The sequence below is a fragment of the Bos javanicus genome, chromosome 27 (assembly GCF_032452875.1).
Source record: "Bos javanicus breed banteng chromosome 27, ARS-OSU_banteng_1.0, whole genome shotgun sequence".
In the NCBI taxonomy this organism is placed as follows: domain Eukaryota; kingdom Metazoa; phylum Chordata; class Mammalia; order Artiodactyla; family Bovidae; genus Bos; species Bos javanicus.
In genome coordinates, this window is record NC_083894.1 from 9859102 (window position 1) to 10003280 (window position 144179).

The following is a 144179-nucleotide window of genomic DNA, read 5'->3' on the forward strand; positions in this document are numbered from 1 at the left end:
AGAGATAAACTTCAAGAGAATGACTAGTACTTAAACAATCAAATTGTGACATATTAGTCATTTTCTGTCATATGAATTTGGAGTAGGCAGAGCCACAAATTCTCAGTTCATATAGAACTAATTGAAAAGTAAAATAAAAGAAATCATGGTGGTGATATAATTAAAAACAAAATGAAGTTTTATCCATTTTTACGCACAGTGTACTCTTCTTTCAGGTTTGTGTTTAGCTTGGTTTACATTATTTTCTAGTGGTTATTAAAGTAATGTAAAAAAAAAAAAAACACTAGCATAGATTGTCCATAGATGATATATTAAACTGAAATTACCTAAGACTATGGACTGTGAACTGTGTTAGTCGCTCAGTCGTGTTCAACTCTTTGACTTCACTAACTGCAGCCCACCAGGCTTCTCTGTCCATGGAAATCTCCAGGTAAGAATACAGGAGTGGATTGCCATTCCCTTCTCCAGAGGAACTTCCCAACCCAGGGATCGAACCCTGTTATCCTGGCTTGAAGGCAGATTCTTTACTGTTTGAGCTACAGGGAAGTCATTACTTATGACCATGGCACTTAAATCATCGCACTCCTACTAGCTTTCTAGAAATGGAAAGTCTTATGCACTATGTCATTCTTAATGAATAAGAATGTGCATTTAACAACATCTCTGACATTAACATTTGAGAAGTACTGTTTAAGGTATAGTATTCCAGGCAAAAGCTACCTAATATATCCAGTGCCTAAAAATGTGCAAATTATGATTTCCTTCTTTTTCATTATTGATAAAAAAAATCTTAAAAACCAATGCTTCTATCTTATCCTCAGTGATATGTAATGCTTTCATTGAAGGAATTATTTTTAAATGAGTAAATAAATAGATGAATGTAGTAATATGAATTATTTATTGAATATAAGTGGAGGAAAAGTTTTAAGAGAAAGAAGGATGACTGAAGTTAAATGTGCACACCAAACTCAGAGGAAAGAAGAAACTGGAGAGACTGGAAGAAAGATGTTTCTTGCAAGAATAAGGGCTTACAAGAAGCTGTATCAATTATATTAACTTACATGTATCAACCCCTCATTCTCTATTGTTTGAAAGTATTGTACTTTCAGCTTGTAATTGGGGAGTTGAGAATCACCAAAATGGCACATGATTAATATTGGTTTGGCATGGCAGGGGTAAGTTCCCAAAGTTGAAGTACTGAAAGTATTTTCTGCCACAAAATGATAGCAAGTGAAGGGGAGTAGGGCTGGAAAACCAAGGTGTAACAAATGTGGGATATTCAATCTGGTATATCCATATCAGCCATGGGCATGTAGTTGGATAGTATGATGGAAGCAGCCAGCATGCATGTTTTCAAACAGATAAGTGGCAACAGCAGCAGGAATAAAGACAATATTTTAGATGATGGACTCCCCAGATGACACACTGGTAAAGAATTCACCTGCCAACGCAGGAGCCACAGGAGATGCAGGCTCGATTCCTGTGTCAGGAAGATCCCCTGGAGGATGAAATGTCAACCCACTGAAATATTCTTGCTTGGGAAATCCCATAGACATAGGAGCATGGAGGACTATAGTCCACAGGGTATCAAAGAGCACGCACTCACTTCATTTTAGATTAGTTGGTAGTGGAAGGTGTCACTTAGATGAGATTTTATAGCCATAGGAGAGTTGAAAAATTTATAGATTACTCTTGTGAAATATTTCTTATTTTATTTTAACACTTTAAATCTTAAAGACAATCTCAAGTCAAAGACTTTCTAAGCCCCTGTGAATCAAAGTTCACTTTAACCCAAGCATCACAGAAATGGGAAACTGAAATACAGGTACTGTAAACAGATTAGCATTTAGTTTTTAAACATGGATGCTCACAATTTAGGAATTAATATTTTTTAAATTACTATAATTCCATGGATTTGAAATCATTCCTGCGTCACATAAATTTTATTGCTCTTGACATTCTAGCATTTAGATTAAGTTCCTTACTAAAATATTAATACTCTATATATGTATATATATATTACAACCACTAAAAAGTCTATTAAAAGAGACACTCAAAAACACTATAGATAAAAAAAATGGAATTAAAAAAAATTTCAAGTAATCCATAGGAAACAAGAGGAGAAAAAAAGTTGAAACAAAACAGAGAGAAAATGGACCAGGAAAAAAGGTCAAATTTAAATTTTAACATACGAATAACTGCATGTGAAGTAAAAGATCTACATATATCAACTAAAGAGGGACATTAGTGGAGCATATTAATAAAAGAAATCAACCTGAAGCTGTATAAAAGAAATTCACTTTAAATATAGTAACATATGTAGTAGGAAAATAGAATGGAATACACCCACACACTTACCATGGAAATGTTGTCAAAAGAAAGCAAGAGTAGTTATATTTATAGTTATATAAATTACAATAGTTATATATATATAATAGTACTATATATATAACTATATATATAGTTATAATTTATAGTTATATAAATTAGACTTTAGAGTGAATAAAATTACTAGGGACAAAGAGATTCAACCAATCAAGAAGTCACAGCAATTCTAAATGTTACGTATCTAAAATAACAAAATAGCTGCAAATTATGGGAAACAAACAAAAAAAATTTACAGAACTGCAAGAATACATACAAAATCTAAACTTCTACTTGTTGCAGACTTCAACAGTCCTCATTCAACAAAGAGCTGAAAGAACAGCTAGACAGAAAATCAGCAAAGGCATCAAGCCCATCATCAATAGACAGCACACAACCAAGATTTGCAGAACACTCTATCCAGAAACAACAGAACAGGCATTCTTTTCAAGCTACCACAGAAATTATACCAAGATTGGACAAAACCTGGACTATAAACCAAACCTCAACAAAATTAAAAGAATTAAAACCCTACTGGCTATGTCTTCTGACCACAATAAATTAAACTAGAAATTAATAACAGAAAGAAGACAGGAAACTTTTCAAATAATTGGACATGAAATTACACACTTCTAAATAATCCCTTGGTTAAAGAGAAAGCATTGAGAGAAGATTTTAAAATAATTAAACTAAATGAAATTTTCAATATATCAAACTATGTGGAACACCACTAAAGCAGTATTGATCCGGAAATGTATGGCTCTATATGCTTATATCAGCAAAGAGAGGAGACATAAAAGCAATTAAATTCCAATCAGAAGAAAAACAAAAGCCAAAGTGAATTAGAAAGAAAAAATAATAGCAAAAAGAACAGAGACTGCACTGGAACTTATAAAGAAAAATGATGAAAACTATCAGAACAAAAAGATTAAAATGTTAATAAAATTTTCAAAATTCTAGCAAGACATGTAAGGAGGGAAAAAAAGAGAAGACATACTACTAATATCAGGAATGAAACAAGATATCAGTCTGCAGAAACAGACTCTGCAGACATCATAAGGATAATAAGGTAATATTTCAATCAATGCTACCCACATAAATTTCACAATTTGATTTAGTGAAAAAGTAAGAACTACTTCAACAAGCACTAAATATAAAATAAATAATCTGAATAACCCTATAAGTACTAAAGTAATGGAACTCATACTTTGACATCCCTGGAAAAAGAAATTGACTTTTTGCTCTCATTGGAGAATTCTATCAAGTGTTAAAAGAAGAATTAGCATCAATTCTATAGATTCGCTTCAAAGAAAAAAAAAAAGTGGAGGGAACACCACTCAACTCATTCTTTGAAGGTTGCACTACAACAAGACTAAAGTCAGACTAAAGAAGTACAGAAAAGGAAAATAAATGAATAGAGAGAAGAAAGAGAGGGAAAGAAAGAAAGAAAGAGACAGAGAGAGAAGGAGGGATAGACAAAGGAAGCAAGGAGGGGAGAAAGAGAACTGTAGACCAATATCCTTCAGTATAGTATAAACATATTCAAGCAAAATATTAGCAAATTGAACTTAAAATATCTTAAAATAATTATATATCATGATCAAGAGCATGGAAGACTGATTCAATATTCAAAAATTAGTCATCACAATCCACCATAATAACAGCATAAGAAGAAAAATATGTGATCATATTAATTTATGCAGAAATGTATATTCAACAAAATCCCATATCCATTCATAAGAAAACCTTTTAGAAACTTGGAGAGGAGAATTTCTTCAACTTATAAAGAATATTTAGAAAAACCCAATATTACCACTATACTTGGTGAAAGACTGAATGTTTTCCTTTCATTCCTTTCCTTTCCTTTCATTCAGTGAAAGACTGAATGAAATCAGAAACAAGACAGAATTTACTACTCTCATCTCTGCTACTCAACATAATTCTCAAAGTTTAGTCAGTGCAATAAAGGAAAAAAGGGAAATGAAAGACAAGTACCATAGGGGGGAAGAAACAAATTATTGCTATTTTCATATAACAGAATTTTCTGCATAAAAAGACCCTAGGAATGTCTAAGAAACTCTCTCAGACTTAATAAGTGAATTCAGCAAGTTCATAGCATATAAGGTTAATACATAAAATATAAGTATATTTCTATATAATAGCAATGACCATGTGGAAACTGAAATGAAAAATACAATTTTATCTGTAATTTCTTAAAAATAAAAATACTTTTAGGTATAATTATACCTAAATAATTTTGGGTATAATTAGGTATAAATTTCACAAAACATATATAAGATTTATATGCTGGATACAGCAAAACACTGCTGAGCAAAAGATTTTACTTAATGAGCTAGCTGGATAGCAAATAAACACATGAAAAGATGTTAAACATCATTAGTATTAGGAAAATGCTAATTGAGACTACTATGAGTATCATTATACATCTATGAGAAGAGCTGAAAAATAAATAGTAACACCATGAAATGCTGGTGAAGATGCAGAGAAAATAGATCACCCATACACTGCTGATGAAAACACATTTTAAAAGTTGCGTCCAGGTTTGATGCATGAGACAGGGTGCTCAGGGCTGGTGCACTGGGATGACCCTGAGGGATGGGATGGGGAGGGAGGTGGGAGGGGGTTCAGGATGGGGAACACATGTACAGCCATGGCTGATTCATGTCAATGTATGGCAAAAACCACCACAATATTGTAAAGTAATTAGCCTCCAATTAAAACAAATAAATTAATTTTTAAAACTTGCATTCATATGATTATGAATAATTATATTTTTCATGGTATTTGGAAGACTTTATTGCATATTTCAGATATGAATTCCTTACTAATTTGAAATGTTGTGGTTTCACATTTTAAATATGTGAAAACTTAAAATAGTCACATTTTTAATGTGTACTCAATGGATAAATATGTGTGTGACCTGAGCATGTAACTCGGGTCATAAATGAATGATTAAATTAATGAATTATGGATCACACTAATAACATATGAAACAGAGAGACTGTTCATTCAGCAAGAAATTCAGTGGCAAAGGTAAGCAAGAGAACAAATAAGTATACCTGATTCTCTGCAGAAATTCTTGAGGATAGATGTGGAACTCCATGTGGAATGGTATCTGAAGCTTTGAACCAATCCTCCTTAAAGGACAATGGATTCACCAGATAGTATGTGGTTGATACAATTTCGAAAAAATACATTATATTACTATTTGCAAATTAGAGCCATTTTTGTGAAATAAACAGAATTAGTTTCTTCAATATTGAAAAAGAATGTAAAGCAAAGATTAAAAGAGAATTAGTGCATTTTTAACTTTCAATTATAATCGCTTTCCCTGTGGCCCACAGTCTAATCTTACATGGGCAGCTCTTTCCCTAACACTGATATGCTTCTACACTTTAATATATTTTAAAACAATATGTATTTGAAAAATTAAGGGCCATCAATAATGCGTAAGCATTATTGTAATGCATTACTGTAAAGCTGAAATTACTATTTTAGTTGGCTTAATCATGGGAATGTAATTTCATTGATTTTGGACTTGTAATTCTATTAGGTACAATTTCTAGTTTTCTAATTATTAAAAAGAAAAATGAAGGAATTTTATGAACAACTTGGAAGTTGTTTAATAACCTTTATTTTCTTTGCATGCATGCAAAGTGATGCTAAAGCTGAAACTCCAATACTTTGGCCACCTCATGTGAAGAGTTTACTCATTGGAAAAAAACTCTGATGCTGGGAGGGATTAGGGGCAGGAGGAGAAGGGGACAACAGAGGATGAGATGGCTGGATGGCATCACCGACTAGATGGACAAGAGTTTGAGTGAACTCCGGGAGTTGGTGATGGACAGGGAGGCCTGGCGTGCTGCAATTCATAGGGTCGCAAAGAGTCGACACGACTGAGTGACTGAACTGAACTGAACCGAAAGGGTTGGTCCTGTGTGACTTTTTCAGTCCTATGAAGTGTAGCCTGCCAGGCTCCTCTGTCTGTGGGATTTTTCAGGCAAGAATACTGAAGTGGGTTGCCATTTCCTTCTCTAGAGAATCTCTTGATCCAGGGACTGAACTTGCTTCTCCCTCAATGGCAGGTAGATTCTTTAACACTGAGTCACCAGGGAAGCTTTATTTCCATTACTTGTCATTAATTGGCTCATTCTCTCATGCTCAAATTCTGGAAACTTTTTTTAGATATTTTTGTTATCATAAAAATCCTACCACATGTCTTAAGAAATTCTAAGTAGAAAAATATAGAATCCTACTTGCAATTAGAATTGCAAATATAGAATCCTATTTTAAGCATCAATTCATGCTACTTCTTAAAATTAGCTTTTTAACAGAGATATCTATATCCTTCTTTCTCTTTGGACTAGTCTCTGTGTTATAAAGAAAGCACATTTTACTCTAAACAATGTTCAATAAATAAAGATCTATAACATAACTTCAGTTTATTTAAAATGCATATTAACAAAGCATAATATAAATTCTTGTTCATCAGTCGACAAAGTATGACACTGTATCCATCATACGAGATAACTGGGGATACAGAGGAAAAAAAAAGCTCCTTTTCCATCATACGAGATAACTGGGGATACAGAGGGAAAAAAAAGCTCCTTTTCTACTTTTTAATTCCTTAATGTATGAAGACCTTGAAAAATAATCAATATTATGAATCAATATTTGGGAGAAACGTGTTACTGTATTGGTCTGCATTTTAACTTTAATTATCTTGTTATATAGCTTGACGAAAGGATGCAGAAAAGAACAGATAATGAGAAGGACAATAATACAAGTAGATAACTGAAATTTAATGAAATAATGTAAGCTGTGTCTATATAAAATGTTTTTATTTTTAAAACATTTGTTTAGTAATCATCCTTAAAAACTATAAAATGTTTTAAATACATTATGAAAACTTGGGTCCCAGTTCTGCTACTGTCACACATAAGCCTTATGCCATTCAGCAAATTTCATCAAATCTTAGTGAATCATTTGTTTCATTACTACTCTGAGAATTTAGAACCTATAAAGAGAATCATTAGGAACATGTTAATATTTAAGATTATATAACCGATAGTAAAATTCTACTTAGAACAGCTTAATGTTTATTAGATCATGTAATTTGCAATTAATTGGAGCTTATTGTGTGTCAAGTAATGTTGGCAAAGCTACTTTCCCTTACTTCCTCCCTCAATCACTCAGGTATTCTTTATGCAATTATTCAATGCTCTACCTAAGCTCTAGAAACACAAGGGTGACCAAAACAATGGCAGTTGTTTAGAGAGGTATTCAGCAACCTTCAGGTTGGGACTCTTTAAAGATTTCAAGAAGATGTAGAAAGGGTTCTTTTATTAAAGGAAAAATGACCTAGATTTCCAATTTCTATTTCCTTAGCAGTATGATAACTTGCAGATTTTCTTTTAAAACTGAACCATTTAAGAACCTTCTGAGTGTGTCCTGAATAATCCATGTAAAGATTAGCTACGATCAGATAGACTTGCTCATGATTCAGTTAGTTGTTATATCTGGCTCTTTTAGGCTATTGATGTTTGCTTCTATATAAAAAGATCACCGATTTCTATACATTTTGTAAACAATCACTTACTGAATATAATATGATTTGGGAAACACATTTTTCTTAATTTTATCACATAGATTTAATTATTAAACTATTGCAATTAGCTTTGATTATTTACAGTATATTATATAATTAAGTCCAAAATTTACCATATAGATAATGTATAAAAATAAACTGAAATACAGTTTAATGAGGAAACCCACTATGACAATTATTCCACAGAGTGTTTTAAGATTCAGGGGTATGTAAGTTTAATTTGCTGGTTCAATATATTTATGTAGCACATTAAATGTTTCAAAACCTTGCAAATCAATAAAAGGGAGAGAAAATATAGTGACTAACATATTCAATAAGACTATGTATTGCAAGTAAGTTCTCTACATTATCAAATTCTATTTCTGAAGAAGACCTTGCAAATAGGAAATCATATATCCCTTCTTCTACTGCATTATTTACAACCAAAACAGAAATCATATGAACAACTTGACTGATGAATTTATAGAGTAGAAAATGAAAAAAAAAAAATATCCAAACATCAGATCAGAAAGAGACTCATAGAATTGGAGAACGAACTTATGGTTGCAGCGGGGTGGGATGTAGGGGAGAATGGGGCAGGGGATAGGTAGGGGGTTTAAAATGTACATGTACCCACTGCTATGTTTAAAATGGCTCACCAACAGGTACCTACTATATAGCTCATAGAAGTCTGCTCAATGTTATGTGGCAGCCTGGATGGGAGGTGAGTTTGGGGGAGAATGGATACATATATATATATGTTTGGGTCCCTTCACAATTCACTTGAAACTGTCACAACATTGTTTGTTAATTGGCTATACCCCAATACAAATTAAAAAGTTAATAAAAAAACAAACATCAAATCATACATGAAGTTTGTTCTATGTCTGATGCTGAAACATAGTGTTACATTTCTGTTCAAACTTTAAAATAGTTCTAGTTCTCAGGGCAAACATAATACGGTATTTTAAACATATATAATTTTAAAATGCTTTGAGACACGTGTACCCCAATGTTCATTGCAGCACTGTTTATAATAGCCAGGGCATGGAAGCAACCTAGATGTCCATCAGCAGATGAATGGATAAGAAAGCAGTGGTACATATACACAATGGAGTATTACTCAGCCATTAAAAAGAATACATCTGAATCAGTTCTAATGAGGTGAATGAAACTGGAGCCTATTATACAGAGTGAAGTAAGACAGAAAGAAAAATACCAATACAGTATACTAACGCATATATATGGAATTTAGAAAGATGCTAACAATAACCCTGTATACAGCAAAAGAGACAATGATGTATAGAACAGTCTTTTGGACTCTGTGGGAGAGGGAGAGGGTGGGATGATTTGGGAGAATGGCATTGAAACATGTATAATACCATATATGAAACGAGTCGCCAGTCCAGGTTCAATGCACAATACTGGATGCTTGGGGCTGGTGCACTGGGACAACCCAGAGGGAGGGTATGGGGAGGGAGGAGGGAGGAGGGTTCAGGATGGGGAACACAGGTATACCTGTGGCGAATTCATGTTGATATATGGCAAGACCAATACAATATTGTAAAGTTAAAAAAAAATAAATAAAATGCTTTGAGCTTACATAAATTCTAACATATATAACATATATAAGTTTTAGCTATACAGATTACTCATGGTAACAATTTTTCCAAAAAGGCTAAATGTTGTCTCTATTAAAAAATGTATGGCTTCCCCTACCACCTGACAGTTCAGTTCCCAACATAATTTATATAATCATCCATCTTTTCTTCTCATTGACTTTAAATGTACCATTATTTATATATTATATTCCAGAATTGTGTGAAGGCTATTTATAGAATTCTGACTTTGATCTATGCATCTTTTTTGTTGTTGTTGTTGACTTGTTTAATTGTGTGCAACTCTTTTGCGACCCCATGGACTGTCAAATGCCAGGCTCTTCTGCCTATGGGATTTTCCAGGCAAGAATACTGGAGCAGGTTGCCATCTGCATCTCCAGAGAATCTTCCCTACCCAGGGATTGAACCCACATCTCCTGCAAGTCTCCTACATTTCAAGCAGATTTTTTACCGCTGAAGATTCTTTCCTACAGGAGAAGCCCATTCATCTTTATATTGTCCCTTAATATCTGATGGAGATATCCCACCTCTGCCCTTCCAGTATAGACTGTTCATAAGAAAGCTCTTAGCTGATCATGCTGATTTAATTTTTCACGTGGCCTTTAAAGCCAGACTCATTGTTTCATCTCCCGTCCACAAAATACTATTTTTATTTTTATTTCTTTGTATTTATAGATGAACATACAGAGAAATGGCATTCTTATTATTTTGAATATTACTATGCAGAATGTGATATACATTATATTTTTTATGCCAGCTTTGGATCTTGGAATAATATTTTAAATATTTCTTCACATAGATCACACTCGTTTTGTATTATGTTTGTATTTAACATAGCTCTTTAAGAACAGACTTTAGCACAGTTCTGGCCATTGTAAGTGGAACTTTCTTGATATATTTTCTATCTGATCTGTGGCTTTTAAAGTAAAAGGCCTCTGATCTCTGTAGGTTTATTTAGGACTTTGAATGCTATTGAAAAATAAATTACTTCCTTAATTTTTTTTTTTTTTTTGAAATTTGCTTTAAAAGTAGTCAAAGCTATGGTTTTTCCAGGAGTCATGTACAGACAAGAGAGCTGGACCTTAAAGAAGGATGAGATCCCAAGAATTGTTGCTTTCAAACTCTGGTGCTGGAAAAGAGCCTTGAGAGTCCCTTGAGGAGCAGGAAATCAAACCAGTCAATGCTAAAGGAAACCAACCCTGAATATTCATTGGAAGAACTGATGCTGAAGCTGAAGCTCCAATACTTTGGCAACTTGATGTGAATTGCTGACTCACTGGAAAAGACCCTGATGCTAGGAAAGTTTAAAAGCAGGAGAAGGGGATGACAGAGGACAAGATGGTTGGGTGGCATCACCAACTCAATGGACATGAGTTTGAGCAAACTCTGGGAGATAGTGAAGGACAGGGAAGTCTGGTGTGCTGCAGTCCATGGGGTCACAAAGTGTAGGACATGACTTAGTGACTGAACAACAAGTATAAGTTGAATATATTATTGTAGATTTATTTCTACTCTGTTCTACTGATCTACTTATCTTTTCTTTTTCCATGTTCAGTTCAGTTCAGTTGCTCAGTCGTGTCCGACTCTTTGCGACCCCATGAATCACAGCACACCAGGCCTCCCTGTCCATCACCAACTCCCGGAGTTCACTGAGACTCACCTCTTTCGAGTCAGTGATGACATCCAGCCATCTCATCCTCTGTCGTCCCCTTCTCCTCTTGCTACCAATCCCTTCCAGCATCAGAGTATTTCCATTGAGTCAGTTTTTCGCATCAGGTGGCCAAAGTACTGGAGTTTCAGCTTTAGCATCATTCCCTCCAAAGAAATCCCAGGGCTGGTCTCCTTTAGAATGGACTGGTTGGATCTCCTTGCAGTCCAAGGGAATCTCAAGAGTCTTCTCCAACACCACACTTCAAAAGCATCAATTCTTCGGCACTCAGCCTTCTTCACAGCCCAACTCTCACATCCATACATGACCACAGGAAAAACAATAGCCTTGACTAGACGGACATTTGTTGGCAAAGTAATGTCTCTGCTTTTCAATATGTTATCTAGGTTGGTCATAACTTTCCTTCCAAGGAGTAAGTGTCTTTTAATTTCATGGCTGCAGTCACCATCTGTAGTGATTTTGGAGCCCCGAAAAATAAAGTCTGACACTGTTTCCCCAACTATTTCCCATGAAGTGGTGGGACCGGATGCCATGATCTTTGTTTTCTGAATGTTGAGCTTTAAGCCCACTTTTTCACTCTCCACTTTCACTTTCATCAAGAGGCTCTTTAATTCCTCTTCACTTTCTGCCATAAGGGTGGTGTCATCTGCGTATCTGAGGTTATTGATATTTCTCCTGGCAATCTTGATTCCAGCCTGTGTTTCATCCAGTCCAGTGTTTCTCATAATGTACTCTGCATATAAGTTAAATAAGCAGGGTGACAATATACAGCCTTGATGTACTCCCTTCCCTATTTGGAACCAGTCTGTTGTTCTATGTCCAGTTCTAACTGTTGCTTCCTGACCTGCATACAGATTTCTCAAGAGGCAGGTCAGGTGGTCTGGTATTCCCATCTCTTTCAGAATTTTCCACAGTTTATTGTGATCCTCACAGTCAAAGGCTTTGGCATAGTCAATAAAGCAGAAATATATGTTTTTCTGAAACTCTCTTGCTTTTTCCATGATCCAACGGATGCTGGCAATTTGATCTCTGGTTCCTCTGCCTTTTCTAAAACCAGCTTGAACATCTGGAAGTTCACAGTTCACATATTGCTGAAGCCTGGCTTGGAGAATTTTGATCATTACTTTACTAGCGTGTGAGATGAGTACAATTGTGCAGTAGTTTGAGCATTCTTTGGAATTGCCTTTCTTTGGGATTGGAATGAAAATTGACCTTTTCCAGTCCTGTGTTTTCCAAATTTGCTGGCATATTGAGTGCAGCACTTTCACAGCATCATCTTTCAGGATTTGAAATAGCTCCACTGGAATTCCATCACCTCCACTAGCTGTGTTCGTAGTGATGCCTTCTAAGGCCCTCTTTACTTCACATTCCAGGATGTCTGGCTCTAGGTCAGTGATCACACCATCATGATTATCTGGGTCGTGAAAATCTTTTTTGTACAGTTCTTCTGTGTATTCTTGCCACCTCTTAATATCCTCTGATTCTGTTAGGTCCATACCATTTCTGTCCTTTATCGAGCCCATCTTTGCATGAAATGTCCCCTTGGAATCTCTAATTTTCTTGAAGAGATCTCTAGTCTTTCCCATTCTGTTGTTTTCCTCTATTTGTTTGCATTGATCACTGAGGAAGACTTTCTTATCTCTTCTTGCTATTCTTTGGAACTGTGCATTCAAATGGTTATATCTTTCCTTTTCTCCTTTGCTTTTCGCTTCTCTTCTTTTCACAGCTATTTGTAAGGCCTCCCCAGACAGCCATTTTGCTTTTTTGCATTTTTTCCATGGGGATGGTCTTGATCTATGTCTCCTGTACAATGTCACGAACCTCATTCCATAGTTCATCAGGCACTCTATCGATCAGATCTAGGCCCTTAAATTTATTTCTCACTTTCACTGTATCCTCATAAGGGATTTGATTTAGGTCATACCTGAATGGTCTAGTGGTTTTCCCTACTTTCTTCAATTTCAGTCTGAATTTGGTAATAAGGAGTTCATGATCTGAGCCACAGTCAGCTCCTGGTCTTGTTTTTGCTGACTGTATAGAGCTTCTCCATCTTTGGCTGCAAAGAATATAATCAATCTGATTTTGGTGTTGACCATCTGGTGATGTCCATGTGTAGAGTCTTCTCTTGTGTTGTTGGAAGAGGGTGTTTGCTATGACCAGTGCATTTTCTTGGCCAAACTCTATTAGTCTTTGCCCTGCTTCATTCCGTATTCCAAGGCCAAGTTTGCCTGTTACTCCAGGTGTTTCTTGAATTCCTACTTTTGCATTCCAGTCCCCTATAATGAAAAGGACATCTTTTTTCGGTGTTAGTTCTAAAAGGTCTTGTAGGTCTTCATAGAACCGTTGAACTTCAGCTTCTTCAGCATTACTGGTTGGGGCATAGTCTTGGATTACTGTGATGTTATCCTAATTAATGCAACCTATGATAAAGCTTGAAATCAAATAATGTAAGTCCACAATTGGCCTCCTTTTTTTAGAACTCTGTTGTATATTCTATGTTTCTACACTTTCCATATAAAATCTAGAATCAATTTATTGATATTCAGAAGATAGCTTGCTGAAATATTGATAGGTATTATGTTGATTCTATGGATAAAATTGGGAAGAATTAACATCTTAAGGGCATCAATTCTTTCAATTCATATGCATGGCATTTCTTTATTTAGATCATTCCTAACATTTTCATCAATGTTTTATAGTTTTCTGCATATACATTCTTTATTCATATATTTTTGTATCATTTGTACACATACAAGTCCTATGTCATTAATACTCTTTTTGTAACCATATTTAATTTGGTATTACTTTTATTATTTTGTAATAGAGTCAGTGGATACTGGTTGCCTCCAGGATTTGGCAAAATCACTTCACTTTCTTCCTTGCTTAATATCAGTATTTAGTACTGTCTCAAAGGGGCTCCAAAATCAATGCAGATGGTGACTGCAGCCATAAAATTAAAAGACTCTAGCTCCTTGGTAGAAAAACTATGACAAACCTAGACAGCAAATTAAAAAAGAAAATTAGAACTTTGAATACTACTGAAAATGAAGTAGCTTCTCCCTCACTTTTTTTATTTTTTGAAATTTGATTCATTATAGTCAAAGCTATGGTTTTTCCAGTAGTCATATATGGAAGTGGAGGGGGGCATGGCAACCGATGCCAGGATTCTTGCCTGGAGAATCCCCATGGACAAAGGAGCCTGGTGGCTATGGTCCATGGGGTCACAAAGAATCAGATATAACTGAGTGACTAAGAACAGCACAGCACATATATGTATGTGAGAGTTGGACCATAATGAAGGTGGAATGCCGAAGAATTGATGCTTCCAACTGTGGTGCTGGAAAAGATGCTTGAGAGTCCCTTGGACCTCAAGGAGATCAAAGCAGTCAATTCATTGGGTTGTTCATTGGAAGGACTGATGCTGAAGCTGGAGCTCCAATACTTAGCCACCTGATTCGAAGACCTGACTCATTAGAAAAGACCCTGATGCTGGAAAAGATTGAAGACAGGAGGAGAAGGGAACAACAGAGGACGAGATGGTTGGATGGTATCACCAACTCAATGGACATGAGTTTGAGCAAGCTCTGGGAGATGGTAAAGGACAGCAAATTCTGGCAGGCTGCAGTCCATGGGTTGCAAAGAGTCAGAAATAACTGAATGACTGAACAAAAAAGAAAGGTTTATGGGAATAATTCTTACATGAATCAAATGAGTGTTCAGTTACCATTTTTTTGAACAACAGTTTTTTTTTTTTAAGCTACAAAATTTCTTCCAGAAACATCTAAATGTGCCATTATTTTCTGCCATCAGATGTAGCAAGGGTTAAGTAGGATATACATTTTCCATTAGAGATTATTAAAACTTGTTAGTTTATATTAGAAAATTTGAATAGATTAACCAGCTGTATCTCTGTGTTTTTTTTTTTTTTTTTACTGTATGTCAAATCTCCTTTATCTTCTTGAAAAACATGTGTCTGTTTTCTTCTAATCTGTATGTGTAAAAATTATTTTTAATTTCAGGAATATTTTGCTGTATTCAATAATCTCTCTTTTCTAAATCTATTCTTTTAATTCTTTCCTCAAAGGCACCAATTAGGCAGAGGTTAGATTCCTTTCCCTGCCTTCCCTTTCAATTCTTTCACTCAGAATTTATTTAACACTTTGTTAATTTTCACTTCCTTCCTCTCACTATTCTCAATCACGCCTTTTATGTTTCTCAATTTATCATATTAACAGTGTTATGTCCTTTTGTACTGCTTTCATCTTCACATAAATTGTATAATGATTTTTTACTATCATTTCTTTTCTGAGATCTACCACTTTATTTTTCACTTCCCATTTTCTAATAATATTTCTTTAAATTCTTAGAGTTCCTCATTATGCGCTTATTTATAACAGTCATTACATAATTACTTAACAAAAAAAAAATGTGTATAGAATATCTGTTCCTGTGATTGGCTTCAGGAAGGCTAATGAAGTTAATGCACTGGATTGTCTCTTACCAGCTATGTTCCAGTCCCAGACCCTTTTTATGCTTTCTCTTCATCAAAATGTGTAAAAACTCAAGGACAATATTATGTAAATTCATCTATAGCCAGTCTCTGAGTCAGAGTTTACCAACAAGAAACTTGCTTGAGATTTATAAACCAAAATAGACGCAGAAGCTGTTACTGCTTCGTCATTGATGGAAATCTTGTGGTCTCCCATCCAAGTACAATCAAGACTGACCTTAAAGTCTCAGTTGTGCTAGAAAATCAGTTCTAGAGATCTGTTGTGCAATATGGTGCCTACTATTAACAACAGTCATGTTAAGCATTATTCAGTTCAGTTCAGTTCAGTCGCTCAGTTGTGTCCGACTCTTTGCAACCCCATGAATAGCAACACGCCAGGCCTCCCTGTCTCTCACCAACTCCCGGAGTTCACCCAGACTCATGTCCATTGAGTCAGTGATGCTATCCAGCCATCTCATCCTCTGTCATCCCCTTCTCCTCTGCCCCCAATCCCTCCCAGCATCAGGGTCTTTTCCAATGAGTCAACTCTTCACATAAGGTGGCCAAAGTACTGGAGTTTCAGCTTTAGCATCATTCCTTCCAAAGAAATCCTAGGGCTGGTCTCCTTCAGAATGGACTAGTTGGATCTCCTTGCAGTCCAAGGGACTCTCAAGAGTCTTCTCCAACACCACACTTCAAAAGCATCAGTTCTTCAGTGCTCAGCCTTCTTCACAGTCTAACTCTCACATCCATACATGACCACAGGAAAAATCATAGCCTTGACTAGACGGACCTTTGTTGGCAAAGTAATGTCTCTGCTTTTCAATATGCTGTCTAGATTGGTCATAACTTTCCAAGGTAAGCATTATTACCAATAAACAAACAAACAAAAAACTCACAGAGAGATACCAGGAAACTTTGGGGTGTGTAGGAAATTTCTATTACCTTGTTTGTGGTTGTGGTACCGTACCTACATGTGTATGTTCAAATTTGTCAAATGATAGACAGTAAATAGATAGTTATTTATGTATCAATTATGCCTTAGTAAAGCTGTTAAGAAGTAAACCTCTGACCTTTTCAGATATATTTTTCCAGAAGCATATGGATCTTCTTTAGGGAATGAGTCACTTCATTGCATCAGGGAGCTGAAATTAGCACCAGTTTCCTACGATTCCTACATTTCCAGTGGCAGCTTTCTTGGCATTCATTCTCCACTCAAACATCTTGGTAAGCCTCCAATTCTCTGTATTTATAATATTCTGATGAAAATATCTAGACTAGTCCTATCCTTTTATCAAAACCTATCAAGAAAATCAGTTATTTTTTAGCTTATTTGAGGCTAGGTGATAATTACATCATAATCTCAATAAATTAAATAAACATTTACATATTTAAACAGAATCTAATGATATACTTTGTGACAAGTGCTGTGGGAGTGGCAATAATTTATAAAGGAAGCTGAGGTAAGAGTTTCAGTAGTAGCATCTAGTACCCAACAACTGTGGAGTTTTGGTAGAAACTGCAGTGAATCTTTGCCATGAGAGGAGTGATGTTGGACTAATTCTGTGTTACTATTTTGAGTATTATCTCTGACTATGTAATCAAATTTTTATTTAACAATCTTAAGTTTCCATTGATCTTAACACCCTTTTCTAATAATTTTACTTTTCTTCTTGAATTTTGCAGTTTGTTTTGTCTTCACACTCAACAACAAAACCTAAATGAAAGAGCAACTGGTGCATAATGGATAATATACAAAAAGTGGACTATCTGGGTGAATCTGGGAGAGGGCACCTGGACTAATGGGATTAAGAGTGGTAAAGCTCCTGTTAAGGATAAGGGATGACTTTATGGCAGTTCAAGGAGTGCAATGATAAAACAGTTTATCAAACGATCCCCTTTCATCACATGGAAAAGTTAAGGTCATGCAGGAAAGGTCAGAAATTTTAAAGTGGCACCCTGTGTTCTTTGCCACCACTCTCTAACCCCCTGTAAACCAATTTTTTCCTTCCCATAGCATTCATCATCATTGGATATGCCATGTACGCCCTCACTTTGTTTGCCATGTGTCGCATTGTATTAAACTGTTAGTTCCATAGGATAGAGATATTATCTCTTTGTTCACTGCTGTGTCCCGTTAGCTTAGAACAGTGATTAAAATAGAAGAGCTTCTCACCAATCATTTTGTATTGGATGGATAAATAAGTCAAAGATCATGGGAAAAAGTTGCCACAGTATAAAATTTAGTATTTATACCTTATTATTGCAAATAATATAGAGAAAGAGTGATTCTTTCAAATTCTTGGCTTAAATAAAAAAAAATAGAAGCCTCACATTTCTAAGTTCTCTGTTTGGGCTAAATTCTAGAATTCCATAATTATGCTAAAATATGTTCTTATCTTTTTCAGCCACACAGCAAAAAGAAAAAAGAAAAAAAAAGATGGAAAAATCAAATTTCAAATCCTCTATCTTCCAGTTTCAATAAGACTTGAATTCATAACCTTTTAGATTTTCAATGTAACATTTGGGAATTGACTGAAAAAGAGAAGGAGGTCAAATTTGAAGGTTTGAATTCATTCATTCATTCAACAAATCTCTTTTGAGAGTTTATTATGTGCTACATCCTGCTCTAGATGCTGGGGGAAAAAAAAAAAAAAAACACTCTGTCATGCACATTATCTTATAATGAAGATTCTTCCTTGGCTGGTAAGATCATTTCTTCTTCTTCTTTCAGAAGATCCATTAGCAACCTCTACTGAAAGAATAATCTGGAAAGAAGAAGGACATATATGCAAGTCTCCCCCTTTTCTCCAGATTGCACCAGATTAGATCATTCTCTGTGGATCAAGTTCCAAGTCAAACCTGGGAGCAGAAAACTTACATGTAAGGACTTAGTGACTCTAAAGTTGTTATAAATGTCATTATTTAGAATAAAATCAGGAGAAGTCGACCTTTGAGGTTTCTGTAGGCTGCACAAAATTTAGGTTGAACATAATTTTAGTTTGGCTTGAATTTATGAATCTGAGTGCATTTGCCAGATATTCTGCACTCAGTGTGCTAGGTCAAGCAGATGGGAGTGTTTATAATCTCTCTTCTTGATTAGATGGCATATTTGGATTCACTAGTGGGCCATGAAAACTAAATTTGAGATGCCAGAAATTCCTGATTAAAATGTAGTGAACAGAGTTTATGAGCATAGAAGAATACAATATTTGAGTAGATTCATCAGGTGAGAAATACCCACTGCCCCCATACAATGCCCTCAGAATGAAGACAGAAGTCAATTTATTCACCAAATCAGTATGAAATCCACTCCATAGAGTCTATAGTGGCCTTTAAAAAGTGGTTGTAGATTCATTGTTCTCTGTAGGGAGATATTAATACTTCAGTTAACTGGGCTTTCGGATTTCAGTTGGAACCTCAGGATTCCCAGGACAGCAAAGTCTGAGAAAGTACTTCATAAAGCATCTCAGATATGTTTCATAAATCTTGTTCCTAGATTCCTCAAATTCAACCCCTGCTTTTTTTTTTTTTTTAACAGAGTAAATATGTACTAGGAAACTAATAAAAAATTGAAATTAACATATCAGAAAATATTCAAAACTGGCTCAGTTCTTCATGGATTCTGGGCAAACTGAACAACTCTAGGGTCCATTGCTGAGAGTGGAGCTTACTTTTAGTGTCTTTTAATCCTACCTAAAATAATTTTCCTTTTTTTCTAATATTATTTAATTAATTTATTTTTTAATTGAAGGATAATTGCTTTACAGAATTTTGTTGCTTTCTGTCAAACCTCAATTTTCCTTGTTTTTAAACATACATTTATAATAGCATTCAGCAGAATTTTCAGTTCAGTTCAGTTCACTCGCTCAGTTGTGTCCAACTCTTTGCAACCCCATGAACTGCAGCATGCCAGGCCTCCCTGTCCATCACCAACTCCCAGAGTTCATCTGAACCCATGTCCACTGAGTCAGTGATGCCATCTAACCATCTCATCCTCTGTCGTCCCCTTCTCCTCCTGCCCTCAATATTTCCCAGCATCAGGGTCTTCTCAAATGAGTCAGGTCTTTGCATCAGGTGGCCAAAGTATTGGAGTTTCAGCTTCAACATCAGTCCCATCAATGATCACCCAGGACTGATCTGCTTTAGGATGGACTGGTTGAATCTCCTTACAGTCCAAGGGACTCTCAAGAGTCTTCTCCAACATCACAGTTCAAAAGCATCAATTCTTCGGCGCTCAGCTTTCTTCACAGTCCAACTCTCACATCCATACATGACCACTGGAAAAACAATAGCCTTGACTAGACAGACAGACCTTTGTTGGCAAAGTAATGTCTCTGCTTTTCAATATGCTGTCTAGGTTGGTCATAACTTTTCTTCCAAGGAGTAAGCGTCTTTTAATTTCATGGCTGCAATCACCATCTGAAGTGATTTTGGAGCCCCCAAAAATAAAGTCAGCTATTGTTTCCACTGTTTCGCACCCCGACCCCCCCGCCCCCCATCCATTTGCCATGAAGTGATGGGACCAGATGCCATGATCTTTGTTTTCTGAATGTTGAGCTTTAAGTCAACTTTTCACTCTCCTCTTTCACTTTCATCAAGAGGCTTTTTAGTTCTTCTTCATTTTCTGCCATAAGGGTGGTGTCATCTGCATATCTGAGGTTATTGATATTTCTCCCGGCAATCTTGATTCCAGCCTGTGCTTCCTCCAGCCCAGCGTTTCTCATGATGTACTCTGCATATAAGTTAAATATACAGGGTGAAAATATACAGGGTGAAAATATACAGCCAGACATACTCTTTTTCCTATTTGGAACCAGTCTGTTGTTTCATGTCCAGTTCTAACTGTTACTTCCTGACCTGTATATAGGTTTCTCAAGAGGCAGGTCAGGTGGTCTGGTATTCCTATCTCTTTCAGATTTTTCCACAGTTTATTGTGATCCACACAGTCAAAGGCTTTGGCACAGTCAATAAAGCAGAAATATATGTTTTTCTGGAACTCTCTTGCTTTTTCAATGATCAATCAGATGCTGGTAATTTGATCTCTGGTTCCTCTGCCTTTTCTAAAACCAGCAGAATTCTCATATCCACTCTAATCCTTATATGATTCATATGTGCATGGGGACCAAATTGAAACACCTTTCATCCAAAATAGTAAGCCAAAAGCAATACTATTTCATGTAGGGAATGAGAGTTTAGTGTCACCATCAGAGACACAAAATATTATTTCCTGGTTGTCCTCAAAAGAAGTTAGATGATTTGGGGAGAAAAATAGTGGTTTAACATATTTCATTAATTGGAAATTTCAAATGCAGAGATTTTACCTGACATGTCCTCCTTATTTGAGCAAATCAATAGAGCCCTATGATTTGATAAAACCAATTAAACTGTCAGATGTTGTTTTTTTCCCCTTTCACCTCCAATAGTTAGAAATACCAGAAAATGAAGGCAGAGACAACAGTATATGTTCATTTTGTTACACTGTGTTTTAGTCACACTTTGGCTCTAAGACACAAATGAGAATAAAATGTCCCAACATGGTATAAAATCATAACATCTCCTCACTGATAGTACTTAGAGATCACAGGATATTGGGTATAGTATATACTGTTAAGAATTAATTGGGACATAAAATAGGAGATTGATTCCATAAAAAATTAGGTGTCCAAGATTTCAGTAAAATTTCTGTTGGTCTAGTGTTCTGTGTGTGTTCCAACCTATGTGGGTTAGTCGCTCAGTAGTGTCTGGCTTTTTGCAACACCAAGGACTGTAGCCTTCCAGCCTCCTCTGTTCATGAAATTCTCCAGGTAAGAATACTGGAGTGGGTTGCCATTTCCTTCTCCAGGGGATCTTTCCCGACACAGGAATTTGATCCCAGGTCTCCTGCACTGTATGCAGATTCTTTACTATCTGCACCACCAGGGAAGTCCAAGTAAGAATGTAGACTGTTAGAAAATGAAAAACAAAGTAAATAAATACATATATAAACAAGAGATGGAGAAAGCAACCATATCTTTCAGTATTACACCTGATGATGATTCACTGAAAAACAAAAACAAAACCTTTGCTACCCCTCTCCGCTTTCCACCCCATACACCACCTGACCTACTCGGATTATCGGACATAGAATTTTTGCTTCCTAGTGAGAAATATTTCATTGGTATACACATTTGATTGCTTCAATAGAAAGATAAAGGTTTTACTGAAGTAGCCGGCAACAGCAAGAATTACCTTGTTGAGTAGGGAGTTTAATCTTAACTATTAATGATAACAAGGATATCAATCGCTTAGGTCCAGAGGAAAAGAGAATTTTCCAGGGTATCCTTTGACAATTCTATTGAGGAAAATAGTAAAACTCCAAGGGCTCAGAACACCCAGGAATCAAATTATAGGTTATACCCCTGGATAATAAGCTGTTGCATTACTTCGGATATATTTTGACATATGTTTTAAATTCTTGAAGCAAAGTGGATGTCTATAATTCACTCCTGTGAATAAAATTACTCTTCTTATAATAATAATGAGGGTAATGATGATGATAGAAAATATTTATGTATTTCTTAATATGTCTGTGATAGATAACTAAGTTCGTACCTTTTATAGATAACTAAGTTAGTCCTACATTCTAAGGTAGATGTTATTGTTAATGTATGTTTATTAGGATGTGTAAATCTAAAAGAAGACTTTTATAACCTTCTTAAAAATGTCTGTTGCTACTAGATGATGGGATAACCCCTACTATAAAAGTTAAATAGAGCTAAATTTAAAGACAAGAGAGGATAGAAAATGAAGTTAGAAGAGCTGAAGTTCTACTGGACATTCTTATACACTTTGCCAAAGCCAACCACATGGAAATCTTGTGCATCATGTTAAAGGTGATGCCCCATCTCTGACTTTTTTCTCCTTATTTTCCAGATGTGTTTCAATTTTACATTATAACGAGAGGAATCAAGAAAGCTACTGATTGCTAAGAAAACATAAATATCATTATTATTTTTACTCATTAAGTTGACTGAAAATTTTGATTGATCATCTTAAGATCCTCAGTATAATTTAATCAATTCCGGAAACTAAAAATGAATATTAAATTATTTTTTAAACTTTCAGAGGTACAAGAGAAAAAGGCTAGCTTTTTGAAAATAAAACACTAGTCTCTGGTGATGTGTGCATCTCTGAGCATTGATTTTTAAATTGGTCCAGACTTTTTTGAGTGATGGTAGGGAATACAAGGCAGGCTTCATATTAGCATACACAGAACAACTTCCAGCAGATGTTGTGAGAGGCTTCACTGATTTGTCCTACAATCAGCTGGGCAACTGTTTCATTTTGATTCTCGATGAAAGCTAATGCATCCATTCTAGTCTGAATTATTCCTTTGATGAATTTTCTGTATGGTTCTAAATGCAACCTGATAGCATTTTGAACAATGCTTTAAAAAAACACTGGTAATAACTTCTATCTTTCTAAAAGGATTTAAACATCAGTGTCTAGTGAACATTTAGCAAGATTCAAAGGGTTTATGGTCTCACCTAAATTTGGAGTCATGGGGAAAACATATATATTCTATACATATGAATCACCTTACATCATTTTATTTTAAAAAGTCTTGTCCATATAACCATAATGTTTAGCAACAGACAAGTAAAAAATGTGATTTCTTTGAAATTTTCTAATATCCTAAATATAAGAAATGATATATGTAAATAAGAAATGCATTGCATAAATAAGCCAATATTATGAGCCTCAACATTTTGAATTCATTTAAAATGAATGATTTTTCTCTTTTTTATTTAATATAATGAAGTTTATTTATTTATTTATTTTGCTCAGACTTGTCAGTACTTAACAAACCATGTTTCCTTAAAGTACTAAACACAAGCAAACTAAAACAAGCAGAAGTTAATTTTTAACATATATATTTAAATAAGTAGTATTTTGGAATAGTCATCAAACTGTACAATATACTTAATTCAAAATCATTTTTATGAATATAACCAGTTTTCCCACTCCTGTTTTAAATTTACATTTAAACATTCCTGGAAGATTTTTAGTATCCTGTGATGGCTAATCATTATCACTGGAAGAAGGGTAGGGATTATTTTTTTAAATAAAAAGAGTAATCCAGATGAATTATACCAATTTTGTCAAAAGCAAGATGTAATGTAAACTAATAGGATTAATTAGTGACAAAAATGCTGATTTTCAGAGTGAAGGTGACCCATTTGGCAAAGATATGCTGACATTAATTTTTTAATATTTATTTATTTTGGCTTTGTTGGGTCTTAATTGCTGTACAGATTTACTTTTTTAAGAGCTCCATGATTTAAAGAGTCCAGCCACTTAAATACATACATTTTGGTATATTTATAAATTAACTGTATTAATATAAACTCAAATTTCTCAATGATACTAAGCTACATGAGAATGATTATTAGCAGAATACTTATCTGCAAACCCCAGCTGTGTTACATTGAGAACATTTATTGAAAATCCAGTTTGCTAAACAGAAACAGACTTTGAGGATGAGCTTATGGTTGCCAGAGGGAAGGATGGGGGAAGTGACATCTAGGGAATTTGGGATGGACATGGACACACTGTTACATTTTAAATGAATAATCAACAATGACCTACTGTATAGCACATGGGACTCTGCTCAGTATTATGTGGCAGCCTGGATGGGAAGGGGGATTGGAGGAGAATGGACACATGTAGATGTATGGCTGAGTCCCTTAACTGTTCACCCGAAACTATCACAACATTGTTTATTAGCTATGAAAGTGAAAGTGAAGTCGCTCAGTTGTGTGTGACTCTTCATGGCCCCATGGACTGTAGCCTACCAGGCTCATCCCTCCATGGGATTCTCCAGGCAAGAGTACTGGAGTGGGTTGCCATTTCCTTCTCCAGGGGATCTTCCCAACCCAGGGATCAAACCCGGATCTCCCGCAATCTAGGCAGACGCTTTAACCTCTGAGCCACAGGGAAGCCAATACAAAATAAAAAGTTAAAATAAAATCCAGTTTGTGATTCACATCCAGAAAACTGACATATTTTATTTAGAATATCTAGAAGAAAGGACTGTTCTCTTTGTTTGTGAATGACTTCACTTAATCTCAATAATCCTATCTCCAAATATGAGGGCATCCCTGGTGGCTCAGTGGTAAAGAGTCCACTGCCAATGTAGGAACTGCAGGAGAGGCAGGTTTAATATCTGTTTCAGGAAGATCCCTTGGAGTAGGAAATGTCAACCCACTTCACTATGCTTACCAGAAAAATCCCATAAGGAAAGAGGAGCCTGGTGGGCTACTGTCCATGGTGTCACACAGATTAGGACACAACTGAGGAGCTGAGCCCATTTCCAAGTACAGTCAGATTCCGAGCAAGTAGTTTTAGGACCCTGACATGAATTCTGGGGAGATATGATTCAACCCAAATGGGGGAGCCATTGATAGAAGCTATTGAAAGCTTAACCTGTGGAGAAAACTCCCCAACAGGAGTTTTTGTGTAGGGTACAACTATTATCAATTACATTTCTACCTTTCTCAAGCCCTTTTATTTTCTAACTGAAATCAAACAGAAGTGATAAGAGTCTGTTCAAATCAATCCATTTTCAAGCTCCAGAGGTGGAAAAGGGTAGAGAATAGATGTGCAAGGACAACTCCATTCAGCGTGGCAACCACTTCACACATCAATTGTCTGACTGAAAAACTCTTATCCCAGCTCAGGGAAACCACAAATTTTGTATCAGACACTGTGTCAATAAGGATGATTTTAATTCAGTTATATTCCTACCTGAAATTAAGGCAAGCTTAAAATAAATTATACAGAGGGGGGGAGGGCAGTGAATTGTAAAAAGAACATTTAATTCACATAAAACACAGCTGCTTAAGTAATCCTTCTTAAATTGTCATGAGACTTAAGATGTTAACCATAATTTCTTTCTTATAGCATCCATTTCCATTTCCCTCCCACTATATTTGACAGTATATTGATAAGATAGAGTTACTTCTGGTGCAGTCATGAAAGCTTTCATTTCCTCAAGTTTTGAATCCTTGATGTTCTGTCCCTAATGTTTTCTCTCTTATTTTTTTAAATAAATAAGATAAAACTTTAATTAGTTATACCCCAATACAAAATGATTTTGGTGTTAAAAAATAAAAATAAAATTAAAAAGAAATAAGATAAATTTCAATGGGGGTAATTTTAGCTTTACAGAAAGGATTTAAAGATAGTACAGTGTTCCCTTATACATATTTTATTCATTTTCCCCTAATGCTGACATCTTGCATAAAATGTCACATCTGTCAAAACTAAAAATTAATGTTGGTGCATTAATTTATAAACATTTATAAAATTTAATTTCTAAAAATTTATAAAACTTGAGGTTTTCATAAGGACTTCACTACCTAGTCTAATAATGTCTTTTCTTCTGTGCCAGAATTCAGTACAGATTGCCACATTGCTTTAGTTATCAGGTGTCCTAAGTCTCTACTCTTCAGTTACAGTTCTTCAGACTTTCCTTGTTTTTTGTTTCTTCGTTTTCCCATGACTTTAACAGTTTTGAATAGTTGTAGAAAGTCACTCAGCTGGGGTGTAGCTATTTTCTTTGTTTGACTGTTACGGTGGGTTACGGATTTTGAGGACAAATTAATAGAGGTGAAATGCTTGTTTCTACATTGCTCAGGCATCAAAAGGTTGACATCAAAATTACATACTGCTGGTGAAGTTAATCTTGATCACTTGGTTAAAGTTGGTTAGGGGAATGTTTGCTGAATTTCTCTATCATATGTTACTATTTTCTCGTTTCCATATTCTATTTTTGGAAGTAATCATTAATTCCAGCCCACTTTAGGGAAGGGATAAATAAGCTCCATTTCAAGAAAAGGAAGATCATACATCATTTGGGAGTACTCTAAAAGAAGCTTTCTAACATGAACTCTAACCCTCCCCATGTCCCCACCGGTAACCATTAACTTGTCTATATTTGTGAGTTTGCTTCTTTTCTGTTATACTAATTTGTTATATTTGTAATATTTTACATTTAAGTATTCAGATCAGATCAGATCAGATCAGTCACTCAGTCATGTCCAACTCTTTGCGACCCCATGAATCGCAGCACGCCAGGCCTCCCTGTCCATCACCATCTCCTGGAGTTCACTGAGACCCACGTCCATTGAGTCAGTGATGCCATCCAGCCATCTCATCCTCTGTCGTCCTCTTCTCCTCCTACCCCCAATCCCTCCCAGCATCAGAGTCTTTTCCAATGAGTCAACTCTTCGCATGAGGTGGCCAAAGTACTGGAGTTTCAGCTTCAGCATCATTCCCTCCAAAGAAATCCCAGGGCTGATCTCCTTCAGAACGCACTGGTTGGATCTCCTTGCAATCCAAGGGACTCTCAAGAGTCTTCTCCAACACCACAGTTCAAAAGCATCAATTCTTTGGCGCTCAGCCTTCTTCACAGTCCAACTCTCACATCCATACATGACCATAGGAAAAACCATAGCTTTGACTAGATGAACCTTTGTTGGCAAAGTAATGTCTCTGCTTTTGAATATGCTGTCTAGGTTGGTCATAACTTTCCTTCCAAGGAGTAAGCGTCTTTTAATTTCATGGCTGCAGTCACCATCTGCAGTGATTTTGGAGCCCAGAAAAATAAAGTCTGACACTGTTTCCACTGTTTCCCCATCTATTTCCCATGAAGTGGTGGGACCGGATGCCATGATCTTCGTTTTCTGAATGTTGAGCTTTAAGCCACCACATAGCATTTCCTTTGTCTGATTATAATACCCTCCAAGTCCATTCATGTTGCTGCAAATGGCCAAATCCCATTCTTTTTTATGGCTGAGTAATATTCCATTGTATGTATGTCTATATGTGTATACAACATACATACAACACTTTCTTTATCTATTCATCTACAGATAAGACACTTAGGTTCTTCCATATATTGGCATGTGTAAATACTGCTGCTATGAACATTGGGGTATATATATCTTTTCAAATTAGTGCTTTTGATGTTTTTAGAAATATTCCCAACAGTAGAATTGCTGAATCATATGGTAATTCTAATTTTACTTTTTTGAGAAAACGCCATACTGTTTTCTACAACGCCTGCACCAGTTTACATTCTCGTCAACAATGTATGAGAGATCCCTTTTCTTGACATCCTCACCAACATTTTTTGTTTGTGTTCTTTTTGATTTTAGCTATTTTAACAGATAGAAGCAAAAAGCAATGGAGAAAAGGAAAGATATAAGCATTTGAATGCAGAGTTCCAAAGAATAGCAAGAAGAGATAAGAAAGCCTTCTTCAATGATCAATGCAAAGAAATAGAGGAAAACAACAGAATGGGAAAGACTAGGGATCTCTTCAAGAATATCAGAGATACCAAAGGAACATTTCATGCAAAGATGAGCTCGATAAAGGACAGAAATGGTATGGACCTAACAGAAGCAGAAGATATTAAGAAGAGATGGAAAGAATACACAGAAGAACTGTACAAAACAGATCTTCACAACCCAGATAATCACAATGATGTGATCACTGACCTAGAGACATATATCCTAGAATGTGAAGTCAAGTGGGCCTTAGAAAGCATCACTATGAACAAAGCTAGTGGAAGTGATGGAATTCCAGTTGAGCTATTCCAAATCCTGAATGATGATGCTTTGAAAGTGCTGCACTCAAGATTCCAGCAAATTTGGAAAACTCAGTAGTGGCCACAGGACTGGAAAAGGTCAGTTTTCATTCCAATCCCAAAGAAAGGCAATGCCAAAGAATGCTCAAACTACCACACAATTGCACTCATCTCACATGCTAGTAAAGTAATGCTCAAAATTCTCCAAGCCAGCCTTCAGCAATATGAGAACCGTGAACTTCCTGATGTTCAAGCTGGTTTTAGAAAAGGCAGAGGAACCAGAGATCAAATTGCCAACATCCGCTGGATCATGGAAAAAACAAAGAGAGTTCCAGAAAAACATCTATTTGTGCTTTATTGACTATGCCAAAGCCTTTGACTGTGTGGATCACAATAAACTGTGGAAAATTCTGAAAGAGATGGGAATAACAGACCACCTGATCTGCCTCTTGAGAAATTTGTATGCAGGTCAGGAAGCAACAGTTAGAACTGGACATGGAACAACAGACTGGTTCCAAATAGGAAAAGGAGTTCATCAAGGCTGTATATTGTCACCCTGTTTATTTAACTTATATGCAGAGTACATCATGAGAAACGCTGGACTGGAAGAAACACAAACTGGAATCAAGATTGCTGGGAGAAATATCAATAACCTCAGATATGCAGATGACACCACCCTTATGGCAGAAAGTGAAGAGGAACTTAAAAGCCTCTTGATGAAATTGAAAGTAGAGAGTGAAAAAGTTGGCTTAAAGCTCAACATTCAGACAACGAAGATCATGGCATCCGGTCCCATCACTTCATGGGAAATAGAGGGGGAAACAATGGAAACAGTGTCGGACTTTATTTTTCCGGGCTCCAAAATCACTGCAGATGGTGACTGCAGCCATGAAATTAAAGACGCTTACTCCTTGGAAGGAAAGTTATGACCAACCTAGATAGCATATGCAAAAGCAGAGACATTACTTTGCCAACAAAGGTTCGCCTAGTCAAGGCTATGTTTTTTCCTGTGGTCATGTATGGATGTGAGAGTTGGACTGTGAAGAAAGCTGAGTGCCGAGGAATTGATGCTTTTGAACTGTGGTGTTGGAGAAGACTCTTGAGAGTCCCTTGGACTGCAAGGAGATCCAACCAGTCCATTCTGAAGGAGATCAGCCCTGGGTGTTCTTTGGAAGGAATGTTGCTGAAGCTGAAACTCCTGTACTTTGGCCACCTCATGCGAAGAGTTGACTCATTGGAAAAGACTCTGATGCTGGGAGGGATTGGGGGCAGGAGGAGAAGGGGACGGCAGAGGATGAGATGGCTGGATGGCATCACTGACTCGATGGACGTGAGTCTCAGTGAACTCCAGGATTTGGTGATGGACAGGGAGGCCTGGAAGGCTGTGATTCATGGGGTTGCAAAGAGTCGGACACGACTGAGCGATTGATCTGATCTGATCTGAACAGATGTGAGGTGATGTCTCATTTTGGTTTTGATTTGCATTTTCCTGATGATTAGTGATGTTGAGAATCTTGTCATGTGCCTGTTGGCCATCTATATTTTCTTTTTGGGAAAATATTGTTAAAATGGCCAACCTACTTAAGGCAGTCTACAGACTCAGTTGAATCCCAATCAAAATACCAATGGCCCTTTTCACAGAAAAAATACTTTTAAATTTTTGAACATAAACACAAAAAAATCAAAATAATCATGTGAAAGAAGAACAGAGCTGGAGGAATCATGCTGTCTGACCTCATATTATAAAGTAAAATGCTACGGTAATCAAAACAGTTTGGTAGTAGCAAAACAAACAAAAACGACATATAGATCAATAAAACAGATCAGAAAGCCCCCAAATAAACCCATGCACTTATGGCCAATTAATCTCTGACAAAGGATACAAAAATATGCAATAGGAAAAAGACAGTCTCTTCAAGAAGTGTTGCTGGGAAAACAGAAAGCTACATGTAAAAGAATAAAATTAGAAAATTCTCTACACCATATACAAAAATAACTTCAAAATGGATTAAAATCCTAAACATAAGACTGGATATAAAAATCCTTGAGGAAAACATAGACAGAACACTCTTTGCCAAAAATTACAGCAATCCTTTTTGAATCTGTCTCCTAAAGCAAGGGAAATTAAAGCAAAATAAACAAATTGAACCTCATTAAGCTTAAAAGCTCTTGCACAGAAAAGCAATCCATCAACAAAATGAAGAGACAACCTATTAATGGGGGAAAGTATTTGCAATTGATATTGCCAATATGGTCTTAATATCCAACAAATATAAAAAAAAACTCATATAATTCAATGTCAAAAACAAAGAACCTGATTAAAAAATAGACCGAAGAACTTAATACAGCTTTTGGTTTTATTATAATTTTAATCATTAGCCTTAGGATTCCTAGTCAAAACACCATTTTCTAAAGTTATTTAAGCTAGCTTCTTTACTTAAAACTGTGTTAGTGACATTTATTTTTAGCATTGTATCTACAGCATAAAAAATTTCATTGACTTTGCTTCTGTTTTGTTACCTTATCTACTAGCATTGTTCCCCTCACTTGTTGGCAATACTTTGAAATGTTTAACTGCATGATCCCTTTTTAGATGACAGATGCAGAGGACTGATTTTGGTTTCATAGACACATGACTTGTTTCATACTTACTTGTTTTTTTTAGGTTATATATGTTTTACATTAAGTTATACGTGCAGCCATGAAATTAAAAGACGCTTACTCCTTGGAAGGAAAGTTATGACCAACCTAGATAGCATATTCAAAAGCAGAGACATTACTTTGCCAACAAAGGTTCATCTAGTCAAGGCTATGGTTTTTCCTGTGGTCATGTATGGATATGAGAGTTAGACTGTGAAGAAGGCTGAGCGCCGAAGAACTGATGCTTTTGAACTGTGGTGTTGGAGAAGACTCTTGAGAGTCCCTCGGACTGCAAGGAGATCCAACCAGTCCATTCTAAAGGAGATCAGCCCTGGGATTTCTTTGGAAGGAATGATGCTGAAGCTGAATCTCCAGTACTTTGGCCACCTCATGCGAAGAGTTGACTCATTGGAAAAGACTCTGATGCTGGGAGGGATTGGGGGAAGGAGGAGAAGGGGATGACAGAGGATGAGATGGCTGGATGGCATCACTGACTCGATGGACGTGAGTCTGGGTGAACTCCGGGAGTTGGTAATGGACAGGAAGGCCTGGCGTGCTGCGATTCATGGGGTTGCAAAGAGTCGGACATGACTGAGCGACCAATCTGATCTGATCTGATACATGTATTAATTATACTTACATTTAAAGGTAAAAAACTAGCAACACATACATGATTAAATATAACATTAAAACTTAAATGTGAAAATGTACATGTGGTTAATTAAGAATCTATAAATAAAATAATGACCAAAAATTTTCCTATAGCTGTTTTCACCTATATTCTGAGTCTCAACATAGAATCCTAGATAATGATTCTATTATCTCTATAAATTACCTTTATTTTCTGTGAAAGTATACAGTTTAACAAGATGATTTCCAATTCAGGAAAGGAGTATGTTGAGGCTGTATATTGTCACCCTGTTTATTTAAATTATATGCAGAGTACATCATGAGAAACGCTGGGCTGGAGGAAGCACAAGCTGGAATCAAGATTGCCAGGAGAAATATAAATAACCTCAGATATATAGATGACACCACCTTTATGGCCGAAAGTGAAGAGGAACTAAAAAGCCTCTTGATGAAAATGAAACAGACTGAAAAAGTTGATTTAAAACTCAGCATTCAGGAAACTAATATCATGGCATCTGGTCCCATCACTTCATGGCAACAGATGAGTAAACAATGAAAACAGTGACAGACATTATTTTGGGGGGGCTCCAAAATCACTGAAGATGGTAACTGCAGCCATGAAATTAAAAGATGCTAGCTCCTTGGAAAAAAGTTATTACAAACCTAGACAGTGTATTAAAAAGCAGAGACATTATTTTGCCAATAAAGTTCCGTCTAGTCAAAGCTATGGTTTTTCCAGTAGTCTTGTAAAGATATGAGAGTTGGACTATAAAGAAAGCTAAGCACCAAAGAATTGATGCTTTTGAACTGTGGTGTTGGAGAAGACTCTTGAGAGTCCCTTGGACTGCAAGGAGATCCAACCAGTCCATCCTAAAGGAAATCAGTCCTGAACATTCATTGGAAGGATTGATGCTGAAGCTGAAACTCCAATACTTTGGCCACCTGATGCAAAGAACTGACTCACCTTAAAAGACCCTGATGCTGGGAATGATTCAAGGTGGGAGGAGACAGGGAGGACAGAGGACAAGATAGTTGGATGGTATCAGCGATTCAATGGACATGAGTTTGAGTAAACTCTGGGAGTTGGTGATGGACAGTGAGGCGTGGGGTGCTGCAGTCCAAAGGGTCACAAAGACTCAGACACAACTGAGCAACTGAACTGAACTCACCTGAACTGGATGATGACTGGGGTGTCTTTTGTTGTTGTTCATTTGCTCAGTCATGTCTGACTCTTTGCAGCCCCGTGGACTGTAGAAATCCAGGCTTCCCTGCCCTTCACTTTGCTGAAATTCATGTCCACTGAGTCAGTGATGCCAGCCAACCATTTCATCCTCTGTTGCCCCCTTCTGTCTTTAAGCTGTGGCTAACAAACACATGAAAAGATGCTCAACATCACTCATTATCAGACAAATGAAAATCAAAACCACTATGAGGTACTATTTCACGCCAGTCAGAATGGCTGCGATCCAAAAGTCTACAAGCAATAAATGCTGGAGAGAGTGTGGAGAAAAGGGACCCCTCTTACACTGTTGGTGGGAATGCAAACTAGTACAGCTACTATGGAGAACAGTGTGGAGATTCCTTAAAAAACTGGAAATAGAACTGCCTTATGATCCAGCAATCCCACTGCTGGGCATACACACTGATGAAACCAGAAGGGAAAGAGACACGTGTACCCCAATGTTCATTGCAGCACTGTTTATGACAGCCAGGACATGGAGGCAACCTAGTTGTCCATCAGCAGATGAATGGATAAGAAAGCTATGGTACATATACACAATGGAGTATACTCAGCCATTAAAAAGAATTCATTTGAATCAGTTCTAATGAGATGGATGAAACTGGAGCCTATTATACAGAGTGAAGTAAGACAGAAAGAAAAACACCAATACAGTATACTAACACATATATATGGAATTTAGAAAGATGGTAACAATAACCCTGTATACGAGACAGCAAAAGAGACACTGATGTATAGAACAGTCTTATGGGCTCTGTGGGAGAGGGAGAGGGTGGGAAGATTTGGGAGAATGGCATTGAAACATGTATACTATCATGTATGAAACGAGTCGCCAGTCCAGGTTCGATGCACGATACTGGATGCTTGGGGCTGGTGCACTGGGACGACCCAGAGGGAGGGTATGGGGAGGGAGGAGGGAGGAGGGTTCAGGGTAGGGAACACATGTATACCTGTGGCAGATTCATTTCGATATTTGGCAAAACCAATACAATATTGTAAAGTTTAAAAGTAAAATAAAATTCAAAAATAAAAAAAATAAATCAAATCCTTAGTTAAAATGTTCTAATGAAAAAAGGCATATATATTTAAAGTTCTAGTATTTCATTATGATTAAATTTTATTATTTAAATTTACATAGTTACTTAGCCCCTCTCTTTCTCTTTAACAATTTTTCCCCCTCCTACTACTGTTGGCAGGTCAGATTGTCTGGTATTTCCATCTCTTGAAGAATTTCCCACAATTTATTGTGATCTACACAGTCAAAGGCTCTGGCATAGTCAATAAAGCAGAAATAGATGTTTTTCTGGATCTCTCTTACTTTTTCGATGATCCAACGGATGTTGGCAATTGGATCTCTGGTTCCTCTGCCTTTTCTAAAACCAGCTTGAACATCTGGAATTTCACGGTTCATGTATTGCTGAAGCCTTGCTTGAAGAATTTTGAGCATTACTATACTAGCATGTGAGATGAGTTCAGTGGTGCAGAGGACTGAATATTCTTTGGCATTGCCTTTCTTTGGGATTGGAATGAAAACTGACCTTTTCCAGTCCTGTGGCCACTGCTGAGTTTTCCAAATTTGCTGGCATATTGAGTGCAGCACTTTCACAGCATCATCTTTCAGGATTTGAAATAGCTCAACTCGAATTCCATCACCTCCACTAGCTTTGTTTGGAGTGATGCTTCCTGAGTCCCACTTGACTTCACATTGCAGGATGTTTGGCACTAGGTGAGTGAAGAAATCTCTATTCTTTCCCATTCTATTGTTTCCCTCTATTTCTTTGCATTGATCACTGAGGAAGGCTTTCTTATCTCTCCTTGCTATTCTTCAGAACTCTGCATTCAAATAGGTATATCTTTCCTTTTCTCCAGTGCTTTTCACTTCTCTTCTTTTCACAGCTATTTGTAAGGTATTCTCAAACAGCCATTTTGCTTTTTTTGCATTTCTTTTTTCCTGAGGATGGTCTTGATCCCTGTCTATTGTACAATGACATGAACCTCCATCCATAGTTCATCAGACACTCTGTCTATCAAATCTAGTCCCTTAAATCTATTTCTCACTTCCACTGTATAATCATAAGGGAGTTGATTTAGGTCAATCTGAATGGTCTAGAGGTTTTCCCCACTCTCCTCAATTTATGTCTGAATTTGGCAATAAGTAGTTCATGATCTGAGCCACAGTCAGCTCCTGGTCTTGTTTTTGCTGACTGGATAGAGCTTCTCCATATTTGGCTGCAAAGAATATAATCAATCTGTTTTCGGTATTGACAATCTGGTAATGTCCATGTGTAGAGTCTTCTCTTGTGTTGTTGGAAGAGGGTGTTTGCTATGACCAGTGCGTTCTCTTGGCAAAATTCTATTAGCCTTTGCCCTGTTTCAGTATGTACTCCAAGGCCAAATTTGCCTGTTACTCTGGGTGTTTCTTGATTTCCTACTTTTGCATTCCACTCCCTTATAACACTCCCTTTTGGGGGTGTTAGTTCTAAAAGGTCTTGTAGGTCTTCATAGAACTATTCAACTTCAGCTTCTTCAGCATTACTGGTCGGGACATAGCCTTGGATTACTGTGATACTGAATGGTTTGCCTTGGAAATGAACAGAGATCATTCTGTCATTTTTGAGATTGTATCCAAGTACTGTATTTCTGACTTTTGTTGACTATGATGGCTACTCCATTTCTTCTAAGGAATTCCTGCCCACAGTAGTGGACATAATGGTCATCTGAGTTAAATTCACCATTCCAGTCCATTTTAGTTCACTGATTCCTAGAATGTCGATGTGACCTGCCTCTTGAGAAACCTGTATGCATGTCAGGAGCAATAGTTAGAACAGGACATGGAAAAACAGACTTGTTCCAAATAGGTAATAGAGTATGTCAAGGCTGTATATTGTCACCCTGCTTATTTAACTTATATGCAGAGTACATCATGAGAAATGGTGGGCTGGAGGAAGTACAAGCTGGAATCAAGACTGCCGGGAGAAATATCAATAACCTCAGATATACAGATGAAACCACCCCTATGGCAGAAAGTGAAGAACTAAAGAGCCTCTTGATAAAAGTTAAAGAGGAGAGTCAAAAAGTTGGCTTAAAGTTCAACATTCAGAAAACTAAGATCATGGCATCCGGTCCCATCACTTCACAGCAAATAGATGAGGAAACAATGGAAACAGTGGCTGACTTTATTTTTCTGGGCTCCAAATCACTGCAGATGGTGATTGCAGCCATGAAATTAAAAGACACTTACTCCTTGGAAGGAAAGTTATTAGCAACCTAGATAGAATATTAAAAAGCAGAGACACTACTTTATCAACAAAGGTCCATCTTGTCAAGGCTATGGTTTTTCAAGTAGTCATGTATGGATGTGAGTGCTGGACTATAAAGAAGGCTGAGTGCTGAAGAATAGATGCTTTTGAAGTATAGTGTTGAAGAAGACTCTTGAGAGTCCTTTGGACTGCAAGGAGATCCAACCAGTCCATCCTAAAGGAGATCAGTCCTTGGGTGTTCACTGGAAGGACTGATGCTGAAGCTGAAACTCCAATACTTTGGCCACCTGATGGGAAGAGCTGACTCATTTGAAAAGACCCTGATGCTGGGAAAGATTGAAGGCAGGAGGAGAAGGGAACAACAGAGGATGAGATGGTTGGATGGCATCACCGACTCAATGGACATGAGTTTGGGTAAACTCCAGGAGTTGGTGATGGACAGGGAGGCCTGGTGTGCTGTGGTTCATGGGGTCATAAAGGGTTGGACATGACTGAGTGACTGAACTGAACTAAATACTGTTGGAGGAGATCACCAGAAAGACTTGACCGCCAGTTGACCCAGTGGTTGGATCAGTCCTTGGAATATACGTTCTGCTTACTGTTCCCATATTAACAGTCATTTCAGGGATGCAGCTTTGACAGAGTAACATGCTGTTGAGACAATCTGGCCTGAATAAGTGACTGAATGCTGTATTAGTCCTCTGAATAAACTTTTAAGATTCTTGCAGGCAGGCTCAGAGGTCTATTCCTTTTGCCCTAGACAAGCCTCATACAGAAGTTCCTTTGCTTACTAAAACTGCCACTTACCAATCTGGAGAGGTCAGCATCTTCCCTTGGTCTCTCCCTTCTCTCTGTATAGAGCCAGTTTTGAATTTCACCTGGAGAATTCCCAAGACTGAGGATCAACAAATATGTGCCTGGAATAGTTGCAATTAAATTAATTAGTAATAATAAATTCTGGGGCTAGAAAAATGCTTTTGGTACATCACATAATGTTCTTTTCAACTGAAATCTGTTAATTATTTTGTATTAATTAAACCCAATTAATTTTATTTAATTATTGGAATCATCAAGAATGTCAGCATCTTAAGACAAAGACTGTAATAAACTCATTATATAATATATACTTAATTATATAACAATCAAAGGGTCAGTCCAAAAAGAGGATATAACATTTCTACATATGAATGGATAGAGAAGTTGTAATACATAATCCACAGAACATATATATATATATATCAATATTATTCAGCCAAAAAGAAGGATATTCACAGATATATGCCATATAATCAAATTGGGAAATAGAGTATTCATTGTTCTCAATAAATTAAAAGCTCTTGCCAATGATATTTACTGATAAAAATTTTATGGTTTTATTCAGATTAAAATAAATCTTTATGATATTTCTCCATTGTTATCTTCCTAGCACTCATCTTTGTACCTTCATTCATTTGTATAATACAATAAAAATGATTTTCAAAAATTTACACAGAAATTTATTTTTTTTCCTTTTTTAATGGCATATTTTTTTAATTTATTTTATTTTATTTTTAAACTTTACATAATTGTATTAGTTTTGCCAAATATCAACTTTACTATGTTGTTCATAAAACAAGGTACATTTTAAATTACATGTCTCATAGAAAAGTGAATTAGTGGTTATTTTTAAAACTGACACAATGTTTTTTTGAAAGTATGGGCTGAAATGGAAGGATCCATGGAATTCAAGTCTATGCTATAGATTCTCTTTCATGTGCTAAATCAAGTGCATCTTCTAACATTAAATATTTCACAAACTGAAATGAACATTATAAACGAAGAAACTTCATAAAGAGGTAAACAATACAAAGAAATACCATGAAATCTAATAGGATCTACAATCCACTATTTAATATTAGTTGAAACATATATATCTCTGTTATTTGAATCCATTACATTTCTTATATATATACTCAAAAGTAGAGACAATTTATGATCATAATGCAAAATCAAACTGCTTTTGTAACAACTGTATGAACTTCAGTGTTTCTACATAAAAAGAATGTGCTGTAAGTATCATATATCACATTCTTTTTAAAAATTGCATAGAAAATCTTGATGGGTTTCCCTGGTGGTTCAGTGGTAAAGAATCCACCTGTCTACACATTTACATAGGTATGCACACTACCCAATTCTTATGTATCTATACATTATAGTAAGAATTTCTCAGTAAAAATTTGAAAGTAATATTTTTGTTACATAGAAAAATGTAAAAAGTTCTGAGAGACAATTCAAGTTTTCAGAACAAGAGCCACTTTATTCAGTTGTGGAACTTTATTTTATCAGATTTGAGTTTTTCCAAGGTAACACATATTAATAGACTTAAACATAATACACAAAAGTATATTTAAGTATGTTTTATTATATTTCACTCAAGGCAGATAATCCAGTATTATAGAAGTTAATGACTTAATAACTGCACAATGTTTATGTCAATTTACAACAGCCAAGTTGTCAATGTATTTGTCTGTGTTAGTCATTCAGTTGTGTCCAAATCTTTGTGACCCCAAGGACAGTAGCCTGCCAGGCTCCTCAGTCCATGGAATTCTCCAGGCATGAATACTGGAGTATATATACCACAACTTCTTTATCCATTCATCTGTCGATGGACATCTAAGTTGCTTCCATGTTCTAGCTACTGTAAATAGTGCTGCAATGAACAATGGGATTACCATATGTAAAATATATAGCCAACAGGAATTTGTTGTATGCCTCAGGAAACTCAAACAGGGGCTCTGTATCAATCTAGAGGGGTGGGATGGGGTGGAAGATGGGAGGGAGGTTCAAAAGGGAGAGGATATATGTATACCTATGGCTGATTCATGTTGAGGTTTGACAGAAAACAACAAAATTCTGTAAAGCAATTATCCTTCAATAAATAAATAAATACTGGGGTAATTTGCCTTTCCCTTCTCCAGGGGAATCTTCCTGACTCAGGGGTCCAACCCAGGTCTTCTGCATTTCAGGCAGATTCTTTACCATTTGAGCCATCAGGGAAATCCTTTAAATGTATATATAGATATTAAATCTATATAATTCATTGATAATTTCCAATTACAGCTAAGTAAAGGAAAAATACATAACTAATGGAATAGTTTTATGATAAATATGCAAAATATAAACTTCAATATTTACATGAAATAATATTTTGTTCATTTAATTTGTATAAAATATCTAAAGGAATGAATAATTTCCTGCTTAACCACATAAGAATTGCTTTGTAAATTTAAACATCATCTAAAAATATAATTCAAAGATAATAATAATAGAAGAAAAATCAGACCATTTTCATATTTTCTAATTTTATAATTGCATATATTTTATCTGCCTGACTAGAAGTGAAATGAAAAGATAACCAGTTTTACTAATTAAAAATTGTTTTACAGCATGGCATTCTACTATTTGAGTGAATCCACTTCAAGATGGGTTTTGGTGCAAGTTAGTCATTAACTGCATAACATAGCACCCCCAAATTTGGTGGCTAATTATTTATTTAGCTTATGATTCTAAATATTGCTATTTCAGCTGGGTTCAGCTTATTGTGGTTTTCAGGGTGAAGCTGGATTCTCTCATTCACCTGGTGTCAGATGCATGTAAGCTGTGTGTTAGCTTTTCTGATATGGACTCATTTTTCTTACATGTATAGGGCTTGGGCAGCATCATTTGAGATGACATGTTTCTAGTGTGCATAATCTCTCATTCTATAGCAGACTAGCCTATGCATCCCATGGGAGCCATAAATCCAAACATGCAAAGTGGAAGTAAGCAAGGCTTGGAACCAGAAGGCCATCATTCTGACACATCCTATTAGACAAATAATATCACAAATTCAGAGCAAAACAACTAGGTTTCACGTCTCAATGGAAGTAATTGCAAAGTCATGAGGTACAGTCTGTACATAAGAAGAAAGAACAACAGATGTCCATTTTTGCGACTTACTACTGCTGGAAGCAGAAGAACTTTCTATCAACATTATAAAAAAAGGGGGGGAATAGTTCTGATAAACAAAACACATGGGAGAAAAAGCTGGGGAAGGATTAGTCTGTATTGATGAAATAACAATACTTTCAAATAGAAAATAATGAGTTTGTACTTTTCATTTGCAGCTATGTAAGATACCCCTCATCCAAGTTAAGGAGCAGTGGCTGCGCTTTGCTGGAGCAGCCGTGAAGAGATACCCCACGTCCAAGGTAAGAGAATCCCAAGTAATATGGTATTGTGAGAGGGCATCAGAGGGAAGACACACTGAAACCATAATCACAGAAAACTAGCCAATCTGATCACACAGACCACAGCCTTCTCTAACTCAATGAAATTAAGCCATCCCGTGTGGGGCCACGCAAGACGGGAGGGTGATGGTAGAGAGGTCTGACAGAATGTGGTTCACTGGAGAAGGGAATGGAAAGTCACTTCAGTATTCTTGCCTTGAGAACCCCATGAACAGTATGAAAAGGCAAAATGATAGGATACTGAAAGAGGAACTCCCCAGGTCAGTAGCTGCCCAATATGCTCCTGGAAATCAGTAGAGAAATAACTCCAGAAAGAATGAAGGGATGGAGCCAAAGCAAAAACAATACCCAGTTGTGGATGTGAATGGTGATAGAAGCAAGGTCGATGCTGTAAAGAGCAATATTGCATAGGAACCTGGAATATCAGGTCCATGAATCAAGGCAAATTGGAAGTGGTCAAACAGGAGATGGCAAGAGTGAACATCGACATTCTAGGAATCAGCGAACTAAAACGGACTGGAATGGGTGAATTAACACAGATGATCATTATATCTACTACTGTGGACAGGAATCCCTTAGAAGAAATGGAGTAGCAATCATGGTCAACAAAAGAATCTGAAATGCAGTACTTGGATGCAATCTCAAAAACGACAGAATGGTCTCTGTTCATTTCCAAGGCAAACCATTCAATATCAGAGTAATCCAAGTGTATGCCCTAAACAGTAATGCTAAAGAAGCTGAAGTTGAAAGGGTCTATGAAGACCTACAAGACCTTTTAGAACAAACACCCAAAAAAGATGTCCGTTGCATTATAGGGGATTGGAATGCAAAAGTAAGAAATCAAGAAACACTCAGAGTAACAGGCAAATTTGGCCTTGGAATACGGAATGAAGCAGGGCAAAGGCTAATAGAGTTTTGCCAAGAAAATGCACTGGTCATAAAAACACCCTCTTCCAACAACACAAGAAAAGACTACACGTGGACATCACCAGATGGTCAACACTGAAATCAGATTGATTATATCCTTTGCAGCCAAAGATGGAGAAGCTCTATACAGTCAGCAAAGCAAGAATGGAGCTGACTGTGGTTCAGATCATGAACTCCTTATTGCAAAATTCAGACTTAAATTGAAGAAAGTAGGGAAAACCACTAGACCATTCAGGTATGACCTAAATCAAATTCCTTATGATTATGCAGGGGAAGTAAGAAATAGATTTAAGGGACTAGATCTGATAGACAGAGTGCCTGATGAACTATGGACAGAGGTTTGTGACATTGTAGGGATCAAGACCATCCCCATGGAAAAGAAATGCAAAAAGCAAAATGCCTGTCTGAGGAGGCCTTACAAATAGCTGTGAAAAGAGAAGTGAAAAGCAAAGGAGAAAAGGAAAGATATAAGCATCTGAATGCAGAGTTCCAAAGAATAGCAAGGAGAGATAAGAAAGCCTTCTTCAGCGATCAATACAAAGAAATAGAGGAAAACAACAGAATGGGAAAAACTAGAGATCTCTTCAAGAAAATTAGAGATATCAAGGGGACATTTCATGCAAAGATGGGCTCAATAAAGGACATAAATAGTATGGACCTAATAGAATCAGAAGGTATTAAGAAGAGGTGGCAAGACTACATAGAAGAACTGTACAAAAAGATTTTCATGACCCAGATAATCACAATGGTGTGATCACTCACCTAGTAATTACAGACATCCTGGACTGTGAAGTCAAGTGGGCCTTAGAAAGCATCACTACGAACAAAGCTAGTGGAGGTGATGGAATTCCAGTTGAGCTATTTCAATCCTGGAAGATGATGCTGCACTCAATATGCCAGAAAATTTGGAAAACTCAGCAGTGGCCACAGGACTGGAAAAGGTCAGTTTTCATTCCAATCCCAAAGAAAGGCAATGCCAAAGAATGCTCAAGCTACTGCACAATTGCACTCATCTCACATGCTAGTAAAGTAATGCTGAAAATTCTCCAAGCCAGGCTTCAGCAATACGTGAACCATAAACTTCCATTGTTCAAGCTGGTTTCAGGAATGGCAGAGGAACCAGGGATCAAATTGCCAACATCCACTGGATCATGGAAAAAGCAAGAGAGTTCCAGAAAAACATCTACTTTTATTTTATTGATTATGCCAAAGCCTTTGACTGTGTGGATCACAATAAAATGTGGAAAATTCTGAAAGAGATGGGAATACCAGACCACCTGACCTACCTTTTGAGAAACCTATATGTAGGTCAGGAAGCAACAGTTACAGCTGGACATGGAACAACAGACTGGTTCCAAATAGGAAAAGGAGTCAAGGCTGTATATTGTCATCCTGCTTATTTAACTTATATGCAGAGTACATCATGAGAAACCCTGGGATGGAAGACGCACAAGCTGGAATCAAGATTGCCAGGAGAAATATCAATAACCTCAGATACACAGACGACACCACCCTTATGGCAGAAAGTGAAGACGAACTAAAAAGCCTCTTGATGAAAGTGAAAGAGGAGAGTGAAAAAGTTGGCTTAAAGCTCAACATTCAGAAAACTAAGATCATGGCATCTGGTCCCATCACTTCATGGGAAATAGATGGGGAAACAGTGGACACAGTGGCAGACTTTATTTTTTTGGGCTCCAAAATCACTCCAGATGGTGACTGCAGCCATGAAATTAACAGACGCTTACTCCTTGGAAGGAAAGTTATGACCAACCTAGATAGCATATTAAAAAGCAGAGACATTACTTTGCAAACAAAGGTCCATCTAGTCAAGGCTATGGTTTTTCCAGTGGTCATGTACGGATGTGAGAGTTGGACTGTGAAGAAAGCTGAGCACCGAAGAATTGATGCTTTTGAACTGTGGTGTTGGAGAAGACTCTTGAGAGTCCCTTGGCCTTCAAGGAGATCCAATCAGTCCATTCTAAAGGAGATCAGTCCTGGATGTTCTTTGCAAGGGCTGATGCTAAAGCTGAAACTCCAATACTTTGGCCACCTCATGCAAAGAGTTGACTCACTGGTAAAGACTCTGATGCTGGAAGGGATTGGGGGCAGGAGGAGAAGGGGACAACAGAGAATGAGATGGCTGGATGGCATCACAGACTCGATGGACGTGAGTTTGAGTGAACTCCCGGAGTTGGTGATGGACAGGGAAGCCTGGCGTGCTGCAATTCATGGGGTCACAAAGAGTCGGACACGACTGAGCAACTGAACTGAACTGTTGTGGGTATTACTTTAAATCTATTCTAATCTTCAACATTGTAACATGCACATGTGCACACATAGACACGTACAGTATCACAGTCCTCACTGGGAGCACTGCTTTAGAATGCCAGTAGGTTTGGTGGCTGGTTGTTCACTTCATATTTTATCAACTCAGCTTGAAATTTGATGTTTTTAACTGAGCTTTCCCTTAGTTCCTACCATATCTTTTCATTTTCAAAATCTGCTCAATGCATATTATATTTTATTTTTCCTGATCTTTTCTCTCTGAATGTGGAAATTTGCTACTAAAGTGAATCTTACCTAGATATATAGTTTTTATCTATCAATTACTCTTGAATGAATAACATAATATCATGGAAAAACAATAACAATACCTTAAAACCATAGTTTAACCTCCAGATTTACTTACTGATATTATGCTGCTATAACCTCCCCAAATACATTTATTTCTTATTGACCTGACAGATTCTTAATGATATAAATGGGAGGAAAGTTTTTTTCTTATTTGTATCAACATGAAATTCTGGGAGATTTAGAGATTCTGAGTTACCTCTATATATAGAGGCTTTGAGTGTACTGGAAAATAAGTAATTGAAAAAATGGCAACACCAAAGGGAAGGTATTTTAAATGTTTATATACAGCAAATAAATGTCTTTAAAAATAATAACATATATAAGTATTACTCTGGATATGGTATTCAGTTCAGTTCAGTCGCTCAGTCGTGTCCGACTCTTCGCGACCCCATGAATCGCAGCACGCCAGGCCTCCCTGTCCATCACCAACCCGGTATTAGGATGTGTAAAATTATAAATCCATGCCACACATAGACAGTGTGATTATTTACATTTAAGTGGAAAGCTGTAACCTTAAGAGCTATTTTTCATTCTGTGTTTATCCATGTGAATGGAAGTATAGGATAATGGAGATGTTTAACTCTAAGCTCCTTATAAATGTTCCTCTTGGCCCTTCTTTGATAAATGCTATATCCATCCATTTATGATTTTATCATTTATCTAGAAATAGATAAGTGATAAAAATGGGCATTTATTTGAAGTCCATATATATTTTCTATAAGCAACACGTTAGAGGAATATTTTCAGGGTCAGCCAATTCATTTTATTAAGGAAAATTTTTGCATGCCTGCTCAGTCATGTCTGAATCTTTGCAACCTCATGGAATGTAGCCCACCAGGATCCTCATCCCTGGAAATTTCGAGGCAACAATGTTGGAGTAGGTTGCCATTTCCTCCTCCAGGGGATCTTCCCGACGTATGGATTGAACCTAAATCTCCTGAGGTTCCTGTGTTGGCAGGTGGATTCTTCACCACTGAGCCACCTGGGAAGCCTAGGAAAATTACTAGATGAGGAAAATAAAACCTTCAAGAAATTTCAACAGAAGTTAGGGATAATGGTCAAAAATAATAATTGATGGTAAAAATGAAGAATTTTACATTGACTTGCTGTAGAGGATTGTTTCCTCTAGCTGTTGACCTACATTGCCAAAAAATATAATTGACCTACTATCATTTTGATGTGGAGGTCTCTATTAAGGGAATCTCTCTTTTTTTCTTTCTTTCTTTTTTTTTGGAGGGGATAAGTGGCCTGGTCATGTATAATCTGTCTCTAAAAGCTCCAAAAGCTCTAGACTTGGAATGGCATCAAAGGTACTGTTGTTCCAAGAGAGAAAAAACGCTTCAGCTTCAGGATTGATTGTAAAAATACAGTGATAATATATGTCTTCCTAGTTTTCAATGATTTACTGTAAATATTACTGTTACTTATAGGTTTAAATATTATCAGAATAAATATTTTAAGAATAACTTAGGCATAATAAATCTTGTCAGGCTAGCAAAAGTAGATCTAGCTTTTAAATCTATCTGTAACTAAAATATATAAGCAATTAAGCCTATAGTTTCCTCATCTGTAAAGGTTTATATAAATGGTTTCAAAAGACTGGATATTATATTCTTAATATGATGAAGGAGCTGTCATCTGGTAAATTTCCTTTTAGTGAGTGAGGAACAAGATTACCAACTTACAATTTGGATAGAGGAAGGCACAAGGGAAACACTAAAGACACAGATCATAGAATAAGATAGTAAAGTTTGGCTGATGGGGTAGGGAAGTAAATTTGATACAGAAACATGGTTGGTTTGGGAGGGGGCACATAATGGAGGCCTAATTTTAAACTTAATTCATTTCAAGAGAACTTGGTCAATTAATATTTATAATTATTTCCACATATGTTCACTTCCTTAAAGGCTTCTGTTTGTTAGTTACTATGTGAAACAGCACCATCTTTAATGCTTAAAAGGACCTTGGTGAATTGTCCATAGCACACCACACTGTTATTTGTAAGTAGAAATGATTTCCCATCTTTAAAAAAGGTAGCCAGTTGCACTCTCAACAGAAAAGATCATGTAAATGTTCATCAACATGTGTGTGCTCTGCCAAGGTGCTTCAGTAGTGTCCTACTCTGTGAGATCCTCTGGGCTGCAGCCTGCCAGATTCCTCTGTCTGTAGATTCTCCAGGCAAGAATACTGGAGTGGATTATCATGTCTTCCTCCAGGGGATCTTTATCCAGGGGTTGAACCTGTGTCTCTTACATCTCCTGCATTGGCAAGCAGTTTCCCCAATATGGTGCCATCTGAGAAGCCTGTATGAGTTCTATACTGTGCTTTAAAAAATATAAACACATTTCAAAAAGATTAGCATGCAAATTAGACCATATGTGCTTTCCTAGTGACAGTAGCTGATCTGCCTATAAATTTTCAATGGAAGTGCAGTGGTTTCAACTGTTCTACAAAGTAACAAAAAGTATAGAAGCAGATATAAAATGTAACAAAAATGTTATATTATATGATAAAACTTCAGATTTTTTATTCTTTACCAAAGGCATTCTTATGTGAAACAGGACTGTTTAAATTCTGCAAATGAGTGATGGTAAAAAATTAAAATCTTGGTGCCCTGTCTTGATTTGTGGTGAGGTCCATTAGTACTTCGCATGACTGTTTTTTGCATGATTTGCACAAATCTTGACACAGTGAGACATCATAGCTTTGACCTCAAGATGCACTGGAAGGATCTCAGGGTCTCTTCAAGGGTCACAGACCACACCTTAAGGAGATCTACATTAGAAGAATTTTCATGTTTGCTTTGTTTCTACTGCTCTACTTCAAACCCCAAGTCCAGCTAGGAAGTCTCAAGTTATTGGTGGTGTTTAGTCGCTAAGTCACATTTGACTCTTTTCCAACTCCATGGACATGTAGTCTGCCAGGGTCCTCTGTCGATAGAATTCTCCAGGCAAGAACACTGGAGTGGGTTGCCATTTCCTTTTGCAGGGGATCTTCCTGACCCAGGGATTGAATATATGTCTTTTGCATTGGCAGGTGGATTCATTACCACTGAACCACCAGGGAAGCCCATAAGAAATCTCATACATATTTTCAAATATAAACTTACAAAATATCTTGTTATGAGAAATCTTCTCTGATGTATATGGTATCATCATCATAGTATTAAAACCATGGACTTTCCTTGAGATTTTCATAATAGCTGATATTTCCCATTAATTTATTTCTTATTTGAAATTTTATCTTCTAAGAGATCACAGATCATAACATCAAATAACTGAAGCCCCAGGGAATCATGCAGGATATCCCTGAACTGAATGGCTTAATGGACACAGCAGTAGACAGAATAATATCTAAGTGAGAAATGTGCACAAAACTATGTCAAACAACATTCAGACTCTTCCCTCTGAGAGACATGGAGACCTTTTGAAAGTCAATCAAAATCTACCTTAGGGACACATTTTCAAGCTAGTACTCCAGGGTTGCAGTCTACAATCATCATAAGGGCACAGACATGATATGCATTCTAGTTTTGCACTTTTTTTGCATCTTTCTCTCAATAGTGCCCAAATTACATCTCTACATCTGGGAAACTGAGAACAGAAATTTCCAAATACCATTAGGATGCCGTGTGACTAATCAATGCCAAAGCCAAACTCTTAGTTAGCACTGTTATGCCACAAGAAGTTGCTTATCTTCATTGAATTTATTTAGGCTACATGAGAAAGAAACTCAACGAGGATTAACAAAGAATTATCCAGGGTCCATGTGGGACTGCATCACTCTCCAGAGGTTCATTACTTCTGTCAGGAAGCTTTCCCAATATGGCCTCTTCAGTCTTAGGAATGCTGACAGCTCCCACTGTTACCAGCTATCTCTAGGATCCTGCACCTTTCCTTGTCAATTTCCCTGGAATTTGCCCACATCACAATAAACATCCCCTTTATTAAATCCTATGAAGCACACTTTTTAGAAGAAGCACAAGTACAGCTTGGATGATACCCAGGCTGGAATCAATATTGCCAGGAGAAATATCAATAACCTCAGATATGCAGATCAGATCAGATCAGATCAGATCAGATCAGTCGCTCAGTTGTGTCCGACTCTTTGCGACCCCATGAATCGCAGCATGCCAGGCCTCCCTGTCCATCACCAACTCCCGGAGTTCACTCAGACTCATGTCCATTGACACCACCCTTATAGCAGAAAACGAAGAGGAACCAAAGAGCCTCTTGATGAAACTGAAAGAGGAGAGTGAAAAAGCTGGCTTAAAACTCAGCATTCAGAAAACTAAGATCATGGCATCTGGCCCCATCACTTCATGGCAGATAGATGGAGAAACAATGGAAACAATGGCAGATTTTATTTTCCTGGGCTCCAAAATCACTGCAGATGGTGAATGCAGGCATAAAATTAAAAGACACTTGCTAATTGGAAGAAAAGCAAAGAAAAACCTAGACAGCATATTCACAAGCAGAGGCTTTTTTTTTTTTTTTTTGCCGACAAAGGTCCATCTAGTCAAAGCTATGGGTTTTCTGTATAGATGTGAGAGTTGGACCATAAAGAAAAGTGAGTGACAGAGAATTGATGGTTTCAAATTGTGGTGTTGGAGAAAACTCTTGACAGTCCCTAAGTCCAAGGAGATTAAACCAGTCAATCCTGAAAGAAATCAGTCCTAAATATTTACTGGAAGGACTGATACTCAAGCTCCAATAATTTGGCCGCCTGATGTGAAAGACTCATTGGAAAAGACCCTGATGCTGGAAAAGATTGAAGGCAGGAGGAGAAGGGGATGACAGAGGGTGAGATGGTTGAATGGCATGACCGACTCGATGGACATGAGTTTGAGCAAGCCCCGGGATTTGATGATGGGCACAGAAGCCTGGCGTGCTGCAGTTCCTGGGGTCACAAAGAGTCAGACATGACTGAGTGACTGAAATGTACTGAACAGATATTTCTTTCCTCTACCATCTCTTTCCCACCCAGAAACAGACTCATGTATCTACCCTGGGCTCACTTATGACACAAAGTAAACAAACAAACAGAGTTTCCAGGAGTGGCTTTTACCCACATTTTCCTTGCATATATACATAGTAGGTGCTCAATAAATGTTTGATATATTAAATTATAAAAACATATCATCGATAGCAAAACTGATTTCCATCTCTTCCAACTATAAATAAGTAGATTATTTCCCCTGAATTTCAAGTTTGGGTTAGGATATTTAGGATTTTAAGAAATGAGTGTCTCATTAGGTTGACAAGTCATCCATTTCTTACTAGACTTCTCATTCTCAAACCTGGCTGTTATAACAGAAAAGTATTATGCTCCGAGTACTTTTATAATCATTCCATGACCCATCCCCCCAAATCTTGATTTAATTAGCCTGGATTGGCTCCCAGACACCAGCAATTTTTTAAAGCTTCCCAGGTGGCTGGTTCTAAAGGGCGTCTGGGATTGCAAATCTCTCCTCTTGGCACTCTCCACATTTTCTTTGCAGGGGTAATAAATCTTTGCTTTAGCCACAGTAAGGTTACAAATGTGAAGGAAAAAGTATGTGGACCATTGGGGAAAAGATACCTAGGGAAGTATTTCAAAATATTTTCCCTCTTAAATATAAACCTGTTGAATACATAAAGTGAACTGAATGTGCTTTAAAAAAAAATGTTATCCCAGCACCTAGCACTGTATGCTAAACATGCTGCTTTCAAAGGTAAGTTTAAAGAATGAAAAACACAATTTTAGTCATATGGGAAATTGTTAGCATATGAATATACGGAAAATTTGGTGTTTAAGAGAGTGGAATGAACCCAGGATGTTGAGTAGATTAGTAACTGAAAATTACAATTGGCTTTTGGGCTATATGAGATATAAATGACAGCTGTGTGCTAGAAAGGTAAACTGTGATATTGGCAAGACTCTGTGTCTGTAGGACTATGGAAGCTCGTAATAGATCAGAATGACTAATGATAGCTGTATATTTTCACTGTACTTTCCCTTCCTTCCAGAATACATAAACTCAATCCCAAGCACAACACACTCTGTGATGATTACAGTAATAAAAAAACAAAAAACTTAGGAGTTGACAGGGGAAATGAAACAAACTTAGTAATCTAGATAAGAAAATTTAGACCATTGCATTCATACCTATATTCTCAAACTCATATTCCTCAACCAGTGGAGCTGAGGTTTACAAGTATTGCTACTGCTAAGTCACTTCAGTCACGTCCGACTCTGTGTGACCCCATAGATGGCAGCCCACCAGGCTCCCCTGTCCCTGGGATTCTCCAGGCAAGAACATGGAGTGGGTTGCCATTTCCTTTCCCAAAGCATGAAAGTGAAAAGTGAAAGTGAAGTCACTCAGTAGTCTCCAACTCCTAGCGACCCCATGGATTGCAGCCTACCAGGCTCCTCCGTCCATGGGATTTGCCAGGCAAGAGTACTGGAGTGGGTTGCCATTGCCTTCTCCCTTACAAGTATTACTAGGGGTTATTATTCGAAAGTCCAGTTAAGTTTTAGGCCACCACCACCAAGAAAGGTCAGCAATCATAAACATGAGTTACATATTCTTAATAGAAAATGCTAACTTTTTGAAAACAGGATACAAAAGATGAAAATATGCTTAATTATGAGATAATAAAAGCCAGCAGTGAAAGGTGAAATGGATGTAGACAATACTGATCTATTCATTTTATAATATCATAGATAGAAGGAAAAATACTTTTTCCTCTATTTGTATACCTCTGACCTCCAATTTCTGAATCTCTCCCTTTACATCCAAACACAATATTGCTGTTTCACATTTTTTTAAACAATGAAAATATTTCTGTCCTACATGGTACACAGAGTATCACCTGAAAATCACCCATTCAAACACAAATAGTGGTGGATAACATAACCAAAAATAGTTCAATTCAGTTCAGTCACTCAGTTGTGTCCAATTTTTGCTAGCCCATGGACTGAAACACATCAGGCTTCCCTGTCCATCACTAACTCCTGGAGCCTGGAGTTAGTGTCCATCTAACTATTTGGACAGTTTAGTTTAGATGGACATCTAAACTCGTGTCCATCCAGTCGATGATATCATCCAACCATCTCATCCTCTGTCGTCCACTTCTCCTGCCTTAAATTTTTACCAGCATCAGGGTATTTTCCAATGACTCAGTTCTTCACATCAGGTGGCCTAAGTATTGGAGTTTCAGATTCAGCATCCGTCCTTCGAATGAATATTCAGGACTAATTTCCTTTAGGACGGACTGGTTGATTGTTTGCTTTCAAAGGGACTCTCAAGAGTCTTCTCCAACACCACAGTTCAAAAGCATCAGTTCTTCAGCGCTCAGTTTTCTTATGGTCCAACACATCTATACATAACTCTTGGAAAACCAAAGCTTTGACTAGATGGATCTTTGTCGGCAAAGTATGTCTCTGCTTTTTAATATGCTGTCTTTGTTTGTCATAGCTTTTCTTCCAAGGAGCAAACGTCTTTTAATTTCATGGCTGCAATCACCATCTGCACTGATTTTGGAGTCCAAGAAAATATAATCTCTCACTGTTTCCATTGTTTCCCCACCTATTTGCCATGAAGTGATGGGACTGGATACTATGATCTAATTTTTCCAAATGTTGAGTTTTAAGCCAGCCTTTTCACTCTCCTCTTTCACTTTCATCAAGAAGCTCTTTAGTTCCTCTTCCCTTTCTGCCATAGGGTGGTATCATCTGCATATCTGAGGTTATTGATGTTTCTCCTGGCAATTGATTCCAGCTTGTGCTTCATCCAGCACAGCATTTCACATCATGTATTCAGCATAAACGTTAAATAAGCAGGGTGGCAATATAAAGCCTTGGTGTACTCCTTTCACAATCTGGGACAAGTCCATTGCTCTATGTCTGGTTCTAACCATTGCTTCGTGACCTGCATACACATTTCCTAGCAGGCAGGTAAGGTGGACTGGTGTTCCCATCTCTAACCAAAATAACCAATTAGTTATTCATTTGATCAAGTTAAGCTTAAACATGTTACTGTGTATCAATTATATAAAATATATACTCAATACAATCTAGATACACACATATGCATGTGCACACACAAACACACCTAGGCATATAATCAAGTTATAGAAAACCAAAAACAAAGACAAAAAATAAAATTGCAGGAGAAAAACTATTAAAAATTCCAACTTATGGAGGATGAACAACACCCTGCTGAATAACCAACAAATCACAGAAGAAATCAAAAAAGAAATCAAAATTTGCATAGAAACGAATGAAAATGAAAACACAACAACCCAAAACCTGTGGGACACTGTAAAAGCAGTCCTAAGGGGAAAGTTCATAGCAATACAGGCACACCTCAAGAAACAAGAAAAAAGTCAAATAAATAACCTAACTCTACACCTAAAGCAACTAGAAAAGGAAGAAATGAAGAACCCCAGGGTTAGTAGAAGGAAAGAAATCTTAAAAATTAGGGCAGAAATAAATGCAAAAGAAACAAAAGAGACCATAGCAAAAATCAACAAAGCCAAAAGCTGGTTCTTTGAAAGGATAAATAAAATTGATAAACCATTAGCCAGACTCATCAAGAAACAAAGGGAGAAAAATCAAATCAATAAAATTAGAAACGAAAATGGAGAGATCACAACAGACAACACAGAAATACAAAGGATCATAAGAGACTACTATCAACAATTATATGCCAATAAAATGGACAACGAGGAAGAAATGGACAAATTCTTAGAAAAGTACAACTTTTCAAAACTCGACCAGGAAGAAATAGAAAACCTTAACAGACCCATCACAAGCACGGAAATTGAAACTGTAATCAAAAATCTTCCAGCAAACAAAAGACCAGGTCCAGACGGCTTCACAGCTGAATTCTACCAAAAATTTAGAGAAGAGCTAACACCTATCCTGCTCAAACTCTTCCAGAAAATTGCAGAGGAAGGTAAACTTCCAAACTCATTCTATGAGGCCACCATCACCCTAATACCAAAACCTGACAAAGATCCCACAAAAAAAGAAAACTACAGGCCAATATCACTGATGAACATAGATGCAAAAATCCTAAACAAAATTCTAGCAATCAGAATCCAACAACACATTAAAAAGATCATACACCATGACCAAGTGGGCTTTATCCCAGGGATGCAAGGATTCTTCAATATCCGCAAATCAATCAATGTAATACACCACATTAACAAATTGAAAAACAAAAACCATATGATTATCTCAATAGATGCAGAGAAAGCCTTTGACAAAATTCAACACCCATTTATGATAAAAACTCTCCAGAAAGCAGGAATAGAAGGAACATATCTCAACATAATAAAAGCTATATATGACAAACCCACAGCAAACATTATCCTCAATGGTGAAAAATTGAAAGCATTTCCTCTAAAGTCAGGAACAAGACAAGGGTGCCCACTTTCACCATTACTATTCAACATAGTTTTGGAAGTTTTGGCCACAGCAATCAGAGCAGAAAAAGAAATAAAAGAAATCCACATTGGAAAAGAAGAAGTAAAACTCTCACTATTTGCAGATGACATGATCCTCTACATAGAAAACCTTAAAGACTCCACCAGAAAATTACTAGAACTAATCAATGATTATAGTAAAGTTGCAGGATATAAAATCAACACACAGAAATCCCTTGCATTCCTATACACTAATAATGAGAAAACAGAAAGAGAAATTAAGGAAACAATTCCATTCACCATTGCAACGAAAAGAATAAAATACTTAGGAATATATCTACCTAAAGAAACTAAAGACCTATATATAGAAAACTACAAAACACTGGTGAAAGAAATCAAAGAGGACACTAATAGATGGAGAAATATACCATGTTCATGGATTGGAAGAATCAATATAGTGAAAATGAGTATACTACCCAAAGCAATTTATAGATTCAATGCAATCCCTATCAAGCTACCAACAGTATTCTTCACAGAACTAGAACAAATAATTTCACAATTTGTATGGAAATACAAAAAACCTCGAATAGCCAAAGCGATCTTGAGAAAGAAAAATGGAAATGGAGGAATCAACCTACCTGACTTCAGGCTCTACTACAAAGCCAGTTATCAAGACAGTATGGTACTGGCACAAAGACAGAAATATAGATCAATGGAACAAAATAGAAAGCCCAGAGATAAATCCACGCACATATGGACACCTTATCTTTGACAAAGGAGGCAAGAATATACAATGGATTAAAGACAATCTCTTTAACAAGTGGTGCTGGGAAATCTGGTCAACCACTTGTAAAAGAATGAAACTAGAACACTTTCTAACACCATATACAAAAATAAACTCAAAATGGATTAAAGATCTCAATGTAAGACCAGAAACTATAAAACTCCTAGAGGAGAACATAGGCAAAACACTCTGACATACATCACAGCAGGATCCTCTATGACCCACCTCCCAGAATATTGGAAGTAAAAGCAAAAATAAACAAATGGGACCTAATTAAACTTAAAAGCTTCTGTACATCAAAGGAAACTATTAGCAAGGTGAAAAGACAGCCTTCAGAATGGGAGAAAATAATATCAAATGAAGCAACCGACAAACAACTAATCTCAAAAATATACAAGCAACTCCTACAGCTCAACTCTAGAAAAATAAATGACCCAATCAAAAAATGGGCCAAAGATCTAAATAGACATTTCTCCAAAGAAGACATACAGATGGCTAACAAACACATGAAAAGATGCTCAACATCACTCATTATTTGACAAATGAAAATCAAAACCACTATGAGATACCATTTCACACCAGTCAGAATGGCTGCGATCCAAAAGTCTACAAATAATAAATGCTGGGGAGGATGTGGAGAAAAGGGAACCCTCTTACACTGTTGGTGGGAATGCAAACTAGTACAGCCACTATGGAGAACAGTGTGGAGATTCCTTAAAAAACTGGAAATAGAACTGCCTTATGATCCAGCAATCCCACTGCTGGGCATACACACTGAGGAAACCAGAAGGGAAAGAGACACGTGTACCCCAATGTTCATCGCAGCACTGTTTATAATAGCCAGGACATGGAAACAACCTAGATGTCCATCAGCAGATGAATGGATAAGAAAGCAGTGGTACATATACACAATGGAGTATTACTCAGCCATTAAAAAGAATACATTTGAATCAGTTCTAATGAGGTGGATGAAACTGGAGCCTATTATACAGAGTGAAGTAAGCCAGAAGGAAAAACACCAATACAGTATACTAACGCATATATATGGAATTTAGAAAGATGGTAACGATAACCCTGTATACGAGACAGCAAAAGAGACACTGATGTATAGAACAGGCTTATGGACTCTGTGGGAGAGGGAGAGGGTGGGAAGATTTGGGAGAATGACCTTGAAACATGTGAAATATCATGTATGAAATGAGATGCCAGTCCAGGTTCAATGCACGATGCTGGATGCTTGGGGCTGGTGCACTGGGACGACCCAGAGGGATGGTATGGGGAGGGAGGAGGGAGGAGTGTTCAGGATGGGGAACACATGTATAATTTTTTTTAACTAAAATTGAATAAAAAAAATATAATAAAATAAATAAATAAAATAAAATTGAAGATGTGCAAATGGAAGAGACAAAACTGTAGAGGTGCATGGATAATAAATACAGTGAACCTCTCATCAAAACCAGGCAAGCAAGAAAATCTTTGAAACAGAAAAATGTGCAGAATTACATATACGTATTCACCAAAATTACTCTTTAAAGGTGAACAGAAAGGAAGTTTCTTTTCAAATAAAACATGATGGAATTCATTACCAGCAGAAATGAAGAGATTCAGGTAGAAAAAATGATATGCAACAAAAACTTGGATGTATATTAAAAGTGGTGGATTCATTTTGATATTTGGCAAAACTAATAAAATTATGTAAAGTTTAAAAATAAAATAAAATTTAAAAAAAGGTAATGAAAAAATTTTTAAAAATGTAAAACAAATGCTTATCTTCTTTATCATACTTCTCTAAAAGATCAATATTTATTGCAATAACAGCAACAATTTTTGGACTATAGCATAGGGTTTGAATGACATGAATGACAGTAAATTCACAAGGGATGAAGATAAGTATTAGGAATGCTGTGTTTTAAGTATTCACAATATTCTTAAGGTCCTAAATGTATTTGACATTGGACTTAGATTATTTAAAATACATATATACTGTAATTCATACATTAAAGTCAGATACCATAGAATGATAAAATATTGTTCAATGAAAACCTACAAAGCCAAATTTGCCTGTTACTCCAGGTGTTTCTTGACTTCCTACTTTTGCATTCTAGTCCCCTATAATGAAAAGGACATCTTTTTTGGGTGTTAGTTCTAAAAGGTCTTGTAGGTTCATGATCAAGCCACAGTCAGCTCCAAGTCTTGTTTTTTGCAGACTATATAGAACTTCTCCATCTGTGGCTGCAAAGAACATAATCAATCTGATTCCAGTGTTGACCATTTGGTGGTGTCCACATATAGAGTCTTCTCTTGTGTTGTTGGAAGATGGTGTTTGCTATGACCAGTGCATTCTCTTGACAAAACTCCAGTAGCTTTGCCCTGCTTCATTCTGTACTCCAAGGCCATATTTGCCTGTTACTCCAAGTGTTTCTTGATTTCTTACTTTTTGCACTCCAGTCCCCTATAATGAAAAGGACATCTTTTTTGCGTGTTAGTTCTAGAAGATCTTGTAGGTCTTCATTGAATCGTTCAACTTCTTCAGCATTGCTGGTCAGAGCATAGACTTGGATTACTGTGATATTGAATAGTTTGCCTTGGAAACAAACAGAGATCACCCTGTCGTTTTTGAGATTGCATCCAACTACTGCATTTTGGACTCTTTTGTTGACTATGATGGCTACTCCATTTCTTCTAAGGGATTCTTGCCCACAGTAGTAGATATAATGGTCATCTGAGTTAATTCTCCCATTCTAGTCCATTTTTATTCACTGATTCCTAAAATGTTAATATTCACTCTTACCATCTCCTGTTTGACCACTTCCAATTCATTCCAGGTTCCTATGCAATATTGCTCTTTACAGCATCGGACCTTGTTTCCATCACCAGTCACATCCACAACTGGGTGTTGTTTTTGGTTTGCCTCCATCTTTTCATTCTTTCTGGAGTTATGTCTCTACTCTTCTCCAGTAGAATATTGGGAATCTACTGACCTGTGGAGTTCATCTTTCAGTGTCCTATCCTTTTGCCTTTTCATACTGTTCCTGGGGTATCAAAGCAGGAATGCTGAAGCGGTTTGCCATTCCCTTCTCCAGTGGACCACATTCTGTCAGACCTCTCCACCATGGCCCATCCATCTTGGGTGGCCCTACTCAACATGGCTCATAGTTTCATTGAGTTAGACAAGGCTGTTGTCCATGTGTTTAGGAATAGTTTTGAATTAGTACAAATTTATATATGAAAATGGTCATCTGCATAGAATGTTAAAGTGATAACAAATTATAGACTTAAATACATCATTTAAAAATGTATATTTTTAAAGAAGAATTCTTTAGAAAACAATTAATGTCCCTACAAAAAAAAAGCATCTTTATGAAATTTACAACCAAACTTAACAGGTCCATTTAAACATGATGTAAAGAATACATAGAAAATACTTACAAGCATGAATGTGTCAGGTATGGATCCAGCAGGTTCAAGAAATTGTATTTTAGAGTTCTGCACATAAACATTATCAGGAATTTATCAAATATTCTGAGCCATTGTGATATTCAGAGATGAAAATCAGTTCAACATTTGCACATAACAGATTGCAACTTGTTGGGACATATTATGTCATTCATAGAGACAGAGTTGTTGCTAACATTTCACATTGCTCACTTTTGATTTTTTCCCCTCAAAACAAGAATTTGTTGGAAGCTCTACAGTGGAAATCTCTGAGAATGTAACAACCTGTAAGCCTGAGGGAGGAGGTAAATTCTTCCTCTGATTTTGTCAAACAGAACCTCCAAGGAATTGATAGAAAAAGTATTGTGCCTGTGCTTTCATGCCTTAGAAATAAGTAAAGGAAAAATCATATTCACCTCACTTCACCTAAAGAAAACACAGAGTGTTAGTGTACAACTTTCTTCTGAGAAACAAGGATGGATGCTTTTCTTCAAAGGAAGAGGCAGTGATTTTAAATTAAAGGAAACCAGGAAGCATTAGAAGAAAATGTACGTTGCACAGACAAATAATGAAAGGTATGTGGTTCTGTATAATTTCTTATTTAATAATTTCTTAAAGTGCTTATAATAATAATTTCTTCAATTGCTTCCTGCCATAAGGGCCACTGGACTCAGAAAGTAATAAATAAAAGAAAATAGAAAAGTACTGAGTTATATGGCACTTTTGTCAAAACTTCAGAGGCATTTTTTAAAAATTCATTTGTAACCTATTTGAATCTTTTATGGGGCTTCCCTGGTAGCTCAGATGGTAAAGAATCTGCCTGAAATACAGGAGACCTGTGTTCAATATCTGGGTTGGGAAGATGCCCCGGAGAAAGGAATGACTGCCCACACCAGTATTCTTTTCTTGAGAATTCCATGGACAGAGGATAATCCATGGGGTCGCAAAGAGTTGGAAACAACTAGGTGACTTTCACTTTCTGAATCTTTGTATGCCCTCCAAAATATGTCACATCAAAAGGCAAATGTATCTACTATCAGCCTTATTTAATACTTGTTGGGGTCAGAGACAAAAGCACTAATATGATTTTATAGCATCTCCATATAGATAGCAGAGTCAAGCTCTGGGAATAAGGGTATGAGGTTTGAACACTGATTCTTAAAAAGTTCACATTTTTCTTCACCCCTTTCATTCATTACCTGTTTGTATAATAAGGAACAATATGTGCTAACTAAATAACTTAAAATCCTTTTTCTTTATTAGAGATATTAAAATATAAGCTACCATATATAAATTGAATACTTTTACCAAACCTAACACTAGTTTGTTAGCTTATGGTTACTGATTAAATTATTCAATGTAAATTTTAACTTGAATTTTAAATTTCAGTTCAGTTCATTTCAGTTCAGTTACTCAGTCGTGTCCGACTCTTTGTGACTGCAGCACACCAATATTCCGTGTCCATCACCAACCACTTGAGCTTGACCAAACTCATGCCCATCAAGTCAGTGACACCATCCAACCATAACATCCTCTTTTGTACTCTTCTCCTCCTGCCTTCAATCTTTCCCAGCATCAGTGTCTTTTCCAAAAAATCAGCTCCTCACATCAGGTGGCCAAAGTACTGGAGCTTAAGTTACAGCATCAGTCCTTCCAATGAATATTCAGGACTGACTTCCTTTATGACTGACTGGATTGATCTCCTTGCAGTCCAAGGGACTCTGAAGAGTCTTCTCCAACACCTCAGTTCAAAAGCATCAGTTCTTTGGTGCTCAACTTTGTTTATGGTCCAATTCTCACATCCATACATGACTACTGGAAAAACCGTAGCTTTGACTAGACAGACCTTTGTAGGCAAAGTAATATTTCTGGTTTTTAATATGCTATCTAGATGGTCATAACTTTTCTTCCAAGGAGCAAGCGCCTTTTAGTTTCATGGTTGTAGTCACCATGTGCAGTGATTTTGGAGCCTAAGAAAATAAAATCTGTCACTGTTTCCACTGTTTCCCCATCTATTTTCCATGTTGAGATGGGACCAGATGCCATGATCTTAGTTTTCTGAATGTTAAGTTGGAACCCAACTTTTTCACTCTCCTTTCACTTTCATTAAGAAGTTTTCTAGTTCCTCTTCACTTTCTGCCATAAGGGTGGTGTCATCTGTATATCTGAGGTTATTGATATTTTTTCCAGCAATCTTGATTCTAGCTTGTGCTTCATCCAGCCTGGCATTTCACAAGATGTACACTGAATATAAACTAAATAAACAAGGTAACAATATACAGCACAGATGTACTCCTTTCACAATTTGGAAACAGTTCATCGTTCTATGTCCAGTTCTAACTGTTGCTCCTTGACCTGCATACAGATTTCTCAGGAGGCAGGTCAGGTGGTCTGGTATTCCCATCTCTTTCAGAATTTTCCACAGTTTATTGTGATCCACACAGTCAAAGACTTAGAATAGTGAATAAAGCAGAAGTAGATGTTTTTCTAGAATTCTCTTGCTTTTTGTAAGGTCAAGTAGATGTTGACAATTTGATCTCTGTTTCTTCTGCCTTTTCTAAATCCAGTTTGAGCATCTGGAAGGTCATGGTTCACATACTGTTGAAGTCTGGCTTGGAGAATTTTGAGCATTACTTTACTAGCATGTAAGATGATGCAATTGTGTGGTAGTCTGAACATTATTTGAGATTGCCTTTCTTTGGGATTGGAATGAAAACTGAACTTTTCTAGTCCTGTGGCCACTGCTGCATTTTCCAAATTTGCTGGCATATTGAGTGCAGCAATTAACAGCATCATCTTTTAGGATTTGAAATAGCTTAATTAGAATTCCATCACCTCCAGAGCTTTGTTTGTAGTGATGCTTCCTAAGGCCCACTTGACTTTGCAACCCAGGATGTCTGACTCTAGGTGAGTGATCACACCATCGTGGTTATCTGGGTCATGAAAATCTTTTCTGAACATTTCTTTGGTGTATTCTTACCACCCCTTATTAATATCTTTTGCTTCTGTTAGGTCTATACCATTTCTGTCCTTTATTGTGCCCATCTTTGCATGAAATATCCCCTTGGTATCTCTAATTTTTTTAAGAGATCTCTAGTTTTTCCCATTCTGTTGTTTTCCTCTTTACTCTTTATTTCTTTGCATTGATCACGGAGGAAGACTTTCTTTTCTCTCCTTGCTATTCTTTGGAACTCTGCATTCAAATGGGTATATCTTTCCTTTTCTCCTTTAACTTTAGCCTCTCTTATTTTCTCAGCTAGGACTTCCACAGACAACCATTTTTCCTTTTTGCATTTTTTTCTCTTGGGCTTGATTACTGCCTCCTGTACAGTGTTACAAACCTCCATTCATAGTTCTTCAAGCACTCTGTCTATTAGATCGAATCCCTTGACTCTATCTGCACTTTCACTGTATAATCATAAGGGACTTTATTTAGGTAATACCTGAATTGTCTAGTGGTTTTCCCCTGCTATCTGCAATTTAAGAACAAAGTATGATTTTTAATCTACATTCTTCTTAAATTTCAGAAAGTAGGGAACACCACTAGTAGAATTTTAAATTTAAACCAAAGTATTTGATTATCTTAATAGTCTAATGTCTACCTAACTGAAAAAAAGAGTGATATTTTAAAAACATCAGTCACTAACCATACAGTGCCTAAGAACACTTGTTGTTCTTTTGTTATTGTTTAGTCATTAAATTATGCCTAACTCTTTGTGACCCTGTTGACTGTAGCCCACCAAGTTCCATAGTCCATGGGATTTCCCAGGCAAGAATACCGAGTGGTTGATCAAATACATGTCTCCTCCATTGGCAGGTGGGATCTTTACCACTGAAACACAAGAGAAGCCCACCTAAGAACGCTAACAGCTTTATAAATAAGAGGAGGGGAAGGAGAACACAACTACAAATGCTTTTACTCTGCATCTGTTCCCAGGTTTTCACAGTTATGTATCAAGACAATATATTGGCTAAATAATCAGTCTTCTAGCTCTATAAGCAATGTTAGAAATAAATGAGACATAAGTATATCAAAAGTGTACTATGTGAGGGTAAACATGAAGATGTAAAAGGGAACATCAAAATCACAAAATGTCAGGAAGAGGTGTAAAAAATGTATATTTTTTGGAATTACCAGTCTAAAGCATTAGATATAGGAAACTGAAGTTAATATTAGTAGGCTGTGATGATAAATACTTATATCAACATTATTTACATATTTTCCTATTTTTCAACTCTGCTGCAACTATTTTCTTTCTTTTTTCTGTTTCTATAAATTGGAATTAGAAAGGCAAAAGGGATTGACAGGGGAAGTAGGCAGATATCATGTATAAGTATCGCCTACTTAATAAGTGCTTAGAGGTGACCTTGCTGAATATTTTTTTAAGTTTTTTTGACAGAAATCCAGGTATCCTGGGCTAGAAATGCAGTCAAATGCATCGTAATTATATTTCATATTTTTAAAATTAAACATCTCATGTGTCAATCACCATACTGAATATTAGAGAACTGAAATAGCTAGACCCTGACTCTTTGAAACAACCTTGGATATAAGATCCTTTGTTCTGAATATTTATTTTATATCTTAACCTTGAAACTCTCTAAACGTGTCATCAAGCCTCTTATTTATATTACTGTTTACATAATTTATCTACATATTTATCACTGTCACTGGGCAGTGAGCGCCAGTGACTAAGTTCTGTTTAATACGTGTTGCGAGAGGGCATCAGAGGGCAGACGCACTGAAACAATAATCAGAGAAAACCAGTCAATCTAATCACACAGATGACAGCCTTGTCTAACTCAATAAAACTAAGCCATGCTGTGTGGGGCCACCCAAGACGGACGGGTCATGGTGGAGAGGTCTGACAGAATGTGGTCCACTGGAGAAGGGAATGGCAAACCACTTCAGTATTCTTGCCTTGAGAAACCCATGAAGTATGAAAAGGCAAAATGATAGGATACTGAAAGAGGAACTCCCCAGGCCAGTAGCTGCCCAATATGCTACTGAAGATCAGTTGAGAAATAACTCCAGAAAGAATGAAGGGATGGAGCCAAAGCAAAAACAATACCCAGTTGTGGATGGGACTGGTGATAGAAGCAAGGTCCGATCTATAAAGAGCAATATTCCATAGGAACCTGGAATGTCAGGTCCATGAATCAAGGTAAATTGGAAGTGGTCAAACAGGAGATGGCAAGAGTGAACATTGACATTCTAGGAATCAGTGAACTAAAATGGACTGGAATGGGTGAATTTAACTCAGATGACCATTATATCTACTACTGTGGGCAGGAATCCATTAGAAGAAATGGAGTAGCCATCGTGGTCAACAAAAGAGTCCATAATGCAGTACTTGGATGCTATCTCAAAAATGACAGAATGATCTCTGTTCGTTTCCAAGGGAAACCATTCAATATAAGAGTAATCCAAGTCTATGCCCCAACCAGTAATCCTGAAGAAGCTGAAGTTGAACGGTTCTATGAAGACCTACAAGACCTTTTAGAACTAACACCCAAAAAAGATGTCCTTTTCATTATAGGGGACTGGAATGCAAAAGTAGGAAGTCAAGAAACACCTGGAGTAACAGGCAAATTTGGCCTTGGCATATGGAATGAAGCAGGGCAAAGGCTAATAAAGTTTTGCCAAGAGAATGCACTGGTCATACCAAACACCCTCTTCCAACAACATAAGAGAAGACCCAACACATACATTAAATGGTCAACATTGAAATCAGATTGATTATATTCTTTACAGCCATAGATGGAGAAGCTCTATCCAAGACCAGGAACTGACTGTGGCTCAGATCATGAACTCCTTATTGCCAAATTCAGACTTAAATTGAAGAAAGTAGGGAAAACCATTAGACCATTCAGGTATGACCTAAATCAAATCCCTTATGATTATACAGTGGAAGTGAGAAATAGATGTAAGGGGCTAGCTCAGATAGATAGAGTGCCTGATGATCTATGGACTGAGGTTCATGACATTGTACAGGAGACAGGGATCAAGACCATCCCCATGGAAAAGAAATGCAAAAAAGCAAAATGGCTGTCTGGTGAGGCCTTACAAATAGCTGTGAAAACAAGAGAAGCAAAAAGCAAAGGAGAAAGGAAAAATATAAAGATCTGAATGCAGAGTTCCAAAGAATAGCAAAAAGAGATAAGAAAGCCTTCCTCAGCTATCAGTGCCAAGAAATAGAGGAAAATAACAGAATGGGAAAGACTAGAGATCTCTTCAAGAAAGTTAGAGATACCAAGGGAACATTTCACGCAAAGATAGGCTCAATAAAGGACAGAAATGGTATGGACCTAACAGAGAAGAAGATATTAAGAGGTGGCAAGAATACACAGAAGAACTGTACAAAAAAGATCTTCATGACTCAGATAATCACGATGGTGTGATCACTCACCTAGAGCCAGACACCCTGGAATGTGAAGTCAAGAGGGCCTTAGAAAGCATCACTATGAATAAAGCTAGTGGAGGTGATGGGATTCCAGCTGAGCTATTTCAAATCCTGGAAGATGATGCTGCAAAAGTGCTGCACTCAATATGCCAGCAAATTTGGAAAACTCAGCAGTGGCCACAGGACTGGAAAAGGTCAATTTTCATTCCAATCACCAAGAAAGGCAATGCCAAAGAATGCTCAAACTACCGCAAAATTGCACTCATCTCACACGCTAGTAAAGTAATGCTCAAAATTCTCCAAGCCAGGCCTCAGCTGTACGTGAACCATGAACCTCCAGATGTTCAAGTTGGTTTTATAAAAGGCAGAGGAACAAGAGATCAAATTGCCAAAATCTGCTGGATGATCAAAAAAGCAAGAGAATTCCAGAAAAATATCTATTTCTGCTTTATTGACTATGCCAAAGCCTTTGACTGTGTGGATCACAATAAACTGTGGAAAATTCTGAAAGAGATGAGCACACCAGACCACCTGACCTGTCTCTTGAGAAACCTATATGAAGGTCAGGAAACAACAGTTAGAACTGGACATGGAACAACAGACTGGTTCCAAATAGGAAAAGGAGTATGTCAAGGCTGTATATTGTCAATCTGCTTATTTAACTTCTATGCAGAGTACATCATGAGAAATGTTGCGCTGGTAGAAGCACAAGCTGGAATCAAGATTGCCAGGAGAAATATCAATAACCTCAGATATGCAGATGACACTACCCTTATGGCAGAAAGTGAAGAGAAACTAAAAAGCCTCTTGATGAAAGTGAAAGAGGAGAGTGAAAAAGTTGGCTTAAAGCTCAAAATTCAGAAAATGAAGATCATGGCATCTGGTCCCATCACTTCATGGAAAATAGATGGGGAAACAGTGGAAACAGTGTCAGACTTTATTTTGGGGGGCTCCAAAATCACTGCAGATGGTGATTGCAGCCATGAAATTAAAAGATGCTTACTCCTTGGAAGGAAAGTTATGACCTACCTAGATAGCATATTCCAAAGCAGAGACATTACTTTGCCAACAAAGGTCTGTCTAGTCAAGGCTATGGTTTTCCCTGTGGTCATGTATGGAAGTGAGAGTTGGACTGTGAAGATAGCTGAGTGCCAAAGAATTGATGCTTTTGAACTGTGGTGTTGGAGAAGACTCTTGAGAGTCCCTTGGACTGCAAGGAGATCCAACCAGTCCATTCTAAAGGAGATCAGCCATGTATGTTCTTTGGAAGGACTGATCGTAAAGCTGAAACTCCAGTACTTTGGCCACCTCATGCGAAGAGTTGACTCATTGGAAAAGACTGATGCTGGGAGGGATTGAGGGCAGGAGGAGAAGGGGACTGACTGACTGAGTGACTGAACTGAACTGAACTGAGTATAGTCACATTGTATCAGATCAGATCAGATCAGTCGCTCAGTCGTGTCCGACTCTTTGCAACCCCATGAATTGCAGCACGCCAGGCCTCCCTGTCCATCACCAACTCCTGGAGTTCACTGAGACTCACGTCCATCGAGTCAGTGATGCCATCCAGCCATCTCATCCTCTGTCGTTCCCTTCTCCTCCTGCTCCCAATGCCTCCCAGCATCAGTCTTTTCCAATGAGTCAACTCTTCGCATGAGGTGGCCAAAGTACTGGAGTTTCAGCTTTAGCATGATTCCTTCCAAAGAAATCCCAGGGCTGATCTCCTTCAGAATGGACTGGTTGGATCTCCTTGCAGTCCAAGTATAGTCTCTGGCAATTACTCAGCATTCAACATATGCCTGCTGGTTATAATGGTGTCCCTGCTCAAGTGCAAAATATTCTTTCTTTGCTGAAGTCTCTAAGTAAAAATCCTAGATCCACACACTTTAAGAAGTCTGAATGGCATCTTATTATAGTAATACAATACAGTGGCATTGCACAATTTACAAATGAGAAAGTGGATGGATGGATTGCTTTTCTGGTAAGACCATGTTATTTACTATTCTGTGACTTTAAGTCACCTTTTCTTTCTATTTTTTTAGATTATGTTATATTATCAGCTGTTTTTGTAATATCACTAATTGTCTCCTGGAAATCTTTCAAAATACTCAATACAATGTAATGGTATATTTTAAAACAAGCAAAAGGACCCTAAACAATTCTTCAAGTCCCCGAATTTGTCATTCCTCCAAGAAGAAAGAGAAGTTAAGTGACCTGGTTGTATAGGTCACTCTACTTTACCAAGAAGACAATAAAATACTACCTAGGGCTCAGTCTGATAAAGAAATATAAATTATCAACTATATATAAAACCAAGCATGTGGACTTCAACCAGATTATGAAATGTTACCATTTGTAAAAATTATGGGGAAATCAATAATTTGTATTATAAACCTTAGTGGTTTGGAAGCCAAAGGTGGACATCATCTATTGATGTTTAGACAATCTGTATAGCAGTATACAAATGTTTTGAACATTCTGTGGTGGATGTGAATGGCACCACAGTACAGAATTTGGGGCTGTTTCATCCTTCATGGTTGTAGTTAAAGGAAAAAATTCTAGGTTAAACAACTTACAGTTGTTTACAATGCAATTCTCATTGTTTAGAAAGAACAGTTTCTGTTTGGGGAGGGGTAGGGACAAAATCTAACATTCTAGGAAGAGGAGAATTTAAAACTTTAATTCTGAATTTTATTTATTTCACTTATTGTGACAGGCAAGAGGCAAAATTTAGAATTATAAAAATATGAATTATGCAGAGAAATTAAAAATTATATATTTTAATATGTCTTTTATTTTTTTATTTTATATTTTTATATATATTTATATATAGATATTTATATATATATATAATTTATATATTTTTTTTAAAATATATTTTTAATTCTGTCACAGTGGTAGCCCCTAACCTTGCAAAATAGGGTTTTAAATGATTATATAACCATAGTTACATATACCAATTCACATTAATTTTACAAAACTTAATAAAACTAACATAAGCTAATAATTGCATAAAGCATTTTATAACTGTTAGCTTTTGTTTTTTTCTTGTCAAAACTGTCAATACTAATATCACCTAACTGAAGTTGTTCTTCAGTATTCAATTCAGTTCAGTTCAGTTGCTCAGTTGTGTCCACTGTTTGTGACCCCATACATCGCAGCACGCCAGGCCTCCCTGTCCATCACCATTTCCCAGAGTTCACTCAAACTTATGTCCATTGAGTCAGTGATGCCATCCAGCCATCTCATCCTCTGTCATCACGTTCTCCTCCTGCCCCCAATCCCTCCCAGCATCAGAGTCTTTTCCAGTGAGTCAACTCTTAGCATGAGGTGGCCAAAGTACTGGAGTTTCAGCTTTAGCATCATTCCTTCCAAAGAAATCACAGGGCTGATCTCCTTCAGAATGGACTGGTTGGATCTCCTTGCAGTCCAAGGGACTCTCAAGAGTCTTCTCCAACACCACAGTTCAAAAGCATCAATTTTTCAGTGCTCAGCTTTCTTCACAGTCCAACTCTTACATCATACATGACCACAGGAAAAACCATAGCCTTGACTAGACAGACCTTTGTTGGCAAAGTAATGTCTCTGCTTTTGAATATGCTATTTAGGTTCGTCATAACTTTTCTACCAAGGAGTATGCATCTCTTAATTTCAGTTAGTTGAGACCAAATTGCCAACATCCACTGGATCATCAAAAAAGCAAGAGAGTTCCAGAAAAACATTTATTTCTGCTTTATTGACTATGCCAAAGCCTTTGACTGTGTAGATCACAATAAACTGTGGAAAATTCTCAAAGAGATGGGAATACCAGACCACCTGATCTGCCTCTTGAGAAACTTATGCAGGTCAGGAAGCAACAGTTAGAACTGGACATGGAACAACAGACTGGTTCCAAATAGGAAAAGGAGTACATCAAGGCTGTATATTGTCACCCTGCTTATTGAACTTATATGTAGAGTACATCATGAGAAACACTGGGCTGGAAGAAGCACAAGCTGGAATCAAGATTGCTGGGAGAAATATCAATAACCTCAGATATGCAGATGGCACTACCCTTATTGCAGAAAGTGAAGAGGAACTAAAGAGCCTTTTGATGAAAGTGAAAGAAGAGAGTGAAACATTTGGCTTAAAGCTCAACATTCAGAAAACTAAGATCATGGCATCTGGTCCCATCACTTCATGGGAAATAGTTGGGGAAACAGTCAAAACAGTGTTAGACTGTATTTTGGGGAGGGCTCCAAAATCACTGCAGATGTTGATAGCAGCCATGAAATTAAAAGATGCTTACTCCTTGGAAGGAAAGTTATGACCTACCTAGATAGCATATTCCAAAGCAGAGACATTACTTTGCCAACAAAGGTCCGTCTAGTCAAGGCTATGGTTTTTCCTGTGGTCATGTATGATGTGAGAGTTGGACTGTGAAGAAAGCTGAGCGCCGAAGAATTGATGCTTTTGAACTGTGGTGTTGGAGAAGACTCTTGAGAGCCCCTTGGACTGCAAGGAGATCCAACCAGTCCATTTTGAAGGCGATCAGCCCTGGGATTTCTTTGGAAGGAATGATGCTAAAGCTGAAACTCTAGTAGTTTGGCCACCTCATGCGAAGAGTTGACTCACTGGAAAAGACTCTGATGCTGGGAGGGATTGGGGGCAGGAGGGGACACGACTGAGCGACTGAACTGAATGCTCAATTGGATGGCTCTTTCAAAATATCAAAGCAGATTCAACATTTTGAATTTTTTGTTATTTCATGTCCAGTTCTAACCATTGCTTCCTGACTTGCATATAGGTTTCTCAAGAGGCAGGTCAGGTGGTCTGGTATTCCCATCTCTTTCAGTATTTTCCATTGATCATTATACAGTATCTGAAAATAATGACATAAGAAGCACCCATACCAAACAATTCAAATTTATAGTATTAATTCTTAACAAAGAGGAATGGATAAGAGATAATACATTTTATAAATACACATAGTCTCAAGTACACAGATGCACACACACATACACATTGATAAATGCAACTATCATTTGACTTTTAAATTTAAGTGATTTTATTAGTCATCTGACTTTTCCAAAGTTTCTATAATGCTTTTTCATTGATTTGTTAATAGAAAAACACTTTCTATAATTACAAAAATAAAATGTTCACATTTTGATAAAATAGCCTCAGGAAGAGACACACACACACACACACAGAGAGAGGAATATTACTCAGCTAGAAAAAGAGTGAAGTTTGTAGTGTTTGTTGCAATGTGGACAGACTTAGAGAATATTTTGCTTAGTTAAATAATATGTGACAGATCGATTTTCCAAGTGTAGGGAAAGAAAAATCAACATTGATTCCAAATTTTATATGAACAACTAGAAAACAGATTTTCTACTCTGTTAATGGGGAATTCCTGGGAAAGAATAGACTCAAAAGAGTTTTGAGATTCTGGAAAGTTGAGATTTAAGAAGGAGATTGTAAGTAGTAAAGAATTATAGACAGAATCATTTCATAAATGGGCTTCCCTGATAGTTCAGTTGGTAAAGAATCCACCCGCAATGCAGGAGACCCTATTTTGATTCCTGGATGGGGAAGATCCGCTGGAGAAGGGATAGGCTACCCACACCAGTATTTTGGGGATTCCCTTGTGGGTCAGCTGGTAAAGAATCCCCCTTCAGTGAAGCAGACCTGGTTTCAATCCCTGGGTTGGAAAGTGCTCTGAAGAAGGGGAAGGCTACCCACTCCAGAATTCTGGCCTGGAGAATGCCATGGACTGTATAGTCATGCGGTCGCAGAGTCGGGCGTGACTTTCACTCTCACTTTCAATGCATACGTGAATTATCACACCATACTGAGGAATTTTACTGAATCCTGAAAATTTTAAATTAATGCTATACACAGCATTAATGTTTGCTATACACAGAACACTGTTTTAGAATCATATTAAGTCATCACATAAATGCTGTGCTGGCAGAAGAAAACAATACAAGAAGACAGAGAGTAAGAAGCAAGAGAACACTAGGATTTTTGCTATGATGAAGGCAGGCAATAATGTGAAGAGTAAAGATTCATTGATTTAATTTTTCCAAGTAATCATTGTACCCAGTGTTGTGTGCTCTGTACTGTAAGTACTGGTTATCCTGACGTGACCACAGCAGGTTTTTGTTTCTTCAATCTAATGTTTTGCAACAGGTAAGGTGGTTTATCATAGGTTAGCATTATTTTTGCAAAGCAAAATTTATCTATTATTCTACACAACTGACAATGTATAATATTAAGCTATATGCATACATATGTATGCACCTGTAAATCTACTTCAGTAAAAAATCATTCAGAATTAATACATTACATAGGTAGGAATAGATTTGAAGACTCTCATTAAAATATAACTAAATAATGATCTGATCTTAAAAAAAGGGTCTATAAATTTATAGATGAGTGAGAGTTAAAAATATCAGAAGACAAGATTTTCTGACACTGGCTGAGAAGGGAATACAAAGGTTTCTGTGGGAGTCACTGGCTGATAAAAGGAAGAATGTAATATTCACTGCAGGATTTTCTTAACATTGATTTTAGAATGTTTTCAGGCCAGATGCTTAATGAATATTTTACATTTTCTTATGATTATAAGATTTAAGTATTTTACACTTTTTTATGATATATAAAAGTATATATATTACATTTTCTTATTATAAGCAAACGTTTGCTACACATTTGCTACAACTTTGTACAATATATTTGATAGTTAAATAACATATCTAAAATGCACAATCCCCCTTAGCAAACATAATAGTTTAAAATGAGTTTAGGCTGACTTTATGTAAACTAAGTTAAATGAACCTCAAAGCAGAATGGTGTCAAAAGTGAGTTTGGCCAAAAATAATATGTAAAAGAACAGCTGATGTACTATATCTATGTCAGTTGTGTTAGACTCATGTAACTCTGATGCTACTAAATCCCATGGACGGAGGAGCCTGGTAGGCTGCAGTCCATGGGGTCGCTAAGAGTCGGACACAACTGAGTGACTTCACTTTCACTTTTCATTTTCATGCATTGGAGAAGGAAATGGCAACCCACTCCAGTGTTCTTGCCTGGAGAATCCCAGGGATGGGGAAGGCTGGTAGAAGGCTGTCTATGGGGTCACACAGAGTTGGACACAACTGAAGCGACTTAGCAGCAGCAGCAGCATAACCCATTTTGCAGAAAAAAAGATCCTAGTAGTCTGAGTAGCTATGAGATGCCATAGTTAAAGAAAATAATTAATAAAGAATTGTGTGATCTCATTGTTCAGCCTCCAGTGTAATCTCCCAATAAGCTTTTCAATAATATGAGGAGAATACATATTAAACCTCAGATGCTGACTCATCCTCTATGAATAAAGATCACAGAATATGTAACTCCAGCACTAACTTGTAATGATGAAATTATTTCACAATATACTTATAAATAATAACACACTCCTAAAGAAGAGCCAGTCAAAGACGGAGAGAATAAGAAAAAACTTTTATCAGTTCACCTCAGTTCAGTCGCTCAGTCATGTCTGATCTTTGCCACCCCATGAATTGCAGCACACCAGGCCTCCCTGTCCATCACCAACTCCCGGAATTCACTCAAACTCACGTCCATTGAGTTGGTGATACCATCCAGCCATCTCATCCTCTGTCATCCTCTTCTCCTCCTGCCCCCAATCTTTCCCAGCATCAGAGTCTTCCAGTGAGTCAACTCTTCGCATGAGGTGGCCAAAGTACTGGAGTTTCAGGTTTAGCATCAGTCCTTCCAATGAACACCCAGAACTGATCTCCTTTAGAATGGACTGGTTGGATCTCCTTGCAGTCCAAGGGAATCTCAAGAGTCTTCTCCAACACCACAGTTCAAAAGCATCAATTCTTTGGCACTCACCTTTCTTCACAGCCCATCTCTCACATCTATACATGACCACTGGAAAAACAATGGCCTTGGCTAGATGGACCTTTGTTGGCAAAGTAATGTCTCTGCTTTTGAATATGCTATGTAGGTTGGCCATAACTTTCCTTCCAAGGAGTAAGCATCTTTTAATTTCATGGCTGCAATCACCATCTGCAGTGATTCTGGAGCCCCCAAAAATAAAGTCTGACACTGTTTCCACTGTTTCCCCATCTATTTCCCATGAAGTGATGGGACCAGATGTCATGATCTTCGTTTTCTGAATGTTGAGCTTTAAGCCAACTTTTTCACTCTCCTCTTTCACTTTCATCAAGAGGCTTTTTAGTTCCTCTTCACTTTCTGCCATAAGGGTGATGTCATCTGCATATCTGAGTTTATTGATATTTCTCCCAGCAATCTTGATTTCAGCTTCTGCTTCCTCCAGCCCAGCGTTTCTCATGATGTACTCTGCATGTAAGTTCAATAAGCAGGGTGACAATATACAGCCTTGACATACTCCTTTTCCTATTTGGAACCAGTCTGTTCCATGTCTGGTTCTAACTGTTGCTTCCTGACCTGCATACAGATTTCTCAAGAGGCAGGTCAGGTGGTCTGGTATTCCCATCTCTTTCAGAATTTTCCACAGTTTATTGTGATCCTCACAGTCAAAGGCTTTGGCATAGTCAATAAAGCAGAAATAGATGTTTTTCTGGAACTCTCTTGCTTTTTCCATGATCCAGTGGATGTTGGCATTTTGATCTCTGGTTCCTCTGCCTTTTCTAAAGCCAGCTTGAACACCTGGAAGTTCACGGTTCACGTATTGCAGAAGCCTGGCTTGGAGAATTTTGAGCATTACTTTACTAGCTTGTGAGAACTTTCTTAAGTTCACGGCCCTTGAGAGATTTCATGATATTTCATGGGGAGGTTTGGGAGAATGGCATTGAAACATGTATAATATCATGTATGAAATGAGTCGCCAGTCCTGGTTCAATGCACGATACTGGATGCTTGGGGCTGGTGCACTGGGACGACCCAGAGGGAAGGGATGGGGAGGGAGGAGGGAGGAGGGTTCAGGATGGGGAGTATGGGTATACCTGTGGCAGATTCATTTCGATGTTTGGCAAAACTAATACAATATTGTAAAGTTTAAAAATAAAATAAAATTAAAAAAATATATAGTTAAATTCAGATCCAAATTGTTAGATTCATTGTGCCAAATTTCAAATGGAAATGTGGTTCTCTGCATTTTAAAATGTATAACAACTGTTTATAATATTTTGTATAATACAGACATATCACTATGTGCAAAAAAAAATTTTTTTTAATTTGGATTTGATAAAACATTAAAGTTGGCTTCCCTGGTGGCTCAGTGGTAAAGAATCTGCCTGCTAAACAGGAGACTTGTGTTCAATACTTGTTTTGGGAAGATCTTATGGGGGAGGAAATGGCAACCCCTTCCAGTATTCTTCCCTGATAGCTCAGTTGCTAAAGTATCCACTTGTAATGGAGGAGACCCTGGTTCAAATCCTGGGTTGGGAAGAACGACTAGAGAAGAGATAGGCTACCCACTACTGTATTCTTGGGTTTTCCTCATGGTTCAGCTGGTAAAGAAACCACTTACAATGTCGGAGACCTAGGTTCGATCCTGGGGTTGAGAAGACCCCCTGGAGAAGGGAACAGCTACCCACTCCAGTATTCTGGCCTGGAGGAATCCATGGGCTGTATAGTACATGAAATGTTCCCTTGTTATCTCTAATTTTCTTGAAGAGATCTCTAGTCTTTCCTATTCTAATATTTTCCTCTATTTCTTTCCAGTGGTCACTGAGGAAGACTTTCTTATCTCTCCTTTCTATTCTTTGGAACTCTGCATTCAAATGGGTATATCTTTCCTTTTTTCTTTTGCCTTAGGCTTCTCTTCTTTTCTCAGCTATTAGTGAGGCCTCCTCAGACAAACATTTTGCCTTTTTGCGTTGCTTTTTCTTGTGGATGGTTTTGATCACCGCCTCCTGTACAATGTCACGGACTTCTGTCCATAGTTCTTCAGGCACTCTATTAGATCTAATTCCTTGAATATATTTGCACTTCTACTGTGTAGTCAGAAGGGATTTGATTTAGGTCACAGCTGAATGGTCTAGTGGTTTCCCCTACTTTCTTCAATTTAAGCCTGAATTTGGCAATAAGGATTTCATGATCTGAGCCACAGTCAGCTCCTGGTCTCCTTTGGCTGACTGTATAGAGCTTCTCTATCTTTGGCTGCAAAGAATATAATCAATCTGATTTTGGTATTAGAAATCTGGTGATGTCCATGTGTAGAATCTTCTCTTGTGTTGTTGGAAGATGGTGTTTGCTATGACCAGTGTGTTCTCTTGGCAAAACTCTATTAGCCTTTGACCTGCTTCATTCTGTAATCCAAGGCCAAATTTGCCTGTTATTCCAAGTGTTTCTTGACTTCCTACTTTTGCATTCCAGTCCCGTATAATGAAAAGGACATCTTTTCTGGGTGTTAGCTCTAGAAGGTCTTGTAGATCATCATAGAATCATTCAACTTCAGCTTCTTCAACATTACTGGTCAGAGCATAGACTTGGATTACTATGATATTGAATGGTTTGCCTTGGAATTGAACAGAGATCATTCTGTCGTTTTTGAGACTGCATCCAAGTACTCCATTTCAGACTCTTTTCTTTTGACTATGAGGGCTACTTCATTTCTTCCAAAGGATTCTTGCCCACACTAGTACATATAATGGTCATCTGTGTTAATTCACTCATTCCAGTCCATTTTAGTTCGCTGATTCCTAAAATGTCAATGTTCACTCTTGCCATCTCCTGTTTGACCACTTCCAATTTGCCTTGATTCATGGACCTAACATTCCAGGTTCCTATGCAATATTGCTCTTTACAGCATTGGACCTTACTTCCATCACCAGTCACATCCACAGCTGGGTGTTATTTTTGCTTTGGCTCTGTCTCTTCATTCTGTATGGAGTTATTTCTCCACTCTTCTTCCAGTAGCATATTGGGCACCTACTGACTTGGGGAGGTCATCTTTCAGTGTCCTATCTTTTTGCCTTTTCATACTGTTCATGATGTTCTCAAGGCAAGAATACTGAAGTGGTTTGCCATTCCCATCTCCAGTGGACCATGTTTTGTCAGAACTCTCTGCCATGACCATCTGATTTGGGTGGCCCTACAGGGCATGGCTCATAGTTTCTTGAGCTAGACAAGGCTGTGGTCCATATGATCAGTTTGGTTAGGTTTCTGTGATTGTGCTTTTCATTCTGTCTGCCCTCTGATTGTGAAGGATAAGAGGCTTATGGAAGCTTGCTGTTGGAATAGACTGACTGAGGGGGAAACAGGGTCTTCTTCTGATGGCAGGACCATGTTCAGTAAATCTTTAATCAAATTTTCTGTTGATGGGTGGGACTGTGTTCCCTCCTTGTTGCTTGACTTGAGGCCAAACTATTAAGAGGTGGCAAGAATATACAGAAGAGTTATACAAAAAAGCTTTTGATGACCCAGACAACCAGGATGATGTGATCACTCACCTAGAGCCAAACAACTTAGACTGTGAAGTCAAGTGGGCCTTAGGAAGCATTACACTGAACAAAGCTAGTGAAGGTGATGGAATTCCAGGTGAGCTATTTCAGATCCTAAAAGATGATACTGTGAACATGCTGCACTCAATATGCCAGCAAATTTGGAAAACTCTGCAGTGGCCACAAGCCTGTAAAAGGTAAGTTTTCATTTCAATCCCAAAGAAAGGCAATGCAAAAGAATGTTTAAATTACTGCACAATTGCACTCACCTCACATACTAGCAAAGTAATGCTCAAAATTATCCAACACAGGCTTCAAAAGTACATGAACTGTGAAATTCAAGATGTTCAAGCTGGATTTAGAAAAGGCAGAGGAACCAGAGATCAAGGTGCCAACATCCTCTGGATCAACAAAAAAGCAAGAGAGTTCCCCAAAAAATCTACTTTTGCTTTATTGACTATGCCAAAGGCTTTGACTGTGTGGATTACAACAAACAGTGGAAAAATTTTCAAGAGATGGGAATACCAGACCACCTGACCTGTCTCCTGAGAAATCTGTATGCAGGTCAAGAAGCAACAGTTAGAACTGGACATGGAACAAATATTGGTTCCAAATTGTGAAAGGAGTACATCAAGGCTGTATATTTTCACCCTGCTTATTTAACTTATATGCAGAATACATCAGAGAAGGCAATAGCACTCCACTCCAGTACTCTTGCCTGGAAAATCCCATGGATGGAGGAGCATGGTAGGCTGCAGTCCATGGGGTCGCACAACTGAGCGACTTCACTTTCACTTTTCACTTTCATGCATTGGAAAAGGAAATGGCAACCCACTCCAGTGTTCTTGCCAGGAGAATCCCAGGGACGAGGGAGCCTGGTGGGCTGCCGTCTATGGGGTCACACAGAGTCGGACACGACTAAGGTGACTTAGCAGCAGCAGCAGCAGCAGCAGCAAAATACATCATGTGAAATGCCAGACTGGATGAAGCACAAGATGGAGTCAAGATTGCTGGGAGAAATATCAATAACCTCAGATATACAGATGACACCATTCTTGTGGCAGAAAGTGAAGAGGAACTAGAGAGACTCTTGATGTAAGTGAAATAGAGTGAAAAAGTTGGCTTAAAACTCAACATTCAGAAAAATAAGATCATGGTACCTGGTCCCATCATTTCATGGCAAATAGATGGGGAAACAAGGGAAACAGCGAGAGACTTTATTTTGGGGGGCTTCAAAATCACTGCAGCTGGTGACTGCAGCCATGAAATTAATAGATGCTTGCCTCTTGAAAGAAAAGTTATGACCAACCTAGACAGCATATTAAAAAGCAGAGACATTCCTTTACCAACAAAGGTCTGTCTAGTCAAAGCTATGGTTTTGCCAGTAGTCATGTATGGATGTTTGAGTTGGACTATAAAGAAAGCTGAATGTGGAAGAATTGATGCTTTTGAACTGTGGTGTTGCAGAAGATTCTTGAGAGTCCCTTGGAGAGCAAGGAGATCCAACCAGTCCATCCTAAAGGAAATCAGTCCTGAATATTGATTGGAAGGACTGATGCTGAAGCTGAAATTGCAATACTGTGGCAAACTGATGTGAAGAACTGTCTCATTGGAAAAGACCCGTATGCTGGGAAAGCTTGAAGGCAGGAATAGAAGGGGATGACAGAGGTTTAGATGGCTTAATGGCATCACTGACACGACGGACATGAGCTTGATGGCTGCAAGAGTTGGTGATAGACAGGGAAGCCTGCTGTGCTGCAGTCCATGGAGTCACAAAGAGCTGGACACGACTGGTCAACGGAAATGAACTGTATAGTCCATGGGTGGCAAAGAGCTGGACAGAAGTGAGCTGCTTTCACTTCACTTTCCAGTATCCTGCCTGGGAATCCCATGGACAGAGGAATACGGTCGGCTACAGTCCATGGGGTTTCAGAAGAGTTGGACATGACTTAGTGACTAAACAACAAAATAATTAAAATAAGGTGATTTTATCACTTCAAGGTCTTTCATTGGATTGAAATTAAAACTATGTCTGTTTTGTTTTTTTAAAACGTAGTCTGTGTGACTATGGAGTCAATATTTGAATGGAAAATACATCTATCTAATCAAAAGTTATAATGAAAGCCTTAGAAATGCCAATATCTTCTAATTGTTTCCATAGAAAAATTATATTTTTAAGAACATATCATTCTGTTATTAATTTCAAGTTTTCTTTTGAAATAGTGTACATTACAGCATTTTGTTTTGTCATATTCATAAGTATTTTGCATGACAAAATTCTTTGTAAATGCCTAACCTACAGTAGTTTTCTTAGAAATACAAAAACTGATCTACCATCTACATCATTCAGAAATGCCAAACCCATAACAGATGCACAAAACCCAAGGTATGTGCATCACATGATCTAGATTTTAGAGAAATTGTTGGTGTTGATACATTCCTTTAAATACGTCATGAATGAAGGTGCTTTGTTTGGGGATAAATAAAATCATTTTGTGGAATTTGTTGGAATAGAGTTCACTGAAAAAGACAATATAATCTCTATTACCTTCTAACAATGAACAGAAACAGAAATAGTAAATCTAAATGTTATAAAATATGAAATGAAGACTCCACAATTCTAGATATTATTGCTTAATTTTGCATTTGGAGGTGGCAGGTCAAAGTGCTCGAGACTTCAATCACTTAAAAAGTATTGCTGATATACTCTTGATGAGAGTCTCAATGATCACATACAATGAAAATTATATTAAAATGAATAACAAAAATGACAAGTATATTTTCAGACTGATTTTGGAAAAGGTAGAAGGTCACTAAAGACCAGTAATCATAAGTTTCAAAGGTTCTAAAAATAACAAATACATGTCTAAAGAAGATATCATGGAAAAGAATCACCAAATCATATGATATTGAATGACAGTTGTAAACAATGATTATATAAATACATTTTACATTGGGAAGTGAGAACGTGAGAAATTTTCAAGCTATTTTAGTTTAACTACCATTGTTGATGTTTTTTAATTGAGAAGTCATGTCTGACTCTTTGTGACCCGATGGACTGAAGCACACAAGGTCCTCTGTCCTCCACTATCCCCTAGAGTTTGCTCAAATTCATGTCCATTGAGTCCATGATGCTATCTAACCATCTCATTCTTTGCTGCTGCTTTCCCCTTTTGCCTGTAATCTTTCGCAGCATTAGGATCCTTTCCAGTGAGTTGGTTCTTCATATCAGGTGGCCAAAGTATTGGAACTTCAGCTTCAGCATCAGTCCTTCCAATGAATATTCAGGGTTGATTTCTTTAAGATTGACTGGTTTGATCTCCAGGCAGTCCAAGGGACTCTCAAGAATCTTCTCCAGAATCACAATTTCAAAGTATCAGTTCTTCAACTCTCAGTCTTCTTTATAGTTCGACTCTCACATCCATATGTGGTTTCTGGAAAAAAAACATAGGTTTGACTATGTGGACTTTGTCGGTAAAGTGATGTCTCTGCTTTTTAATATGCTGTCTAGGTTTTCCATAGCTTTCCTTCCAAGGAGTAAACATCTGTTAGTTTCATGGCTGCAGTCACCATCTGCAGTGATTTTGGAGCCCAAGGAAAGAAAAACTGTCACTGCTTCCACTTTTTGTCCTTCTATTTGCCATGAAGTGATGAAACTGGCTATCATGATCTTAGTTTATTGAATCTTGAGTTTTAAGTCAGCTTTTTCACTTTCCCTTTTCACTCTCACCAAGAGGCTCTTTAGTTCCTCTTCACTTTCTACTACAGAATGGTAACATTTGCATATCTGAGGTTGTTGATACTTCTCCAGGCAATCTTGATTTCAGCTTGTGTTTCATCTAGCCTGGTATTTTAATCTACACATAGGTTAAATAAGCAGGATGACAATATGCAACTTTGAAGTACTCCTTTCTCAATTTTTAACCCTCTATTGTTCCATTTAAGGTTTAACTGTTGCCTCTTGACCTGCATACAGGTTTCTCAGGAAACAGGTAAGGTGATCTGATACTCCCATCTCTTTTAGAATTTTCCCAATTCTTGTTGTAATCTACAGAGTCAAAGGCTTTAGCACAGTCAATGAAACAGAAGTAGATATTCTTCTGGAATTCCATTGCTTTCTCCACGATCCAACATATGTTGGCAATTTGATCTCCAGTTCCTCTGCCTTTTCTAAACCCAGTTTATACATCTGGAACTTCTCAATTCACATTCTGTTGAAGCCTTGCTATAAGGATTTTGAATATTACCTTGCTAGCATGTGAAATGAGCTCAATTTTATGGTAGTTTGATCATTCTCTGGCATTGCTTAAATATAGTATCCATTAGGCCAAATTCTTTCTCATCTAAAGTTATTTTCATGTTCTGAGATCACATTGCTCTTTTCCTACTTAGGATATAGTATGTTCTTGTATAAAATTCTGTATTTCTTCATATCACTTGCTACAGCTGTATTTAACACTATCTGTGCAAGTGTTTATTTAATATTTATGTTGCCTGTTAGGCTATATATGCTCCATGTTATCAGGAATCATATATTTAGTTTATAACTATGTCCTTGATCCCTGGCATATGATAGGTAACATACATTAATTGTACAAAGTGTTCTAAGCAGAGCTATAGAGTCTCAAGTTGCCAAAAAATTAAAAAAAAATCACAGGTCACAAGTTGAGTTGTGAAAGAAAACTTCCAAAAAATGTTAAATATTCATATATGTTTCCCTTTACAGTTGTGCTTTAACATAAGTAAGTTGGTGTTGGAGAAATGTAATAAATCTTTTAGTAATCTAGAGAAGTGGAAAACATTTTCAGATTAGATACTTATTCTGATTTAATTTCCAACTGTTGCTACTGCTAAGTCGCTTCAGTCGTGTCCGACTCTGTGTGACCCCATAGGTGGCAGCCCAGTAGGCTCCCCCGACTCTGTGTGACCCCATAGATGGCAGCCCAGTAGGCTCCCCCGTCCCTGGGATTCTCCAGGCAAGAACACTGGAGTGGGTTGCCATTGCCTTCTCCAATGCAGGAAAGTGAAAAGTGAAAGTGAAGTCACTGAGTCTTGTCCGACTCTTAGCGACCCCATGGACTGCGGCCCACCAGGCTCCTCCGTCCATGGGATTTTCCAGGCAAGAGTACTGGAGTGGGGTGCCATTGCCCTCTCCGAATTTCCAACTACTATTCTAGTAAAACAGCAGTGATTGTCATGAGAAAATTCTTCCATTTATGTCCATGAATATAAAGATGTCAGATCTTTGAGAATCTGATTAAAACTGTAGATCCTCTCCAGAAAGATAAAGCAAACATACCCTCCAAAAAGTAAAAACAAAAACAAAATCCCCACAGATAAATATTTATAAATTTTACCACTTGGGAATAGTTCATAAACTTCCTGCTAACGACATGTTCTAATTTGCAACCATAATTTAAGACTAAAAGGAAATTTTTTCCTTCTATTAAAAATTGTTGTAGTTGCAGTTTACAAGGCAAATATTTCGATCAATATCTTTCCTTATTTTTAAAGACTTTAGCAAATCACACTGTTGGTGTGATGATAGTCTCTTTTGATTCATTGATGATAACCTCTATTGATGATAGTCTCTTTTGATTCATTTAACCTTCAGGCACCCAATTTTGCATACCTTCGAACTATTTTTAGGTGTCAATAATGATATGTGTATGTTGAATCAGAACTACATCCTACAAATGGTACATTAATTACTTGAGTATTCTTACCTTAAATTACAAGCCTGTTTGAAGCTGAAAGAATTTTAAATGGGTCTTGTAGTTGTTCTTTAAAGACAGATTCTTAAACAAGGGCCCTGGGTGTAATAACTGCAATGCTTTCTCCAGTGCACCACAGGCCTTTCTTGTGTAGAGCGTAAAATGCCTCACACATGCTATCAGAGCTAGAAATGTGGACTGTAAACAACTTTCCACTCAGTGAGGATGCTACTCCATTGTGGAGACCCCATCTTTTTCATAATAAAGTCCTCAGAGGATGAGTGTAAAGAGAGCAGAGAGGAAAGTCATTTCTGTATCTGTATGAGGACTTCTTATTTTCAGTTATATCTTCCATCTAAGAATGAACAAAAAGAATTTTTTTTTTTTTAACTAAGGAACTCTACTTAATTGGCTCAAAATTAGATATGCATATTGGGAAATAGATGGGGAAACATTAATTGGCTCAAAATTAGATATGCATATTGGGAAATAGATGGGGAAACAGTGGAAACAGTGTCAGACTTTATTTTTCTGGACTCCAAAATCACTACAGATGGTGACTGCAGCCATGAAATTAAAAGATGCTTACTCCTTGGAAGGAAAGTTATGACCAACCTAGATAGCATATTCAAAAGCAGAGACATTACTTGGCCAAAAAAGGTTCGTCTAGTCAAGGCTATGGTTTTTCCTGTGGTCATGTATGGGTGTGAGAGTTGGACTGTGAAGAAGGCTGAGCACCAAGGAATTGATGCTTTTGAACTCTGGTGTTGGAGAAGACTCTTGAGAGTCCCTTGGACTACAAGGTGATCCAACTAGTCCATTCTAAAGGAGATCAGCCCTGGGTGTTCTTTGGAAGGAGTGATGCTCAAGCTGAATCTCCAATACTTTGGCCACCTCATGCAAAGAGTTGACTCATTGGAAAAGACTCTGATGCTGGGAGGGATTGGGGGCAAGAGGAGAAGGGGACAACAGAGGATGAGATGGCTGGATGGCATCACTGACTCGATGGACATGAGTCTGAGTGAACTCCGGGAGTTGGTGATGGATAGGGAGGCCTGGCGTGCTGCGATTCATGGGGTCGCAAAGAGTCGGACACGACTGAGCGACTGATCTGAATCTGAATGAAGCTGGGAGAATGGCTCTAAATTCAGTAAAAGCTCTAATCTCATCCTTTTTTTTTTTTCTTCTTTTATTTCCAGAAGAGGAAAGCCATGGAGAGGTAGACTTTTATAACACTGTCTTTAAATAAACACAAATTTTCAGTGCTTAATTTCCTTATGTGTGTCATTAGGGTAAGAAAAGATGCCATTCACGTCTCTTTGATGGGCTTCCCAGGTGGCAGAGTGGTAAAGAATCCTCCTGCCAACGTAGGAGACATAGGAGATAATGATTCCAATCCCTGGGTCAGGAAAATCTCCTGGAGAAGGAAATGGCAACTCACTCCAGTTGCCTGGAGTATTCCATGGACAGAGGAGCCTGTGGGCTACAGTCCATGGGGTCACAGAGAGTTGTATACAACTGAGCAGGCATGCACACTATGAGGATTCAATGAGCACTACCACCATTCCTAGGCTCATAATGTTATCTCGGTGTTAAATTCAACTAATTCCAATGTCAGTATTCATATCTTTAATTTTATTAAAATGCAAATATTTTTTACCACGTGTCTTATTGCTTGTAACTGACAGAAACTATTTACATTTTTTATAATTATGCAATTTCTTTGAAAACAATTGTTTGACACATTTATGATTTACTGCCAGTTATTTGTAACATGTTTTTCTTTAGTAGTTATAGGATATTTAAAATTAAGTTTATATAATATGTCTTCAAAATGGGTTACAAACTTTATAAATATAAAGAGTAAGGCTTCTTTTTTCAATTTTTGAATGAGTACTAAAATTATATTAAGCATGATGTTTTCCCGTATGGAAAATCCAAAATAGCCATTAATGTACTTAGATTTTCAAAGGCAATTAGTGGCATCATTTTGGAATTCACTAACTTTTTCTTTAATAGGTTCTGTTACTCTTAGAAAATGAGGTATTTTCAATGAGAGAAATTTAACATTCTTTTTTTTTCCCCTCTCATGACAACAGTACCCTACAAATCAGTGCCAAATGATGCACAAAAATCCCTGGGTATCTTAAAGAGGAAAAAATTATGTAGGTAAACAGATAAATCTTTAGAACATTTGTCTTTATATGAGAAACTCCTGCTGTTGGTCTCTAACCTGCAGGGCATTAGTCTTCTCTAAATTGCCAATGGTGTCCCACAGCTCAGTGAAAAATAGAAATCACTGGAGGAAATAGCACATTCTTCCACAAGAATTTCCAGACAGACATGGGCTTTAAAAATATACATAAAACAGATTATTTTCTGTTGTTGGATATTTTATCAAGGGTTTTTACATAGTTATTTTCTCAGCTGCGGAAAAAAAAAAAAAACTTTGAGTAAGCCACCAGGTCAAAATGTAAAAAGGTACAGTAATATGCTAATTATTTTAACTATCCAACAAGGATTCCACATAAGAGATTACTCTTTAAAAGTAATGAATGAGTTATCATCAAATACTGTTTTTCCACTTTCAGATTAATATCAGTAAAAATGGTTTTACTGTTCAAAAAATGTAAATTTTATTCATTATCCAATTAACAGAATTTATGGCAGGAAGCAATTAAGATCAGCTTTCTTGTTTATGAAACATATTTGGGTGAAAATTAAATCATTTATTTATTACACTACATTAATTTATTCACTACACTTACACTGTGAAGTGGTTTAGTCAGAAGCATTTCTCATGTTTTCTTGAAAGTATCAGATTCCTTCTACAGAGGCTTCATTGTCTCTTACTGTCAACTTCTGCTATATACACACCACAAAATGTTACACAGGAAGCAAGTTAAAAGTAGGATTGGGGCACACACTGACATGTGTAGGGGAGAGAGGAGAAAGACATACAGGAGACAACTCTAAAAAGTATCTTTTAAATAGCAAGAATCCCCGGAGAATAGCACCATTCATCAGCTCTAAGATTTTTCACTATAAGTAGAAGAGAGGGATCTTGATTGAAAGTGTCAACTTTTATTGGGTTCTCATGTGTTCCTTCAGGACATAGGGTATGGCTTTTCTTTTGTGTTGCTTATGGTTTTTAAACAAAGAATATTAGGCTTTTTCACAATGTGAACTGTTCTTACTGAATAAATTTATGTACATGTTTATGACTCTTTCTGCAACTGAACTTTGAACCAGATAATCCACAAATTGTGAGTGCTGTGTGTTCTCAGTCACTCAGCTGTATCTGACTCTTTGTGACCCCATGGACTGTAGCCTGCCATGCTCCTCTGTCCACGGAATTTTCCAGACAAGAATACTGTAGTTGGTTGCCATTTCCTTCCCCAAGAGATCTTCCTGACCCAAGGATTGAACGCTTATCTTCTGTGTCTCCTGCATTGGCACAGGGTTTCATTACCACTGGGCCACCTAGGAAGCCCAATTGATAAGCTACCATTTATGTTTTTACAAATGAGTTACAGCTGGCACCATTCAAACTGTAAACATTCATTGTTGTCAATAGTTCTTATCACTATTTTCAAGTTACCTGAAGCTAATAACATTGATCTTTCTCTTAGAGCAAGTAGTTATATTTAAAGATAGCTCTACAATAGAGCAGGTAGAATGGTCTGCATTTTGGGGGTCTAGTTTCCTGCAAATTTTACTCTGGTTGTTTTGTTTCTTTATGTGAGTGTGTGGTTGAGTGAGACTGAGAGGAAAACAGGGAAGGAGAAAGGAAAAGGGAGAACAAAAGAGAGAGAGAACAAGGACACAATGCAGAGAAGGGGTTGGCATGAATATATGCAAGCCAATGACTAGCATCTAAAATCACGTTCAACGTTTGTCAGTGTCCTCCAGATTAGTCAGGTAAGCCAAAGAACAGCTGGAACACACCTGTCACTGAACAGTTAAATTTGCTGCTCCTGTTGCCAGGGAGACTACACACCATAGGAATTCATTTGGTATCTCAGTAAAAGTGTGTTAGGAAGGACTTGCTTTAAAATTGGGGCTTGTATTAGGTGATTTTATGAATCTTTTGAGGACATGGGACTTTACTTTGAATTGGATACTGTTAGGAAGCAGGAATAGTGTTTGATTTGGTATCTCAATAAATCTTGCTTAAAAGATGGAAAGACTAGACCAAACAAATACCATCTGGTACCTGGCAAAGAAGCAAAGATCATTCATATTATCCAGGGAGCAGATTGGAACTAGTGGTGAAGAACCCACCTGCCAGTGTAGGAGATGTAAGGGGTGCAGGTTCAATCCCTGGGTCCAGAAGATCCTCTGGAGAAGAGCATGGCAAGCTACTCCAGTTTTTCACCTGGAAAATCCCATGGACAGAGGAGCCTGGTGGGCTACAGTCCACTGGGTTGCAAAGAGTCAGACATGACTGAAGTGACTTAGCACACACACACACACATTAGGCCACTTTCACGTTTTGTCTGGGTTTACACAAGACTACAGAATGACTTTGTTTGCCTCGATTCGTCAGTCACAAAGTGGCCTTGTCTGAGGTTTGGGTCCTGTGAAATAATTTATGTTGAATAAAAGAGCACCGCAACCTAGGAGTGAGTGTCATGCCATGCCAGCTCACAGCAAAACTAAGACTTAGAAAATAATACCAGTGAAACTCCTGGATCTCAGGGGTTGTACTTCTCTTTCTCATATTTTTTAAAATTTCTTTTTAAAAACTTATTTTTAATTTGTTTATTTTTAACTGGAGGATAATTACAGTATGGTATTGGTTTCTGCATACATCAACATGAATCAGCCATAGGTATACATATGTCCTCTCCCTCTTGATCCTTCCTCCCACCTCCCACCACTCTAGGTTGTCACAGAGCCCTGAATTTGAGCTCCCTGTCATACAGCAAATTCCCACTGGCTGTCTATTTTATATATGGTAATGTATGTGTCTCAATGTTGCTCTTTCAATTCATCACACCCTCTCCTTCCCCCACAGTGTCCACAAGTCTGTTCTTTATCTCTGGGTCTCCTTTGCTGTCCTGCAAATAGGTTCATCAAGACCATCTTTCTAGATTATATACACATATAGATAGATAGATAGATACATTAATATATGATATTTGTTTCTCTCTTTCTGACTTACTTCACTCTATATAGGCTCGCGGTTGAGCCACCTCATTAGAACCAACTCAAACGAGTTCCCTTTGATAGCTGAGTGATATTCCATTGTACAAATGTACCACTACTTCTTTATCCATTCATCTGTTGATGGACATCTAGGTTGCTTTCACAGCCTAGCTATTGTATAATGCATAGTATCTTTTTCATATTTTTTTAAAATATAAATTTATTTATTTATTTATTTTTTAATTTAATTTTATTTTTAAACTTTACATAATTGTATTAGTTTTGCCAAATATCAAAATGAATCCGCCACAGGTATACATGTGTTCCCCATCCTGAACCCTCCTCCCTCCTCCCTCCCCATACCATCCCTCTGGGTCGTCCCAGTGCACCAGCCCCAAGCATCCAGTATCGTGCATCAAGACTGGACTGGCAACTCGTTTCTTACATGATATTTTACATGTTTCAATGTCATTCTCCCAAATCTTCCCAACCTCTCCCTCTCCCACAGAGTCCATAAGACTGTTCTATACATCAGTGTCTCTTTTGCTGTCTCGTACACCACATTATTGTTACCATCTTTCTAAACTCCATATATATGCGTTAGTATACTGTATTTATGTTTTTCCTTCTGGCTTACTTCACTCTGTATAATAGGCTCCGGTTTCATCCACCTCATTAGAACTGATTCAAATGTATTCTTTTTAATGGCTGAGTAATACTCCATTGTGTATATGTACCATAGCTTTCTTATCCATTCATCTGCAAGAAATGTTTCCTGAATACATATCATGTAAGGTAAGATATAATAGGTTAAAAGAAAAGAAAAAAAAGACTACAAAGAAAAAAACTACTACAAAAATGTTGATAGCCCTACCATGTTTGTATTGTTGTTATTCTATTTCAGAATAAATAGATCTGATTATCAAACTGTTATTTTAAAATTTTAAAAAGTTTTATTATCTTAGATAATAGAGTTCATTCCAATTTTTGTAGAAATTTTTAAATACAATATCTGCAATTTTTAATATCTTGGACTTTTTACTTGTCTGCTATAATCCTTAAATATTATATCACCTTCTTCAAAAGTATCTCAGATAATACAATGCTTGTGATCATACTACACATAATTTTCTTAGGAGACTTTTTAAAAACAGACTAAGTGTCTTCAAAATTTTTGTTGATTTAAGATAGAGATGAGACAGCAGCATTGAACCCACAGTCCCTGGTTTGAGGACAGTCGATTGTTCACTCAGATTTTGTGGAGATTTATTCAGTAAAGCATTGAGTGTCAAGCCTAACACAGCTGGACAGAGAAAGGAGCCAAGAAGAACTAATTTTCTGAACTAGCAAATATATATAGTTCTCATCAGATAATTCAAATGGGCTCCATAATTATAGAAAGCATGCTGAGAAAAAGACTCAAGATTTCAACCAACTTGGAATGGTCAGGGTTGCTTTAAAGTGTGGAAATAATTTTGAAACATTAAATGTCATTTGCAAAGTTTAAGCCTATGATAATGCCACTTAATTGTATAAAGGAATACAAATAAGTGCCAAGAAACTTGGAATGGTCAGGGTTGCTTTAAAGTGTGGGAATAATTTTGAAACATTAAATGTCATTTGCAAAGTTTAAGCCTATGATAATGCCACTTAATCATATAAAGGAATACAAATAAGTGCCAAGAAAATTGAGAAATATTAAAAGTAGAAATGAAAAGCTAAAACATAAAAGAAACTTCAAGGTATTTAAAACACAAAATTATTTACCATATGATTTAGAAAAAGAAAAAAACCTACAAAAAATAATGATTTAAAAAAAAAAGTCAAATTTACCTCATTGTATTGAACTTAGCATGTAGTCTTAAGATGAATATTAATACAAATTAAATGTATAATGTTACAACCAAATGTCAAAGGAAAAAACATTATAAATGAAAATTTAAGAAATTAGTCTATATTATTTCAACTGAAAAAGACTAGGAAACCTGAGTAAGCACTTGATTTAAAGGTGATCAACAGTTTATAGCTCTGCTTCCAATAGTAACAGCATCACCACCACCACCCACACCACACACACACACACACACACACACACACACACAAATGATCTATGAATCTGGACAAGCTCCTTAGGCAACGCCTATGATCTTCCTCATGCTGCTTTCTTATCTCATTAGTCTGCCCAATTGCTAATAAAGTTGCAATCACTGTGCCCATTTGCTATTTCTTTGTCCACATATCCAATTAGGCTTTTTTCTTCCCATTAAAAAAATAATTAATTGGATGATAATTGCTTTACAATGTTGCATTGGTTTCAGCCATACAACAATGTGAATCAGCCAAAAGTATACATACATCCCCTACCTCTTAAACCTTCTTCCCAGCACCCCTCTGCATCTCACCCCTCTAGGTTGTCACAGAGCGTGTGATTGAGCTCGCTGAGTTATACAGCAACTTCCCACTGACTGTTTATTTTACATGTTTCAATGCTACTCTCTCAGTTCATCCTACTCTCTCCTTCCCTCCCTGTGTCCACAAGCCTGTTCCCTAGGTCTGTATCTCCAATGGTGCCCTGCAGATAAGTTAGTGATTACCATTTTATCTTGATTCCATATATGTGCATTAATATATAATTATATTGTTTCTCTTTCTGACTTAATTCACTTTGTATAACAGGCTCAAGGTTGATCTACCTCAGTCCAACTGACTCAAATGCATTCCTTTTCATAGCTAATATTCCATTGTACATATACACCACAACTTCTTTATCTACTCTTCTGTCGATGGACATCTAGGTTGCTTCCATGTCCTGGCTATTATAAATAGTGCTGCAATAAACATTGGGGCACCTGTGTCTTTTTCAAATATGGTTTTCTCAGGGTTATGCTCAGTAGTAGGATTGCTGGATCACATCACCCTTGACATAAATCACAGCAAGATCCTGTTGACCCACCTCCAAGAGAAATGGAAATAAAAATAAACAAATAGGACCTAATTAAACTTAAAAGCTTTTGTGCAGCAAAGAAAACTACTGCTTTTTTGTCATTGTTTAGTTGATAAGTCCTATCAGACTCTTTTGCAACCGCATGGACTATAGCCCACTAGGGTCCTCTCTCCAAGGGAAGTTCTAGGCAAGAATACTGGAGAGGGTTGCCATTTCCTTCTCCAGGGGATCTTCTCAACCCAGGGATTGAACTCCCATCCCCTGCATTGGCAGGTGGATTTTTACCACTGACTCACTAGGAAAGCCCTAAGAAACTATAAACAAAATGAAGACAGCCTTCAGAATACGATAAAATAATTGCAAACAGAGAAACTGACAAAAGCTTAATCTCCAAAATATACAAACAGCTCACGCAGCTCAATATCAGAAAAACAAACTCAATCAAAAAATAGGCAGAAGATCTAAATAGACATTTCTCCAAAGAAGACATGCAAGTGGACAATAAACACATGAAAAGATGCTCAACATTGGTCATTATTAGAGAAATGCAAATCGAAAATACAATGAGGTATCACCTCACACAAGTCAAAATGTCCATCATCAAAAAAGCTACAAACAATAAACACATGAAAAGATGCTCAACGTTGGTCATTATTAGAGAAATGCAAATCGAAAATACAATGAGGTATCACCTCACACAAGTCAAAATGTCCATCATCAAAAAAGCTACAAACAATAAATGCTGGAGAGCATGTGGATAAAAAGGAACCCTCTTGCACTGTTGGTGCAAATGCAAATGGATTCAATCACTATGGAGTACAGTATGGAGATTTCTTAAAAAAAAAAAAAAAAAAACTAGGAATAAAACTACCAATTAGTTTTTTTTATAGGATTTCTCCAAAGAGCAAACTTATTGGGCATTTCTTGTTAATTAATTATATTCTGTCCATTGGACAATAGGAAACAAAAACTACAGTCAATATATCTCTCAGAAGCAATCACTATTCTGATTTTTGTCACCATCCATTGTGAGTTTTGTATGTTCTTGATTTTCATGTAAATGAAAACAATTTTTCATAGCTGAATAGTTTTTTTTTTTTCCACTCAGCATTATGGCATTAGGAGCAGTACATATTACCACATATAGGAGTAATTCATTCCTTTTTATCACTATTAATAAACATTACATATGCATATTGGGTTTTTATGAATAAACTATTATGACTTTTAAAAATATATTTTGGTGTTATAACCATACATTTCTGAATATGTCTATATATTCAAGGTTAAGTAAGTAATGCTACATAGTTTTTTAAAGTGGTCACACAAATTTAAATAACACACTGATAATACATAAAAATATCAGGCATTCTGCCATGTGGCACTACCTGATCTTTGGACTATAGTCACTCTGGGGTAGACATATCTCCTGAGTTTCAATTTACATTTCTCTTGTGTAAAATACTTTGAGCTACCTTTAATTTGCTATTTGCCTTTAATAGCCTCTTTTACGAAGCACATGTTTTCCTCTTCAGTTGCTGATTAAAAAAAAAATACATGAAAGTCCATTCTATATTAATGGGATGGAACTATTAGCACATATAAATTTTACTGATCCCCAAGTAGAGTGTATGGAAGGAATTGCAGAAAAATATGTTAACTGGATACTCAGAAGAGCTCGATTCCCTTATCTGACTTTGCAAGTAGTAAAAGTATATGAAACCCAAGACCTTTAATTTGAAAAGCTCATGGCAGATGCTGCAGGACTGCTTCTGTGATAAATGTGTGCTGGGAAATGGACACAAGACAGGGTTGCCAGGCAAAATTAATGGTATTTGTGTCCCAGCTGAGTCATAAGTATTACCAGATTCTTGCCAATTATTTGAATTAGGTTGGATAAAGACAGGAAAATCCATAACATGATTAAACAGCCTTTTTCTCTTCTTCATTTTTTTCTCTCCACTAGACACCCTTATTTTTATGCAGTGGACTTTACCATCAAGTTTTGTCTGAGAATAAAATTGGTTTCTGTACAAGAATATAACTGGTATTTATTTTAGTGTAATATTCAAAATTTTGGGGGGGAGGATAAGGAAATTATTTATACAGATATATAAAATACTCTCAAACTAAACAACCATTTTCACAAATGAAATTATATAACACTAGTATCATTACTAAATATTTTACAAATAAACAGCAGTCTGTTATTCTTAAATTAGTTCAATCACTTATTCATTGCATATAGCATGTCTAATTCATTTATTATGAAATATCCCCTTAATATATAATATTCATTCTCATGACTTTCAGTTTGGTGAAATTCTCAATTTAATTCTTGACTTTCCTTTCTTCCACACCATGGTGTCAAATCTAATGTCATCAAATTTCAAATAAGCAACATGGAAGTGATACTATCTACCATGAACTAAAAATTTAACTATTCAATATACCAGAGGTAAAATAAGAACATAATATAACTTTCATCATTAAAGAAAACTAGCTTACACGAAAAGCATGAAATCAAGTAATCCTTATCAAAAGTAATATGTATTTTAATATTATTTGATATAAACATGCATAATTTATAAGCTATTGATTTTTCTATAAGAGCATAGTAAGACATATTTATAAATAAGAGATGATATTTGAAATGATTCTTGAAAAAGGTCAAAGAACATTACTGGTAAAGTGAGCAGGGTAAGCTGAGGAAAAGCATGGCATGCTCAGAGGAAAAAAAATTTTAAAAAGTAGAAAAAAAAGTAGCAAAAATATGTAGAAAAGAAAAGAGACATATTGAACTTTCAAATATATATATTTCACATACTTTCATAATTATACATGTATATAAAGAATGATATGTAAACCTTTGAAAAATATCTTAATTGTCTTATTAATAAGAAAAAATGAAAGTTGAGAAACTATGCGGTATAACTATTTTGTATAAAAATAAAGTGATAATTGAAGTCACATTTATGTATATATGAAAATATACATGAATAGATAAGAAGAGATAAAGAGTGGGTAGCATACAAATCAGCTTAACATTACTGGCTGGAAGGGAGAGTTAAAAAAACTAATAAAAGAGTGAGACTGGGGACTTCCCTGGTAGTCCAGTGGTAAGGAGTCCTCCTTGCAATGCAGGGGGCGTGGCACCAATCCCTTGTCAGGAACCAAGATCCCATACGCCCTGAGGCAACTAAGCATGCGTGCCACAATTAGAGGGCCTACCTGGAGAGCCCAGGTGCCGCAACACATATCCCACATGATGCAATGAAGATCTGCGCCACAACGAAGACCCAGGCAGCCAAAAAAAATTTTTTAAGTGCTAGACTCATTAAAGGATGTGTCTGTAGTGTAAAAAAAAAAAAAAGCAACTTTAAATGATTCCAAGTACTTAAAATTTATAATAGGATATTCATAAAATGTTAATGATGATTAACACTTTTAAAAAATTAAATGTTTACTGTGCTGTCAATGCCTAGGATATAGAGCTAAACAATAGCCTGGCAGTTTTGTTTCTTTACATCTATCTATGTCTCTGTACATCTACCAAAGAAAATATGCCTTGAGAGATTCTTATAATTGCTAAAATTTTTAAAAATGGATATTTTTTTTTGCTTCTATATGATACAAACAGATTTAGTGAAGTATTCTTTCTGGTTAAGAAAAAAATAAATTGGCTCTTACCTGGGCAAAATGTTTGCATTTTCAACCAGCTTGATATAGCAACTCCCTCAGTGCTTTCCTATTAAAATTACCAAAATTGTCACCATCACTCTTCTCATAAAAATGGGGAAGTTATTGATAATTGGTATCTTTTTTGCATTAACTTATTGGATTGGCCATTGACAAATGAACTAAGAATTATTACACTGAAATATTAATATTATTAACATCTCAAAAAGCAATGTGCATGTTGTCTCCCTTAAATTGACTGTATTCTAGGCATCTGAAATAGATAGAAAGACATTCTTTGGGACTGGATTAGAGAATTTCACCTACAACTTTTTCGTAACAAACTGTCTAACATCTAATATCTGATACTTAAATATAAAAAATATAAATGACAGAAATTTTCTGGATTTCCTTTGTTTATTTTTTTTTACCTAGGCTTTACTGCATAGTGATAAATTGTGTTTTATTGTTATTTCTTTTGAGTATATTAGAAAAGATAATATAGATCACCAAACACAAAATGATTCAAAATATTTCTACAATATTGCTTTCTACACAGCACAAAATAAAGTGAAAATGATCAGTTACTCCAGGAATATAATTACTCCAGACTCCACTGATAATTCTGCTTGAATTCAGGTTCAGGGATGCCAATATACTAAATAGTTACTGTATCCAGATTAGGAAGACATGCCACACTGGAGCAAGCACACAGATTTTGAAGATACCCCACCACCTTACAACAGCAATCCTTTCACCAGGTCCATTCAGCCCTCTGCCTGGGTCCAAGACTAACTGTCCTAGTTCCTTGACCATCCTTTATACGCAGAGACCTCATGCAGGAAATGATATTCTAGTGCCAAATATTCATCAGCTGCAATCTCACTTATATTATTTTCCTATAGGTTACATTTTTGTGAGTATAAACCACAAAATAAACATACATTATAATAGTACCTATGAATATAAGATTATGGTGTTCACATTTCATTTTTATTGGATTTTTTAAAAAATCTATAATCTGTAACAGGGAACTGTAAGGTTTAAAGCAATAGAAAATTTCAGATACAGTAAATAGCTTTTCAAAGTATTAGTTGAGCTAACTTCTAAATTCAGTGTCTCTCCCCTCAAAATGGAATATGCTTGTTTTTTCATATTTCTTAACTCATGGATGTGCTCAGTCACTCAGTCATGTCCAACTCTTTATGATCCCATGGACTGTAGCTTGCCAGGCTCCTCTGTCCATGGGATTTCCCAGGCATGAATACTGGAGTGGGTGCCATTTCCTTCTCCAGGGAATATTCCTGACTCAGGGATAGAACCCATGTCTTCTGCATTTCCTGCTTTGGCAGGTGGATTAACTCATGGAAGCTGATTTATTCTATTTATTTATTTATATATTTATTTATTTATCTACTGATTTATTCTATTACTTTTGAGTTTAGAGGAAGAACCACACCACTGGCCATGGAATCTTGCTTCCCTGAGAACAGCCAAAAAATAGAATAACACAAAATGAAGTGTGAGGCAGTTACTACCTCCTGGAAGAAGCCTTGATATTAACACAGAAAAAAAAAAAAAACCACCTGTGAAGCAAGTTGTCTCCCATCTATCTCCAAAGTAACAATTCTGAGGCTGCTGGTTCCTCAAGGTCTTTCTGAAAGTTATTCAGCAAAACCAAGGGAACTGGCACTTCTTCAAAATCTGTGACCAGCTCAGTAAGAGGTTGCCTCACTACGTATTCATTTTCTCCCTTTTCTATTTCAGTTTGCTTTCCCCCTCACTGTTATTGTCCTGAGATTACATTGCCCAATAAAATCATAATATATATCTCTGTCTCAAGTTGGAGAAGGAAATGGCAACCCACTCCAGTATTCTTGCCTGGAGAATCCTATGGACAGAGGAGCCTGGCGGGCTACTGTCCATGGGGTCGCAAAGAATCAGACATGACTGAGCTATGGAACAGCACAGTCTCAGGCTCTGTTTTTGAGAGCCATGGCCTAAGGTAGAAAGTCAAGTCAGCTGTTTAACAAAAATAGCAGACCACCCTTGGCTAAAATGGTTCAGAGATAGTGTTAGACTATTTAATAAAAAAATTATAACTGACACACTACTCACAGGATGGTAAATGAAATGCTGAGGAGGTATATTTTAGTTTAAGGGGATTAAAAGACTATGATGAACTATTTTAAAAGTAACACATTTTTGTATAAGGATGACAAAAACTAAAGCAGAGATAAATTGATTAAATATCAGGTAAGCATGTGACCATATTTAATTCAGGAAAAACCTGATTATATATCAACAAATAAATAAAAACATAAATCTAAATACCTACTTAAGCTCAAAGATTGTTCAACTTCAAACATTAAAGACTGTTTCTTTGTTTCTCCATTTTTAAATCAAAGATGGAGAATATACACAGTTAGACGTTAGACTAAAAAGGAAACACCTTAAGAGAAGACTATTTTGTACATATTGCATATTTTAGAATATTTAAAGTTTTTTTTTTTAAGAAAGACACAAATGAGATTGTCAGTCATATTGAAAATTACAAAAGGAAAGAAATAATTGAATGATGCCTCAGGCACTGAATGTGGTTTTTTCATCTAAACATAGTTGAAATGATTTGTATGATTTCATTTGCTATCAAGCTTGAAAATTTTTAATAGCTTTTGAGTGGCAAAATTTCAAAATATTGTGTATGACTGGTCATGTGATGCGAATATTTTAAAATGCATTCTGTACTGAAGTTATACATGCATCATACTAAATTGTCCATAAAAGAGAAAAAGAAATCATTTTAACTTGTTTATATGATGTTATTTTCTCATATGCAATATTCTTGAGGTTATGAAATATTAGGACTTTAAATGATATGAATCCATTATGTTTTCACAACTGTCCAATTGCCTAGTGTTATGAACACTGTAGAGTATGTATGTGTGTGTGTTTGGACAACTATAGATACAAGCTACCTATGCTATCAATATTTCATTCTACTTAGCTTGTTAAATGCATTTCACACTAAAAAAAAAAAAACTGTGATAATTGATAGTCATAAGGTACATTAATCCATCATATAGTGCAATTCTGAGTTGGCATCTCAAAATTTTCCCTTAAAAATATTATGTTTTTGGATTTTTTTTCCAAAAAATCAAGGAAGTTACTATATAATATTTTAATTACTTGCAGGGAAAAATATATTCTGTGCTTAGGTAACTCATACCTAAAATAAACCTGGTGGTATGCATATCTAAAGATAAAATTTGCTCATATAATGACAAAGACAAGATGCTGGGGTCTGGGTGCCAATGGTCTTGTAAGATAAGTATACGGAAATTATTTTCTTGGTTTTTAAAGTGGTTCAGAAAAAAATAAATAAATAAAAATAAAGTGGTTCAGGAAAAATTCTTGTATACCAAAGCATAGTGTCTATTATGTGTTCAAAACCATAATTATTTCAAAAGCAGACATTTGAGGAAACCAGATAATTAGTCAAGTACAGCTGGTATAAAACAGTACTGGCACAGATACTGCTATCATTAAAATTCTGGCAAACTATCTTGTAAGAAATACCCTTGGGCAAATCAAACAAATTAAACACCTAAGTAATTCTTTAGAACCTAAAAGGAAGTGTACATAAAAGACTCCTGATTTTGCTGCTAAATATAAAAAGCCCTAACAACATAAAGAGCAATGCAACGTTCCTTATTTTGCTGTTTATTTGAAAATCACCTTACATTTTACTTACACAGAATTTCAGTGTATTTTACTTAATTCAGAACACTTTTTTCCCGAACTCAATTATTTTCATATTTTTTGTTAGTATTCTGTATAATCTACATACATATTTTCAAATTTCTTTCCCTCCATTAACGCTGTCTTATTATATATATTATACATACAAAAGATGGTATAAACTACTTTGCCAACAAAGGTTCGTCTAGTCAAGGCTATGGTTTTTCCTGTGGTCATGTATGGATGTGAGAGTTGGACTGTGAAGAAGGCTGAGAGCCAAAGAATTGATGCTTTTGAACTGTGGTGTTGGAGAAGACTCTTGAGAGTCCCTTGGACTGCAAGGAGATCCAACCAGTCCATTCTGAAGGAGATCAGCCCTGGGATTTCTTTGGAAGGAATGATTCCAAAGCTGAAACTCCAGTACTTTGGCCACCTCATGCGAAGAGTTGACTCATTGGAAGACTCTGATGCTGGGAGGGATTGGGGTCAAGAGGAGAAGGGGATGACAGAGGATGAGATGGCTGGATGGCATCACTGACTCGATGGACATGAGTCTCAGTGAACTCTGGGAGTTGATGATGGACAGGGAGGCCTGGCATACTGCGATTCACGGGGTTGCAAAGAGTCGGACACAACTGAGCGACTGATCTGATCTGATCTGATCCCTTAAAGAACAATTATAAAATGAATACTTGTGCACACACTGACAAGGTTGAGAAACAGAATACTAAGTGAAGTCTGAAGTCCACTGTGTGCCTGGATCATGATCCCCTCTCTGCACCTCAGAGTGATTCTGGAATTTTCTGATTTATTGCTTTATTTTGCTTGATAGCTTTATCATAATTACATAACTTTTTAAAAAGTTTATATGCTGCACTGCATATTTTTAATACCAGTTTGCATGTGTGCTGAGTCACTTGGTCATGTCAGACACTGCCTGCCAGACTCCTCTGTTCATTGAATTTCTCAGGCAAGAATATGAGTGGACGGCCATTTCCTTCTCCAGGGGACCTTCCTGACCCAGAGATTGAACCAGCATCTTCTGCATTACAGCAGATTCTGTACCATCTGAGTCATCAGGGAAGCCTTAATGCCAATAGTATCATTCAGTTTGATGAGGTTCAATAAAAAAACACTTTACTTGGGCCAAGTGGAGTCTTCACTCATTTGGGGAAAGGGCATTGCTAGAGAAAGGCCAGAGAAGGGTCCTTAGAGGTGTAGACTGGAGGCTAGCTTCCCTTCCTGTGGCAATCTAAGCATATTCCTAATTTTTTGGTTTGTACAGTTCAGTCGCTCAGTCGTGTCTGACTCTTTGGGACCCCATGAACTGCAGCACGTCAGGCCTCCCTGTCCATCACCAACTCCCGTAGTTCACTCAGACTCACGTCCATCGAGTCGGTGATGCCATCCAGCCATCTCATCCTCTGTGGTCCCCTTCTCCTCCTGCTCCCAATCCCTCCCAGCATCAGAGTCTTTACCAATGAGTCAACTCTTTGCATGAGGTGGCCAAAGTACTGGAGTTTCAGCTTTAGCATCATTCCTTCCAAAGAACACCCAAGACTGATCTCCTTTAGAATGGAATGGTTGGATCTCCTTGCAGTCCAAGGGACTCTCAAGAGTCTTCTCCAACACCACAGTTCAAAAGCATGAATTCTTCAGTGCTCAGCTTTCTTCACAGTCCAACTCTTACATCCATACATGACCACAGGAAAAACCATAGCCTTGACTAGACGGACCTTTGTTGACAAAGTAATGTCTCTGCTTTGGAATACGCTATCTAGGTTGGTCATAACTTTCCTTCCAAGGAGTAAGTGTCTTTTAATTTCATGGCTGCAATCACCATCTGCAGTGATTTTGGAGCCCAAAAAAATAAAGTCTGACACTGTTTCCACTGTTTCCCATCTATTTCCCATGATGTGATGGGACCAGATGCCATGATCTTAGTTTTCTGAATGTTGAGCTTTAAGCCAACTTTTTCACTCTCCTCTTTCACTTTCATCAAGAGGCTTTTTAGTTCCTCTTCACTTTCAGCCATAAGCTTGGTGTCATCTGCGTATCTGAGGTTATTGATATTTCTCCCAGTAATCTTGATTCCAGCTTGTGCTTCTTCCAGCTCAGCTTTTCTCATGATGTACTCTGAATATAATTTAAATAAGCAGGGTGACAATACAGCATTAACATATTCCTTTTCCTATTTGGAACCAGTCTGTTGTTCCATGGTTTGTACACATTTAGAATTAGATATCACTTTCATAAGCAAAATATCTTGAAATTTATAAGTGAAAACTTTATCCCATGTTATGATTTTTGCCACCCAATGTATAATGTCTGATATTCCTAACACTGCACAAGGATTTTCTAAAAATTGACCATTACTTCCATTCACTCTGGGTCCTTATGCATTAGATGCTTCTCATGCAAAATGGATCTTCTTTGAGATTTTTTACAACATAAGTAGACAATTGAGTCCACTGACTTTTAATATGATTACTGTTATATTAGACTTAAATCTAATTGTTGGACTTAAATTGTTAAACCTATTGTTAGACTTAAAGCTAACAATGTGTTATTGGATAGTATCTAGCACTACTTTCCATTCTTTATTTTTGCATTTCAACTTTCTTGTTTACTTGACTTCATTTGTATTCATGTTTACATTTATTTCACTACAACTTTTATCTTTTTGCTTGCATATTATATAGTTTATGTGTAATCTCTTAAGGCATAATTTGTGTGTTGCTTTAAAAAGTCTATTATTCAAAGATTTTAGCAGCTCACAAACATATTATAGATTCTTAAAAATAAAATTTCTGCCTTTATTGTGTTTTTATTAGATTCATCTGACATATCATGCAGTTTCTGATTTATAAAAATGTATTTAGTTATATTAAGTATGAAGATTTCACTTCTGCATGGAATTATTCCATCTCTCAGCTACAAGTTTAAACATATTAGTGGTTTTAACATCTATGCCTGATTTTAACATCTCTGCATCCTCAAGTCTATTTCTAGCATTCTTGTTTTATCTTTTCCATTAATTTTCTATTATTTGGTCTAATCTTCAATTATGACCAGCAATTTAGATTTTTTTGTTTTATTTATTATTGTTTTTATTATAGCCATCCATTACAAGTGTAAAGTAGTATATCATTGTTTTTGGCTTCCCTACACAGCATACTCTATCTCAGATCCCCAAGACCAGGGACAGAACTTCCACTACCTGCAGTGGAAGCATGGGGACTTAGCCAATGGATCACAAGGAAGTCCCAGTCATTTTAATACTGGGCATTAAGTATGAAAATAGTTAGGAGACTAGATAAAATTATATTGATCTAGATATGTATTTCCCGGAAGTCAGTTACAGGAGAAAACTGACACTTCAGCCATGCATGGGATTAATTTCAATGCTTGGCTCAATCATTCTAAGATCTAATTATTTTTATTTGTCCTTCATGAAGGTGTGGAGATACTACAGGATCTCAAAGAAAAGTCTTTCCTAAGTCAGCCTCATTTATGGCAGGTGCTGAACTCTACCTTTCTCCTTACTCTTTTGAGATTGCTTAGCTTCCCAGTCCCCTCACTTAAGACCACTCCCTAGTTGGCTAGCCTCTCATGAAAGTGAAAAGTGAAACTGAAGTTGCTCATTCATGTCCAACTCTTCGTAACCCCATGGACTGCACCCTACCAAGCTCCTCCATCCATGGGATTTTCCAGGCAAGAGTACTGGAATGTGGTGCCATCACCTTCTCCAGAAACAGAGCTTAGAAATTGATAAATGCCTCAAGAGTAAAAGTGTCATGTAATATTGGGCTCACAATTATGCATTAAATTTTCCTATAGGACTTTTTATAAAGACTGCACTTCAAAAGCAATTTTAGTTTTACAATAAATTGAGAGGAAGGAACAAAGATTTCCCATAAATCCTGTTCCCCACATATGTATAGCATCCTCCCATTATCAACATTACTCATCAGAATGACATATATATATACACACACACACACATATATATATATATATATATATTATATTTAACCAAGTATGAACCTACATTGATGCATCATGATTATCTAATGTCAACAGTTTAACTTAGGATTCATTCTTGGTGTTGTTTAGTCTATGGATTTACACAAACTTGTAGTGACATATGTCCATTAGTATGATATTATACAGAGGCATTTCACTTCCCTAAAGAAACTTTGGTTCTCTGCCTATTCATTCTCATTTCTCCTCTCACCCCAGGAAACCACTGATCTTTCATCAGCTCCATAATTTCACCTTCTCCAGAATGTCATATAGTTGAAATCATATATTTTGTAGCCTCTATTCTGATTTTGCTAAGATCATTTGGTTTTCTTTGGATGTAAGATGGATAATTTGACCTCTTTTCTGTCAAATATGATAGTTAGAATTATCTCATCTTTCTTGAATTATTTGATCATTTTATCATTAGGCCAACTCAGTAATGAACATGTTTTATAGAACATGGATGATGACCACCCAATAGAATACACTGAGGCTCTCTTTATTTAATATACATGATTACAAATTCTGTTTTCATGTAAAAATTATTATATCTTAGTGAAGGTTTTAGTTGTTCAGTTGTATCTGACTCTTTGCAACTCCATGGACTGTAGCCTACCACTTCCTCAGTCCATAGAATTCTCCAGACGAGAATACTGGAGTGGATAGTCATTCCCTTCTCCAGGGGATCTTCCTAACCCAGGGACTGAAGCTAGGTCTCCAGCACTGCAGGCGGATTTTTTTTACTGTGTGTAACTTGGCATGAAAAATGAAGATTTTCATTTATTGGGTTTTCTAGTTTTATAGGAAATTTATTTTAATCAGTTTTTTCAATAATTTTCATAACAAATTGTGACTACTACAGTTTTTTTTCTTCTATTTCTTGAAAGAAAGGTAAAAGAGAAACCTGTTGAGGTGTAACACCAGCACTGACCTCCACAATTCCTACAAATTAAGAACTGCAACAAAGATTAATTTCAATATCAGTTGTGACAAATAATGTCTCCATTCTTTGAGATAGCACAGTGTGTACATATATACAAACATATTAATATATATATACACATATGCACACATATTTCAAAGAATGAAGAGAAATAGTCATGGACACTCTGCTTGTAGTGGACATAATTAACAGAAAAAATCAATATCCCTCTGGCATGCACTTTCATCAAGGACTGTATTTAATAAGATTCTCTCTTGAAAATTAACAGCAGAGCAAACACTTCCTCTAATTTCCAAAGTCATTTTGTCATTATTATTTTACAAGAAATTTTAATAAGAAAAAATAATACTACATTTTGGTTACATAGTACTAACACAAATACCTCAAAATTATAAATCAATGCACCTCAAATTAGAAAGGAGTGTATTTTTCATTAATAATAAAAAATGTCAGGTTCTTTGTTTCTCTTTTTAGGGATACTGTGCTTGCTTTATCCTTGTTGGCCCCACATCCCCAAAGAAGGTCACTATTGAAGCCTGATGACACAGACAGTGGAGAAGGGGCCGATGGTGGTACAGGGATGTGGAGGGTGAAGGAGGTGGTCTTGACACTGTGTTTAAGGAGCAGGCACACTGCTCTTATTTATACTGTGTGTTTATGGGGATCTGGCCATAACAATGGTCACAAAACCCTGTCTAAGCTTCCCCTTGAGTCTATTTAGCAGTGAGAAAATTCTTCTATAGCCACTTCCCTGAAAAGAGAGATCTTTCAACTCACAGAATACTGAGGAAGCTAGTAGGGAGAGAGTGGGAGCTGCCTGAACTGTAGTCAATCCCAGATTGCAACCAACCTGAGGAGATCAGGAGCAGATATCAAAAGCTCATGTAACGCTGGCCTGGAATTTTCTTGAGTAAATTTCTAGAAAAATTGGGCTGCTGTTGGAATGTGGAATGATTGGTTCTAAGTAGTAAATGAGGAGGAGGGGCTGCCTCCAGGTACAACTGAGAAGTCTGGGATAAATAATACACTCCTTTTGTGCTACAGGGGAGTGAGGGATCATAACAACTTTGATGATCAGCACTTATAAGTATATGAATACAAATGTAGACTCTAAGAGTAGACAGATGAGACAAGAGGGCTCATCATCTTTGCTGTCCTAAGATTTATCCAATAGTCATGTACAAATGTGAGAGCTGGACCATAAAGAAGGCTGAGCACTGAAGAATTCATGCTTTCTAATCATGGTGCCTCTTGAGAAACATATATGCAGGTCAGGAAGCAACAGTTAGAACTGGACATGGAACAACAGACTGGTTCCAAATAGGAAAAGGAGTATGTCAAGGTTCTATATTGTCACCCTGCTTATTTAGCTTATATGCAGAGAATATCATGAGAAACGCTGGGCTGGAAGAAGCACAAGCTGGAATCAAGATTGTCGGAAGAAATATCAATAACCTCAGATATGCAGATGACACCATGCTTATGGCAGAAAGTGAAAAGGAAATAAAAAGCCTCTTGATGAAAGCTAAAGCTTTTCACTTTCATACATTGGAGAAGGAAATGGCAACCCAGTACCTTGAAAGCTAAAGAGGAGAGTAAAAAAGTTGGCCTAAAGCTCAACATTCAGAAAACGAAGATCATGGCATCTGGTCCCATCACTTCATGGGAAATAGATGGGGAAACAGTGGAAACAGTGTCAGACTTTATTTTTTGGGCTCCAAAATCACTGCAGATGGTGACTGCAGCCATGAAATTAAAAGACGCTTACTCCTTGGAAGGAAAGTTATGACCAACCTAGATAGCATATTCCAAAGCAGAGACATTACTTTGCCAACAAAGGTCCATCTAGTCAAGGCTATGGTTTTTCCTGTGGTCATGTATGGATGTGAGAGTTGGACTGTGAAGAAGGCTGAGCGCCAAAGAATTGATGTTTTTGAACTGTGGTGTTGGAGAAGACTCTTGAGAATCCCTTGGACTGCAAGGAGATCCAACCAGTCCATTCTAAAGATCAGTCCTGGGTGTTCATTGGAAGGACTGATGCTGAAGCCGAAACTCCAATACTTTGGCCACCTCATGTGAAGAGTTGACTCACTGGAAAAGACTCTGATGCTGGGAGAGATTGGGGGAGGAGAAAAAGGGGACGACAGAGGATGAGATGGCTGGATGGCATCACCAACTCGATGGACATGAGTATAAGTGAACTCCGGGAGTTGGTGATGGACAGGGAGGCCTGGTGTGCTGCGATTCATGGGGTTGTGAAGAGTCGGACACGACTGAGTGACTGAACTGAACTGAACAGAATATTATTTTAAAACAAATAACATTATTAATGTTACACATTAGGCAATAAATTAAGCCTAATTAAAAACATACTCTCCAATCATTCTCTGACTAGAAGGTAAGTTGAAAATGCGATAAAAGTAAATCTTAAAATAAACAAATATATTTTTTTCTAAGTATCTTCTGTTTTGAAGCAAAAACAAGTCTACATTGACCAAATTTGGTTTTTGCCATAGGGCAAAAGGACTTTCAACTCATTAAAGTTCTGATGCATATTGAAGGTAAGAGATCTGAGACATTGTATACACAATTTTCTCATAAAAAAAATCAATAATATCATGTCATAAAGCTCTCTAGGGCAATTCATATGTACTAGAATAGCCAATGGGTTATTTACTCTGGAAGTTGCAGTAGTTCATTGGCTTTTACTAGAAAAGTAGGAACCACAGGCTGTTTCAGATCATTCTAAGTCTATTTATTTCAAAAATGTTTACTTAGTGTAAATTGTCTTCTATGTTCCCAACACTGTATTAGGAATAGGGTTAAATAGATTTTGTGTCTTGAAGAAAGCCCTGTCTAGTAAACAGTGGGAACTTTGAATAACTTAATGAACATCATGAAAAAGGAAATTGGTATTGCCTAAAGGCAAACATCCTTTGTGAAAATAAGATGAATGTGTAAAGCCAAAATAAATTAATAGTGCAATATATTGCATACCTTCTAACAGATGAATTGTTAATTTTGAAAGCACCATGTTTGGTTATGACAGTTCTCTCTTATTGTCATTCACAAATTTATAATTAAAAAGTATTTTGTCCATTTTAAATTTAATAATACATTGCTGAGATATTAAAAATGTATTATATGAACAGTTATAACATATTTAAAAATAGTTATTTTAATACTTTTCTTCAATTCTGAGTAATTTCCTAACTCTTTGTAAAATAATGCCCTATTAACACAAGAAAAACAAAAATGCAAAAGGTTTGTAGTTTGTATTCATGGAGTTGGCATGTTTAGAGAAAGTAACATTATTCAATCAATTACTTATTGGGTAATGCTTTGGAAAAATGTTAAAACATTTTTGTGCTTCATACTGTCAATCAAAATAAATCACCAATGAAATAGTTGTATTGAATGTAATATGTTAGATATAAATCCACCAGTACTTTTGAACAGATGTTCAATCTGTAAATATGTATTAGTTAATCTACATGTCCATATTGATCTGACATTTCACATTAATATTAAGTTCAAAAATGCTTTGTGCTTTAAGATGCTATTAAGCAATAGATTATTATTTTATTTGAAATACACCAATGGGTATGATTCTTATTATGTAGATAAAACCACCCTTACTAACATATGAGAGAAAACAAAAATAACAGAACAAAAATAAAAGGAAAAGAGAATAAAAGAAAAGAAAAAGAGATTGATATACCAAGTCATCCTGACAGTCTAGTTCCTAGTTCCAGTGATTTTTAAGATATAGATATGTTCCTGTCTTCGGTATCATGAGATATCAGTGTCAAGTTAATAATTTCTTTTTTACTTTGAAAATGAGTTGGATTTTTTATTATAATTAAATATTTACTATGTGGTATATATCACAAAGTGATATTGTAATTAAAGAATGTGAATAAGATGCCAGGACAAGTAATACTTTACTAAGGTTCAGTAAAATACGAATATACTCTCTGTATGGCTTCATCAGTTTTACAACTGTCATTTAAATGTATTTACTTAAATATGAGATTTTATACAATTAAAAGCATGTTTAATGATTCAATGACTTATTTCTTTGAAATTACATAAACTAGAAAAATTACACTTATGTTGTGAATCTTAACTGATAACATTCACTTCAGATTACAAATATTTAAGACAGGACTATTTTTCTGTTAGCAGCTCTGTTGTTTACTAAGAAAGTGAACAACACTTTAGGCATCCTATTAAAAATCTATAATGTAGATTAATATATAAGTGATTTCCAATTTCCATTTTCAGTATCTCTAATATAAATCACCAGAAGTCAATAATTATAACCTCAGTTCTCTCCTTTTTAAAGCATCTTTCAACAACTGCCTGCTACATAAAGTTATTGGGGTAAGTGGGTATTACTGCATATTAAAATTTTATGACTACATGCTAAAATATTTATATTAAAATCAGTAACCACTGTTGAAGTATTTCAGCTTATTGGGGGAGTTTTAGCTACATAGTCTCACATTTACATATTTAATTCCAAGGTTAAATAATGGAACGTTGCCCTTGCATTAAAAATCAATTGATTATTAAACACCATAAAATTTTAGGAAACATTCCCCACAAAATAATGAGCCAAATTATGATATGTTGTGATAAATTACATATTTTTTGATAAGTAAGGGCAGAAATAGAATCACTGCCCTACATAAGCAAAGAAATAGGATGCACACTATAAATGATTTGATAGTTTAAAATATGAAGTATTAATAATTGTAACACTTTTTCATTAAATCAGTTGTAGCTGATAATTATTGAAATATAACATTTAAGTCATTATTGTTTAACAAAGTACTTTCTAAATTAACATTGCATGTATATTGTTTTATTTGCTACGTTGCTGTTTAATCAGAGTCATGTGTGACTCTTGCAACACCATGGAATGTAGCCTGCTGGGCTCCTTTGTCCAGGGGATTTCCCAGGTAAGAATACTGGAGTGTGTTTCCATTTCCTTCTCCAGGGGAGCTTTCTGACCCAGGGATTGAACTCATGTTTCCTACACTGGAAGCCAGGTTCTTTACCACTGAGACACAATTATTAAAAAACAGTAATTAAAATGTTACATTTTCTGTGGTAATATCTTCTAAAAATTTTAAAACAATGATGACAATACCTGATGGTGAATTTCAGAGTCTTTGTCATAGGCAATAAAGATTATGTCATGATTCAATGAAAGCAGTTTACAATTTTGTTTTAAGGATCAAACACCAATATCGTCTGCTTTATATATTGTGACACTGAATATTATTTCATTGTAGGAAGCTCCTCTTCCTACCAACCCTACTTACTTACAAACATATTAATTGGAAAAAAAAAAAAAAACTCTTCTAGGCTTAAGGTAATGCAATTTGAGTAACAAAAGATAACATGGGTTTTAGAACCAGGTTGTCTTTTTTAGTTTTGGCTGTACTAGTTCATAACTTACTAACTTGGTTCTTAAAATATAAAGTCATCTATAGTCATCTAGAGACTCTACAACAATCAAATGGCCCTTCCATGTGTTTATCCATAATAGATAGATATTTCTTTTGAAAAATCTTATGTTAAAATAGCTCAACTAGAATTCCATCACCTCCACTAGCTTTGTTCATAGTGATGCTTTCTAAGGCCCACTCGACTTCACATTCCAGAATGTCTGACTCTAGGTCAGTGATCACACCATCATGATTATCTGAGTCGTGAAGATCTTTTTTGTACAGTTCTTCTGTGTATTCTTGCGATCTCCTCTTAATATATTCTGCTTCTGTTAGGTCCATACCATTTCTGTCCTTTATCGAGCCTATCTTTGCATGAAGTGTTCCCTTGGTATCTCTAATTTTCTTGAGGAGACCTCTAGTCTTTCCCATTCTATTGTTTTCCTCTATTTCTTTGCACTGATCACTGAAGAAGGCTTTCTTATCTCTTCTTGCTATTCTTTGGAACTTTGCATTCAGATGCTTATATCTTTCCTTTTCTGCTTTGCTTTTCGCTTCTCTTCTTTTCACAGCTATTTGTAAGGCCTCCCCAGACAGCCATTTTGCTTTTTTGCATTTCTTTTCCATGGGGATGGTCTTGACCCCTGTCTCCTGTACAATGTCACGAACCTCAGTCCATAGTTTATCAGGCACTCTCTCTATCAGACCTAGGCCCTTAAATCTATTTCTCACTTCCACTGTATAATCATAAGAAATTTGATTTAGGTCATACCTGAATGGTCTAGTGGTTTTCCCTACTTTCTTCAATTTAAGTCTGAATTTGGCAATAAGGAGTTCATGATCTAAGCCACAGTCAGCTCCTGGTTTTGTTTTTGCTGACTGTATAGAGCTTCTCCATCTTTGGCTGCAAAGAATATAATCAATCTGATTTCTGTGTTGACCCTCTGGTGATGTCCATGTATAGAGTCTTCTCTTGTGTTGTTGGAAGAGAGTGTTTGTTATGACCAGTGCATTTTCTTGGCAAAACTCTATTAGTCTTTGTCCTGCTTCATTCTGTATTCCAAGGCCAAATTTGCCTGTTACTCCAGGTGTTTCTTGACTTCTTACTTTTGAATTCCAGTCCCCTATAATGAAAAGGACATCTTTTTTGGGTGTTAGTTCTAAAAGGTCTTGTAGGTCTTCATAGAACTGTTCAGTTTCTTCAGCATTACTGGTTGGGGCATAGACTTGGATTACTGTGATATTGAATGGTTTGCCATGGAAATGAACAGAGATCAATTTGTTGTTTTTGAGATTGCCTCCAAGTACTGCATTTCGGGCTCTTTTGTTGACCATGATGGCTACTCCGTTTCTTCTGAGGGATTCCTGCTCACAGTAGTAGATATAATGGTCATCTGGAGTTAAATTCACCCATTCTAGTCCATTTTAGTTCGCTGATTCCTAGAATGTCGACATTCACTCTTGCCATCTCTTGTTTGACCACTTCCAATTTGCCTTGATTCATGGACCTGACATTCCAGGTTCCTATGCAATATTGGTCTTTACAGCATCAGACCTTGCTTCTATTACCAGTCACGTCCAAGCTGGGTATTGTTTTTGCTTTGGCTCCACCCCTTCATTCTTTCTGGAGTTATTTCTCCACTGATCATCAGTAACATTTGGGCACCTACTGACCTGGGGAGTTCCTCTTTCAGTGTCCTATCATTTTGCCTTTTCATACTGTTCATGGGGTTCTCAAGGCAAGAATACTGAAGTGGTTTGCCATTCCCTTCTCCAGTGGACCACATTCTGTCATACCTCTCCACCATGACCCGCCCATCTTGGGTTGCCCCACAGGCATGGCTTAGTTCCATTAAGTTAGACAAGGCTGTGGTCCTACTGTGATTAGATTGACTAGTTTTCTGTGATTATGGTTTCAGTGTGTCTGTCCTCTGATGCCCTCTTGCAACACCTACCGTCTTACTTGGGTTTCTCATTGGGCATGGGGTATCTTCACGGCTGCTCCAGCAAAGCGCAACTGTTGCTCCTTACCTTAGATGAGGGATATCTCCTCACCACCGCCCTTCCTGACCTTCAACGTGGGATAGCTCCTCTAGGCCCTCCTGCACCCACGCAGCCAGGGCTCCTTGGATGTGGGGTTGGTCCTCCCGGCCGCCACCCCTGACCTCGGGCTTGGGGGCGTGGGGTAGCAGTGGCCACAGGACTGGAAAAGGTCAATTTTCATTCCAATCCCAAAGAAAGGCAATGCCAAAGAATGCTCAAACTACCGCACAATTACACTCATTTCACATGCTAGTAAAGTAATGCTCAAAATTCTCCAAGCCAGGCTTCAGCAATATGTGAACCGTGAACTTCCTGATGTTCAACCTGGTTTTAGAAAGGCAGAAGAACCAGAGATCAAATTGCCAACATCCGCTGGATCATGGAAAAAGCAAGAGAGTTCCAGAAAAACATCTATTTCTGCTTTATTGACTATGCCAAGCCTTTGACTGTGTGGATCACAATAAACTGTGGAAAATTCTGAAAGAGATGGGCATACCAGACCACCTGATCTGCCTCTTGAGAAATCTGTATGCAGGTCAGGAAGCAACAGTTAGAACTGGAAATGGAACAACAGACTGGTTCCAAAAAGGAAAAGGAGTACGTCAAGGCTGTATATTGTCACCCTGTTTATTTAACTTCTATGCAGAGTACATCATGAGAAACGCTGGACTGGAAGAAGCACAAGCTGGAATCAAGATTGCCGGGAGAAATATCAATAACCTCAGATATGCAGATGACACCACCCTTATGGCAGAAAGTGAAGAGGAACAAAAAAGCCTCTTGATGAAGGTGAAAGTGGAGAGTGAAAAAGTTGGCTTAAAGCTCAACATTCAGAAAACGAAGATCATGGCATCCGGTCCCATCACTTCATAGGAAATAGATGGGTAAACAGTGGAAACAGTGTCAGACTGTATTTTTGGGGGCTCCAAAATCACTGCAGATGGTGACTGCAGCCATGAAATTAAAAGACGCTTACTCCTTGGAAGGAAAGTTATGACCAACCTAGATAGCATATTCCAAAGCAGAGACATTACTTTGCCAACAAAGGTCTGTCAATCAAGGCTATGGTTTTCCCTGTGGTCATGTATGTATGTGAGAGTTGGACCGTGAAGAAGGCTGAGCGCTGAAGAATTGATGCTTTTGAACTGTGGTGTTGGACAAGACTGTTGAGAGTCCCTTGGACTGCAAGGAGATCCAACCAGTCCATTCTGAAGGAGATCAGCCCTGGGATTTCTTTGGAAGGAATGATGCTAAAGCTGAAACTCCAGTGCTTTGGCCACCTCATGCAAAGGGTTGACTCATTGGAAAAGACTCTGATGCTGGGAGGGATTGGGGGCAGGAGGAGAAGGGGACGACAGAGGATGAGATGGCTGGATGGCATCTCTGACTCGGTGGACGTGAGTCTCAGTGAACTCCCAGAGTTGGTGATGGACAGGGAAGCCTGGCGTGCTGCAATTCATGGGGTCGCAAAGAGTTGGACACGACTGAGCGACTGAACTCAACTGAACTGAACTATGTTAAAATAATGATTTCATTAATATTTGTTAAATCAAGCTTTTCCACATTACAAATCAGGGTGATAGTTTTAGAAAAGTACAGTTAGTATCACCTATAACTTCAGCTAGTATATCTTCTAGAATATCATGTATTTTATGATATAGTATGGCAGGAGAATTTGTTGCAGGAAGACATTTAAACTTAGAAACTGAAAATTGTCAAAATTAAGTCAATTGTATTGGTTTTAAATGGAATTTCAAGAAACAGCACACATAAAGATATTTGACAATTACCAAGAGGTTTATTTCTCACTATCAATTCATCATCCCCTAAAATATTCATGGAGTGGTACACATATTTTGAGAAGGGTCTCCTTTCTTTCACTCCCTCCTTCTTTTCTGAGAAATGATGGCTCTTACCCTTTTCTTTATATATTTATACTCACCAAGTATCTATTAAGCTTCAGTCAAAATGTAAGCTTCCCAAGTCTTCTGCAGAAATTCACACCCTCTCTTCACTGCTAATTTATTAGGATTTTTTTCTATTGCTTTATTATTGCCATCATTGAATTTTTACCTTGTTTTCTACTATCTACTCATCTTTCTCTATTTCTCATTATTATTATTTTTTTTTACCACATCGAGGTCAGAGGTCATTAATTATTTTTGTTTCCCTAATGAAAAGGAAAGTGATTAGCACACAATAGGTTAAGAAATATTTGTATAATTTTAAAATGAATAAATGAATATATGTGAACAAAGCTCATCTGTGGATGTGTCCGGTAGTGAAACTAAAGTCTGATGCTGAAAAGAACAATATTTCATAGGCATCTGGAATGCTAGGTTCATGAATCAAGGTAAATTGGATATGGTCAAGCAGGAGATGGCAAGACTGAACATGGACATCTTAGGAATCACTGAACTAAAATGGATGGGAATGAGTGAATTCAATTCAGATCACCATTATGTTTACTACTGTGGGTAAAAATTCCTTAGAAGAAATGGAGTAGCCCTCATATTCAACAAAATAGTCTCAAATGCAGTACTTGGTTGCAATCTAAAAGTGACAGAATGATCTCGGTTTGTTTCCAAGGCAAACCATTCAACATTACAGTAATCCAAGTCTATTCCCCAACTGCTGATGCTAAAGAAGATAGGGCTGACTGGTTCTATGAACACCTTGCAAAACTAACACCAATAAAAGATGTCCTTTTCAACATAGAGGATTGGAATGCAAAAGTAGGAAGTCAAGAGATACTAGGAATAGCAGGCAAATTTGGACTTAGAGTACAAAATGAATCAAGGCAAAAGCTAACAGAGTTTTGACAAGAGAAAGCACTGGTCATAGCAAACAACATTTTCCAAAAACACAAGAGATCACTCTACACATGGACATCACCAGATAGGCAATACTGAAATCAGACTGATTATGTTCTTTGCAGCCAAAGATGGAGAAGCTATATACTGTCAGCAAAAACGAAGTCTGGAGCTGACTATGGCTCAGATCATGAGCACCTTATTGCAAAATTCAGGCTTAAATTAAAGAAAATAGGGAAAACCACTAGATCACTCAGGTATGACCAAAATCAAATTCCTTATGATTACACAGTGGAGGTGATGAATACATTCAAGGGGTTAGAAGTGGCAGACAGAGTGCCTGAAAACTACAGATGGAAGCTACTAACATTGTACAGGAGGTAGTAGCTAAAAATAACCCAAAGAAAAAGAAATGCAAGAAGGAAAATTGGTCGACTCAGGAGGCTTTGCACATTGCTGAGGAAAGAAGGGAAGGGAAAGCAAGGCAGAAAGGGAAAGATATATCCAAACAAATGCAGAGTTTCAGAGAACAGCAAGGAAAGATAAAGTGAAAGAAAGTGAAGTCTCTCAGTCGTGTCCGACTCTTTGTGACCCCATGGACTGTAGTGCCGGGGTCCAGCCCCGGCTGATCGAGGGTATTCGAAGGAGAGACGGCATAGGTGACCTATTTATTTAAATATTCATCAAAGATATAAAGAGTAATAGGATGAGGATAGCTCAGTAGGAAAATTCAGTGGAGAAAAGAGGCTGAGTAGCTTGGTTTACGCGGGAGACCAATAAAACTTCAAGACAAGAAGTTTGCACCACTTACATAGGCCACAGGTGTCCTTCCGTTCTCCCGAAGGAGAGGAAACACTGAGGCCTCCCAGGTCGGATCTTAGAAGCCCAGGCATAATTAGCAAGCATGGCGGGTTCCGCGCTCCAGATGGAGACTCAGCCAGAATTTGGGAGAAAGAGCGACATGGGGAGACCAAGTTTCGGTGAACAAGGCCCGCACTTTATTTTCCAAAGTAGTTTTTATACCTTAAGTTATGCATAGAGGAAAATGGGGGAAGGGGTGGAGTCATGCAAGGACAGCAGTTCCTGGTCCTAATCGAAGCCAGGCTTTCAAACTTATCATATGCAAAAGTTCAGGTGAATTACATCATCTTCTGGCCAGGAGGCCTGTTAACATTTTAAGAAACTTATCTTTCTCTAAAGGTGATTATTCCAAAGTCAGGCACCAGCCTCCAAAAAAGCATTGGACAAAGCTGCATTCCTATAGGGCAAAGGTGAGGTGGGCTCAATCAAGAAAAGAATTAACTCAAGGGTCCAAAGTTACAAACATTGAGGCTACTACTTACATTCCTATACACCCATTATATCAATCAATACACTGCCAAGGACACAGTAGGTAAGGAGTACGGAGACTTAGCAGCAAACATTGGCCCAATAAGTGAAAAACCCTTCACCAATACAATTTCTAATCAATCTTTTAACTGCTCAAAGGAATCTGTATTTAGACAGTTTAGAACATCTCATGCCTCTCACAGTTGGGAGGCTCTGAGCAATCACATGTGGCTGGAAAAACCTATTCAGGCAGGCTAGAGGATTTCCAAAGGAGTTTGTAGGTTGAAACACTGTCACACCCAGGAATTATTAACTGGAACTGTAAGCTAACTCTTTTTTCAGAGAGAGGTAGTGGGGGACAGCCCCCTGTAAAGTCAGAGGTGTAGGTGAAAGCACAAAGCAGAAAGTAGGCAGACTCTGGTTTTGGGGGTAAATGCTCGAGAATTTCCAGGGGGACTCCTGAGGCTCGATCCCACCTTTGCGTATGCCAAGCCTCCTTCCTCATGACCTTTGTCATGGGTGGAGTTCCTCACTCTGGCCCCCAGCAGTGATAGACTTCCAGTTGAGCTATTCCAGATCCTGAAAGATGATGCTGTGGAAAGTGCTGCACTCAATATGCAATATACCGGCTCCCGGCACTGTAGCCTACCAGGCTCCTCTGTCCATGGGATTTTCCAGGCAATAGTCCTGGAGTAGATTGCCATTCCCTTCTCCAGGGGATCTTCCCAACCCAGGGATCGAACCCGGGTCTACAGCATTGTAGACAGACACTTTACCGTCTGAGCCACCAGGGAAGTCCAACAATGAAAAGAAACAGAAGAAAATAATACAATGGGTAAAATTAGGGATTTCTTCAAGAAAATTGGAGCTCTCAAGGGAATATTTCATGTAAAGATGAGCACGGTAAAGGACAGAACAGTGAGGACATAACAGAAGCAGAAGAAATAAAGAAGAGGTGGCAAGAAAACACAGAGAACTATACAAAAAAGGCCTTAAAGATCAAGATAACCACAATTATAGGGTCACTCACCTAGAGCCAGACATTCAGTGAGCCTTAGAAAGCATGACTATAAACGAAGCTAGTGGAGGTGACATAATCCCAGCTGACCTATTTCAAATCCTAAAAGATGATGCTGCACTCAATATATCAGCAAATTTGGAAAACTCATCAGTGGCCACAATACTGAAAAAAAAAAAAAAGTCAGTTTTCATTCCAATCTCAAAGAAGAGCAATGTCAAAAAATGTTTCAACTAGTGTACAATTGTGATCATTTCCCATGCTAGCAAGATAATGCTCAAAATCCTTCAGGCTAGGCTTCAACAGTATGTGAACCAAGAACTTCCAGATGCAGATGCTGGGTTTAGAAAAAGCAGAAGAATCAGTGATCAAATTGCCTACATTCATGGGATCATGGAGAAAGTATAGAATTTCCTGAAAAATATCCTCTTCTGCTTCACTGACTATGCTAAAGCCTTTTACTATGTGGATCACAACAAATTGTAGAAAATTCTTAAAAGGATGGGAAAATGAATGAGATGGGGTATATATAGTTGAAATGATGAGGTTTAGTACTTAATTCTGAATGAGACGCCTTCCTTTTCTTCTCCAGCTATTGCTGCTAGATTTGGGTGAAGAAAGAAGTATTAGCACAAACATTACAAAAATGTTACCTTTCGGGCAGTAAGTCAGTGTGTATGGTATACACTCTATGATGTGTGTTGAGACACAGTGAAGAGAAACTTATGAGTACATAGAAAATATCAATTAAATTTATTTTTATAAACAAGATTTTGAAAGTTATTAACAATTATGTCTAAATAAAAACAGTTCAATTTTTATCATTTTCTTTTAACCATTAGCTCATGAATTCCTTATCCTTAAAAAGAAATTGGAGGTCATGATCAGAAACTATATTTATATATGTGTGTGTTTATGTGTGTGTGGGGGTATGTATATGTACATATCTATATGGTACATATGCAAAACAACTATAAACAGGTAATAACTTTAAACTATTTTGTAACAACCATTGTGATAGACATTAATTTCCATTAGCCGACCTTCAAAACTTGCCATTTTTACCATGACAACCTGCTCAATCTGTCATTCTTCTTTAGTATTTATACATATCCTCATCATTAATCATTCTTCTTTAATGACCAAATTACATATACTATAAGAACATTTTACAATTTCTATGTGGCTCTAAAGTCATCTTTTGCTAAGTAGAAGAGAACTTTCTTCCAAGTTGTCATGAGAGTGAAAAAAGAAATCACGTTGAATGGGAAAATCAGGGAGAATAATATCCTGAAGGTAGGGATCTTAAATGCCAAGTGCCCTTTCTCAGCTTCAGCCATTCATTCTGAAAATGGCCTATCAAAAAAGCTTAGAGGGAGCAGTTTAATTACTGTTCGTTTGACATATGTAATACATTTTCAGTAGCAGGTCCATGCATTTATTTAAAGCCAAATGTTGTACAACAAAACTGTCCTCCAAGGTATTTCTTTGTACCATTTTTCCCCATTCGGCCAACCCAGTGATTTTTTTAAATAACCGTCTTTTTTGGAGATAGTTTAAAATAAGCCTTTAATCATGTTCCTCTTCAGGAATACTACAAACCAGGAATGGAATTAAGAGAAGAGCCTTGTTTGCTTTTAAATACTTAATTTAAATATTTAATGGTATGTACAATTTAGGCTTTTATCTATACATTTATGCTTCTCTGATTGTTTTCTACACTGTGTCTATGGCAGTATAGACACTTCTACCTGATTGGACTTCTGCATCTTTATTTATTACATAAGTAAGGGTCTGGACATACATAAAGAAACTAAGGACCGATTTCCCTCAGTGGATGGCCCTAGGGGAGAGTCCTTGTCTATTCTAGTATAAAGCACCATCCCTGAAACATGTCATGAAATCATAAGCAGTAATTAAATAAACAGATGAAATCTAACTATGTTGAAGCTGAAGCTCCAGTACTTTGTCCACCTGGTTAAAAGAGCCAACTCAGTGGAAAAGACCCTGATTCTGGGGAAAATTGAAGGCAAAAGGAGAAAAGGGTGGCAGAGGATGAATATCCTTTCATACATGTAGCATCTCATATGTAGTATTACTGACTCAAGGGACATGAATTTGAGCAAACTCTAGGAAATAGTTGAGGACAGAGGAGCCTGGCGTTATGCAGTCCATGGGGTCGCAGAGTCAGACACAACTTAGTGACTAAACAGCAACCATCTAGTCAAATATGCTAAAAAGAATCAAAATACTAATTTTATATTTTAAGTAACTTAGATTTAAAGAAATAGTAGGTGAAAAATCTTTATACAGGTGGCCCTTGAACAACCCAGGTATGAACTGCCAAAGTCAGCATAAATGCAGATATTTTTCAGTAGTAAATATTATACATTATACAATCAACAGCTGGTTGAATGTGGGGATGTGGAAACCTGGATATTGAAATTAAACAGGAAAAATTTAAGTGGATTTTCAAGAGCACTGTGCCCCTAACCCTCACCTGTTCAACGGTCAATTATATTGTTCAAGGGTCAACTGTATACATATGTATATATCCTGCATTTATTAGCTATTATCCTGTTCTAAAGATTAAGTCATATAAATTTTTGAAGAACTAAAAATCTCTTTAAGAGCTGTCAATATGGCATTAATGGAAGTTTTGAAGTTTATCCAAATAATTGAGATAAAGTATATAGATGGACAGAGATAAATATCTGCATTCAAACATTTATGTCTGTCTGTCTATGTCTCTACTTATCTATCTATTTATCCATCTTGATAAGATGGGGTGGGTGTGTGGGGAACTACAGCGACAAGATCCAGAAGTTTGAATAAATCTGGCAAAATTTCCTATCCCATGTAAATGCAGTGCTCTGGTGGCCCTTGACTATGCTACCATTTTTGCATGCTTAATTTTTAATCTTAATATGTTCTTCTATCACATACAGCTACAAGCAAAATATTTTTAATGACCTCATTCCTGGTAAAATTTGCCACTAAAAAGTATTAACTAGCAATCTCCTTCACTTATTAGGATTGTATGAATATTAGTTTCAAAAAGACTCAGTTGGAAGACTCCAATAATCAAGAATGGTTCAGAGAATATTATATTAAAACAAACAAGCAAAATAACTCCCTTGTATTAATCTACATAATCCCTCTTTGGTTTAATAGGATTTTAACTAGCTCTAAATATATGAGCCTCTCTGAATTTTGAAGGACTTAAAGCTTCCTTCCAAGTAAGCAAAGTGGATTAAAATCAACCTTTGTGTTTTATGATTTGCACTGAACTGACCTATACCGTGAATTTTGCTAAAGCCCTTAAGTGTTTTCTTCCCTAGTAGCTGGCATCTCTCTAGAGTAAGATCATGAAATTCTATTTCCTTTGATATACTTCAGCTAGTAAACACATTACATGAACAATGCCCTGCCAGATACTCTTTCTTCTCCCAAACCTCATACGCCCCTAAAGCATTTCTCTGCTGCTTACATACATTATCTGTGATAAATACCATAATTTAAGGAGAAAAGATAAATTATTTGAGAAAATCTGGAAATGGAAGAAATAGATATTAATGAGATATCAATCAGATGTTAAAACAGATCAAGACCATGATGAATTTGTCCTTTCTTTCTAAACATTTTCTCTAAATTTCTAGTAGCCAACGTTGACAAAATGAAACACAACCTTACATTTGTATTGTCTGCATTGCTGACTTTGACATTTATAGGATGACTGATTTACGGCTCTTTTTTGTGTGTCTTTGATTTATGAAAGTGAAACAAAATATCATGCATGCTTACACTGTGTAACAGCTAAATTTTGTATCACTTATAGATCAGTACAAAAATAGGGTATAAAATAAAGAAATAGGTAATGTATACTTTCACCTTTGTATGTTGGGGCTACAAAGTGAAATTAACTAAGTTGCATAATTAAATATGGATGATAAATAAAGATGTTTTATTTATTTTATCTCATTAGGAATCATAAAAAGGAAGGAAGGAATAGAGGAAGGGAAAAAGGAAAGTTGAATTTATTAATCAATAATGAAGGGACATGGAACAACAGACTGGTTTCAAATAGGAAAAGGAGTACATCAAGGGTGTATATTGTCACTCTGCTTATTTAACTTATATGCAGATTACATCATGAGAAACGCTGGGCTGGAAGAAGCACAAGTTGGAATCAAGATTGCTGGGAGAAATATCAATAACCTCATATATGCAAATGACACTATGCTTATGGCAGAAAGTGAAGAGGAACTAAAAAGCCTCCTGAGGAAAGTGAAAGAGGAGAGTGAAAAAGTTGGCTTAAAGCTCAGCATTCAGAAAACAAAGATCATGGCATCTGGTCCCATCACTTCATGGGAAATAGACGGGGAAACAGTGGAAACAGTGTCAGACTTTGTTTTGGGGGGCTCCAAAATCACTGCAGATGGTGACTGCAGCCATGAAATTAAAAGACGCTTACTCCTTGGAAGGAAAGTTATGTCCAACCTAGATAGCATATTCCAAAGCAGAGACATTACTTTGCCAACAAAAGTCCGTCTAGTCAAGGCTATGGTTTTTCTAGTGGTCATGTATGGATGTGAGAATTGGATTGTGAAGAAAACTGAGCGCCGAAGAATTGATGCTTTTAAACTGTGGTGTTGGAAGAGACTCTTGAGAGTCCCTTGGACTGCAAGGAGATCCAACCAGTCCATTCTAAAGGAGATCAGCCCTGGGTGTTCTTTGGAAGGAGTGATGCTAAAGCTGAAACTCCAGTACTTTGAAGAGTTGATTCATTGGAAAAGACTCTGATGCTGGGAGGGATTGGGAGCAGGAGGAGAAGGGTATGACAGAGGATGAGATGGCTGGATGGCATCACTGACTCGATGGACGTGAGTTTGAGTGAACTCCGGGAGTTGGTGATGGACAGGGAGTCCTGGTGCGCTGCAATTCATGGGGTCGCAAAGAGTTGGACATGATTGAGCGACTGAACTGAATGAAGGGAGAGCTGTAAGACACAAAAGGAAATGTTTGAAGAAAGTGGACCGATGACTGTATACAAGTATTTGGAAATATAAACTTTAAAGATTTCAAAAGTGTGTAAACTGGAGTGATGCCTTATGGATTGGCTGACTTTCAGAAGCATAAATTGTAACTGGCTGGTTCTCAGAGCCTACCTATTGATGCCGACTTGTCATGGATCCTTAAGAACACCTTTCACATAGCTCTAGTGGTTAGATATGATTAGATCCAAAGAACAAAGAGTCTTTCCCTCCTCAGTCAGAAGTTCTTTATCCTCACTCCCTCACTTTGTCCTTCTAAGCCACAAAAGCAGGAAGTGTTATGAGGAAGTGTCCAGAACCTCCCGAGTGTTGCTGATGCTCCTGGAAGGTAAAGATTTGTGAAAGTCTGATTATCAGTCTGAACACTGATCAGCATGACTGCATTCTGGTCTTTTTCCTTGATTTATGGAATCATGTAGGGACAGTAGCTGTACAAAAGCATCAAGCCTCTGGATAACATATCAAAGCATCATGAAACATGCAAGTACAATAAATTATTATAAGATTTTTCAGGCTTGATCAAGAAATCAAGTGCCAATGACTCCCTAAGTCTATATTTTCTTTTAATTGCATACATTTTTTACTTTAAATTGGCGGATTCATTTTGATATTTGGCAAAACTAATACAATTATGTAAAATTTAAAAATAAAATTAAATTTTAAAAAATAAATTAGATAAAGTTTAGCCAGGCTGCCTCTTCATTAGTACAGATATAGATTTTCCATGTTAATTGTGGTATTCATTTTGGTATATGAAGTCTAGCAATAGTGCATACTTACTGCTGATTGGCTGAAAGAAAACCAGATACTACTCTTTCATCTGTAATTACTTAAGGTAAGCAACTAAATGGGCAGGGTGTCTCATAGGAAATATGCTATCTTATTTATTAGGTAAAGTGAGGAATTAATGTTGATTACCACCTTGTACTATTTATTCCAATGAGCAGAATAATCTTAAAAAGCATTAGATTACCAAACAAGAATTTTATCCCTCCCATCTCTTTAGGAAGACTATCCTCTGAGAAAGTTGAAGTCATACACTTATAACTGTCTAAATTTTTATTCCACAGAAAAACAAACCTTGTTCCCACATTGGAGTTAAGGGAAAAAAAAGAACAAAAAACGATTTCCACATAAGAAAAGAAATTAGAAAATGTGCAAGTGATGTAACCAATTTTAGTGGAGTTCTAAGTATGCTATCTCTGGCCGTGTGTGAAAAAAATATCACTGCTACACCCCTACAATATTTATTTACCTATTTCATCACAAGGATAATTTTACTTTATGTTCAAATGAGTATAATTATAGCTAAGGTGGTCTGATACACCTTTATATTATCCTCTTTGTTTTCTTATGCATGAACAGTTAGAGCAGATACAATCTGAAGCAGTTCATTTGTATTTTGAGGTATTACCATATGCAAAATTACCTAAATTGAATATACTAGAAATAGTTTGGCATAGCAGAGTTAGAGTTTGTCCCTAGTAAAACCTAGACCTAGGCAAGTTATTAGTTATAGTAAGGGGGCACCTTAGATGTAGCCTTAAAGGTGGCAGAGGAAAAATAGAGCTGATACTATAAAGCAGAAATGTGTGTAAAGAGTGTGTTACAAACACAGTTCTGGGCTTCTAAGAGTCTCCTGTTCAATGGCCTTTACCAAATACAGGTTACCTCATGCATATTCCAAGGATTTGGCTCATAGTTTGCTTCTACAGACTACTTTTAGAAGTCTTATGAAGACCCACAGTTTAAGAGGTATAATCTATAAGATTATGAATATAATCTTCTACTTTGATAATGGATGAAGTTCCTTTAACTGATTAGTATATATTCAAAGATAAATTCCTTGTGCTTTAATTGCTTACAAGTTAGTCAAGAATATCTGATAAGAGATATATAGAACAGATTGATGGTTGCCAGGGGGATGAAGGTAGGAGAGGGATGTGTTGGGAGCTTGAGATTAGTAGATGAAAACTATTATATCTAGAATGCATAGACAACAAGGTCCTACTGTATAGCACAAGGAACTATTCAATCTACTTAGATATTGAATATATATATTCAATATCCTGTGATAAAACATAATGGAAAAAATATGAAAAAGAATGGACATACATGTATAAATGAATCACTTTGCTGTACAGAAAAATTAACATAATGTTGTAAAGCAAATATACTTAGATAAAAGACATTAAGAATTAATGTCTGGTAGGGTATATTTTGTGGTATGTCCAAGGTCACTATTTCTCTGACGTCTGTTGCAGAACACTGAATCTTTTGGAACAGGTCATGTAGGCAATTACTTTGGGATTAGATGGTTGAAAGCAAGGAAGCCTATGATAGAACTCATATGAGTTGGTGCTTTAAAATACTCAGCTATTCAGTTTGTTAAAGACTGGAAACAAGTATGGGTGGATGTATTTTTATTTGCAAGAGCTTATAAGTGACCAGTTCATAGCAGGTAATCTATGACTTCTCTGTAAGAAATAATGAAAGGATATAAGAGCTAAAAATTACCACCCCCAAAAATCATAATGAGTAAGCCTCCAGAAAAATAAATATGCATCATGAATAATGATACTAATCTTTTTTGCACTGAAACAAATATAAATCTTAAGTGCATTACTGTTAGTTACCTAATAACTGTTAAAGACAATATCATACACTGACATATGTTTTTGCTGAAGCAACTTATAAAATGAAATCTCATTCATTACTTTGAGAAATATGTTTAACAAAACTCGCTATAGAAAAAAATTTGTAAAATCACACCAAAAACTAAATAGATAATTAAACTTATATTCTAATATGTTTTAGTTGCCTTTTCTTTAAAGGAACAAAAGAAACAAAAGTTAATCAACCAAGAACCAGAAATACAAATTAATTTGTCTATAAAAGTAGGGGTTCTCACTTGAAAGAGCAATGAATATTTGAATGGAAACTCTGTGACTGTAGATATCAGAATATATTAAAAAAAAGGACAGCTTTCTTCCATAATTAGCACATCTAGCAGTGTAAGACTGTCAGGGGAGTATGTAATTTCCTTGGTTCTGTCTTGCCACAGCAAAAATTTGAAGCAACAGACGGACCAGTGTTACAGCTCCATGTTACAGCTCAGTTTTATTTGGCAAGCAAAGGAAAATACATCCTTGAGGCATGAGGGTGGCCAACCCAAGAGACATGAAAAGAAGAGAGAAGAGCAAAAAAGAGAAAAAGAGAGTCTCAGTTTTGGTTCCTCTTTATATGTTTTTTCTCCTCCCCTTGAGCCTGCCCTGTGTAAACTGGGCTAGCCAGGAGGGCTGTTTGCTTCACCTGAAGTTTTCATTCTGGTCTTTGGACCTTACTTGGTTCTAATTTTGTGGGCTTTTTTCCCTTCTTTGTCTTTTAGCTACCACTATTTTGGACTCTTTTTTCCTATTCTAACTACCTAACAAGACTAACTATATTTTCTTTGTACAAGAGATCATTACATGCCCTTCATGTTTCCAAGGAGAAAGAGAAATGAAAAATGACCTGAAGAGTCAGGCATGAAAGACATATTGTAGCTGGCTTAAAACTCAGCATCCAAAAAAACTAAGAACATGGCAACCAGTCCCCTCACTTCATTGCAAAATAATGAAGAAAAAATGGAAACAGTGACCCTTTTATTTTCTTGAGCTCCCAAATCACTGCAGACTATGACTACACCCATGAAATTAAAAGATGCTTGCTTCTCAGAAGAAAAGCTATGACAAATCTATTAGCATTAAAAAGCAGAGATGCCACTTTGCTGACAAAGGTCCATATAGGCAAATGAATGGTTTTTCCAGTAGACATGTACAGATCTGAGATTTGGAACATAAAGAAGGCTGAATGCCAAAGAACTGATGCTTCTGAACTATGGTGCTCAAGAAGACTCTTAAGAGTCTCTTGGACTTCCAGGAGGTCGAACTAGTCAATTCTCAAGGAAATCAACCTTGAATATTCATTGGAAGGACTGATACTGAAGCTCTAATACTTTGTCCACCTGATGTGAAGAGCTGACTCACTGGCAAAGACCCTGATGCTGGGAAAGATTGAAGGCAAAAGAGAAGAGGGTGGCAGAGGATGGTATGGTTAGATGGCAGCACTGACTCAATGGACATGAGACTGAGCAATCTCCAGATATAGTGGAGGACAGGGAAACCTGATGTGCTGTAGTCCATGGGGTCGCAGAGTTGAACAAAACTTTGCAACTGACATTGAAGCAGTATCACAGGGAAAACAGTAAAAAAAAACCAACAAACAAAAAATGTTATCTAGGCAAGGGGATAGGCTGAGTGTTACAAATGAAGAAGGAGCAATAGAACAATTATTATGAACAACACAGAGTGTAAGATTGAGACTTCATGTTCTGAAAAAATCAGAATAACCAGGTATATCCTCTCGCCCACCTCCATCACCACATTACCAAATCCAGTACAGATGACAATGGACTTGCTCTGATATGCTAAGCAAGGAAAACCCAAGAACAAATAGGCAAACACAAGATATTAGAAGAATTTGATTCCTCTGATTTGCTGAGGGTAAACATAATAACAAAAGAACTCAAAACCAGTCTGATTCCTGAATATTTTAAGACTACTTACTAAGTGCTGCAGAAGGCAATCAGAAGTAATCAGTAATCCACTTATTGTTTAAGCCTACTTTAATATGCTAAAGGTATACCAAAATTAATGCTAACAACCAGATTTCCCCCTAGAGCTGACACCCAAATAACCGAACCTTGCATTTTGCTCATTTAAAGTATGGCTAATCTGTACTAAATTGGATTCATGGGTTTGCAAAAATTTCTCCAAATTACTTTCCAGAATTGCTTTGTCTTCTAATGAGATAAATATATTTATCTAGTTATTATCATTGTACCTTTACATAATATACACTAGACTTTGTAGATTCCTTAACAAGATGGCAAAGTAGAAGGACATGCAGTCCTGTGAGAACTCTAAAATTGCAACTAACAACTGAACAACCATAGACAGGAGAATGTTGGACCCCACCAAAAAAAGATACCCCATGTTCAAGGGCAAAGAAGCAGCCCCAACAAGATGGTAGGAGGTGCGAAATCACATTTAGAATTGCTCAGAGGAGTAAGAAAAAACTCTGTGCACACCAGGACCCAGGGATCCACAAGAAACTGAGCCAGACCTGCCTTTGAGTGTCTCAGTGTCTCCTGTGGAGGCATGGGTCAGCAGTGGCCTGACACAGGGACAGGGGCACTGGTTTCAGCAGACCTAGGAGGCCCGGTATGTGAGCCCCACCATAGAGCCAGCAGACAACCAAAAAACTGGAGGAGAATTATACCAAAGAAGTCCTTGCACTGTTGTGAAAGTTCCAGGGCCTCCAATAACTGAGAAAAGAAGAGAGGGGAAAGGTAAAGGAGAGCAGGAAAGATATATCCATCTGAATGCAGAGTTCCAAAGAATAGCAAGGAGAGAAGAAAGCATTTAGAAGTGATCAATGCAAAGAAATAGAGGAAAATAATAGAAAGGGAAAGATCAGAGATCTCTTCAAGGAAATTAGAGATGCCAAGGGAACATTTCATGCAAAGATGGGTACAACATAGGACAGAAATGGTATGGACCTAACAGAAGCAGAAGATATTAAGAAGATGTGGCAAGAATACACAGAAGAACTATAAAAAAAAAAATCTTAATTACCCAGATAACCATGAGGGTGTGATCACTCACCTATAGACAGACATCCTGGAGTGCAAAGTCAAGTGGGCCTTAGAAAGCATCACTACAAAGCTAGTGGAGGTGAATGGAATTCCAGTTGAGCTATTTCAGATCCTAAAAGATGATGCCATGAAAGTGCTGCAGTCAATATGCCAGCAAATTGGAAAACTCAGCAGTGGCCACAGGACTGGAAAAGGTCAATTTTCATTCCAATGCCAAAGAAAGGTAATGTAAAAAGAGTGTTCAAACTACTGCACAGGTGCACTCATCTCACACTCTAGCAAAGTAATGCTAAAAATTCTCCAAACTGGGCTTCAATAGTATGTGAACTGCGAACTTCCAGATGTTCAAGCTGGATTTAGAAAAGGCAGAGGAACTGGAGATCAAATTGCCAACATCCATTGAATCAGATAAAAAGCAAGAGATTTCCAGAAAAACATCTATTTCTGCTTCACTGACTATGCTAAAGCCTTTAACTGTGTGGATCACAACAAACTGGAAAATTCTTCAAGAGATGGGAATACCAGACCACCTTACCTGTGTCCTGAGTATCTGTAGGCAGGTGAAGAAGCATCTGTTAGAATCAGACATGGAACAATAGACTCGTTCCAAATTGGGAAGTGAGTATGTCAAGGCTGATGTCGCCTTGCTTATTTAACTTATAAGCAAAGTACATCATGCAAAATGTTGGACTGTATGAAACACAAGCTGGAATCAAGATTGCTTGGAGAAATATCAATAACCTCAGATATGCAGATGATATCACCTTTATGGCAGAAAGTGAAGAGGAAGTAAAGAGCCCCTTGATGAAAGTGAAATAGGAGAGTGAAAAAACTGGCTTAAAACTCAGTATTCAAAAAACGAAGATCATGGCATCTGGTCCTATCACTTCATGGCAAATAGATGACAAAGCAAAGGAAACAGTGACAGATACTATTTTCTTGGGCTCCAAAATCATTGCAATGGTGACTGCAGCCATGAAATTAAAAGATGCTTGCCCTTGGAAGAAAAGCTATGGCATACTTAGACAGCATATTAAAAAGCAGAAACATTACTTACCAACAAAGGACCTTCTAGTCTAAGCTATGGTTTTTCTAGCAGTCATGTGTGGATGTATGAGTTGGACCATAAAAAAAGCTAAGTGCTGAAGAACTGATGCTTTTGAACTGTGGTGTTGCAGAAGACTCTTGAGAGTCCCTTGGACTGCAAGGAGATCAAAGCAGTCAATTCTAAAGGAAATCAGTCCTGAATATTCATTGGAACGACTGATGCTGATGCTAAAGCTCCAATACTTTGGCCACCTGGTAAGAGGAACTGACTCATTGGAAGACTCTGATGCTGTAAAGATTGAAGGCAAGAGGAGAAGGGGATGACAGAGGATGAGATGGTTGGATGATATTCACTGACTCCATGGATTTGAGATTGAGCAAGCTCCAGCGGTTGGTGATGGACAGGGAAGCCTAGCATGCAGCAGTCCATGGGTTTCAAAGAGTTGGACATGACTGAGTGACTGAACTGAACTGACTAGACTTTGTTATGTAAATATAATGCTTCCATAGTTTTGGACCCTGAGTTTTTTGTTTGTTTGTTTGTTTGACATTTCTTAGTCTTTCTAGTAGATATTTGGAACATAAGGACTCATGGAATTTTTTTTAATGTTATCAGCAAGAACAGGAAATCCAGAATAGTATTCTATTAAAAAGTTTACATCATGTATTTTGATTTTCTTATTATTCCTCATTTCTTCTCTTTCTTTGAGTAATTTTTTTTTCCCCCAGAGGGAAAATTTTGATAGACTTCCAGGCAACATACAAACCGTAGCTACCTTCAGCATCCTTCCACGTGTTGCTTCCTATTGCATTTGATTACATTTCTGATTCTTTTGGTTGTTACCATTGTTGGTTCATATAGTTATCACATACCAACTTAGAAACCTAAGAATTTTGACAATGTTCATTTTCTAACATTCCTCCAATTTCTCTAACCGCTCCTATTAGGAAAAAAGTACTTTATACTATTTATGCATACTTTTATTTTTCTTTGTTTCAACATCAAGCCTTGCTTTAAATTGTTAATTCGGGTCTCTTCAACAATTGATACTGGGAAAACTGGAGAGCTACATGTAAAAAAAGGAAATTCTATCATTAATACTATACACAAAACTAAGCTCAACATGGATTAAAGATCTAAATGTGAAAGCAGACACTATAAAACTCCTAGAGGAAAACATAGGCAGGGCACTTTCCAACATCTCCCAGAATAATGGAAATAAAAACCGAAATAAACAAATGAAACCTAACTAAACTCAAAGGCTTTTGAACAGCAGAGGAAACAACAAACTACACAAAATGACAAACCCAAAATGATTGGGAGAAAAGATTTGCAAATGATATGACCAACAAGAGATTAGTCTCCAACATTTACAAACAGCTCATGAGGCTTAATATCATCAAAACAAATAACTCAATGAAAAATGGGCAGAAGACCTAGATAGATATTTCTCCAAAGAAGACATTTGGATGGCCAAAAAGCACATGAAGAGATGTTCAACATTGCTAATCGTTAGAGAAATGAAAATCAAAACTACAATGAGGTATCACCTCACACCTCAAAATGGTCATCATCAAAAAATCCACAAACCACAAATGCCGAACAGGGTGTGGAGAGAAGGGAACCCACCTACATTGTTGGTGGGAATCTAAATTGGTACAGTCACTATGGATAGGAGTATGTAAGCTCCTTAAAAAAATTAAAAATAGAGCTACCATATGACCCTGTAACCCCTACTCCTGGGCATGTATCCAGAGAAAAATGTGGTCTGAAAGGATACATGTACCCCAGTGTTCACTGCAGCACTGTTTACAATAGCTAAGACATGGAAACAACCTAAATGTTCCCTGATAGAGGAATGGATAAAGAGGACGTGGAACATATATACAATGGAATATTACTATTGAAAAGAATGAAATATGCCATTTGCAGCAACATGTAGGTTCCTAGAGGTTGTCACACTGAGTAAAGTAAGTAAGACCAAGAAGGAGAAATATTGTGTGACACGCCTTATATGTGGAATCCAAAAAGAAGTAATGCAAATGAACTTATTTACGAAACAGAAACAGACACACAAGCTTATAGAACAAATTTACAGTTGCCAGAGCAGAAGGAGAGGAGGCAAGAGACAGGAAGTTTGGGGTCAATACATACACACTGCTCTATTTACAATGGATAAGCAACAAGAACCTTCTGGATAGCACAAGGAACTCTGCTCAACGATACATGGCAGACTGGATAGGAGAGGGATTTAGAGGAGAATGGATACGTATATATGTATGCTTGAGTCCCTTTATTGTCCATCTGAAACACAGCTTTTCTATTGATACTACCTTGTATTTCTTCATAGTGCATGCATACTCAGTCGCTTGTGTCTGACTCATTGTGATCCTATGGACTGTAGCTCACCAGGCTCCTCTGTCCATGGGATTCTCCAGGCAAGAATACTTGAGTGAGTTGCCATGCCCTCCTGCAGGGAATCTTTCCAACCCAGAATCAAACTCACATCTGCCTGAACCTCCTCCATTGCAGGCAGATTCTTTAACCCACTGAGCCACCTGGGAAGCCTATTTCTTCATAGTACCTAAAATAATTCCAATGAATCAATAATTAAGTCATATATTGTTACCTAAATGTCTATGTTCTCTTGGAGAATATAAACTCCATGACCATTTTGAATTCCTTCTAATCTAGCCCTGCATCTACTCTTGTTAAATATTTGCTGTATAAATAAATGGCCATTGTAGGAAGGTGAATAGATAGACCAAAAGATATAAGAAACTATGATTTAGAATTTTAGCAAGGATTAATAAGAGGCATCTCATAATACTTTTCCAAAGCCAGGCATCTTAAAGATTTCCTCTATTTTCTATTTTAATTTCCACATATTAGCTTATTTTCATCTTATAATTCTGTGGCTGCTATACCAAATAATCACCAACTTGATGGGGTAAAACAAAAGCAATATGTTCTTTCACAGTTCCAGATGCAGAAGTGTGAAATCAGTGTACCTCTGGAGGAAGACTGTTCCTTGCCCCCTCTAGTTTCTTGCATCTGCCAACAGTCCTGTATCATTCCTATCTATGCCCCTGTCTTCATATAACCTTCACTTCTGTGTTGATGTGTCAAAGCTCATTTGCTTTTCTCTAATAAGGACACTTGGATGGATTTAGGGGCCAAATAGATAATCCAAAATAATTTCCAGGTGTCAAGATCCATAACTAAGTCACATTTTTAGACGTTTTGCCAAATAGGGTAACATTTGCAGGTTCCAGCAATTAGTACCAGCAATCGTAGAGTAGCCATTTTTCCAGTCTACTCCTCCTCCTCTACCTAACACAAGGCACTAAATTATATTTTGAGAATTTTCCATTTTCATATCCTGATTTAAAAAATTAAGGTTACAAAACAGTATAAATTAAAGTTTCTAAATACAAGCCTGTCCTTGGACCATGCAAATAATTAAATTCTACGGACGTAATAATTTCAGTTTAAAACAGTTAAGAAAGAGAGTTTGGGAAACTGTGGGGTTATTCTCATTTATATAAAATGCAGTATGAAATTTACATCATACCTTATTCCACTCATTGGAAAATAATTAAAATATTGGGCGCATAGTAATGATTATTCCTCATGACTTCCCTTCAACTCATACCTTACTCTAATGTCTCATCTCTAGTTCTCACTTGTAAAACCATTTTCACTTCTGACTCTATATTTATTAAGCCTACCCTGAAGAAAGCACATGGAGGAAAAAACCCACTAAAGCAAATGACTGACCCAGTTATTGCCTGAATAAATGAAAACAGAAAGAGAAATTAGAAACTCCAAAATTATGCCTTAACTTAAAGCAGAATAAATTATAATATTTCTCCTTGTGAAATAATGAATTGAAAATAAGGAACTTTTTCTGTTTACAATAAGATATACAATATTAATGGCAATAATCTCATTGAGGTTCTCATAAAATTAACAGATCTTTAAAATGCTATTTTGATGCCCATTACTGATAAATTGCCATTCTGAGATTTCCAAGGCAGCATCATCCACCTGAGCCTCTTGGAGAGCCTGCTCTGTATGTAGACAGCTGCCATGAAAGAAGTCCAAATCCCTGGGATCAACACACTGAGGAGTCCAAGTCAGCCATGTTGACAAGCTGTGTTGAAAGAGAGATGCTATCCCAGCTCAAATTTCAGAGATATGAATAAAAAAGCCTTCAGAAGACTTCACTTTCACTTTTCACTTTCATGCATTGGAGAAGGAAATGGGAACCCAGTCCAGTGTTCTTGCCTGGAGAATCCCAGGGACCGGGGAGCCTGGTAGGCTGCCATCTGTGGGGTCGCCCAGAGCTGGACACGACTGAAGCGACTTAGCAGTAGCAGCAATAGCAGAAGATTTCATCCCCACCAGTTGTCTCACTGTCACCTCAAGCAGTACCCCCAGTGAGAACCATCTGCCTAATTCCAAAGTGCAAAACTGTAAGAAATTATAATAAATTGTAATCTTAAGGCATCAATTATCTCTTGCATAAATTAGGAACATCAGTTTGAAGGAGTATGATATTCTATTGATAGTGTGATTAGCTGACTAGAGTGACAATCTCCATGGGATGACCAACTACATTGGACTGGCCAGATCTCACTGAAATAATTCAGAGGACAGCCAGATGTATAGACCTGGCCCTGCTTATTAGTCACTAGCTGATACCCTTAAGACATCCATATATTTCCAGTGCAATCTTGATGAAACTACCCCTCTCCCCATCTTTAAGTTTGCAAATTCCTTTTAAGAAGTGAATTTTTGTCTTAATTCTCACTCATTCTACCAATAGTTCTGGATTCTTCATCCTGCTGCCCTCACCTGCATGTGGACATATTCTCTATATTTATAAAGTGCCGCAATCTGTGTGTGGCTTCCCGGTTGGCTTAACGGTAAAGAATCCACCTGCCATAAGAGAAACTGCAAGAAACCCGGGTTTGATCCCTGGGTTGGGAAGATTCCCATGAGGAAGAAATGACAACTCACTCCAGTATTCTTGCCTGGAGAATCCCAGGGACAGAGGAGCCTGGCAGGCTACAGTCTATAGGGTGGCAAAGAGTCAGACAAAACTGAGTGACTGTGTATGTTCACATACCATCTATGTGCATCATTGCAACCAGGCTAGCAATGCCTTCAGTCCACATGAAATGCTTGGGCATTAACCTATTTCAGCCTCAATTTTGACCTTGCAAATACTTTTTGCTAATTAATCAAGGTATTCTTTGGCATGGCCTTACATACTGCATGTATATATTCTGTTTCTGTGATTAGATTACAAAGCCACTGAAGATAAAAACCATTTCATACCTTTTAAAAACCCTGATGTATATGAACATGTATTTGATTAAAAAACAAATAAAATGATCAATGATGAAAATGAATTACAATTAGATATTTATATGCCTTCCTCTTTACTTGCTTAGGTAAGAATTGAACTGAATTAATTCCTATATGTTTTCAACTCCTTTCCTAGGTGTCCTAGTTAGTAAATAATGTTTTTACTGAATATAATTATACACCATTCTTAAACATAAACACATTAATAGCTATGAAGTATGGCTACATAATGTATGTAAGTTTTATAATCTTACAATTTGGTTAGTATATTCATTTATATTTTTAATTGTATTAGTTTGACCACTCTTGTTTCTTTTCCTTAAGAAAGGGTGAAAATCTTTAACTTCATTTGTGAGTCTTCATGCACTTCAAGTACTAGTCTGAATTGTTAACAAGACAATAGGTGTAATTGACCAGTCAATTAACTGCCTGTTTATCAAATTTGGTTAAGGTGCATATGTTTCATAAGAGTATAGTGTCTACTGGCCAGAAAACTTGAGCTGTTCCCCAGAAGAAAATAACCACTAGGACTATGCAATTTTGATATATTTTTATGATGCTGGATATTTGCTTTATAACCTTAAGTTTCTGAGCTTGCTGCTGCTGCTAAGTCGCTTCAGTCATATCCGACTCTGTGAGACCCAATGGACGGCAGCCCACCAGGCTCCCCCGTCCCTGGGATTCTCCAGGCAAGAACACTGGAGTGGGTTGCCATTTCCTTCTCCAATGCATGAAAGTGAAAAGTGAAAGTGAAGTCGCTCAGTCGTATCTGACTCTTCACGACCCCATGGACTGCAGCCCACCAGGCTCCTCTGTCCATGAGATTTTCCAGGTACTGGAGTGGGGTGCCATTGATAAGGAATAGATTTTTAAACTTAGAAATATTTCTGAGAAACAAATCATTTAACTTTGCTGAAGAAACTAATATTAAATATAATAATATAATAAGAAATACAATAATATAATATAATATTATAAATGTATTATAATACTATAATAATGATTTCACCAAAACCCCATGCACCATTTCTCAGGGGGAAAAAAAAAACAAAACAAGATCTCACTATTCTCCCTAGCTTGAGGGAGAGCATTCAGGTCCCCATATCTGTCACAGTTAATGCTTTATACTTTTTGTAAAAGAATGTAAAAGTAGAACAATCAAACAAAACGGACAACAGAAAAATTACATTATTACTTTCATTTTTTAAAGTATAGTAATTTTAAGATGATATTTAGAACATGTAAGTTATATAGAAAGATAGTTCACCAGACTCCAAACATAGATACTATCTAATGAGGCAAATATTATCCTGGATAACTGTAGCTTTAGTTTTCAACATTAGCTATTTTTCTCATATTCAGAAGAGTTCCAATACAGCAGATCCTATGGCAGTCCAATGGATTACTCATCTCCTCTTCCTGCCTAATATGGTGAATATTAAATAAAAATTGACAACAAAATATGCATTTTATATAATATTGTGAAATATATTATCAGGATATTGCCAAAATCCTTCATTTTATGTTGCTTATTCATCTGAAATCCAATGTTTACATTAAGTACCCTTATCTCTTCTTCTCTGGACTTCTTTAGTAGCTTACAAATAGCTGTCAATGTCTATCATCACAAATACCCCACCAGGCTCCTCTGTCCATGGGATTTTCCAGGCATGAATACTGGAGTGGGTCACCATTCCCTCCTCACAGAAGTACAAAAACAATGAGTTAAGTCAAAGAGTGATCTTTCTATCTGACCTTAAGGAAACATCCATTTATGATAAAAAAAAAAAAAAAACCTCCAGAAAGCAGGCATAGAAGGAACATACCTCAACATATTAAAAGTCATATATGATAAACCCACAGCAATCATTATCCTCAATAGTGAAAAACTGAAAGCATTTACCCTAAAGTCAGGAACAAGACAAGGGTACCCACTCTCACCACTACTATTCAACATAGTGTTGGAAGTTTTAGCCATAGCAATCAGAGAAGAAAAAGAACAAAAGGAATCCAGACTGGAAAAGAAGAAGTAAAGCTCTCGCTGTTTGGAGATTTGACATGATCCTCTACATAGAAAACCCTAAAGTGAAGTTGCTCAGTCGTGTCCAACTCTTTGCGACCCCATGGACTGTAGCCTACCAGGCTTCTCTGTCCACAGAATTTTCCAGGCAAGAGTACTGTAGTGGGTTGCCATTTCCTTTCTCCAGGGGATCTTTCCAACCCAGGGATCGAACCCAGGTTTCCCACATTGCAGGATAAAGCAGACACTTTACCGTCTGAGCCACCAGGGAAGCAGAAAACCCTAAAGACACCACTAAGAAATTACTAGAGCTAATCAATGAGTATAGTACAGTTTCAGGATATAGAATTAACACATAGAAATGCACTAACAATGAGAAAACAGAAAGAGAAATTAAGGAAACAATTCCATTCACCATTGCAACAAAAATAATAAAATATTTAGGAATAAATCTACCTAAAGAAAAAAAAAAGACCTATATACAGAAAACTATAAAACACTGATGCAAGAAACCAAAGATGACACAAACAGATGGAGAAATATACCATGTTCATGGATCAGAAGAATCAATATAGTGAAAATGAGTATATTATTCAAAGCAATCTATAGATTGAATGCAACCCCTATCAAGCTACCAACGGTATTTTTCACAGAGCTAGAACAAATAATTTCACAATTTGTATGGAAATACAAAAAAATCTCAAATAGCCAAAGCAATCTTGAGAAAGAAGAATGGAACTGGAGGAATCAACCTGCCTGACTTCAGACTATACTACAAAAGCACAGTCATCAAGACAGTATGGTACTGGCACAAAGACAGACATATAGATCAATGGAACAAAATAGAAAGCCCAGAGATAAATCCATGCACCTATGCACCTTATCTTTAACAAAAGAGGCAAGAATATACAATGGAGATAAGACAATCTATTTAACGAGTGATGCTGGGAAAACTGGCCAACCACTTGTAAAAGAATGAAACTAGAATACTTTCTAACACCATACACAAAAACAAACTCAAAATGGATTAAATATCTAAATGTAAGACCAGAAACTATAAAACTCCTAGAGGAAAACATAGGCAAAACACTCTCTGACATAAATCACAGCAGGATCCTCTATGACCCACCTCCCAGAGTAATGGAAATAAAAACAAAAATAAACATTTGGGACCTAAATAAACTTAAAAGCTTTTGCACAAAGAAGGAAACTATAAACAAGGTGAAAAGACAGCCTTCGGAATGGGAAAAAATAATATTAAACGAAGCAACTAACAAAGAATTAATCTCAAAAATATACAAGCAGCTCAATCCCAGAAAAATAAATGACTCAATGAAAAAATGGGCCAAAGAATTAAACAGACATTTCTCTAAAGAAGACATACAGATGGATAATAAACACATGAAAAGATGCTCAACATCATTCATTATCGGAGAAATGCAAATCAAAACCACAATTAGGTACCATCTCACACCAGTCAGAATGGCTGCTATCAAAAAGTCTACAAACAATAAATGCTGGAGAGGGTGCAGAGAAAAGGGAACCCTCTTACACTATTAATGGGGATGCAAACTAGCACAGCCACTATGGAGAACAGTGTGGAGATTCCGTAAGAAATACAACTGCTATATGACCCAGCAATGCCACTGGGCATACACACCAAGGAAACCAAAACTGAAAGAGACACGTGTACCCCCATGCTCATCGTGGCACTGTTTACAATAGCTAGGACATGGAAGCAAACTAGATGTCCATTGGCAGACGAATGGATAAGAAATCTGCAGTACATAAACACACTGGAATATTAGTCAGCCATTAAAAAGAATGGATTTGAATCAGTTCTAATGAGGTGGATGAAACTGGAGCCTATTATACAGAGTGAAGTAAGCCAGAAAGAAAAACACCGATACAGTATACTAACACATATATATGGAATTTAGAAAGATGGTGATGATGACCTTATATGCGAGACAGCAAAAGAGACACAGAGATAAAGAACAGACTTTTGGACTCTGTGGGAGAAGGTGAAGGTGGGATGATTTGAGAGAATAGCACTGAAACATATATATTACCATATGTGAAACAGATTGCCAGTCCAGGTTCAATGCATGAGGCAGGGTGCTCAGGGCCAGTGCATTGGGACAACCCTGAGGGATGGGATGGGGAGGGAGGTGGGAAGGGGGTTCCGGATGGGGGACACGTGTACACCTGGGGCTGATTTGTGTCGATGTATGGCAAAAGCCACTACAATATTGTAAAGTAATTAGCCTCCAGTTAAAATAAATAAATTAATTTTAAAAATATGAGTGCCTGATTAGCTTTTTAAGATTTCTAATGCAAAGCCACACCACATTTCTCTCTATATTTTGAATAATATATTTCTGAGTTGATTGTCAATCACATCTCTGATATAAATATTCTGATTATTGCAAAAATCCATATTAAATGTTTTGTATATTAATTTTCAATTTGGTTAATAAAATAAACTTATTCAGAATATTTGGTAAAAGAAACGGTGATAACTTTGCCACTCATGATAACTTTTAAAAAGTTAAATAAAACTAAGCTTTTGGCCTGAGGCTCAATAAGGCTAAATCTAAGCCTCCCCAAACTATGGGGATTCTCCAAGTGAGAATACTGGAGGGATTGAACCCAGGTCTCCCACATTGCACTCAGATGCTTTACTGTCTGAGACACCAGGAAAGCCCAAGAATGCTGGAGTGGGTAGCCTTTCCCTTCTCTAGAGGAATTTCCACATCTAGGAGCCCAATTGGGGTCTCCTGCATTACACGTAGATTCTTTACCAGCTGAGGTACCAGGGAAGCCCATATGAAAAAGATCATAGCATTATCTAAAAAATCAATATTTTGGAGGAAGATATTCTCCAAGATACTTCTGTAACTCTTCCTCAATTCCTTTAAGATCTACTCCCCTAACTTCCAGATTCTCACTGTGCAGGGAGGGAGATGGGGCTGATGGAGAAGCAGGAAGCAGAGCTTGCCTGCCAACATAAACACAGCAAAAATATATCTATATTTGAAGCAATTCCCACTGGAAACAAACTGGAAACCAGAAAGGCCATTTTACAACCTAAAATATAAGGTAGGAAGGGAAGAGGAGCTATCCGGTCAGAACCTGTCCCGTCATGGGACACAGAAGAGAAAAATATTTTCTTAGTTATGGAGTTTGCATTTATATTACAGGATAAAAGAGTAGAAGCCTCACTTGCTATCAAAGAACTCCCCTGTGAACACCAGGGGACCCCATATCCCTGACATTAATTCCATGCTCCTACATGTTCCAAAATGGAATAACTAGGCTTTAATAAATTATTATCAAATGGAGTGGTAACCAATACAGTAAGTTCTATATTCTTCATTGTTACAACAATCTTGATTACTTGGTTCAGGTAGTAGAAGGAACTGTGTGAAAGCAAAGTAAAGGCAGACATAAGACACAGGAGGGAAGAAAAGTAACGGACATTCCAGAATACAATAAGAGACATTTGGAGCAGCAAAACTTTTAAAAACAAGCAAAGATAATCAGTTTTATTCAGAGTAATTATCATCACATAAACTTATTTATATAAATCTAATCACACAATTTATATCTTATAATGTGCCATCCCAACATATAAGCTAAAAATACTAAGTAATAATTCTTTATCTTAAATATATAAAAGGAATAGACACATTTTAAAGTTCTTTAATACTTCATAATGTAATTCATAAAAATCAAACAAGGTATGTGCTCAGTCGCTCAGTCTTGTCTGATTCTTTGTGACTCCATGAATTGTAGCCAGCCAGGCCCCTCTATCCATGGAATTCTCCAGGAAAGAGTACTAGAGCAGGTTGCCATTTCCAACTCCAGTTGAATTTTGCAATCAGGGACCAAACACACTCTCCTGCATCTCCTGCATTGGCAGACATGTTCTTTATACCGCGCTATCTGGGAAGCCCCCAAAATGTTTAGAATGATGATCATATAATTCTCACTATAAATTATGAAAGGCAGAAGTAAGCACTGATACACTGAATTAAATCAATTCAGATAGGCAAATGTCATTTAAGCAGATAGTTTTTCCAAACACTATTTTATTCAGTCAATATAAATTACACTTATTGGAAAGCTCAAGACTAATTTTTTATAAGTTCTTGAAAGAAAGTTGAATGTGTTGAGACTATTATATTTTAAATTCAAGAAAATGTTTGTTTGTGGCCTAAAAATGTACTCCATTTTTACTTTACCTAACTATAGCTTCTTAGTTTGATAAGTACATTTTTCAACAACACTTCTAAAAAACTTCATTGGAGACATTTATTTTAAACATATCATCATATTTTTGGACTTTCACTTGATTATTTGACATTTTAAAAAGCATTCTTCCTATATTAATTGTTCTAAGATGCATTTATTCAGATATACTAATTTTTAAAATCACTTCTAAAATTATAAATGCGCTGTATTTTCCAAGTATTTTAATATATACTCAATCAAAACCATACCTTTACATTTCTCTCTGAAAGTCTCCATTTTTCTTTCCCTGCTTTACTGAACACCCTGAAGCTTCTCCAAATTGAAAATAAATAAAGGCTCAAATAATTAATAGTTTCCCAAGGCACATCTTTTCTCGATTTGGAATACTTTTAAAGAAGGCAAGAATAATCAGTCTCCACTATGTTTATCAAAACACTGGAACTTTACAGTTCATTTTAAAAATTTAAATGGTTAATTGATTGCATAGACTTCTTGTTTTAATTGGTAAAATTCCTTTTACTCTTTGAATGGTTTGTTTTGACACACTCTCAAAAGACTTAATTTCAAGCCAAGTTTATGATCGATAATGGTTAAGATTATGATGAGTCTCTTTCCTTGTCTAATTTTGTAAAAGAGATGGACACAAAATTGACTGCATAAAATTTTTGGTTAATTTTATTTATGTTCATTAAGATGTGATTCATTTCCTTTTTACAAAATTATTTAGACAAAGGGCAGTAAATTTGGGGATTATTTCAGTTTTATATACCAAAATCCATATTTAAAGAAACACAGCACTATTTTATGTTCCTCATAAAATCAACATGGGAGGCCCTGAGTTCTTAAATCTCTTAATTATAGAGAAATTGAAATTATAGTGAAGAAAATAATGTCCAGTAAAGTGAGAAAGTTACACAAATGGAATCAATATTTAGGCTTCCTGAAATTGCTGTACTCAAAAACGCTTGAACACAATGTATTTCTTGGGAACACGGACTCTATGGGTCACATAACCTCTTTTAGGCCAACTGAGTTGACTACTGAATGCTGCTGCTGCTAAGTCCCTGCAGTCGTGTCCGACTCTGTGCGACCCCATAGACGCCAGCCCACCAGGCTGCCCTGTCCCAGGGATTCTCCAGGCAAGAACACTGGAACGGGTTGCCATTTCCTTCTCCAATGCATGAAAGTGAAAAGTGAAAGTGAAGTCGTTCAGTCATGTCTGACTCTTAGCGACCCTACAGACCGCAGCCTACCAGGCTCCTCTGTCCTTGGGATTTTCCAGGCAAGAGCACTGGAGTGGGGTGCCATTGCCTTCTCCTGACTACTGAATAGATAACATCATTTTCTATGGAAATAAAATATTGAAGATAATTAAGTGGACATCTTCACAAGATATTATTCTAGGTGCTTGCTCATTTATTTGTAGAATGTATATATTAACATTTCCATAGACACTGAAACAACTATGAGTGTAACTCATAAAGGGTTATTTTTTTATCTTTTTAAAGTAGATCTATTCCTCACCTGTTGTTAATATTCAGGAATCTATGTTCTTAACCATTCCTCTCCCAAAAGATGGAAAGAAACAATTTGTGCTGATATCAGCCAAATAATTAACATAATGTATAAAATTAAATTTTACCTAAGTAAAATTCATTTTCTCCATTTCCTTATAATTTCCAATGTGGAATTTACTGAAAATTTTTAAATGACCCATATTAGCTAATATGTGTAGTTCATATTATGTTTCTAATGGACACATTGCTCTGAAGCATTTATAATAAATGGCAATGATAACAATGCTGAATGGAAAAATCATAGTGGCGCAATACAAAATTACACACATCCAATAAAAATACCTGTCAGTTTTTTAAGTTTCTTGAAAATGATAAGATCTCCTGAGGTTCCTGTTTCATTTTCCCTGAAACCCAAGGGAACCACACTCATTACATCTGTCATGTGCAGTGACAGGTGTAGTTACAGCTATAAAAGAATCTTCTTTTATGTCTCTATTTCCATGTTCTCAGAATGAAAACATTTTGCCTTTTATCTGGAAATTTGCCATTATTGAGCCTCAGGCCAAAAGCTTAGTTTTATTAAACTTTTTAAAAGTTATCATGGGTGGCAAAGTTATCACTGCTTCTTTTACCAAATATTCTGAATACATTTATTTTATTAACAAAATTGAAAATTTAAATACAAAATATTCAATGTGGATAATAATTCTTTCAATAGTAAGCATCAGAGATGTGATTGACAGTCAACTTGGAAAAAATATTATTCAAAACATAGAGAAAAACATGCTGTGGCATTGCATTCGAAATCTTAAAAAGCTATTCAGGTACTCTTATTTACTTAAGATGAGGTAAAAATACCACCCTTTGAGTTAACTCATTGTTTTTGTACTTCCGTGAGAAGGGCTTGGTGACCCACTCCAGTATTCATGCCTGGAAAATCCCATGGACAGAGAAGCCTGGTGGGCTACAATCCATGGAGTTGCAAAGAATAGGACATGACTGAAGTGACTGAGCAAGCAAGCAAGCCATAGCTTAGTAGCTTACTGTGAGAAGCCAGGCCTAGAAACTGGGCTTCAGGGTGAGCTGTTGTGATAGTAATTATGCCCCTGATCTCTTCAACACATGTCTAAGTCTAGAAACCCTACTTATTTTATTCCATAATGAGAAGGTCCAAACAAGAAGTATTGGCTTGAGAAACCCCAAATATCATTTTTTCTCATCTTAATATCATAGCTACAAAAGTTGTTTAAAGTTGTTCAAGTTATTCAGTTCCTATTGGGGATTACAGAATTTACAAGAAAGAAGGGACAAAGGTTCAGAAATATCAGGAGTATTTTATCTTATAGTGTCTGAAGTATCACAAATAGGCAAAGAGGCAGATATTCATCAAAGAACTTAGGAAATACTATGGGTTATGAGATTAGCTACATGCATATTCTATACAGGTATTAATATTATAATATAACCTATCTTTTGAGTATTCATTATGTGCTTTTCCTGGAAAATACAAAGGTAAAAATTTAATCTTCAAGTCTGTGTGTGTATTAGTTGCTTGCTGCTGCTGCTGCTGCTAAGTCACTTCAGTAGTGTCTGACTCTGTGCGACCCCATAAACAGCAGCCCACCAGGCTCCCCTGTCCCTGGGATTCTCCAGGCAAGAACACTGGAGTGGGTTGCCATTTCCTTCTCCAATGCATGAAAGTGAAAAGTGAAAGTGAAGTCGCTCAGTCGTGTCCGACTCTTTGCTACCCCATGGACTGCAGCCTACCAGGCTCCTCCGTCCATGGGATTTTCCAGGCAAGAGTACTGGAATGGGTTGCCATTGCCTTCTCCAGGGGATCATCCCAGCCTAAGGATCAAATCTGGGTCTCCTGCATTGCCGGCAGATTCTTTACTGTCTGAGCGACCAGAAAGGCCCCTCTAAAAGTCACACTTTTTATTTTTAGAAGCATGGCAGCTAACATACATTAAAATACTTACCTAATCAAAATTATTAAATGATGGATAAAATGAAGCCCCTCCAACCCCCTTTGTAAGCCCATAACGTTGCTAACAAAATATAAATAAACTGCAGAGATGAAACCAAAGAGAAAATAATATGGTCCTGGGAGGTAAGAAAGCACAGCACTAATACTCATCCTGAGGGTCTCTGTTCTTTTAGGAAGAATGAACTCCATGTTCACATTCCCCACCCCACCCCTTATCATAACTGTAGAATATATTTAAAAAGCAAAATGTTGTCATTTTAAAAATAGCATCTTTCAATAGGAACCTCTTAATATCAGTGTCCACCAAGATAATAAATAGCCAGATGTAGAGTTTCTCTAAATCATCCTTTTGATTTTACACAAACTTAAAGACACCATGCAGCATTAATACAGCAACTTTCTATTCTGGTTTTATGAGAATAATATCTTTGAGCCTTCAGACACATAATTTGAAATTAACTGAGTCTCAGATGACACGGGCCCTGTGTGTTAGTCTATCCTATACAGACGATAATACTAAAAATGTGTAAAAATGATATATGGACACTAAAATCCATAGGTGTGAGCAGGATTAAGGAGGTAAGGGAGGTTATGGCATACAGAATCCAGTAACAAGAATCTGTTACCACTTCTAGGGCTAAGGTAATAAATAAGAAAACAATGTGGTTCTATTCCCAGGTGGCACAGTGGTAAAAAATCCCCTGGACAATGCAGGAAATGCAAGAGATGCAGGTTGGATCCGTGTTTCAGGAAGATCCCCCGGAGGAGGAAACAGCAACCCACTCCAGTATTCGTGCCTGGAAAATCCCATGAGTAGAGGAGCCTGGTGGGCTACTGTCCAGGAAGCCACAAAGAGCTGGACATGATTGAGCAACTGAGCACATACAAAGAAAAGGGGGAACTTAAACTTGGTGGGATGCTACCACCAGATCCAAGGTCATGAAGAAGGGAGGGAACAGGAAAGATAGGCCTGACGTATTCTACCTCCAGTCTTCCAGTTTCTTGCTATAAACTCCACTAACTGAACCACCCTAAAGCCAGCCAATAAACTTTCTTAAGTTTTATGTCTCTTTTTATTAGCAAAGGGGTGACTGAACTATGAAAATGTGTAACGTATTTTTATCCTTTAATAATGCAAATGGAAATATTATGAACACTGTTTATGTTATTAGGTTCAAAATAGACAAGATAATTCAAGACTAGAGACCATGTCTTCTATTTAGTCAATTACAGCCTAATCTGTTGGCATGCAGTCATCAAAGACACTGAGGATCAAGGACAGAAACAAATCAGTGTTCTTCTTTGTAAATACTGTGCTACATTGAATGAAGTACCATATTTTGTTTTCTTTTATGTAAAATCCAAATCATAAAATTAGAAGGCCAAGATGACAAATGTCCTATGCCACACAGAACGATGCATTTTTTAGCGTCTATGATTATATATATTAGATAAGGAGTTTGTGGTGTTCCATCAGTAAAAATTTATGCTGGAATGTATTAAAAATTTACAAGGCACAGTAGGTATAATGAGGTTATAAAAATGAGTAAAATGTGGTCCCTTTTCTCAAGGATTTTATTCGAGGGGGAATAATACACATTCAATAATGTAAGACACCATGTAAATGCTGAAAGAGATATATGGTCCTCCCTTAGTACTTGCAGGGTATTGGTTCCAGACCTCTGTGGATACAAAAATCCCTGGATGCTCAGGTTCCCTATATAAAATGGCATAGTATTTGCATATAACCTACACGTATTATCCCCTTTACTTTAAATCATTTGTGCTTCTAATACCTAGTACAATGTAAGTGCTATATAAAATGTTGTAAGTGTAATGCAAGTGCTATGTAAATAATTGCCGGTGAATATGAACAGAATATTCATGATCTGCTTTTCAGAACTCTCTGGAAAACCGCTTTGAATATTTTTGGTCTGCCCTTGGTTGAACTTGCAGACCCAGACCCTAAAAATACGGAGGGCCTACTGTAATCACACTGCTGGCAGAAGCACATAAGAAGGTAACTTATTTTTTGAATGGACATATCCTGAGAGGCTTTTTCTTTGGTGCTAATGGAAACTTCAAACCCTGACCCTGACTCCATCCCCTAAACACTTCAGATCCCAAGTGAGTATCTTGTCCTGCTCCCTTAAGTCATTTTTGGAAAGCCTGCCTTACTCACCCCAAAATGTCTCATTATATGAGTAACAACGCTCTTTATGTCCTCTCAGCGTGTGTGTGACGTTACCAGTCTGGATATTTGAAACTAATTTTGGAAGAGAACCAGCTTATATCATCAGGGTGGCCTTATCACATAGGATAAATAAGAAATTTCAAATGTACCATGCAATGGCAGATTCTTTTCTAAAGTGTTTGTGACAATCTGTAATCCAATCAGCACATGCTAAGAATGGTCATTTCCTTACATATTTCCCAGTTATTTACACCATGTAATTTAACTTATTTGAATCCAGTGGCTACAGGACTATATCTTGAATTTTAATTTTTTTAATTTTTGTGATGTGATTTTTAATGAGATTGAAACAACTTTTTGTAGGTTTCTTTTCCAAAGGATAGCACTAGTATTTTTTTTAATTCTCTGAATTATCTTTACATGTATTTAGTTTCTTCTTTTTTTAATATAATTGCTACTGATTTGTAGTTTTTAATATGTAATAAATATCCACTAATAATACTTCTGGCAATGTTATGGCACCATGTTTTCCTGCTCAACATTTTGTACTTTTAAACAATTTATGGAATCTTTTGATGAGCAGAATTTCTAATATTTGATATGGTAACATGTTAATTTTATAAGTTATTTGCATTTTGCTTATAAACGTGTTCAATATCTCCAATATTATTCCTTCAAAAACTTCAACATTCAATATCTATATTGAAGTGTCTAACATACCACACACTCAT